At 39.5% G+C, this 143,378-nt stretch overlaps 10 protein-coding genes across 16 annotated transcripts; 6 read left to right on the top strand and 4 right to left on the bottom strand.

The window, feature by feature from the left end:
- The first annotated feature begins 709 nt into the window (after positions 1 to 709).
- LOC122669525 lies at positions 710 to 3,330 on the top strand. 3 transcript variants are annotated; one of them, XR_006334038.1, is made up of 3 exons: positions 710 to 2,866; positions 3,042 to 3,096; positions 3,187 to 3,330. XR_006334038.1 is itself a non-coding variant. In XM_043866307.1 (2 exons), the coding sequence occupies exon 1, from the start codon at positions 1,339 to 1,341 to the stop codon at positions 2,842 to 2,844; it is 1,506 nt and encodes a 501-aa protein (XP_043722242.1). In that variant the 5' UTR covers positions 710 to 1,338; the 3' UTR covers positions 2,845 to 2,866; positions 3,042 to 3,187. The 3 variants fall into 3 exon arrangements, 1 of the variants encoding a protein (XP_043722242.1); XR_006334035.1 differs by having other exon boundaries at positions 3,177 to 3,330; XM_043866307.1 differs by having other exon boundaries at positions 3,042 to 3,187.
- An 8,749-nt stretch (positions 3,331 to 12,079) lies between these two features.
- Positions 12,080 to 14,852, bottom strand: LOC122648603 (heat shock cognate 70 kDa protein 2-like). The gene is made up of 2 exons (XM_043841817.1): positions 14,588 to 14,852; positions 12,080 to 13,826 (listed from the first exon to the last, which is right to left on the bottom strand). Exons 1-2 carry the CDS (start codon positions 14,799 to 14,801, stop codon positions 12,091 to 12,093), a joined length of 1,950 nt encoding a protein of 649 aa, XP_043697752.1. The 5' UTR covers positions 14,802 to 14,852; the 3' UTR covers positions 12,080 to 12,090.
- Positions 14,853 to 18,369: 3,517 nt separating this feature from the next.
- LOC122638256 (inner membrane protein PPF-1, chloroplastic-like) lies at positions 18,370 to 42,668 on the top strand. Of its 4 annotated transcripts, XM_043831139.1 has the most exons (12): positions 18,370 to 18,806; positions 19,265 to 19,375; positions 19,908 to 19,982; positions 29,438 to 29,498; positions 30,788 to 30,861; positions 30,968 to 31,072; positions 39,291 to 39,398; positions 39,496 to 39,599; positions 40,354 to 40,503; positions 40,577 to 40,703; positions 42,420 to 42,538; positions 42,593 to 42,668. In XM_043831139.1, exons 1-11 carry the CDS (start codon positions 18,477 to 18,479, stop codon positions 42,525 to 42,527), a joined length of 1,353 nt encoding a protein of 450 aa, XP_043687074.1. In that variant the 5' UTR covers positions 18,370 to 18,476; the 3' UTR covers positions 42,528 to 42,538; positions 42,593 to 42,668. The 4 variants fall into 4 exon arrangements, with proteins under 4 accessions (XP_043687074.1, XP_043687083.1, XP_043687066.1 ...); XM_043831148.1 differs by having other exon boundaries at positions 40,583 to 40,703; positions 42,420 to 42,668; XM_043831131.1 differs by having other exon boundaries at positions 42,420 to 42,668.
- A 708-nt stretch (positions 42,669 to 43,376) lies between these two features.
- Positions 43,377 to 44,183, bottom strand: LOC122643786 (CLAVATA3/ESR (CLE)-related protein 46). Of its 2 annotated transcripts, none has more exons than XM_043837373.1 (3): positions 43,990 to 44,183; positions 43,734 to 43,813; positions 43,377 to 43,625 (listed from the first exon to the last, which is right to left on the bottom strand). In XM_043837373.1, the coding sequence occupies exons 1-3, from the start codon at positions 44,120 to 44,122 to the stop codon at positions 43,530 to 43,532; spliced, it is 309 nt and encodes a 102-aa protein (XP_043693308.1). In that variant the 5' UTR covers positions 44,123 to 44,183; the 3' UTR covers positions 43,377 to 43,529. The 2 variants fall into 2 exon arrangements, with proteins under 2 accessions (XP_043693308.1, XP_043693314.1); XM_043837379.1 differs by having other exon boundaries at positions 43,734 to 43,801; positions 43,990 to 44,122.
- Positions 44,184 to 52,769: 8,586 nt separating this feature from the next.
- On the top strand, positions 52,770 to 63,079 carry LOC122649123 (ubiquitin-conjugating enzyme E2 7). The gene is made up of 6 exons (XM_043842488.1): positions 52,770 to 53,051; positions 53,183 to 53,285; positions 54,057 to 54,154; positions 54,310 to 54,410; positions 57,620 to 57,697; positions 62,774 to 63,079. Exons 1-6 carry the CDS (start codon positions 53,003 to 53,005, stop codon positions 62,849 to 62,851), a joined length of 507 nt encoding a protein of 168 aa, XP_043698423.1. The 5' UTR covers positions 52,770 to 53,002; the 3' UTR covers positions 62,852 to 63,079.
- A 3,110-nt stretch (positions 63,080 to 66,189) lies between these two features.
- On the bottom strand, positions 66,190 to 66,862 carry LOC122648320. The gene is made up of 2 exons (XM_043841554.1): positions 66,710 to 66,862; positions 66,190 to 66,487 (listed from the first exon to the last, which is right to left on the bottom strand). Exons 1-2 carry the CDS (start codon positions 66,841 to 66,843, stop codon positions 66,193 to 66,195), a joined length of 429 nt encoding a protein of 142 aa, XP_043697489.1. The 5' UTR covers positions 66,844 to 66,862; the 3' UTR covers positions 66,190 to 66,192.
- A 3,243-nt stretch (positions 66,863 to 70,105) lies between these two features.
- On the top strand, positions 70,106 to 71,425 carry LOC122643064 (CASP-like protein 4C1). Its single transcript, XM_043836702.1, has 3 exons — positions 70,106 to 70,362; positions 70,559 to 70,694; positions 71,120 to 71,425. The coding sequence occupies exons 1-3, from the start codon at positions 70,127 to 70,129 to the stop codon at positions 71,339 to 71,341; spliced, it is 594 nt and encodes a 197-aa protein (XP_043692637.1). The 5' UTR covers positions 70,106 to 70,126; the 3' UTR covers positions 71,342 to 71,425.
- A 2,350-nt stretch (positions 71,426 to 73,775) lies between these two features.
- On the top strand, positions 73,776 to 96,568 carry LOC122648393. The gene is made up of 7 exons (XM_043841612.1): positions 73,776 to 73,941; positions 75,372 to 75,961; positions 76,546 to 76,688; positions 88,749 to 88,844; positions 93,151 to 93,407; positions 95,192 to 95,412; positions 96,032 to 96,568. Exons 2-7 carry the CDS (start codon positions 75,608 to 75,610, stop codon positions 96,395 to 96,397), a joined length of 1,437 nt encoding a protein of 478 aa, XP_043697547.1. The 5' UTR covers positions 73,776 to 73,941; positions 75,372 to 75,607; the 3' UTR covers positions 96,398 to 96,568.
- Positions 96,569 to 106,510: 9,942 nt separating this feature from the next.
- On the top strand, positions 106,511 to 110,666 carry LOC122639430. The gene is made up of 3 exons (XM_043832325.1): positions 106,511 to 107,044; positions 108,358 to 108,525; positions 108,899 to 110,666. Exons 1-3 carry the CDS (start codon positions 106,511 to 106,513, stop codon positions 110,627 to 110,629), a joined length of 2,433 nt encoding a protein of 810 aa, XP_043688260.1. The 3' UTR covers positions 110,630 to 110,666.
- Positions 110,667 to 115,527: 4,861 nt separating this feature from the next.
- LOC122659464 (dolichyl-diphosphooligosaccharide--protein glycosyltransferase subunit 4A) lies at positions 115,528 to 115,853 on the bottom strand. Its single transcript, XM_043854575.1, has one exon. The coding sequence runs from the start codon at positions 115,851 to 115,853 to the stop codon at positions 115,740 to 115,742; it is 114 nt and encodes a 37-aa protein (XP_043710510.1). The 3' UTR covers positions 115,528 to 115,739.
- Positions 115,854 to 143,378: the final 27,525 nt, after the last annotated feature.

Genomic DNA, 143,378 nt, shown 5'->3' with positions numbered 1-143,378 from the left:
TTTGTCACTTGATTTTTTATATATAATAATAATTTGTCACTTAGTTATTTACTGTTGTTTCCACAAAAAATAACAAGTGATATTACAGAAAGAAAGAACAACTTATCCGAAAAAGATCTAGAAATTAAGTGATTACGCAAGAAATCAATAAAAAAAGATACTTGGAGGTATTCTAGTATTGGCCCCAATATTCCTGTTGCCCATATCTTTATAGAAAATTAATAAGATAGAAATAGATACCAATCGGTTTCATTTCTTTTTTGACAAAATATAAATGCATCATCAATTAACATAAATTAATACAGAATACCCCTAGTAGCTATGAACTAAAACCATGTTCCCTACTGAGCTAGTGAGCTCCCCCATTGGTTGCAAATCCTTTTTTAAGAGGAAAAGAGAGGTGTGATTAGGGTTTTGAGTGTTGGTAAGGTCCACCACCATTGGACGAAGGAAGTATGGCTCTCACCAATCCGAGAGCGACAACACAGGCTACGAAGTCGACCTTTTTTGGTTGACGCCTCTTTTGACTTTTCTCATGAGTGCTCTGAGTTACCGTTATTTAACGGTGACGGCGTTTTCCAAACGGCGGTGCTAACCGAAACCGGTGTAGGTGACTCTTCTTCTGAAGGGGAATGAGACGGTTTCCCTAAACAGAATCCGTTATCGTTTGTCGCCTTCATAGTGTACCGCACTTACTCTTTCAGCTTCTTTTAACGGAACGAGATTTGTGACGAAGATGAGGATTGCATACGAAAGCCCACGCCCTTGTTTCCATGGATTCAAAGCCTATCGCAAAAGGTAATCTTCCAAGATCCCCTCGATTATTATCTGGGTTCTCTTTTAGGGTTAGGGTTATTGGATTTCTGGTGATGTCCTCCCCTTCAACTTCTCAGATTTCTTCATGGATTTGATTGCTTTGATACCCTATTTTCCTCCTGTTTTCGGAGGATTTCGGGAGATTCTAGAGTTAAGGGTTACGAATCAATTTTCATTTGGAAGTCTTTAATGTCTTTTCCTCTTAAAGGGTTTCCGATGGGGCTCTTTCTCTACGGGATGGACATCGAAAGGATTCTATTGTGAAGGCTGAGTTGCCTCATTTGATGGTTCTAGGGTTTTTGTTTTCTGAGCCAGCGGTTCTGAATCTTCAGCCGTTGTTTCATATTTCAATGCTTATGTTTGGGGATTTTGTCAGTTGATTGATGAATCTAGGGTTTTCTTTGGTGGGTTTTTGTGGGATTGATTTACGAAGATCTTTATGAGGTGCTTCTATTGACGTTGGTGGTATTGCAAAAATTCCACCCCCACCAGCAAGAAAAACCCTAAAGGGGATAAGGGAAAATGGGGGAAGCTCTTCTCACTACGCTATCCATGGAGAACCATCACCCATCAACCCTCTTATCCATGGATTCAAGCGCCAACTCGCATGATGAATTGGAAAGAGAGATTAATAGGCAGCTAATCCTTTCCCGACCGCCCGATATTAATCTGCCACTGTCCGCAGAACGTAGCCCGCCGCCCCAGCCATGGAACCCTGACCCTTGTGATATCCTAGATGTTGGGCTTGGGTCTCAGATCTATGAGACAGAGACTCTCCTCAGCCTCCCCAAGATGGGTAGGAAATGTGCCAAGCGGGTAGACAGCATCTGGGGTGCCTGGTTTTTCTTTAGCTTCTACTTCAAGCCAGTTTTGAATGAGAAGTCCAAGGTTAAGATCACACGGGACAGTAATGGTGTTTCTGGGTTTGATAAATCCGATCTCCATCTCGATGTATTCCTGGTTCAGCATGATATGGAGAACATGTACATGTGGGTTTTTAGGGAAAGGCCTGAGAATGCATTGGGTAAGATGCAGCTTAGGAGTTACATGAATGGGCACTCTCGCCAAGGAGAGCGCCCTTTCCCGTTCAGTGTGGATAAGGGCTTTGTTCGATCTCACAGAATGCAGAGGAAGCATTACAGGGGCCTTTCTAATCCACAGTGTGTGCATGGTATTGAGGTTGTTTGGTCACCTAATCTCGTGGGTCTTGATGAGGAAGAGCGGAAAAGGTGGATAGAACTCACAGGCCGGGACGTGAACTTTACCATCCCTCCTGAAGCCAGTGACTTTGTTGCATGGAGGAACCTTCCAAACACAGAGTTTGAGCTTGAGAGGCCCCCTCCTATAAAAAGTAACCCACAACCCAATTCAAAGAGATTGCTCAATGGGTCTGGCCTGAATTTGTCCACCCAACCTTCAAACCATGTCAATGGTGATGGGATGGACCTTTCACCTGTTTCCAGCAAACGGAGAAAGGACTTCTTCCCACATGGGAATGACGATGATTGTTGTTTGCCTATGAATTCGCATTCTGATCGAGTTACGGATATGGAGGTTCACCCGATCGAGCCACTGTGGTTGAATGAATTCAGTGGTGTAATGAGGAACATATATGGACCCGTCACTGCTGCAAAAACCATTTATGAGGATGCTGAAGGGTACTTGATCATTGTTAGTGTGCCTTTTGCAGATCTTCAGAGGGTGAAAGTTTCTTGGAGGAATAGTCTAACTCATGGGATTGTAAAGATATCCTGTGTGAGTACAGCCCGCATGCCATTCATCAAGAGGCATGATAGGACATTCAAGCTCACAGATCCATCACCTGAGCACTGCCCTCCGGGGGAATTCATAAGAGAAATCCCACTTGCAACTCGAATTCCAGAAGATGCCAAGCTAGAAGCATACTATGATGAGACTGGGACAGTGCTGGAGATTATGGTTCCAAAACACCGGGTGGGTCCAGAAGAACATGAGGTCCGTGTGTGCCTTCGTCCTCACCTTGGAACCAACGAGCTGCTGTTGACTTGAAAGAGGCATTGATATGAAAAATGTAAGGGTGGCTTGCTATGCTCAGTGTTTCATTGTTCACTAACTCTGTATCATAAAAATGAATTATATAAAATGAAAGGGGAAAAAAAAAAAAGATGCATCCTTACTGTGCATATTGCACTCATAGTTTTTGGCTGCCACTAATTGTTCTGGTTTGTTCTTATGCATCTGGTTAGCTTTCTGACTGGGGTTACTCCTGAGCTGCAAACTTTATTTCCCCAAAGTTAAATGGTAAGGATTCTGCAACCTTGAACCTTTGTCTTTAACTCTGGAATCAAATGGGACCTATACTATTGTCTTTCTTTATCTAGTTTTTTGCAGACATTGGGTGTGTGGCTGACTGAAAGATATTCCCACTCTTGAATCTCTACTTAGCCTGATGGAGAACATTGTATATGTATTAATTGGTATTTTTCCTGTAGTTGTCTTATTGTGGTTCTTGGATCCAATTGTGTTGTCCTTAAATGCAGTAGACTTTGATTCTTAGTATGAGTAAGATTTGTTCTTGGTAGGTTTGTTATCCTTATGGTGTCAAGTTTTACAATGTGGATGTATATGTCGAGTATTTTATTTATTTGCTGTTGGGTATATTTCTCAACTGGTTTAGCAGCAGATTCTATTCAATTAACTGGTTATCCTTTTAGGGATGTAAGTGGATTGACTTCCAACTCTTTTCAAAAAGAAAATTTAAGATTAAAATTTAAGATTAAAATACACTCTTCATAGTGAAGAGATATTTGCTGGATCAGCAAGACCTGACTGCAGTCACAATCTCTTTCCGATCAATTTGTTGTTACTTGTAGATATTATATAACCCTATACACATGGAATTAATGCTAAGACTCGGTGGTTATGGCAATAGAACAGACCTAAGACCACATTCTGCATTGAAGAGTTGAAATTTGTTCTTGTACAATGGGCATAACAAGCATCTTCAATGGCAGATTTCAGTCAATGTTATATATTTGGAGCTATTGTAAAAACTACTAGGGAGTTTCTCATCAACAAATTCAGCATCTCTACGAGAATGGAGACCGAACCAGTGTTCATCCTTGCGGAAATTGATTTAGAAACTCAAGCCCAAATATGTTTTTATTCCTGCAGATCCAGATTGAATCTATAGTCCTTAACACCCACATGCCAATTCTAGGATATTCCACGCTGATTATGATCTGGATCATAGAGGAATTGGGGATCGTTATCACCTCCAGTTCCTGCCAGGCCCAGTTCCCCAGTTCCTCTAACAGGGGGGCCTGGAATGACCACTCTACCCCTGCCCAAACACTCTTCCTGTTTGGGGTCCACCACCCCCTATTAGAGGAACTGGGCCGGGCAGGGAACTGGAGGAGATAATCGTTTTTCCTAATTCTGCATTTGTTGGTGAGGCTTTTGCTCTTAGACTTGGAATTTAATCAGCACTATCTATTTCACTATTTGGATTGATAGGTTCTAATCCATGGTCTGTGAAGATTTTGAACCCAGGCCCCGCCTTCAGAGATCTCTACTATTTTATATTTTACTTCTTTATATATATATATATATATATATATATATATATATATATTTTTTTTTTTTTTTTTTACTGGTGTTCTTAGGACCGAAAATTTGGTGAACCACTCTCTCAAAATGGGCATTTGTTATTCCCATCGGAGATGTCGGGAGTCCGGTTTCCCTGAAGACCAATTCCTTATTCTTACATCTCAATTCTTGCCCTGGGTGGCTTAATAAATCCCCCCACCCCCCCTCTCTTTGGATGTGTTTGCACCAAAAATAAATAAAAATTTGGTAGCTTCCCAGAATAGTTGGGTCCTCCACCTCATCAACCAAACCTAAGATTGCTCAAACTAGGCCACTGACATTGGGAAGAAAGGGTGATTAAGTTCTGGACAAAGACAGCAGTATAATAATGGTAAATTGAATCCCATAAGATATTCAGTTTCAACTGTATGGATCATGGTTCGAAGAATTGGAATCGGAACCTCGATTCTGTTCATATTGGATCTGTCTTGGTTGATCTTGATTCTAATTATTTCGAATTGGTTAATTCATACTTGATTTCTAAGGTTCAGGTCATTGGAATCTATGGAAGTCTATTCCGTTTAAATGGGTGGAAAAGATTTACCTTCAACTAGCCACATGTATACTTTTGAGGGTTCAATTCATCTTACCTAATCATAAGACTTTTCTCATGTATTCTCAAATGTGTTTTTTAATCTTTGATATTCTCTTTAACCGAAAAAAAAAATTCTTTGATATTTTCTTGGGAGAGGATTTCTTGAATTTATATTCCCAGAGACACCTGAAGGTTGGCTGATGTAGAATTGGGAGGAAGGTTGGGGAGGGGGGAGGGGGGAGGGAGGAAGAGGAAGTTTTGTGAGACTGAGACACATGACTCCCTTCACCATCTCTATATAGCAAAGGACAAAGGCTTCTCCCCCGAATCATGCAACTTCACAGAAGCAAATGCTATAATCACAGCCTTGCCAGTGGGAGATTCATAACCTTATGTCCACTGTAGACAGAACCGTTGAAATCTTTATCTGAGTCATTCTAACATTGCCCTTGGTTTTTACTTCACAAGTGAGCAACCATGACATCAAAGCTTGACTACTTGGCCAGGGTCTTTGTCTTTTAAGGTGTCGACCACTTAGGAACTGGAAGTAAAGAGCTTGTGAGAGTATCTTTAGACAGCCATCCTCCTCCTCCTCCTGTTGGGCTTCACGATGAAGGGATAAGGACTAGTTTTTTGCCCTTCGGTCGTCAAATGGCATGCATTTTATTTTATTTGGCATGAATTTAGAAATAGTTATAAAATTACTCATTTACCCTCCATCACTTTTAGAATCTAGTCCAATATTCTTACTTCGAAATATAAAATGAGAAACTGAAAATGGATTATGAGTTATGACACTTCCTGAGCTGTGGTGAAGATTTTCCTTTTGTTGGACCTTGTTTTGTTTCTCTATACAATTTTCCTTGCAAATGATATGTTAAATGAAAATTTTCTATTATTTGAATTTTTTTTTTTTGAAAAAATAAAAATTGTAATCTTACTTTTTTCTGCTAGACAGAAAGGAGTTCGGTTCCTCTACACTTACCAACAGGTGAACATACATGTGAGAGCTCCAGATCAGATCGGTGGATTGTCATGGGGGACTTTAATTCTTATTTGGCCTGGCACGAGAAGTCCGGTGGATCTAACAAGCTATCTAAAGATAATGAGGAATTCAAGATGATGATAAACTCCTGCAATTTATTGGACTTAGGGGCAAATGGTCCCCGCTATACCTGGTGTAATAACCGTAAGGGCTCTGCGTGCATTAAGATTCGGCTGGACAGAGCTATGGCTAACTCGGCCTGGAGAACTTCTTATGCAGATGCTACCGTGTTCATCAAGCCTAGAGTCGGCTCAAACCATTGTCCTTTGCTTGTCGATACTGAAGGAGGCGTCTCTGCTGGCGCCAGGCCTTTCCGCTTTGAGGCTATGTGGCTTCGCCACTCTAGTTGCAAAGAAGCTGTGAAGAAAGCTTGGTCCATTAAAGGGCATTGTAGTGCTAGCCAGGTCCTTATGCAAAAGGTTCACAATTGCAAGCCTGTCCTTCAACAGTGGAATAAAGAGAGCGTCGGCAATGTCAATAAGAAGATAAGTGATCTCTATTCCGAGTTGGGCAAGCTTCAGGATGACCCCCCCTTCTGAGAATGGTCGTTGTAAAGAGGAAGAGGAGCTAATTCGAACTGAAATACTGTGGTGTCAAAAGTCCAGAATATCATGGCTCCAAAGCGGAGACCGAAACACTGGTTATTTCCATGCTTCGACATTACAACGTAGGCAGGCTAACAAAATTTTAAAGCTCTGGTTACCCACAGGAAGGTGGGTCATCTTTGATAAGGAGATCTTCTCAGAAGTTGTAAGCCATTACCAAGGGATCTATGAGGCTGATGGGATCAACCAAGCTGCTCTTGCAGAAGTTCTGGACACAGTAAATCCAGTCATAGAGGCCAACTCCAATGAGTTTCTATGTGCTATTCCCCAGGAAGAAGAGATTAAAAGTGTCATCTTTGCTATGGGTCCTACTAAATCACCAGGTCTTGACGGCCTTCCTCCAATGTTCTACCAAAACTTTTGGGATCAGGTTCATCCTGAAGTGATTAAGTTCGTCCAGGAATTCTTCGGCTTCGGCATCCTTCCATCAGGGATTAACAATACTCTGATATGCTTGATTCCTAAATGCCCATCCCCTGAGAGTATCGACCAATTTTGCCCAATTAGTCTATGTTCAGTGGTAATGAAGATAATAACAAAAATCATGGCAACCAGGCTCCAAGGCATCTTAGATAAGGTTATCGCCCCAAACCAATCAGCCTTTGTCCCTACTAGAATGATTTCTGATAATATATACACTGCATATGAAGTGTTCCACTACATCAAGCAGAGGAAGAAGGGGAAGACGACGTTGGCTGCAATTAAGTTGGATCTTCGCAAAGCCTACGATAGGCTGGAGTGGAATTTTATTGCTAAGATGCTCACTGCTCTCGGTTTCTCAAATCAATGGGTGACTTTAACCATGAATTGTATTACCTCCGATAACTATCAATTGCTGATCAATGGAGCTGTTAGGGGGAAAGTTCTTCCTACTCGTGGGATTAGACAGGGGGATCCCCTCTCACCTGCCATTTTTATCCTTTGTGCCCAAGCCTTAAGCTGCTACCTTACTAAGGCTGAATCCCAAGAGAAGATCAAGGGTGTAAAGGTGAGAAATCGGTCAAATCCTATCACTCATTTACTCTTTGCTGACGATTGTGTTCTCTTTTCTAAAGTGAGTTTGAAGGAATTTTGTGAGCTAAAGAACTGTATTGACACCTATTGCCTTGCTAGTGGTCAATCAATCAACCACTCTAAGTCCCTTATTTCTTGTAGCCCAAATACCCCATATAAATTCAGAAGGTGGCTATCTAAAATTCTTAAGATGAAGCATGGTCAAAGGGTGCAAAAGTACTTGGAGCTTTCGACAGAAATTAGAGCGGCTAAATCCTTGTTGTTTCAGGATATTGTTGATAAAACGAGCAAAAGGATGCAGGGATGGAAGTCTGCATTGCTTTCTCAGGCTGGGAAGGAAACTCTCATTAGATCTGTTGCCCTGTCTATGAATTCATTTACGTCATCCCACTTTAAACTCCTAGCTTCCCACCACCAAAGCATTCAGAAAATATCGTCGGATTTCTTTTGGGGAGCTGATGAGCAAAAGGGCAAAATCAAATGGATCTCTTGGCAAAGGCTCTGCTCCTCTAAGGAGAATGGTGGTTTAGGTTTTCGGGACTCTGACCTTTACAACCAAGCCCTTTTGGCCAAAGTGGCCTGGAGACTTTGGAGTGATCCTACTCCATTGGGAAACTTTTATGAAGCAGATTTATTTTCCCTCTTGTACTTTTATTCAGGTTCAGCTTGGCTCCAAACCGTCGTGGGCTTAGAAAAGTATACTTATTGGTAGGAAGGCTCTAGTTGTTGGATTGTGTTGGGTTGTTGGTGATGGTCGCTCAATTCGTATCTGGGAAGATAATTGGCTCCCAAGTGCTGCAGGTTTTAAAGTCAAGACTATTAAACCCCCCCAATTGTGAGTTTTCCCTTGTTACTGATCTTATTAACCATGATGATATGGTGTGGAACATGGCTCTACTAAGGCAGCTCTTCGACCTTATGGATGTTTAGGCTATCCGTCAGATCCAACTTCCATTATTTCCAGCTGAGGACTATCAGATTTGGGGAGGATCCCGTAACGGTTGCTTTTCAGTAAAGTCTGCTTACCATCTCCTATACAACATGAAGACGGTGCAACAACAAGCTCTCCCTTCCTCATCTACCACCAAGCCTGTAGTCCCTAAGACTGTTCGGAAGATCATTTGGAATAGCTCCACTCTTCCGAAAGTTAAAAATTCCTATGGAAATCAGCGCAGGGAGTTTAGCCACAGGAGATGGTCTAGTCAAGCGCATGATCTCTATTGATCCACAATGTCACCGATGTGGGAAGACTCCAAAAATAGTTGAGCATATTCTGTTGGAATGCCCTTTTGCCATAGCCACTTGGCTTGCCAGCCCCCTCACTGTCAACTTCTCTACATCTCAGAACCTCTCCATTCATCAATGGATCTTACAGTGGATGCGAATCCGAGAAAGGGATAAAAAGCATGGTACTTGGGTCATTACCCTTTACGGATTCATTTGCCGGTATTTATGGAAGGCTAGGAATGACTTCATTTTTGGGAGATCAGCATATACTCCGGTGGAAACTACTAATCTTGCCCTCAAGCAGCGTTGGAATACTCGGCAGCATGCTCTTTGAAGCCTTCCATTCTGAGAACTCCTATCCTCGCAACCATCGGAATTCTGAAATGGGTGCCTCCTGCTGTTGGAATGTACAAAATTAACTGTGATGCCTCGTTTTCCTTTGACACTGGCAAAGCTAGAATAGGTCTTATTATTCACAGAGCTTCGGGTCACCCTATTGTTGCTGTCTCCTCCCCTTCAAGCTTTATCTCAGTTTTACAGGAAGAAGCTATGGCTGTGAGATCTGGCCTCCTCTATGGCATCAGCGAGGACTTCACAAAGTTCCTTATTGAGTCAGACTGTAAGGAGATGATTGATTTTCTTCGCTCTGATGATCGTACAATACCGGTGGAGCTCCAATCTATCTTTAAGGACATTCGCTTCCTGGTTTCCCACTTGGAAGCTTGCTCCTTCTCCTATATTCCAAGGTCCATCAACCATGTTGCTGATGCCTTGGCCCGGAAGGCGTTGTCCATTGAGTGTATGACGAACTGGCCACAGTCCACCCCATGGCTTATCCAACTCTGTAATAAGGATGTCATGAACTATTCTCACAACAATGAATAAATTTCTTCTTACCAAAAAAAAAAACATACATGTGAGAGCCATCCACCTGTCCTATTTTTGCCATTTACAAGGGAAATAAGGGTTTTTATGGAAACAAAAAGAGACCCACTTGAAGAACAAACCTATCCGAGAAAACAAAATAAAAAAACTCTGCAATAGAGTCGCTAAACAAAGGAAATAATTTTTTAGCATCTGAAACACGAATCTACATAGTAACACCAGAACTAATGTAAATGCAGGTTCCGTAGCTTTAACGATATTTAACCCTCGAAATGAAAGGAGATTGAGGTTTAAAGTGAGAAAAAATATCAATAAACTTACCAAAGATTGTATTGACCGGGTTCATCGCTGCATCTCCGATCAAACGCTCGGTATTAGTGACGGCAACATATGAAGGAGTGGTCTTGTTCACTTGATCATTAGCTATGATCTTAACACGGTCGTCTTGCCATACCCCAACACAAGAGTACGCCATCCCTAGATCTATTCCAATCGCTGGACCTTCACCTTTGCCAACCATTGTTTCAACTAGATTCAAACAAAAATCCTGGTAAATGTAAAGAAATGAACAAAATAACAACCCCTCAGTTCGATTCCAGAAAAGTTCCTAGGGACATACTTGCTTGTTGACCGATCGGAAGAGATGGACAATGTAAGGAAGGGGCAATTACTATCACTCCCCTGCACTTATAAGGAACTTTCCCTATCTTTTGTATACGAGGGCTCAGATACGAGGGCTCAGATTCATTCTTCTAAAATACTTGAATCAATGTCAGGAATCCTTCCCTTTTAAATCCCTCCCCCCCCCCCCCCCCAAATTCCCAATTTTGGGCTCCTCTCCAGCGAGCACCCCGTAGGCTGGGCGTGCCCCTCTCCCATCGTTTTAAGAATCCCAGATGCTGAGTGATTCATATCAATGTCAGGTGGATCAGGTTCATATCAAAAGATAGAGAGAGATGGGGGGTGTTTCTCACCTTAAGCATTGTCACTGGCTGCATCAGATGATTTTTCTATCACTTCTTTTGTGCAATCATGGCTAGTGCCTTAGAGACTGATCTTAAGGAGAGAGGGGTAGGAGGCACGAGACTAGAGATGGGGTAACAAGTAAGGGAGAGGAGCAAAGGGTGGCAGGGTTTAGGGAATCAATATCCAACGATCCAAACTGTTGTCGACCGGAAAAAATAAAAGATGTGACATCATATCAATAAGGACCAATACCTGATCCAAAACCATGCACTAAATCCATGAGGTGAGAAGGATTTAATAGGTTACCCAAAAAAAAAAGGATTTAACAGAAGAGAGGGCAAGAGAATAAAAGAATTGCCAGAAGAGAGGGCAGGAGAAGAATGGCAGGTATATGAACAGGCTGACGGATGGGGCTCGTCTGTGGCGTGATATAGTGTATAGCACACATCTGCCGGCCTGCAGCAGGCACGCAGCCGAACACTCCACCTGTGTCACTGTGTGTTGGATTGTATGTACAAGCATGGAGGGCTGTTGGATGATGCGCTACACACTACAGGGTAGGGAAGGGGGGAGGGACGGTCTGTAGAAATAACATCTTTCGGCACCCAGAAAGGGAGGGGAGTAATGCAATTAGGAAAGTATTTGCAGCAGAACAGTGTCCTCGTTTCATAATTTTCAAAGAAAATTATCTGCGGGGAACCAAAAAAATGGGCTCCAAACTTCCATTTTTTGAAAGCAAGAAAAAAAAAAAAAAAAGTTGTTTAATCTCAATTAATTTTTAGGATTTTTTTGAAAAAAGACATGGTGTGTGACTCCATTCCGAATTGGTATTCCCATAAATTTATTAGGGGTTAAATGGGAAAAAGCCGGGACGTTTCCTCTCTGCGAGGCCAGCGACCAAGGAGTGTACGGAAAACGTATCCAACGAAGCAGGAATGCTGGGGACCGGGATCCAATCAGGATTCATCAGGCACATAGCCAAGGACCGTTGGGTGCCTCGACGGAAACTCCCTCGAAGTTGGGCACAATCTCCGCATATGGGCTTCTTATATGAAAATGACAAATCATAGAGATTTAAAAAAATGGGAGAATGAAAATAGATTTTGAGTGGGCACGGACCAACAAATTCAAAAGGAAATTATAGCAAAGATATAGAAGAAATATCAACAAAATCGCATAAAAAATAGTCGCGAGAAATAAAAGTATGATTTAAAATAATAGAAACCCTACATATATCAATCTAAAGTAATATTAAAAAAAAAAAGAGGGAATCAAAATGAGTACAGGGCATGACAAACTTGCCCTTCCCAAACAAACGATCTAGATAGAACCAACGTACCCTCGATAAAAATTATTAAAAAAGGAAAAACTTAGTCGACTTCCTCGATCTTGGGACCAGCACCGCTTCCACCTGCAGGAGGAGGCGCATCATCGTCAACACCACCGTCCATATCAGCACCTGCTCCTTGGTACATCTTGGCTATGATGGGGTTGCAGATGCTCTCCAGCTCCTTCATTTTGTCATCGAACTCGTCAGCCTCCGCAAGCTGGTTGCTGTCGAGCCACTGGATGGCCTGTTCTATGGCATCTTCAATCTTCTTCTTGTCTGCTGCTGGAAGCTTAGATCCGATCTTCTCGTCCCTAATGGTGTTCCTCATGTTGTAAGCATAATTCTCCAAGGTGTTCTTAGACTCTACTTTCTTCTTGTGCTCTTCATCCTCCGATTTGTACTTCTCAGAATCCTGCACCATTTTCTCTATCTCCTCCTTCGACAATCTACCCTTGTCGTTGGTAATGGTGATCTTATTCTTCTGCCCAGTCGTCTTGTCCTCGGCGGACACATTCAAGATACCATTGGCATCAATGTCGAAGCATACTGTAATCTGAGGAACACCCCTGGGAGCAGGAGGGATGCCAGAGAGCTCAAACTTGCCAAGCAAGTTATTGTCCCTGGTTCTAGTCCTCTCACCCTCGTACACCTGGATCAGCACACCGGGTTGGTTGTCGGAGTAAGTAGAGAAAACCTGCTCTTTCTTGGTTGGAATGGTGGTGTTCCTGGGGATCAACACAGTCATGACACCTCCGGCTGTTTCTAGACCAAGGGAAAGAGGGGTAACATCAAGAAGCAATAGATCCTGCACCTTCTCGTTGCCCTCACCACTGAGAATGGCAGCCTGAACTGCAGCACCATATGCAACAGCCTCGTCAGGGTTAATGTTTTTGCAGAGCTCCTTCCCGTTGAAGAAATCCTGTAAGAGCTGCTGAACCTTGGGAATTCTAGTAGATCCACCAACCAAGACAACTTCATGGACGGTGCTCTTGTCCATCTTGGCATCCCTCAAACACTTCTCAACAGGCTCCATGCACTTTCTAAAGAGATCCATGTTGAGCTCCTCGAATCTGGCACGGGTAATAGTAGAGTAGAAGTCAACACCCTCGTACAAAGAATCAATCTCAATTGTTGTCTGCGCAGTGGAAGAGAGAGTTCTCTTCGCCCTCTCACAAGATGTTCTCAGCCTCCTGAGGGCCCTGGGGTTTCCTGTAATGTCTTTCTTGTGCTTCCTCTTGAACTCTTGGACGAAGTGGTTCACCATTCGGTTATCAAAGTCCTCTCCTCCAAGGTGAGTGTCTCCAGCTGTAGACTTGACCTCGAAGATACCCTCTTCGATGGTAAGGAGGGAAACATCAAAAGTGCCACCACCAAGATCAAATATGAGGACATTCTTTTCACCGACACTGGTTGCCTTCTTGTCAAGACCATAAGCAATGGCAGCTGCCGTGGGCTCATTGATAATACGCATGACATTGAGACCAGCAATGACTCCTGCATCCTTTGTAGCCTGACGCTGAGAGTCATTGAAATAGGCAGGAACTGTGACAACAGCGTTCTTCACCGTAGATCCAAGGTAGGCCTCAGCAATTTCACGCATCTTAATGAGAACCATGGAAGAAATTTCCTCTGCAGCAAACTGCTTCTCCTCACCCTTGTATGATACTATGATCATCGGCTTATCACCAGGTCCAGGAATAACCTTGAATGGCCATAGTTTGATGTCGCTCTGAACCGAGGAGTCGCTAAATCTCCTTCCAATCAAACGCTTGGCATCTAGATTGACAAAGCAAGATCAGAAAGAAAGCCGTATGAGAAACCCTTAATATAAACAACTAGATCGTATAGGAGAACGCGGGTAATTAACGCCTTTCAAGAATCAACAAATAAATTGACGGCGTATAAATCAAAGGAGTAGTTAGCATAGATCAACATCAAAAAGACAGAATGTAAAGTAGTACAAAAAAAGCAGGTCGGAGTGTAGTCTCCATCTTATTAAATCATATAAAAAAAGAAAAATATATATTTCAGGGGAGATTTAGATTTCGTGGATCTCTATTGGGGGGTTTAAGGGGACGTTAGCTTTAGGGTATAAAGAATTAAAACAAAATCTTGATTTAAGTTCTCAAATCTTAACAGTTAAGATTAGTTAAATAAAGAAATCGGTACAAAATCGGTGAAAAGAAAGAAACTGTTCCTAAGTACGTCCTCTTTAGAGATTTTCGTTTCAATAACGCCCAACACAGAAGAAAAGCAATGAAACATTGAAATAAATATAACGTGTCCAAGTTAGACAAAAATCAAGACAAATAGAAAACTACTAGAAGAACAAAACTATACGCGTAAACGATCAAACACTGCGACAGAATCAGTAAACAAAAGATATAATTTTGAGAACCCTAGACATGAATCTACAGAGTATAGCCAGATCTGATGCAAAAACAGGTTCAGTAACTTGAAGGATATTTAAGCCTAGCCATAGAAAGGGAGAAAAAGTAGATCTTGGTTAAAGTAGTAAAGATATAGCAAAATCTTACCAAAAACGGTGTTGATCGGGTTCATCGCAACCTGGTTCTTCGCCGCATCTCCGATCAAACGCTCGGTATCAGTGAAAGCAACATAAGACGGAGTGGTCCTATTCCCTTGATCATTAGCGATGATCTCAACACGATCGTGTTGCCATACCCCAACACAAGAGTATGTTGTCCCTAGATCGATTCCGATCGCTGGACCTTCACCTTTGGCAGCCATTGTTTTGGGCTGAATCGATTGAAACAGCAATCCACAAAAATACGACGAGAGCCGGAAAAGATAAACAAAAAAGAATAAAAGACCTCCGAAAGAAGAGGGATAATAGGCTAGGGTTTACTAAAGAATAGAGATCTGCAGAGGTGTCGAGGGATCGTTATATAGCCATCAGAATTCGTTTCCAGAAAGTTCCACTGGATACTTACCAATCGTCCGATTGAAAAAGATGGACGGTATAAAGAAGTATCCACGTATTCATATTAGGGTTCAATATTCGCTCTTCTAGTGTTTTCCAGAAATTTCTTATCCATGTGGGGCTGGGCCGGTGCGGTCTTTTTTCGTGGACCTAAAAATATAAATTATATCTCATGGAAAAATTCCCTACCGTTGATCTATAACCTCTAACGGTCTTAAGCAGATAAGAGGACCTAACCAAGTTGATAACTACTTACTTCATAATTTACACGTCCGTGTATGAAAACTTTTCTCATTTTAATTTTAATTTTAATGTTGATAGAAATGGTGAAGAGGATACATATCCCTAGGAAGCCCAACAGTAATCCAATGGTGTTGGGCCACTGGGTGCGTTATGATGCATATAGGATACATATACCTGCGCGTCCGACATCCCAATTCCACCGAAGGATTGGGTTTGAGCCCAATGAGGCATCCAATGGCTGGACTATGTCGCACACATTTTGACACATGCCCACTCAACTGTTGGGATGTGTACAACACAACCCAACCATTAGATGCCTCATTGGACTCTCCACCCTACAGAGAGGAGCCGAATCCGCTATGAAATGCCTCCCTGTGTCCCTAAGCACTCCCTAGCTGCTGGGCTCCCTGGAGAATAACCCAATGTCACACAATGTTGAATATCTAAAATACCTTTTGCTGTGTCAGACACTCATTTAAAAACAATCATTGCCTTCAATTAGGGGTGTCAATAAAGCCCGGCTGGCCTGAACCCGCCCTGAGCCCGACCCGGGCCCGACCCTGATTTTTCAATCCTGAGAGCGGGTTTGGGTTTAGTTATAGTCTTACCCTGCCAGGGTCGGGTCAGGTCAGGGTTTAGATTCTGGGCCTAGCCTGGCCCGGCCCGACCCGACTCTGTATTAATTATAAGTATATAATATTACATATATATATATATATATATATTATATACTTAATATAAGTATTTTCTTAACCAAAAAAAAAAAAAACAGAAAAAAAAAACATAAGAGAATTGTAGAGAGATAACTACTAGCTTTGTCATCATCATGAAGTGGGAACCCATAAAAATAGTAGATCATCTACTATTTTGATCAGAGCCATAAAAAGAGTCACTGACATGATTGTTATTCAGTTGTAGCCTCTATAAGCTTCCAGGCCTATTGAGGGGACACCGTTACAATTGTAGAGAGAGTCTATACATACGCCATTTTTTTCAACATATTTATTAGCTGTCCCACAGGTTGAGATCCTATGTTACAAAAATATGGTCTAATGAGACACGTGGATTGTGCCATAAATCAGGACCAACCCGACCCGGCCCGGCCCAACCTGACCCATTGACACCCCTACCTTCAATGTGGCTTTAAGGAAAAGTCTAACCTTTCATGTGTATGGAATTATGAATCATTAGGTCAAAATATTCAGAATAATAACTAAAAATATAACCATAGGTTAGTCTAGATAATACTTTCATCTCCTATGGTGTATAACAAAAATGGAGCCATAGGTTTGAAAAAGGAAAACATTAAAAAAAAATACATCCAAATCTTTTGTGGTTTAAAATTTTAATGAACCATAGATTCACGAGACCTGTGTGAATATCGGATCGAACTGAGAAGGGGTGAATCAATTCCCTTAATTTATAATGTTTTCTATAAATCACATAATCGCTTACAGTTTCACCTTGCACCACTAGAAAGTGGCCAATTCTACCAAGATTGTAAACCCACTCTGCAAAATAGGGATTAGACTCCAACAAATAACAGTGGACAAAGAGACAATATATACGTGGTTCACCTCACAATATATGAAAGCTACATCCACAGAGCAATACCCCTTGGGGTTTCGTATATGCCCAATACTCATCTCCAATACAATTAGCCGCCCTTATGGCCAAGATATCCCTTACCCTGCTTCAACCTCTCACCTCAGTGAGGGCAAGGACCTCAATCCCAATACAAAAATGGCATTAGCTTTACAATCAATCAACCCAATTAACAGATTCAATCACAAACCCAACCCATAATAGATTACACTCTAGGGTTTACTCAATACATTCAAGAATAAAGAAATAAACCTAGAACAGAGAAGCAATGGTTTGTGAACACGTTTACCTTTTCAAAGGCAAACTCCAGACGAATGCTATGAGATCTTCAATAGAACATATCAAGCACTCGAGTCCATCGCCAACAACCAAACCGATGTTTTTTGTTGATTCCTTTGCACCTACTCTCGAATCACACGCCAGAATGATAGAAGACGACTTTTCCTTGATTTTCGTCTTCTATAGGGCTCTAGAGACGCGTTTTCGACCTTCTCATAAGAATATATATATTATTCCAAAAGATACCCTTCAGAGCAATAAGAAAAAAAAGCAAGAAAACGCAAGCACAAAAATTTGCCTCGAGGGCTACCGCCCCCGAACCCCCGCAAGACACATCCTACTAACCAACTGAATACTGTCTCCACAACCATATGATGATGACCGCCACTACCAAATCCTTGTTGCCAACAATGACAACACTGCATTGCTGCCACTACAAGCACGAAGAGCACTAACAACCTACTATCTTCCATGGATCTACGAACAAGAATCTCCCCTCCCCTAAAAAAATATCTCTTTTTCTTTTTTTGGTAGATCCTAGAAAAATTGTCACACTATGAACAAGCAAATCCTTCATTAGGGGTGCAAGTTTGGCCCTGTCGCCCTAACCCGCCTTGAGCCCGAATAGGGCCTGGGCAGAGATAGCTTGGCCCTGAGGGCGGGTCAGGGTTGGGCCTCAGGCTGAGCCTGGCCCGGTCCAACCCGACCTTATTTTAAATTATATTATAATATATATATATATTGATATAGTATATATATGATAAACTTTAAATGTCACTCACATTTTGTTATATACATATTATCTATGAAGATAATAAGCAACATAAATATTTTATTATAGTGTTATTTTAAGTAAAATTGATAATTTTCTCCCCGGCCCGGTCCAACCCATGCATCTCCCTTTCCCCTCTCCATGATCATGGCCAATCAGGATCAGCTCGGCCCGACCCTAAGAGCGGATCAAGGTTGGATTTTTCAAACCCTGAGTAAGTGTCGGGTCGGGCCTGAGCCTGAGTAAGGGTCAGGGATGGGGATAGGCCCAAGGTGGTTTGAACTCATGACCTCTTATTTGAGGAGTTGGTCTTTTGCCAATGAACTTACCCTTGGGGTTGAAGTCTAAATTTTTCCTTCACTTGAAGGAAATATCGCCATGGGTGACGGGACACGGGAAACGGTCTGTGGTGAACTGGTGGTGAACTTCGCTACCAATAGAATTCGGATAAAGCAAGAAATATCCCGCCAAATCTCTCTCTCTCTCTCCTGCTCGTCGCTTCACTGCCAGTGGCCCGTCCTCTCCGTCACTATCCTAATTAGAAGCTGAAATGAACCTATCCTTAGCTTTGAAAATTTAAACCATGGCGAAAGCTCTAATTTCATCTTCTCCGTTTCTTGGTACTTCTCTCCCTTCTCTTTTAGGCCATGGCTTTCGCAGGCTCCCCCACCGGAGATTAAACGGTACCAGGGTGAAATTCAGCTTCCATGAGGTTCCTTCTCTTCACCAATTAGACTCTTCGATCGATTTTCATGGAATTTTAAGCCGAACTGAAAGTTTGTTGTACATGCTTGCTGATGCCGCTGTTGCGGCGGATTCGTCTAGTGCTGCCGTTGTATCGAGTGATGCCGCGGTTCAGAAGAACGGTGGTTGGTTTGGATTCATCTCAGACGTGATGGAATTTGTTTTGAAGGTATTTTTTTCTATGCTGAATGAGAAATATGTTTGGCGTTTATCGCTTTTCAAATTTCAGCTAGGACCAAGTGACTAGAAGTGTAGAAGTGTCTGATAATCACCATCTTTATATCTGATACTGTTGGGGCTTATACTTACTGATACTCTTCTTGGGGCTACATCTATTCCATCCTTCTTTGGGGCTTATACATGCTGATACTGTTGATGTCTTTCCTTAATCTACTGAGATAATGTAAATGGATTAGTTAATGAAAACTTACAAGACACTTGGAAGTTGAGTAGTTATTCATCAAATTTATATCAACATGTCTCGGTCTTGTTCTGATATTCATTTCAAAAGCTGTTTGTTGGGTTGCTTCTTGCAAGAATACGTTGTTTGGACTTTGGATAGTGAAAACCATTCAAGAGAGATAGAGCATGATATGTGGATAATTTTACATGTTTATTTGGTTGCAGGTGCTGAAAGATGGACTTGCAGCTGTACATGTTCCCTACACTTATGGGTTTGCAATTATCTTGCTCACTGTTCTTGTTAAAGTGGCTACACTTCCTTTGACAAAGAAACAGGTGAAAGTCAATGCTGCCATTGTAACTTGAGAAAATGAGAAAGTGTGTACTTACTTCTACCAAGTAAAATGTATTGTGTAGTGTTTGTATAGAATGTGTGAATATAATTGTAGAATACACACAGTGAGTTAAACAAGAAGAAGTTGATTGAATGGTTTGGACATGTGCAATGAAGACTAATAACAGAATTGTGCAAGAAGTGTTTAATATCAAATGCTCTAGAAGATTAGGGAGATTGAAGGGAAATTGGATCGGGGAAGTAAATATTGATTCAATAGGTAAAATTGGAAGCACCTGATTTGATGGAATATATGGCTCTGAATGACTGGAAGGTGCAAGAAACTTCCTGCCTTAATTAATTACTTGAAGGCATTGATAATGATGACTAAGATAATGAAAATTCTTTTAAAAATAAAATTTATTTCTTTCTTTTTATACTCATTAAAACTTTTTTGTTGCAGTTTAAAATTTATGAGCTAATAATATTGGATGTGTCCATGTAATGTCTATTGTTGTTTTCGTTTGTTTGTAGGTTGAATCAACTCTGGCAATGCAAAATCTTCAGCCAAAGATCAAAGCAATTCAAAAAAGATATGCAGGGAATCAGGTAAAAAAAACTACTACCTGTTTTTTCTTTTCCTTCCTTGAAGGAGTTCAACCGTCTACCCCAAAGCATAGGGTTTATGGATTCAAGGACTATGTTTTGTAATGGCATTTGATTAAGGAACTAAGAGTATTAAATTGTCATAGGGTTTATGGATTCAAGGACTATGTTTTGTAATGGCATTTGATTAAGGAACTAAGAGTATTAAATTGTCATAGAAAACATATTGTTTTCTATGCTGGCTGAGGGGGGAGGAAGGTTATATGGTGCTGGTTTATCGAAAGGAAGAGGGGTTTGAGGTGGACAGATTATGGTTTTAAGGGGTTTTACATAGAAGGTTCTAGCCAACCAGTGAGGAGGTAATATTAATTGGCAAATCAGATTTTAATGGATGATGGGGCAGTTGATGGAAATGTGGGATTTCAGTATGAGGTCAGCTAGGTCTTGGGAGATGGGATTAAGCAGGGGATGCTAGGGGCTTGTGAAAATTAAATTGGAAATGATTTCTTGACATAGAAATCAGTTTTCTCTGTCAAGAAACTAAAATAAAGAGAATAGTGGTGGAAAAAGAAACAAGAACTCAAATTTATTAGCTACAACAGATCTAACACCTTAAATATGAGAATAGTCCAAGTAAGCACTGCACTCCTTTCTTTGCTTGGAATCTTGAAATTATAAAGTCTCTGTAATATAAAAATTTAGAAACAAGTACACAACTAAAACCCAATGAATAAAAAAGAAGAAGAATGATTAGTGATTCAGTGATTAATCCGAAAATCATGTGTCAGTGATTGGAATTTTCAAGAACCACCCCCCCGAAAAAAAAAAGCTGACTTTTCAATAAGAAGTTGACATGGACAAACAATATCCATTTGAAATGAAACAAAAGCATGTTTACTAGAGTTGAAGACAAATTTGGCAAGCTGAGAATCATGCAATTTGGATTGAAATAAACCCCCTGTTTAGTCTTGTCAACCAAGCTTGCCTATCTGCAGGCCTGCTAAGCTTAATTCCAGCTCCAACCATTCTGGCCAATCAAACTCAATAGCATTCCAAATTGCTTTTACCTCTGAATTAAATCATACAACCAGGACTAATCTTTAGAAGTGAATGATCACAGTCACTAATCTCAAAATAATGAGTAACTCTTTATTTTAATAGATCAGGCGGATTTGCTGATTGACAAATTGCTGACCATAATGATGATCCATAAATAACTTGAATTCTTCTTCACCAGTCAATAAGCTTTCTATATGGATAAAGATGAATTTTCAATAATTAAACAAATAAAAACATATTAAATGAACAAGTAAGCTTGAATAGACAAATGGATCATTTAAACAAAATGTAGAAGTGTTGAATAATGTAACCAGAATACCGTGGGGGTATTCTGGACTTTTTGGGCATTCTATTTTGTGTTTTTATTTCTGTTTTTCCCCCTTATACGATTCCTATTGGGGATTCCTAGTTCTAGTGGGAATTCCTAGTAGGAATAGGATTGGGGGGATTTATGTCTCTCATGTAACTAGATTTTATTATAAATAAAGGGCTGGGGTGATCGATCAGATCATTCAAGCTATTCTCAATTCTGGAATTCTAGTTTGAACATGGTATCAGAGCTAGGGTTTTGAGCCTTTCTCGATTTTCAAAAAAAACCCCTTCCCCCTTCCATCGATTCCCTCTTCTTCTCCCTTCTTTGATCTTTTCTCTCTCTCTTCTTTCTCTTTCTTTGGTCCCCTAAACCCTTCTAGGGCAGCACCCATGAGGTGATCCAAGAATGGTTCGAGTGCTGCCCTCTATCCCACCTCAATTTTAAAACCCTAAATCAGATCGATAGCTGCTGCCATTGTTCATCTCTGCGATTTGGGACTGCTTCAACTCTTGTGGAAATTGATCTCATAACAGTGGGAGATCGATTGTTTTCTGTTGGAGCATCATTGCAGGCCTATCGACAGCAACTATCATATCTGCATTCAAATTGGTTGAAGACCTCAAAGCTGCAGCCTATTTCCTCTCTTATCGATCTCAACTGTCAAGGTTTTTCAAAACCCTGACACCTTATCGATTTGGCTATTATAGGCTGCTGTTTGGGAAGTTTTTTTTAGGGATTATTCCCTGATTCAATTACTGCAATCGACACTGTTTCAACACCAAAGTACTGCTGTTTTTTTTAAGATCAGAATTCTGCCCAATTCAAGATCGATTTCTGCAGTTTTTTGGAAAATCAGTTTTTTTTGCAATCTGCATTGCTGACTTATGGGTGACTCAGAGGTTACCTCGGCTGCTTCTGGAGGAGATCAGACCAGGAATGATTTCCTGCCCTATGCTGCTGCCATCAAACTTGATGGTACCAATTATCTGATTTGGGCCAGATCATTATCCCTGACTGTTGCTTGCAGGGGACTCACTGGCCACCTTACTGGTACCACCAAGCAACCCACTGAAGAAGGGGCTGCCCGCACTAAATGGACTGCCAATGATGCAATGGTGATGTCTTTTGTTCTGAATTCCATGACTACTGACCTCTCTAGTTAGTACCTTCTCCTTGACACTGCCACTTAGATATGGACTGCTGTCAAGGGTACTTATGGTCGTTCAGGGAATGGTGCTCAGGTTTATGAGATTAGGAAGACTCTTCAAAACACTACTCAGAAGGAGATTACAGTCACTAAGTACTATGCTGCCCTCAAGTGCCTATGGCAGCAACTGGATCACTATACTCGATTCCAGCCTACCAGTGCTACAGATATTATTGCCTACCATACCTTTGTGGATCAGTTTCGGGTATATGATTTTCTGGCTGGACTTAATGATGATTATGACCCTATTCGGGTATAGGTTCTTGGTCGAGTTCCTTTCCCCACTTTAGAGGAAACCTTTTCATATGTACACAGTGAAGAGACAAGGAGGGCTGCTATGATGATTACTCCTAAGGTTGCCAGATCAGCTTTACAGACTACTACTGACATTTCTGCTGATAATGTTGTTGCTACTGCTACTACTAAAGAGCCTGTGAAGTGTGATCATTGCCACAAACCATATCACACTAAGGCTCAGTGTTGGAAACTTCATGGGAAGCCTGCTGATTTTGAGAGCAAACGTGGTCGTGCTAAATCTAAAAACAAGGCCAATCACACTGAAAGTGTAACTTCAGCTCCCACTATTGACATCGGTTTCTCCCAGGACGAACTTCAAGCTCTCCGCCGTCTGTTGAACACATCTGCTGCCCCCACTACATCTGCTGCCAATTCAGGTTCCTGCTTTGCCCGTACAGGTATTTCCTTTGCTGGTCATTGTGCATCAGTAGTTTCCACTCCTTGGATTATAGATTCTGGAGCTAATGATCACATGACAGGTTCCTCCAACCTTTTTAACACATTTTCCTGCTTCTGATAAGGACAAAGTGAAAATTACTGATGGGTCCCTTTCCTCCATATCTGGGAAAGGATTCATTGGCTGTTCCCCTTCTCTGACTTTATTTTCAGTGCTACATATACCCAAGTTCACCACTAATCTTCTCTCCATTAGCAGTATCACCAAATCCTTAAACTGTAAAGTGACTTTCTTTCCTACTCATTGTGTTTTTCAGGAACTGGACTCAGGGAAGACGATTGGATCGGGTAAAGTGTATGGCGGATTGTACCTGCTTGATGGAGACCCTGCATCAACACAGGCTTTACCTTCTCGGCTTTGTTCCCCAACATCTTTCTCTTTTGAATTACACATATGGCACTCTAGACTAAGACATCCACCTTTAGGTACTTTATCTACTTTATTTCCAGCATTAGGTAATTCTTATCATAAAGAAGATTTCTTTTGTGAGCCTTGTGTCTTGGCCAAACAGACACGTTCAACTTATCCCATTTCCAATCAAAGATCAGCTTCTTTATTTCATATTGTTCATGCTGATGTGTGGGGTCCTAGTAGCAAAATTTCACTTTCGGGGCATCGGTGGTATGTTACTTTTATTGACTGCTATTCTAAGTTTACTTGGGCCTATCTTATGCACAATAAGAGTGAGGTTTCCTCATGTTTTCAACACTTTCACCAGATGGTTAAATCTCAATTTCAGACCACTATTCAAATTTTACGGAGTGATAATGGGCGCGAGTATATGGAAGGTCAGTTCCAAAAATACCTGGCTGCCCATGGGATCCTCCATCAAACCAGCTGTGTTGATACTCTAGCCCAAAATGGTGTGGCTGAGAGGAAGAACCACCACCTCTTGGAGGTCGCTCATGCACTCTTGTTTACCTGGAACGTCCCTTCTGTTTATTGGGGGGATGCTATCCTCACTGTAGCCTATTTGATTAATAGGCTGCCCAGTAGGGTCCTTAACTCTAGACCCCCTGTTGAGCTATTACTTGTCTCTTCCTCATTTGTTGTTCCACCTAAAGTGTTTGGCTGCGTCTGCTATGCCAGGGATACCAGGTCCCCAGGCAAACTTGATCCACGTAGTCTTAGGTGCATTTTCTTGGGATACTCAGCTACACAGAAGGGGTATAAGTGCTATCACCCTCCATCCCGCCGGACTTTTGTCAGCATGGATGTCGTGTTTCATGAGAGTGTCTCCTACTATGTGTCCCCACATCTTCAGGGGGAGAGTGTAAGTGAAGATGTGTTGACTGTAGACTCTCCACCTCCACTCCAGCCTGTTTATCTTGAGTCTGTTCAACCCACTTCTAGTCCTCCCCTTGAGTCAGGGGGAGAGATTGTTCAGCCTACTTCTAGTCCTCCCCCCGAGTCAGGGGGAGAGGTTCCTGTACAGGGGGAGCAGCCCACTCCAGCCTAAACTCCTGTCCAGAGGACTATTAGTGAATTTCAGAAGAGGATTGATGCTAGCAATATGAAGACCTATGGAAGGAAACATAAGCAGGTTCAATCAACCGTTGCTCCAGTACCCATCCAATTGCCAAAACTGGATCCAGGACCTGCCTCTCCACCCGGTAATATTTCTTCTCCTGAGTTACCTATTGCCCTTCGCAAAGGTGTCAGGACTTGCACTCAGCATCCTATATCTCATGTTGTTTCTTATGACTCCCTTTTCCCATCATTTCGTGCTTTTATTTCTTCCCTTTCTTCTGTTCGTGTTCCTAATACTTGGCAGGAAGCTCTATCAGATGGAAAGTGGAAGGCAGCCATGATGGAAGAAATGGAGGCTTTGAAGAAAAATAACACATGGGAGCTTGTGGTTCTTCCACCTGGGATGAAACCCGTTGGATGTAAATGGGTGTTTGTGGTGAAACAGAAGGTGGATGGCACCGTGGATAGATATAAGGCACGACTCGTGGCTAAGGGTTTTACTCAGACATACGGCATTGACTACCAGGAGACCTTTGCATCTGTTGCAAAGCTGAATACAGTTCGGGTATTGTTGTCATGTGCAGTCAACCTTGGTTGGGATTTGCAACAGCTAGATGTTAAAAATGCCTTCCTAAATGGGGCACTGGAAGAGGAGGTATACATGGACATTGCACCAGGGTTTTCTTGTGACAGAAATAAAGGAAAAGTGTGTAGGCTGAAGCGTGCATTGTATGGGCCGAAACAGTCACGTTGGGCTTGGTTTGGTCGATTCCACAAGACCATGATTTCTGTGGGCTACAAGTAGAGTAATGCTGATCACACACTCTTTATCAAGAGGGTTGGTGAAAAACTCACTGTTCTTATAGTCTACGTTGATGATATAGTGGTTACTGGCAATGATAGTGATGAGATCAGACAGTTGAAGACCTTCCTTGGCCAGGAATTTGAGATTAAAGATCTATAGGTAAATTACGATACTTTCTGAGGATTGAAGTGGCCAGATCTTCAAAAGGCATATTTCTCTCCCAAAGAAAGTATGTCCTAGACTTGTTGGCCAAAACAGGCTTGCTTGGCTACCACCCTGCGGATACTCCTATGGATCCTACTGTTGGGCTCAAGGAAAATGATGGTGAGCCTGTTGATAAAGGCCGGTACCAAAGACTTGTAGGGAAGTTGATTTACCTTTCACACACTCGTCCAGACATTGCTGTTGCTGTGAGTGCTGTGAGTCAATTTATGCATGATCCCTACACTTCTCATATGAAGGCTGTTCTTCGTATTCTACACTATTTGAAGTCGGCTCCTGGAAAAGACATTCTTTTGTCTTCACATGGTCACCTACGGATAGAAGGATACACCGATGCTGATTGGGCTGGTTCTGCAGATCGGAAGTCTATTTCTGGATATTGTTCCTTTGTAGGTGGAAATCTTGTCGCCTGGCATAGCAAGAAACAAAATGTAGTTGCTCGTTCTAGTGCCGAAGCTAAATTTCGAGCTATGACACAGGGAATTTGTGAGTTACTTTGGCTTAAAGGACTGCTACAAGATCTGGGTATTCCTATTCGCCTTCCCATGATGTTGTACTGTGATAACAAGGCTGCAATCAGTATAGTGCACAACCCGGTACAGCATGACCGTACCAAGCATGTTGAGGTGGATAGGCATTTTATCAAGGAGAAATTAGAAGGTGGGCAGATTTGTATTCCCTTTGTGACTTCTTCGGATCAACTTGCTGATGTCTTCACCAAGGGACTGCCTGGAAAGTTGTTTCATCCTAATCTAGTCAAGTTGGGCATGATCGACATCTTTGCTCCAACTTGAGGGGGAGTGTTGAATAATGTAATCAGAATACTGTGGGGGTATTCTGGACTTTTTGGGCATTCTATTTTGTGTTTTTATTTCTGTTTTTTCCCCCTTATACGATTCCTATTGGGGATTCCTAGTTCTAGTGGGAATTCCTAGTAGGAATAGGATTGGGGGGATTTATGTCTCTTATGTAACTAGATTTTATTATAAATAAAGGGCTGGGGTGATCGATCAGATCATTCAAGCTATTCTCAATTCTGGAATTCTAGTTTTGAACAAGAAGCTTATATCATCAATCAAACAGTGCAGCATGTAGTCACCAAAGAAATGGCAAGCAGCAGCAGCAGCAGCAAAAGGCTTCTGATCCTTATTCAACCAGTTTCTGTATCTAGAAATAGGAAAATTATTGATTAAAAAAAGAAGGAAAGACAAAACAAAAATTTGCCCTGCCTGCTTTTATGAACTTTCTTCTAATCCTATCTATACTAGGAAACCCATGGCATCTAGAAAACTCTTTGATGGCTTCCACAGACTACTTGACCCTTATTAGCATTTGGGGGGGGGGTGTGTGTGGTTTCTTAACATTACATATAACTAACCCCTGGATCAGCGCCGACACTGAAAGAGAGTTGAAAGAAAACGGGTGGTGGGGGGGGGTAGGTAGGAATATAGGATGAACCCTAGGTTCAGAATTATACTCCCCCATAACAGGATCCCAAGAAAACCCTAAACCAGAAATTAGATCAACTAATAAAGTCAAAGTCAACCTTTGTGGATGGGGTTCAAATTTTGGTCAAAAGTGGGATGATGTTAGGTTAATAAAACCAAAAGTACTGCGATGTTTTAACGGCTGGATTGAAGTCAACAATCAAATAATCAAATCTGGAATTGAAATAGGACACATGTAGGAGATTTGAGATATCTCCAGATCAGAGGCTCCGATCAGTCTAAACCCTTGTTCTTGGAAGATCCTTTGAAACCCCAAAAGAAGAGAGGAATCTGTCCTCTCTTTAAGGAATCTCGTTTCTGACAAAATGGGGTGAAAAACAAGATAGCCACCAGGTCAAACTGAGATGGTTTTTGCTGTGATTTGATTCTCAGCATGAACAGTATGTAATCAGAAAATAAAAGGGGTGACAATCCTACCCAGACTCAGATTAAATCAAATCTCAGCGAGCACATAAAGGACAGATGATAACAGTACTTACTTGAGAAGGAGAAAATAGATTATAGAGAGGAGAATATGACCTATGACTTCCCACCAACAAACTTGGACCAGAGTTGATCCCAAGGATTTCCCGCCTCTTAAGTGAGTCTCACAGTAGCAGCTCCATTGAAGCAAAGCAAAATTTCATTAATCAAAAACATGTACAAGGCTGGACCCCCTTACAAACTTATATAGAAGACTCAAATAACAGACTCAAAACACTAAAAAGAAAAGACCTAAACTAATCCTTAACTAAGGTCACATAAACTGATTAAAAAAAGAGCGTCCTAGTGCACGAGGCTCCCGCTACTGTAGGGTCTGGGAGGGGAAAATGTGCAGCCTTAATATAAACAGACTAGGAAACTAAAATAATGAAGGAAACTGACTCAAAACAGGATTAGACTTATAGAACCTAATCCAGCCTAACTAAAACACTTAATAACAATTAAAATAAGAATAAAGACACTTACTTAATTAATACCGTATGCTTAGCCTCTACCCATATTATAGGCCCATTACTATGAAAATACATTAGATCAAAGGCCCAACACATACATAACCCAATCCAAAGCTTATTTCTAATAAAATAAGTCCATTTAGGTGATTTAACTGCATCAACGGGTTTATGCATATTGCCCATGCTTGTAATTTGTTTCGTCTTTTGCATTGCCTGTTCTTTCTTTTTTCATTTTGGCCCATGTGCGGATTTCTTTTGCCTTCATTATCAAAATAAGAGAAAGGCTCTTAGAAGCTGAAGAGCTTCAACTCTACTCATGAGAATTGATATATATTCTCAATGCTCTTGCATCATTAAACTTGAACTGGACCCAAAAAATAGTAATTGAATTTCCAAAAATATCCCAAGTGACTCAAAAATAGATATTATATCATTTGATGCTGACAAGCTGGGTGAAGGGTGATCCAGCTATTTGAACCACCCCTTCCAATTAAAAAGGTTATTAGAGAAACATCCTTTTTAACATGGCACTGTCATTGGACTGAGCTATGGTGCCACGTGGCCCCACTTGAGTACCTTCATTGTTGCCATGGGTTGGATTTGACAAAACGGCCTTTTTAAGCTATATTGGCTACATTTCAATGGCTGATCTCTACCAGTAACCTTTTAATTTGGTGTATCAAATAGGTTGAAAAGTGCATAGTTCGAAATTTCGCTAATTTCAACATGTCCGAGACGAAACATGAGGCAAAACGAAATCAGCACTGGTTCGCCGAAATTTCGGTCATTTCATTTTGGTATTTAGCTCATTTCGGTCATTCAGCCATTTGCCCTCCGAAATGGCCAAGCAAAACTCATGGGAAAAAATACACTGTTTTGGCGAAATTTCGCCGAAATGTCGGTATTCTGCTCATCTCACATGAGGAATTTGGAAAGCATGAATAAATAACCTTTCTGTTCGTAATCATGGCCATCATAATATTTCATTTTTAGGGTACAGATGCTAAAATTTGACCTTGCCCTTTGCACATTGTGACTTTTAATTTTCTATTTTGCATTGCATTCTTATTCTGTCTGCGGCATATAAAATGAATATTGAAGATTAAAGTGTGTTGAAAATATTTTCGTTCCTGGGCATGCAATTTGGAGCTTATTATTTCGTTGTCACTGTTATGTTACTGTCAGGAAAGAATACAACTTGAGACTTCACGCCTCTATACGAAAGCTGGGGTTAACCCATTGGCAGGTGTGTCTTGCCTTATCTTCATTTCTTTTCTATAGGAGAGAGATTGTTATTGGTAATTAATGCTGTCCTATATGGATCAGTAGTTCATGTGTTTGTAGTTTGGACTTTAGCATCAAAAGTACCCAAAAACAAATGCTTGAACATTTGCCGGAATGGGTCTGTGATTAATTTTGGACAGAATTTTAAGCAGTGTGGGAGGAGGCAAAGAAACTTGGACAACCAAATTTTGAATATAAAGTTATACACTTGGGGTTACTACTTGCTCCTAGCATAACACAAGTACTTGAATTTTTCCATCCATAGATAGAGGAGCTTATGCCTTCAAAATCGGAGCCACTGGTGAAGATCTTTCAACATCCATGTGTTGTAGTGACTTTAATGGTAAATTAGCAAGGCCTTCAAAGTCCCCTTCATATCCTTGTAGAGTGAATGTAATCCCCAAAAGAAATCCATTAAGGCAAGCAAAAAGTAGAAGTTGAGGTGTAAATAAATTTATTCATGTCATTGACACCCTCAACGGATTGTTTGTGGATGAGATATATTGCAACTAACAATTTTCTTCAACAAGTCCCAGTCACCAGTCACCAGAAAGCCTGACAGGAAGAAATATTTATGTTCAACTTGTTTGAGATGTTATGATTCAGCTTCCATTCCCGCAACATGTCCAAAATTTGGGTTCAGACCATTATGTCATGTTGGAACTAAAAGTTGGGGTTTTGGATTTCAATTCGTACTTCTAAATGTTCTTTGTCCAATTTAAAGATATTGAAATTTAATAATGATAGATTAAGTTAGTTTAGTTGGTATGAGCTTTGAGTTACAACTCTTAGGTATATATTTCAAATCTTAAAAAAAAGAAAGAAAAAAAAGAAACATGTTTTTGGCATAAATTAAACTCAACAGCACTGATTTGGTGACATTAATTGTCAGAGGAGGTCAATTGCAGGTCATAATCAACCCAAACTAGCTTGCACACAGATACGTCATTGCCCAAAATTGGGATTTGCTCTGGGTTGAACATGGATTAGTCCATATTTGCCACTGCTGTCATAAACTTCGGCTTTATATTACTTATTTCTTGCAGATTTTGATGGTGATCAGTAATTTCTCATCAATATTGTTCCTCACTCTCTCTAGGATTTTTGCCCTGGTTTATCTTACTTTCATTTCCATCTCAAGGACATGTGGCTATTGTCTGTCTTCTTACTCCATTTACTGTACGTACTCTTGGTTCTATTGTACTACTGATAGTTGTTGATATCTCTTTACTATCTGTTATGGCTGAACAGGGTGTTTGCCAACTTTAGCTACAATACCAGTTTGGATTGGTTTATACCAAGCTCTTTCAAATGTAGCAAATGAGGTAAACAAATGGTTAATTTTGCAGTATTTGGAAGGTGTTTTATAATCAGATATGATATATGTACTGGTAAAACAGAGGCAACTGATTTAGAAATTCTTTGTTTAAGGGATTGCTGACGGAAGGTTTCTTTTGGATTCCATCTTTGGGAGGCCCCACCACAATTGCTGCTCGACAAAATGGTTCTGGCATTTCCTGGCTTATTCCATTTGTGGTAATAAAACCTTCTGTTCTTTAGATACAAAAACCTAACTTTGTTTTCTGCTCCAATCTATAGATGCCTAACATTTAATTATTTCTGTCACCATCTTTCATTACCTTCATCATGACTGTCTTATGCCAGTTTAGGATCAGGCAGACTATATTAACTTAAACTATTAATTGTGTAGCACATCTCTATAATGCTAAGAGATGGGAAACCTGGCCGAAACCCTGCATGTTTCGGTTGATGGATTTGATAGGGCATTTCGGTGGTCAAATGGCCATATTTTGGCCCAAAACTTCAGGGAAACCCCTAATTAAGCATCTCTAAACATAATGGAACCTTTAGATTGTTAAAACACACACCCAAAATGCGTACATTATGACCCTCCCCAGACCCCGCAGTAGCGGGAGCCTCGTGCACTGGGTACGCCCTTTGTTGTTAGTGTGCGACGTACCTTGCTGTATGCTTTCTCAAATATAGCCTATGCTACACATAATTTAGTAATAGAACAACTACAATATGCATTACAAATGAAGAAAAACCATTTAATATTACAAAATGTCAAAGTGTTATTAATACAAGTGTGCAAGTGTTACAACTGTAAGTGTACAACCAAAGATGAAACTCAAAAGACCCTATGAAGCCATCTCTATGTCAGTACCGCATATAGTTCCGGGAAGGCTCAAAAGATGAGGAAGATTGCTGCCGCCGACGAAACCGTTCCTCTCTCTATCACAAAAGAATGGTATGTCATGCTATGTTTGAAGAAACGCCCAAAGTCCATCACGTCAGCCTAATAGGTCTGATCATCAACATACTCTAGGTACCCCAACCTAGGATATGGATCACCGGGCGAGAAGATGATGCAAATGTGGATCCATTGTAGTTGCTTGGTGGACTGGGCTGATTTGGTTGGTAGGGGCTTGGGTATGAGAAGATGCTATCCACAAAAGATGACACACCCTGTGACCAACCATCATGAGTAGTGGGGAATGAAGATGATGAAGAAGTATACTAATCATAGCTACCATACCCAACACTGGATGTCTTGTGTGTCCATACCCACCATATCCACTACACCCTTCCAAACTGAGGCCTTCTAGTATGCCAATCAAGTAGGAAACATCTATCTCCATGTCAATGCTGTCATTCTCTTCATCTGCTCTAAACCTGTGGCACAGGCCTCTAAAATAACCTGTACTTGTGGGGGTACATGCACCATGATCAGCATCATATGTAGCGTGATCAAACTGAGTCTCTCTTGTGAATTGGATAGGCTCTGGCTCCACCTTCGCTTGGTTGTACTCCTCTTGAAGGGATGCATATCTATCACCACCACCAGCACAACCGTCATCGCCATCGTCATCATCTCCACCATTGGTCGACGACGGTGTGCGACAGTGGGAACCTGTACCTTCCGTTTCTGTTTTTGCTTACTATGGTCCCAACTGGACTCTGCAGCTGCATGACGGAAAGTCCCAAGTGCATCCCAAAGGTCTTCATCTATGTCCATTTCAAACATTGGTAATTTAAAATCAATACCAATTCGAGTAATTTCATTGATTAGAAATACGTAAGAAACTACAAGTTTGCCTCACTATTGGAGGCCGATTGTATATTTGGGTTAGAATTCAGCTTGGCCACCATATCTTGCACTACATCAATCAAGTCTTAATCCATCCCAAGTCTGTGCTTTTATTGGTACTTGGGATTAAGATAGTAGGCTGGAAATGACATGAAGAACTTGTCAATGCTTATGATGTTGTAAATAGATAGTAATTTGACTAAGGTAGTATAAAAGAAAAACTCACCAGCCTTATGCAGTGGATGCATAAGTTGTTTCTCCTACCGATCTTTCCCTATCTGAATGTAGCTCGTGCCACCACGTGGTATTGTTGTTATCATGTGGTCCTTCATCATCTCCACTGTAGCATACAATTGTGATAGAGTAGGCTTCTTCTCAGAGTCAACCATCCTCAAGACCTTCATTGGATCAAGTAATATAACGACCTTCAGGTCGTGCCAAAACTGGTCACCAGATATGGTCTCATGCGCTGCCCTACCCTGTAGTGAACCCGACTCCCTCCAACTAAACCACTTATATGAATCGAAAATAGATTTGAAACCTGCCTTCTTTGCCTTAAAGTTCTTTAGGGTAATGTAGTTTGTGGCGATCGAGTATTGCCCGGCCTAACCAAATCCCCATCACACTTAGTCCTCAACATTTGTAGGGCATTTCCATCATTGTACACAAATATGGTCACTTGTCTTGCCCTCTTGAGTCTCGACCACACTTCGTACCAATGACTTCTTTCCCATGTCCTTCAGCATGAGGTCAATACAGTGGGCCACACTTGAGGTTCAAAATAGGTGGTACTTGATGTTGTTCAGTAGTCTCTCTACCCTCCTTGAAGTTACTACTGTTGTCCGCTGTTTGCACAAAATAATAACCACAAGCGTACGGATCAATTGTAGCTACGGGTCGAACTCAAGGAGATATACGCCACCCTATTTTACTCACTTTAAAGTAATGCAAAGTGAACCAAATTAAAGTGTTAAATTAAACTAATTAAACTAACAAATTAACGCGTCCTAACTCACAAGCATCTAACGAATTAAATTGACATGAATTAAATTGGCATCCTAATACATATCCATCTAACCTATCAAACTAACGCAGATTGGAAGGGATAGATTGCAGCCACACACCACAACCACATAAAAAAAAAAAACGAAGAAGAAGGAGAATGATATAGAAGAAGAGAGAATGAGATAGAAGAGAGGGAGAATGAGTTTAAGAGTTTAGAGAGTAAAAACCTGGATGTGCTTGAACCGGACTGAAATTGCTTGTATGAATGTAATTAAAGAGCTTGAATACTTGAACAAACCTTGCATGGCTTCCTCTTCTAAATCTCCAAGTCTTGTCATCAACTTAGGAACTTAGACTAGAAAGCTTGAAACTAAACTAGAATTATTACAACCATATTGAAGACATAAAATTAAAGCATGAATCAAAAGCATTGCAACCATGGAATTGAAAGCATGAAATCAAACTAGAACTTAGAAAGCCAAAAACTAGAAGAAGAAAAGAGGAAATTTCATTAATAAATTGAACTAAAAACTGAATTAAAACTAACTTAAAAACTGAACTAGAACTAACTAAAAATTAACTAGTTACAACCCAAAGGGCAAGGGGTATTTATAGGGGGAAGAGGGGAAGAGGAGAAGGGGGAAGAGGGAAGAGAGAAGAGGTAGGAGAAATATTCCCTAAGAGAAGAGAATATTTCTCCTTCCTTCTTTACATTACTTGAATCCTAAGAAAAAAGAGAAAAATAGAAACTAAGAGAGATAAAAATCCTAGCTACATAAACCTTCTATTTTTCAAAAAGTAACTTTCTAATTCTAAACTTGTGCTTTCTTTTCTTTGTAGGTGTCTTCTCCAAGCAATGAGATCAAGGCATCTTTGACTTTTCAACCTTCCATGGATGAGAGAATATTTTTCAAAAGAAATGTATCCATAGTAAAATTCCAAAAGTGCCCTTGGAAAGTTGGAGGAGAGAGAAAGTGATTACTAGGCTTCCACTCAACAAATAAAATACCCATTCTGTCCTTCAAAAAATGTGGAGCATGGGGTGCTTATATAGGCCTCACTATTGCATTCCTTGCAAAAAATCACCCAAAATAGACCCAAATTTCGTCCAATTTGGAGTTCGGGAGCCCAAGATATCTCAAGTTGAAGTTGGACTGCTCCAGAGCCTTCCAAATGAAATCTTTCGGCTAACAAGAAAGATAACTTCTGATAATTGCACTAAAGCCCCTCGAATCCGAACTTCCATTTTACTTTGTCCCCGGTCAATTTTTAATAATTACAAACAAACCCCTGTCATAAAAATTGAAAACAGTGGCATGCCATTTTCGCGCATCGTTACGGAAATGGCCGTAACTTCTTCGTTTTAACTCGAAATCAAATGCCGTTTGAACCGTTGCGAAGCTGACTTGATGGGCTACGCATCCATACTATTAACACCTCAAAATTATGCTAAGGGGCCCACTGTAATCACACTCAAATTTGACTAATTGGCGTGATTCTTTCAGTGCTCAATCCAAACTTGATTTTCTCGACTCCTGGGCGCTTCTGGCTATTGCCAAACACCACTAAATAGCTTAAAAATGGATCCTTAGCATCATTTGCTCCATTTTCACAAGAATTCACCTAAAACCTGAAAACACAAACAAAAACCTTGAGTAGTTCCGTTCCAAGTATAAAAATGCATGCTTTATGGCCGTAAGATTTCACACATAAATGTGCTCATCATCCGCCACCACTTGGATTTGGATCAACTCCTTTGACAACTTGTATATATATTTTGCATCCTTCATTTCCTTGGATGCACCCACTGACTTGAGGAACACAAGCCTACCATCATAGTATACCATGAAGTTGATGAACAACTGTCTAATGAGTCCAATCCAACCATCACACGTAACAGTGACACTATACTCTAACCATTTTTCCTTAAGGGTCTCTATATACTCTTCTAACTCCTTTCTTTGCTAGAGAAAATACACATTCATAAGCTTGTAAGCTGTGGGCCCCTTCAGTCGTTCCCCCTACCTTCTCCTATAGTGTCAAACATATTCTGATAGTAGGGTCCGTCGATAGCATGTCTTGAAATATTGTGGTAAAAGAACTACACGATGTCGCCCACTTTACCCTTCCAATCAGAACACACATGCTTTAGCTTTCTCTGTCTGATTCTCTGAGTCCTGAAAAGTGCAAGATCATGCTCAAGTCTGTTAATGATATCTTCATCTACTGGGGGTGGGGCTCCCTTCATACTTTGTGCTCTCCGTTAGGCAATCAGTCAGCTTTTGTTTCAGCCTACCCATTTAGAAGAATCACTACCATCAGCGTCTGGTTTAACTACTCTAGGGTAACCAACTCCTTTCCATATCTCTCTTAACCTACCCTGCTCTTGCATGTAACTTGGCTTGCTACCCTAGCAAGTCGTATCTGTCTTACCTCTGCCTCTGTCTCCACACCAATAAGAATGTAATCATCACAGTTAGAATCAGAGTCATCCCCTACTCCTGGCTGTCTCTCTAGCTTTGCCTGATTAAACTCTTCCCTTATCTTCTGCTTATCTAACCTCCTCTGTATTCCTCCCTTCATAAGGGCAGCCATGGCCTTCTGCACCTCACTAGGAACCCTAAGACATTTGGCCACATCCTTGTATCCACTTGCCAAATGCCACTTCAGTCTAGTGGTCCCCACCTCCCATAATTCTTTCCATAGTAGTTGCATTATTGACTTCTTTTTATCTTTTTCAATGAGTATGCCATGCCTCCACGTTATGTCTCCTCCCTGAGTAGTTATGATTTAATCTTCTTACAATATTGCAACAAAAAATGCCACATCATTAAAATTTTTACATCAATTAAAATTCCTATGATAACAATAAAACTCTTCCCAACTTTTACTTAATTGTTATATATATTTTTTTGTAATTAAAACTAATTTTGATACTTTTTTAAATAATAATACCCTAATTGACCAAAATTTAAGTATGGAACATATTAAACATTATTTTCACGGTCTCGAGAACCCTTAGCCTTTGCCTCCCAACCCAAGCCTTCCTTCTCTACCATAACATCCTTGTCTCCCCCTCTTACATCTTCTGTTGGAATGGATCTGAGGACATTGCCCATCTTTTCTTTGCCTGCCCCTTTACCTCTACCATCTGGAAAAAAGCCCTTCTGTCCATTTGGCCTCGTAGCAGGAGACCTTTGCCCTTTGATAGAGAATGGCTCTGGATGGACATGACCTTCCAAGGTTGCTCTCTATGTGACACTGTTGGGAAGCTTGTGTTTGGCTCCGCTGTATACCACATTTGGATGGAGAGGACTCTTAGGAGATGGACCTCCAACTCTTGGTCCTTCGACTTGATTTGGAAAGCCATCTCCTTTGACATTTCCTACAAGCTCAGCTCTATCCCCCATAGGTCCTTTTTTGATACACCAAGGAATAGGCATAGTGTTGTCTCCTGAGGCTTAGATAGCTCTCTTTTGCAGCCCCCTCCGTCTTCTTAGGATGGCTTGAGGCTTGTGCTTTTGTATCTCTCCCCCCCCCTTTTCTCTCCCCTACCCCCTCCTGGAATTTGGTAATATATTTATTCACAAAAAAAAAAAAAAAAAACATTATTTTCAATTCAAAATACATACAAATATAATACTTTCAGATTTTTTTTTCATGATTTTTCAAACAAAAATAGGTCATCTTTCCCTTTTTTTTTGAAATTTTTTCGAATTTTTGAATTAATTTTCTAGTTATTTATTTAAAAAAAAAAAAACAGATACCATGTAGCCATAGATTGGGCAATGACGTCTGAACATATATAAAATTGAGCCCCAATGTACATTAACCTTATTTTTTTTGTTTAAAGAAAATTAATACTTTAAACCAAAAAAATAAAAAATAATTTTAAACCAGAAAATTAAAGCCGACTCCATGAAGGTGTAGATCCGCCTACAATTCTAACATATAAAAAATTGAATCCCAACCATTAAATATTTACCCTATTTTTTGCACAAATTAACTTTAGGGAAAAATGGTATACCTCAAAGTTTGAATCTTCAACAAATCTCACTTAAATGCAGCAAATCGTTGTTGTAAATATGTTGTAGTAGTCGAAATTTCAGTTGAAACTACATATATATGCAGGGTCGACACAAGTTTTGTTTCAACCTGTGTTGAAACCGAAAATTTTTGCTAAACAACTGAGATTTTGATCTATGGCTGGGAAACCTTCTTATCACTATGCAGTGGCATAATGCTAGGTCAACCTTGTTATTAGTCCTTGCACTGGATGATCATATCCCATCCTCGATGCAGATAAATCACAAAAGTGGGCTTCTTTTAGTGGTTATAAGCCTTGGGGTGGGTATTATGTGTTGCATCTTTGGTCCAATGGGTTGTCATTGTAATTGGCCACTTTAATGGGCCATATAATATGGGTAGGACCATAGGAGTTAGAAATATGGGATTTACTTTGCTAGTTAGTTTAAGTTGAAGCTCTGGTTAGAGTAGTGAGTCATTTTAAGTCTTTTATTGGTCAATTAAGTAGCTAGCTTTATTATTAGTTGGTCTAGGCTATCTTTAGTCATGTTAGGTGTTAGATTTTGTGAGCTTATATATATCTATGTTGCCAGCCATTCAGGCACATGATTTGAATTCATCAGTTCAGATTTCCTGAATTTTGCTGCTGTTGATTCAGTAGTACTTTGTAGGTTTCAAGTGAGGCTTAAGTGATCTATCTGTCAAGATCATAGGTCAAATTCTATTATCCATTTCTGAACTTTCTGATTGATTCTAAGTGTTCTAGATCTGCTACCTGAAATCCTAATAGTACTAGAACTCTTCTGAAATTTCTGATTCTGTTATCAGATTTAGGCATTTTACTCACACTTTGCAGGCTGATTCTGCTGATAGAATAGGGTAATGGATTGGAGTTTGGATCCATTCTGAGATTACTGCATTTTGTTATAAAGTTTCTCCTAATTTTAGTTGTTTCCCCTGTTCTGCAATCCTGTTAAGAACTAGTCTCTTGCTTGATTTTTCTGGTTCGGGATTAGTCTACATTAGTAATCTATCAAAAATCTCGAACAATAACATTGAAAACAAGGAAAGAAGGTGAACAGTTGAATGTGAGCTTTCTTTTACTATTTTAACCTTTTGTGTGTGGGTTATGTTGGGGGTATGATGTCTTGTATTCCATCGCTTGCATTTCTGGGCTGATTCCAAAGGGCCGTAGGGTTATATGGGTATTTCGGTAGAACTGTACCTATATAATGTTGCTATAGTTTTGTAGCAAGTTCATTCTCTGTAATCTGAGAGAGGCGTGAGGACGAGCGGCTGTAACCCTATTCTTCATTGATAGTGAAGTAGATCTCATCTCACCGTGGAGGCAATCTTGCCGAACCACATAAATCGTTGTGTTGTGTTGTATGATTGTTTATTTGTGATTTCCATTCGTTTCCTGCATCGTTATAGGTATTCGTTTCTACAAGTTAGTCTAGCAAGGTCCTCCATTTTAAAGTACACGCTAGCCCATATAAACATCTGTTGTTTTAGGACAGAGGACAGAGGCAGTTAGTGGCCAAGTTTTGTTTCAGAAATTTATGCATCCAATACAGATTATTAACATACAAAATATAATCCTCCATGCAGGATGGACATCCACCGTTGGGCTGGCATGATACTGTAGCGTACCTTGTTCTACCTGTCCTTCTTGTTGTTTCTCAATATGTTTCGATGGAACTAATGAAGCCACCCCAGGTGGAGAGTCAACTTTATTTGTTAGGCTCTTTCTTTCCTCTTTTGATTTTTCATTGTTGAGCATTTTGGTAGCCTAATAAAGTCTTCTTTTTGGCAGACTGATGATCCATCTCAAAAGAACACGCTTCTCATTTTGAAGTTCCTTCCTCTCATGATTGGTTACTTTTCCTTGTCTGTCCCATCGGGATTGTCAATCTACTGGTTGGTGTCTGATTAGCTATTATTTTGTTTGGTGTTTGTGAAGCTCATATACCGAAACGTTGCCATAACATCTATTAACTTCATACATATGTTTGCATCCACATCACACACTTCAGGCATATCATTTCTTATGATATAACTTCATCGTCTCATTTACGCTTTTCTAGTGAGCTGAAATCTGATGAGCGATGTAGAAATAATTTCTATGGTCATCTCTCCTTGAATGAACCTTGGCAGAAACCACCGACATGTCAGTATTATGTTGCTGATGCAGCCACACCATCTACTGTACATTCATGTTCTCATTTATCTGAGAGTTGACAGTAGAAAGTATTGGTCTCTATAGAATTCATACCAGGGATATTTTGTAAAACCTCCTTAATGATGCTTCACTATTTTCCTGAAGTCACTAATTTAGTCAATAAATCTGCAATGGTGTTTAGTAATCATCCAAAAGAAACCTGATATTATAACTTGATTCTTGAGAGAAAGAACGCTACCTGATCGTGTGCAGCGCACGACCCCTGCGCCCATACACAGGGCCTCGCGAAATGACTGCCGGGCACCATGGAAAGGCGAATCCCTGTGTCTGGGCGCCGGGTCCACGCACCGCGTGCTCTTTCCCTTTATTATTTTTATTTGTGATGAATAAGACCCAATGGAGAAACAGAACACACTCCATCATCTAGCTTTTGTTCTGCATACCTGTATCTTCTGTTGTTTCAAACTGTGTTATTCCCTTTGGTTTTGTTAGGTTTACAAACAATGTCCTCAGTACAGCACAACAAGTTTGGTTACGGAACTTAGGTGGTGCAAAACCAGTTGTGAGTGATAATGCAAGTGACATCATTACTGCAGGTCGTGCAAAACGTGTGACTTCTCTGCTAGCAGGGACTGGTTATAGGTGGGTCTTACATTTCTCATTATTTTTAGTCTCTCATCTGATTTATTCCTTCAAACACTAATACAACAAACAGATTCAGGCAACTCAAAGAAGAAGAGAGGAAGAAAAAACTAAACAAAGCTCTTCCGGCAGAAGAAGTTCAGACTCTCGCTTCTACATCGGATTCTGGGGACGAGTCTGATGAAGAGATTAAGGATAAGGTACGTTTGAACTCTTAATGTGAAGTCATTATTTGATGCCTATGTCTTGTCCAAGTAGTTTGGTGTTTCTGTAAACTGTGTATGGAGAACACTTTGGATTAGAACTGGACAAGATCAAGCTGTCAATCACCGCCTTTGCATTGAAATGATATATAGGGGACCTAGTGACCTACCATATTATGTTCCTCCAGAAGAAAACTCCTAAGACTAGGCCTTAAAACTCCATCATATGAACCCCAAGGGGCAGCGCAGTTGGCAAGGGACGAGGCCTAAGGAAGCTGAAGGTCCTGAGTTCGACTCCGCCTCCCTCCTTGGGGCCACCTGCCTGAGAGGAAACTCCCTGGTGAACATGGGGGGCCCAGTATCTCCCGGTTCGTGTATGTTGCACGATCGTGCATGAGCCCTGGGGGAATTAGTCAGCCAAAGGCCGGACACCTCCAGATCCCCAAGAAAAAGAAAAAAAAACTCCATATGGTTGTAAGCTTTAAGATTTGTACAGTTGCCAACCCCCTAACAAAGCAACCCGCTCCATTTTTCTGACCAAAAAATATTGGAGCACCAAAATTATCATTTTTTTGACCAGCTGATCAGGTGACTTGTAGCATTGCAGGTATCCCAAGGAAGGTTCCAATCTTCTGTCCATGTTTAAAGTGCTAGGGCCCAACTATTTCCATTTCTGTTTTCATGTACCTTTTGATTTTTGGCATTATCGTCATGGCCCAATTCTAATCACTGCCATCCCTCTCTAAGATTATCTTCAAGTCCTTTCTTAAATTCTTGGTCCCCAGTCCACAACACATACTTTTTTGGGGCGTTCAACTTGTCCCAAAGCACTTCTTAGGTGTACCATCATTTATCCTGTCTGCACTTGACAAACCTTCTAAGTCCATTTCTCCTTTGTTTTCTCACCTATTGGGGGGGGCGTACCTAGCTTTCTCAGATGCTCTTTGCTTCCTTTTGTTACACAGCCATCTCAATAGTCCTTCTCAGCTGCACACATTCTATGAAATATGTTGATTCCTGAATTCCCTGCATTCTGGTTTGCAAGTGCACAAATTTTATTGCCACGTCTTTATGTTCACCTTAGATTAGTATACTGTGGTGGCTTGGAACTCTTGAAGGAAAGCATCTTTTAGATAGCCCTCCAAAAGTAGTCTCTTCTGTTCCCTGCTTCTTGTCTGATTTTTCTACCTTTGATATCATGCATCTTCTGCAGTTCTGGATCCTGACATTGTGGCATAAAGAAACACCATCCATAAAATGGTCATGTGGTTACATGAACACGATCCAATCGCTTGGCTGTGAAGCAGTGAAGCAGTAGGTATTGGACAGTCGGCTCCACTACCTAGGCTAACTTTTTTTTTTTAATCCTTCTTTTTTCCTGAATTTATGGTCATCAAGATACAATTGGCTGCGACTGGCCTTGTGATATTGGTGTTCCATCCTTAGTTCTAAGCATTATACAGATCTGAACTAGAGGCATGATATGACACCCCCTCACAAATAATTAAAAAAAAAAAAAGATGAAAAGGAAGACCAAATCCCTTTTGTAGTGCTACATGCCAATCACTATTCATAGTTGGCAACTTATTCCAATATAATTTGATGGATTGCATGTGGGAAGTCCAGCATTCTAGACTCTCAACAGATTTATTAATTTGGAATAGACTTTTGCCGGATCTTGCGATTCAGAAACTAATTGATGATCCTTGGCAGGATGAGGAAGTCCTTGAAGGGGCATATGCTTCTAGTGGTAGCAAACAGATTCCAGATTATTCTGGGCCAAGGAGAGGCAAGCGATCAAAGCGGAAACGCACGGTGTAAACATATTATATATATTCATTCATTGCCTGTAGTTTGTGGTGAGAAATGTATCTTAGTTAATATAGATATAATGGCCATTTTTATGTTGGCTTATTCATTTTATTGCAAATGATGAAAATCAAGTATCGGTCTAAAGGAAAAGAAAAGAAAATCATAGTTCATTATGTCATGAGAAAATTTTGTTGTCTCAAATTGCCATGACATCCACTGCCAGTAAAATCATTCTGAAACCAAAACTGATGTATCCTATGAAATTAGCCTCCAAGTTGGTGAGTATAGCCGTGTAGGCATGCATAATGACAATTGACATTCTTGGAAGTGATTATTTGGAGAGAAATTCTTAGGAGGTATTTTATCCATGGGAATTATGAAATTTTAGTAGAGAACATGATACTATTAGTACTTTTTCAGGAGAAGAAAGGGAAAATAATTCTTATTTATGCAAAGAACTTTACATTCTTAAAACTCTACAACATCTATTGTCCTCCTTGAGGATGCGGATCACTGGCATGCTATAGAGTAATCAACTCCACTTTTTAAGTATGGCTATTGGGTCTACACAAGTAGTCTAAAAAGCTGCTTTGATTTTTTGTGGGTGAAGTTAACAGTGAAAGAAGAAAAGCAATTTCCTTTACGGTTCTTTACCTCATTAAAATTTGATTTGCTGCTTCTTTTAATTTAAACTTGAAACCTACTCTAGATCCTCAAAAATATTGAGCGTAAAACATACCAAGTGTGCATTATACCAATATACCCTTCTGGTTGGATGACTAGTAGGTTAGATATTCAACATCAAATTGTTGGATGGATGAATATTACTGAACTACTTATCTTCTGAATGTTTATTGAATCTGAATTTGCATATAAATTTCACCCTGCTACAATAGAGTACTTCAGACATCAAGAGTCATCCAAATTTAAAAACACTTCACCTTCTTCAGCTACAGGAACATCAATACAATCTCTTCTACTTGCAAGACAGAAGAAGTGTACTTCATCCATTCATGGCCTAGTTGGTGGATGCCGGTTTCCAACTGGGCTGGGTCCGGATGGAACTTTATGGGTCTTCCTACCCTGGGTCATTTTTCTGGTGTTCTCCTTTTCATACAAACAGGATGAGTTCAGGTACATGATATATGCATTTTTCTAAAATGGAAAGATAGAGGAGAGTAATTGTGATAATCAGAATAAACTTTTGCGACTCACCCAAATAGCCAAAGTGGATCCAGAGGAGGGGTGAGATCCGGGCTCTGCAGATCCATGCCTGAATGCAGCTGTGATCACCATTGGATAAGGTAAGATTCATTAGAAGCTGCGGGTCAGAAGTCAAAAGAAATCTGAGAGATTGGCTCCGTTTTGTTACATGGTTACATGGTATATGTTTCACACACACTTGGAAATCATAGTTTTTGGCAAAGTGAACTAAACTAACGTAGGTAATGGGAGAAGCAAAGTGGCTTGCCTGTTTCTACCGCTTGAACCGTGATAGGATTGGAGAAATGGGAGTTTGAAGCTGCAACTGCAAGGAGGATGAATGCCAGAAGAAGATGTACTAAGCTTTGTCTACCCCTCATCTTAGCCGGGAGCTTCTGCATGGTTGAAAAAACTCAGGGTGGCGTGGGTGCTTTTCAAGCAAGAGGAAACATATTTAACTGATTCATGTGTTTGTGAAATCATAACCTGGCTTGAAAAATTATGGAATGTTTATAAGCAAAAAACTGTCTGGGAATCCTATGCCAGAAGAATTAATATTGGTAAGATTAGGAATGTTAATTGGGTTTCTCTCTCTCTCTCTCTTCTCATTGTGAGTTGACTTCTTTGCAGATATCATTGTAGCCATGGTGAAGTCTGTGCTTGCATGCATATTTGCCTGAGTGCCTAAAACCACGCTTTCACTACAGCCAGGTAGGTGTGGCATATTGGGACCCTCCAATCATGTATTCAAGTATATCATGCTGCCTCAGGTATGTAGTATGTACCCACCATCTGTCTGGTTCTTTTGTTTGGATATCTCAGTGGACCACGGGAGAGGGAGAACCTTGATTGAAGTGGACGGACACATAGAATGGATTGGATGGGATGGGATGATTATATTAGCCTATAGTCCCATTTCCCACTAACCTGATTTCATGGCATTGAATCTCTCTGTCAAGCATTCCACTGGAATTTGGATCCTCTATTGCCGAATTGCCCGGCAGGACCCTACTACCAAGACACAACAAGGCGGTAAATGACTGCCTTACCCCCACTCGGGCAAGGCACTCAGGCAGGGGTAAGGCAGTCATTCCTTGCCTTGCTGTGTCTTGGCAGTAGGGTCCTGCCAGGCAGCTCGGCAATAGAGAATTTGAATCCCATTCCACTGTGAGATAGAATTTCCTATTCCAGTCTGGAACAATACCACCATACTAGGTCTCCCCCTCAATGCTTGAAAGGTGAATTTTTTTTTGGTGGTATTTTGGAAATGAGTAGATGTTATGATTATAGATAGATGGGTAATTTGTGTTGGGTTAGTTTGTTAGGGGTAGATGGGTAATTAGCATGTTAGGGGTAGATGGGTGTTTTTGTTAGATAGGGCTTTATATAATGTAGGGGGATCAATTGTAAAGGAATCAAGCAATATATGAAAACTTTCTTCTTCGTCTATCTTTCTAGGAGGCCACTGCCCTATAAGCCAGTATTGATGGGGTTTTAAGCCAATTTGGATACTCTACTGCCGAGCTGGCCGGCAGGACCGTGCTACTAAGACACGGTGAGGGGTGCAATGACTGCCTTAACCCCACTTAGGCAAGGCGCTCGGGCAGGGGTAAAGCAGTCATTGTGCATCTCGTCGTGTCTTTGCAGCACGGTCCTGCCGGGCAGCTCGACAGTAGAGGATCTGGATCCGTTTTAAGCCCTCGAGCCTTGAATCAGTTTTATAAACTTTTATTTATAACGGAGTAGAGAGTTTTCATATATTGCTTGATTCCTTTACAACTGATCCCCCTACATTGTATAAAATCCTATCTAACGAAAATACGCATCTACCTCTAACATACTAATAACCCATCTATCTCTAACAGACTAACCCAACACAAATTAACCATCTATCTATGATCATAACAGCAGAGGTTATCCATAAATGCTATTAGGGTGAAAAACTGCACCAATGAGAGGGTGAGAAGCGGTAAGTGGCTCACATTTTGTCTGAGAAGAGAGAGTGTCAATGTAAACCTTACGGCGTGAGGAGAACCTCCACTCCAACCCAAAAAAATCGGAATGGATCAATCGAATTCGTTGATTTAAATTGGAATTGCCAAATCTGATTCCAATTTCTACTGACCAAGAAGGGTTTCTAGGGTTCAGGACAATTTCGATCAATTCCAACTGAATCAAACTAAAATCGGGCCTTAAAAAAAAGACATTCTGTTGCAATGCACTACTATTGAGATTTGAATAAAGAAAAGGTAAGGTGGGAACCACTTAATGCATGGGGGAAGAGCAGGCAGAGCCCCTCGTCTTCATGGTAATGATGTTGCATGCCACCTTTAAAGCTGTATTATATAAGATATTAGGCATTGATTGCATTGTGATATTATGTGTGATATTATATAGAATAGTAGGCATTGATTGCCTTTTGATTTAGGGTTTTGAGCTGGTCGGGTGCTTCTGAGGCTCTTGTGCTTTGGTGGTTGAGGTTTCTCTATCCACACCTTATTTTATACTTATTAGCTAGAGTAGTGAGTAAAAAGACCATTCTCTTATTAAGTTCCATTTGTTTAATTTGATGGGTCAGTTGTCCAGCATGAAATAGATCATGAGTGGATCGGTTCCATCTTGGTTCAGGTTTTGGGATCATATCATGCCTATGTGTGTGTGTGTGCGTGTGACCCCTGCCCAGTGTCGGTAGGTCAAGGATGGTATCTCACTAATGGCTTGGGCCCCCCCGGAAGGAGGTTTTCTTTGCCCTCCACCTAAGCTGTACAGGAAAGGCCCAAAGCCAATCCCAAGGAACAGTAAAACTTCATAGGGTCTTTCTGTCCAGGTGCAGGTAGTTTGCATCTTAATAGATATGTCTATTTCACCGAGCCTCTCTTCGAGACAGTGCCCAGATCGTTATGCTAGGATATTAGAATCTCTATACATTGATCATAGGTTAAAGAAAAACTCATCGTAGAGCTCAACTAGTAGTTCGACTCCAATTTAAAAATTATACATTAAACAAGCAGATTAGTCTACGTACAATCGAATTGATGAAGGTTTTCTTGAGAGTCTCCTAGTAGCACAAACATATCTAAACTCATTTCAAACCTTAGCCCATCAATTAATTTTTTTGAATGAAATTGATATCCATATAGTTCTAATAAGATTCAACAGGTACATGCATAAAGGGATAATAGACCACAAAATCTTTTGTTTACCACCTATAGTTGAGCATTTTGCCATGCAAGGAAGATGTCTTATGTGACGTAATTCAGTGTATGGGAGCTTTGTGCACTGGGTTCGTCTTTTTTATGTCCATTTTTACTCATTTAAACTATCATATTGGTTTACCCAAAAAAAAAACTATCATATTGAATATTGTGATTATTTTTTTATTTATATCATGTTTGGATTTCTCATCCTTAGCATGTCCAGAAGAAGGATCGAATGGGGCCAAGAATTTTTCGAGCCAAGCTTGCACCCAAGTGCCCCATTAAGATTCCACATGGAAGTAGCCCATGTGAATGGTCATCGGTAAAATTAGTAGCTGAATTGACGGAATTTATTTTATTTTTCTAAAAATATAAATTATTTAGTAACAGCAAGGGCATTTGGTCTAGTGGTATGATTCTCGCTTAGGGTGCGAGAGGTCCCGAGTTCAATTCGGTGTGGATCACTATTTATTATGTGAGAAATGTACGTATAAAGGAATATGTACAAGGGTGGCGCTTGCTTCCTTCTTTTATCTTTTTTGAAAATCTAATGGGAGAAGGTTTCCCATTATGCTAGTGTGGGAAAATCTGCACGTTGTATCAATGCCTATCTTGAAAAGCTTACATATTCAGAACAAGAGAGAGAGAGAGAAATTTTTTAAAAAAAAAAACACGAGAGAAGAAAATTATATTTTGACGCCATGGGGAAGTTCCCCCTTTTATAATTTGATTCCATTAAATTTTTGTACTCTTTTTGATAAATCAAAGATACATATGTTATTGGTTTGAACCAAGAAAAAAAAAAGAGTCCATCATAAAACAAAAGGCTTATCTCCATGTCATCATGCATGAGAAAAATGGCACAGTGTCTCTCTCTAGATGTTATTAACTTATTATTGTGTTTTATTGAATGATGTACATGTTTTTTTATATATTGTATATATGCTCATAAATTTGTTCTTGAATTTTTAAACAAAAAGCGTATTAAATATGTATCGTATTATTATTAATGTGTCCATTATTTATACCAAATTTTACAATGTACTATTGAAGTCCAAGGTCTATTTAATACCCCATAAATTTTAATCCTCATCCATACTACTTTGTGTCACTTGACGGGAAAGCTATTTAATATCTGCATCGGGAGCCAATGGGAATATGTGTGCAAAAGTATCAATAGGGGTGGGATTTTTGCCTTCCATGGGGTGGGGAGGTCATTTTGCACCCCTCTTGACCCTACATTTCTTGGAGTAGCCGAACAGGGACCATGCTGCCTTTTAGGTTCCTTTTTCCTAACTAAATATATATTATATGGGAGAATGTTTTCTGTGTCGGTGACGCAAGCTGTGGCCAAACACATGGAGGTGGGCAAAATGATCACCCTGCCCCCCTGAATGGCAGGCCCATGTGTCTAGGCGTAGACTGCGCTGCGGCACAGAGAACATCAGCCCATATTATATATGGAATGATTTGAATTTAATGACATAATCATATGGGATAATATATTATAAAAGTTTTTTTTTTTTTTTTTTTTTTTTTTTTTTTTTTTTTTATTTGAAAATGAAATTTTCCTTATCCTTTAATTTCTCTTGCAACCGAACAAAGCGGAAATAAAATCTCAGAGATTTCAGGAGCTGGATTTGGATTTCTGGACTGGCCTTTAATCCATAATTAAATATCCCAGTGGCCATCGATGTACCATGGTTGCAGGTGCATGAACCTTGGTGACTTTTATACATGAATCTTGGAACTCATTCGCCTCCTTTCTGGGCTGGACTGTCCAGAACATATCCATTGCATTGTATAGACCATCTAAGAAGAAGAGTGTTTAATCACCATGACTTCTTCAGGGAGTTCATGTATCATGCATAGGTTTGTGACAAACCAGCACATCTTTTAGACTAACAACCTAAGTCTTCACTCTTCAGCATGGTTTTAGTAATCGGTATCAGATAGGTCTGATCGAGCAATTCGTATCCATATTGGCAGGGTCGATATCAATTCCTGGCTGATCCCGTTGTAAAATGGTTGAAAAAACACAATCTTTAAATGAAATTAACCAGGGGCAAAGTCCGTTGTAAAATGGTTTTAGTTCACATATCTTTCAACTTAATTGGAGTTAGTCAAGTAGCAAAATAAAATTCTCAAAAATCTAAGATTACTAAGAAGGTGTGTGACAATATTTAGGCTGCCAAGAAGACGGATGGCAATAAATGAAAGGGTATACAATTAAATTTAAGTACAAAATTTGACAAGTAAACAATTTAAACCATTTCGTTAAGGGATTTTCTTATTGACACCCCTCAAGGTGTCGAATAATTTATAACCTTGTTTTTTTTTCTCTTTTGGTATAATACGAAATTTTTTTCAATGAGGATGATAATGTGTTAGTTAAAAATCTCCAAATATTAGTAATATCCACTCTGAATAAATAACCTACTGATGTAGTAGGACTTGACTGGTTTATGATCTGCATAAAACTAGTTTATTATTTTGAAGATGATAATGTCATTTTTGTACACGCATTTGAAAAATGAGCATGACAATGAAACCAAGAGATAATGATGTAATGATATATCACTTTCAATTTATTTTTGAAAGCTTTTTTATATTTTTATATTAAAAATATTTTGAGACTAAGACAAGAGACAATTAAAAGAAGGGGTTAAGTTCCAAATACACTTATAGGGATTTGGATCCTCTCCAATGAGGAGATCACCGAATGAGTGCCCAATGAGGCATCCAACAGTTGGGTTGGCTGACACGCATCCTGGTGTGTGCCTAGTCATCATGCCCAAGCAACCCAACCGTTAGATGCTCACTAGGTGATCTCCTCATTAGAGGAATTTAGCTCGTCTCCAGGGAGCCCAGCACGCCCAAGGTGCTGCCAGGCATTGGCTGTGCTGCACACATCCTTAGCATGCACCGAGATGTGTGTGGCACAACTCAACCACCGTATGCCCCCTGACAACACCCTGGGTGCTGGGCTCCCTGAAGATGATCCTGATCTTCATCAGAGAGGATCTTAGGTGTCTGTAGACACTCCATTCTTTTAATATCTAATTATGAAAATTGCTATTACCTAAAAAAAAATTATGAAAATTGCAACATCACCAATCCATGGCATAACTATGTGGGTCATCTAGATACTCTAGGGATATGACTGTCCATAAAACCTTTTGCCAAATGAGGATATGCTTACTTAATCAATGGCTATGACCATGCCATGAGGTCAACTGGGATATGGTATTCCTAAAGTAGTGGGATCTATTTGCGTGTGGTGGGCATTGGATATTGCAAATATGCTCGACTTTCAAGTTACTTAAAAACTACAATTAAGAATTGGAAGAATTTACGAGCGGTACATGACCTTTCCAAATATAGTAATGATTAAAGAGATTCCTCCACTGGAACATGGAAAAACTTGTAAGGCATATATGCAGCCTTTATTAACAATGATATAGGGAGATGGTGCCACTCCGAAAGGGTTGTCACCCAATAGCTAGAGTTTAGATTAAGATATACATAAAAGAATAAAGATATTCTTATTGAGATTTGGATCTTTATTTTTTTTCCATCCTCTTTTATTTTTAAAAGTTATTTAATTTAATAGAGAGAAATAATGCTAACCGGTGCTGTGTGTGGACGTGTATCTGTGTTCAGACAAAGTCCAATGCAAAAAGACCGCCACATTCCTTAAAAAGGGGGAAAAGTCTAGGGGTGCGGTGGTCTTTTCATATTGAGTTGTGTCTAGGCATAGGTACACACCCACACACAACACCAATTAACATTCCTTTTTCCTATTTAATAAATGGTAAAAAAAGAACTTTAAAAGTTTATCGAAAACATTGAATATAGTTTTTATGTAAAAAGATTGGTTTACTTTCATTAAAAGCAAAAAAAAATATTAAATGCTTTTAAGACTATGTTGTAATTTAAGTGGTTTTACCAAAAATACAAAAAACTAAAGTGGTGAACTATGAAGTTGTAACTATCTTTTTATTACCCTTATAGTTTTCATATGAAATGATGAAAAAGATTAGAGTGTTATACAAAAGAACAAAAATTAAAATTTCAATCTTGTTTTTAGCAAGGCGGAAAGCGGAAAGATGAAAGTAATTAAATTGGACCCTTGGATAGATAAGGTGTTCCTTCCAACTCAATAATGTACAAATCACTTACACTGGGTTTCTTTTTTTTATTTGTATTTATGGAGTGGCTATTTGTTGATATTTTTTTTTTGGGTAATAGCTATTTGTAGACATTTCAAGTAGGCAAAAGTTTTCCTTCACCGCAAGTAATCATGTGATGAGACTCTTCACAAACTTCCAATCCCTTTATTTGGAGTTGAAACTGCACCTCCTCTTCAATGTCCATGTTGAGGGAATTGTTTTTATTTTTACCATGGGTGAAGGGAAACTAGGTCTCAAGTAGTACTTTTTAGGAGGCAGTTTCCCTAACTCAAATGCCTTCATTGATGGATCCGGGTACTTTAGGAGTGACATCGGGAACAATGGAAAGGGCATTATAGACTTTGTACAATAAAGAGGCAAAGTACTTATGACCCTAGATGAGTGGGGGAGGATTCTATCCATATAAACGTGACCCAATCAAACTCCTTATCAATGTTTGCCACATAACTTTGAATTGGAACCAACCTCTTACAAGATGATACTGCAAACCACTAAAACAAGGGGCTATTGGCCTTGTGCATTGGATTTTTATGCAACAAGTTGCCATATGATAATTATAAACGATCAAGTCTATACAAGGTTTCAAAGGATTGTAATTAGACGGAATCAGTCCCAAGAACTCTAGAACAACGATTCTAAAGTTATTGGGCATGAAATGGCCGTATCATAGGTTGGGCATTGGGGGTGTCAATGGGCGGGGCTGCTCCGGTCTTTCCCTAAACCCTAGCCCAACCTTAGGGTCCTTAACCTAAACCCAAGCCCAAGCCCAGTCCGGCCTTGCCAAGGCCTAGCATACCCTCAACCCAACCTGACCCTGCCAAAGTATTTCCAAGCCCGATCGTAATTGACCCTCAATATTATGTATATTTTACAATGCTTATACATTACAATATCTATAATATATTACAAATTATATATAACATATATAATATATACAGGGCCGGGTTCAGCCCAAGGCCTCAACCTAGGCCTGGTCTGGCCCTGCTAGGGCCAGGAAAAGCCTCAACCCAGCTTAACATTGTGTTAATCTCAGGCCCGACCCGGCCCTGTTAGGCACAATAGCTATTGTATTTGTAGCATCACCTTCCATAGGTTGAAGTAGTTTTTTTTTTTGGGTGAAGCATAGGTTGAAGTAGTTGATATGTCTAAATGTAGCTTATTCTTATTTTCATGGTCCCTTTATTAGTTTGAACCACATGAAAGGTTAAGAATAGTACTTGATCTAGCCATCGGATAGATACAATACACCCACTGATTGTCAACCTATTGAAATCTTTGTACCCATCTCAACCCTTTTGGCCAACTTGCAAAAAGTATCCTATAATTATGAAACTAAGATACAAGATCATGCGAAATGACCATTGTATGTCTATGGAAAGGTGAAAATCCCTAAAGGAGCGATAGTCATTTTGCACGATTCAATGTCTAGATGTAGGAACCACGCATTGCACGTGATCAAGTAGCGTTCTCTTTTCCTTGAAGTATATTATATTAGGGGCAATTTGGGAAATTTCATAATCGGCTGTAGTACAGTTGCAGTTACACGACTAAAACAGGCGGCATATCGCAAAGTAGAAAGTTATAAGCTAAAGTTGTAATGGACAGAACAGAAGTCCAAATTCCTATCTCTGCTTCTCTCTCTCTCCCTCCATCTCCAACTCTCTCTCTCTCTCTGCATCTCTTATATAAAAATAGAATTTGAGAGAAGGTGTCGGCTTGTAAGGCAGATAAAGCAATACGGCGGTCTAACATTTCTCTAATTCTGCAAATCTTTCGACCCGTATAGGCCTTATAGGGTATTGCACTTATAAGACAGAATAGTCTCTTTCTCTATCTCTCTTGGTCTCCCTCGCTCGCTCTCTCTCTCGTTATCTCTCCCAGTATATCTCTGATGGCACAAGCAACTCAAGCTAGTCTCCTCCTTCAAAAACAGCTTAAGGGTTTGGATCGAAATCTTTGGCTTGTTTTTGTCTTGTTCTTTTTTAATCTTGACGGTCCTCAATTAATCCTTTCTAGGGTTTTTGATTCGGATCGAGTCTGGTGATTGATCCATAGCTGTTTGCCTGGGCAGATCTTTGCAAAAATCCTGTTGATGGGTTCTCTGCCGGCTTGGTTGATGATAATAACATATTCGAATGGAGCGTCACTATTATCGGACCCCCTGATACTCTATAGTGAGTTTTTTTCTTTTTTTTTTGTTCGTCACTTCATATGCTTAAAGGTTCGATTTTTCTTAAAGGTTCGATTTTTCTTAATCTTCCATTCGCATGCTTGATGCTATTGGACGGTTTATTTAATTCCCTTGCGTGGTGGTGGAGTTGGACTTAAAATGTTTGATTTCATTGGTTTTAGACATTGCGATGTTGTGATCGGTCGTACTTTTTGGTTTTCGTCCTGGTGCCGGATAATCTTGAGTTCTCATGCATGGAAGAATATTTTTTCTTCTCTTTCTTTTCCAAAATTTAGGTCAGTATGTAGAATTATCAGAAAAATTCCCTTTGTGTTAATCTCTCTTACCTTTTATAGCGGGTCTCCGAGTCGGATTCCATAGGTGGAAGATGTAGGTTAAGGATTTACTCTTTTTGAGTTTTAAAGGTGCCTGATTTGTTTTGCCATTTGGACTCTTTGATAACATTGATTTTGCGACTCTGATAAGTTGTTGTTTCATGTATAACTTATATTCTATTATGAGAAACTTTAGTTTTCTGATCTCTAGTTTCCTTGTTCCACTTCATTGCTTCTTAGATTTGTCATTTATTATTATATTTTGGACTTCTGACGATTGGTTTGAAATGTGGGTTTGATCAGATGGATCTTTTATGTTTTGGAATTTAGAAGGGGGAAGGGGTTGGGCTATTTCTGTGCTGTCTGAGATACTATCATATTGTTGTTCACCAGAGTATTTAGTGATTTGTTTTTTAACTGACTTTTTGTCTTGCTTGCAGTGATGGAGGCTATTTTAATGCCATCATGAGTTTTCCTCACAATTATCCTAATAGTCCACCCACGGTGAGGTTTATTTCGGAGATGTGGCATCCCAATGGTGCGTGTCTTTATTTGAGCTCCCGCTAGTTTATGCTTTACATTGCTTGTAGCTAATTTGATTGTATCTTCTACGCACTGTCTATCCATTCAAGCACCCGCTTGTTTATGCTTTGTATTGCTTGGAGCTAATTTGACTGTGTTTTCAAACCCCAGTTTATCCTGATGGGCGAGTTTGCATATCAATTCTTCATGCTCCTGGTGAGGATCCCAATGGCTATGAGCTTGCAAGTGAACGCTGGACACCAGTACATACGGTATGTTTTTGAAATGTTAAATGGATGTGATTGATTTGTGCCCAGTTTTCAGAGAAGGATGTAAACTTGGAGATACTGCTTTTGTTTTTTCTTCTTTATACTCTTGGCTACTAACCCAATACTGATCACAATATCTCCTTTTCCTTAGTAGTTATGGATGGAATAATATATAATATGATGGTTTAGTAAGTTTCTGCTTCACCCCCCATGATATCGGAATGGAGTACATGTAACTGTCATCATTGATTATTGTTACTCCTGATGTAGCTGTGAAAATTTGCATGATGTACATGATACTAAAAATTACTGGAGGAGGATCTATAAGAATTGCATGGTGATAATTTGAGTTCGCTATATCTTCAGCTGCAGTTGTGATATGGTGGTTTAATGGTGACGCTACCTTGAATATCTGTATGCTGATTGCTAATTGCTAATTGCAAGTTCTTAGATGATATTGGATGAATTTGAATGATTTAGCCCAAATTCATTTGGACAACTATATTGGCTTTGATTTTGACACCAGTTTGATTTTGTTCTACTCAGAAGGAAGATTAAGCCTGTGGGTTAAAGGATTAATTCTTCTCAACGATATACTGGAAAGTATCTTTCCAACATGTTGAATTTATTATTTTGTTGGATAGATTTGAGAGCTTGACCTTTTTTTAAGTGAACTATTGGATTTGATCTTTACATTTGCTTGTCTCAACTCTTTTTGCACCAGTAAGTAGGGAGTGATATGATACCAATTATAGGGGTCATAAGACCAAGCGATAGACTGAAAATCACTTGTGAGTGGTAAGAAAATATATGAATGGCTTGGGTTTATCAAGGGGGAAAAAATGGCTTTAAACATAGTTGAATAGTGAACTAGGATTTGTGTAGCTGACCCATTTAATTGGGAAAGAGTTTAGTTGTAATGAAAAACCTAGTTGAAGGAAGAAAAGAGAAGATGGAGGACATAGGAAACAATGCGTAGTTGTGCCCTTTTGAGAGGGGAACAGAAAATATTGAAGTGAATGCTGAATATGCTGAAGAGATTGTGGAACCTGTAAAGTTGTTTAAGCTTTGAATACCTTAGATAAGCAAAAAATGTCTGGCTATAATGTGAATGAAGTTGCCTCATAACAATTTAGTGGAGGGAGGGAGGGAGGGAGGGAGGGGAGTGTAGAAACTCTAACCTACTAAAAGTCAAATACTAAGCCACTCTATTATTCACTATATACTATCTAATTTGTGACACTGACGAACCTGATAATCCTTGACTAGACTACAAGAAATTAGAATCTAACTGAAAAATCACCCAAACAATAGCTAAACTTATTTTGTGAAAAAAAACCCTCTCTGAACATGAATGTGACATTAATACCCTTGGCTTTGAAATTAAGGACAAGTGAGCAGTATTTCTTGGCAGGCATTCTCCACTGGGGCCTTGGTTCTGCCATGTGGCAGGTTAGACAGGACTAATTTTGTGGATAGGTTGACCTTTGATGCCCTTCTCACATGTCAAGTTCCATCCCAATCGGGGTTGGCCAAGTGGCAAAATCAGGTATTGAAAATTAAGGACAATTGAGTGGGTGCATGCTAATAAATGTACGGCTGACAACTACAGAGATGTGTGGGCATACATGGAGAAATACAGGGTATTTCGTTCAATTTGAGTATGGAAGTTGACACATGGCCAATCCAGGCCCTTATTATCCAATGTTTGGAATTTCCAGATAATGCCTTTACATGGCAGAAATAGGCGGTCCGCTTAAAAAAATATCTCCAAGCAGGCTGGCCTAGAAAAACTTTTGCCTGAAGAAATTACAATTGGGGCTTAAAACCTCACTTTTGCTCTTACTCCTTTCCAAAATGCTGTGTGATCCATTATGATCATTAGATAAAACAATTTCTTACATGGAAGAACATACATGTAATCTCCGAAAGGAGAGAAAATGTAGTCTTCACCCTATGGTACGCTTCTGTATAGCTGCATCAGAAAGGCTGCAGGCTTGATGATAAGGATAATCCTTGTAGCATTTGGATTGATGCAACTTAGAGATTTGAATCTGTTTGTGGGATGATGGGGGTTTGATAGGTAATGAGAAAATGTATAAGAAAAGTGAAAAGGATGTGAGTTTTGATGGGTATCAGCCCTCCTGTGTGAACAGAAACTTGGGGACATAAAATAATGGTTGGTTTTATTGGGGTTGGGTAGTAGTTTTGATGTAGACTGAGAAGGAAATTAACAAAAATAGGTTTTATGGGGTGGTCTTTGTGTGGACTGGCTGTCGGGGGTGTGGGTGTATGTTGTTGTAACCAGAAAACAGGACAAGATAGAAGAACACTTGAAAATCCACCTAATGTATGAGGGTTTCAAATAACTTTGATGTCATTTATTGTTAAATGTATGTGACTACAGCCCTATATATGACTTTATCATACTCCCAGGAAGCAGGGGTAACCTCGTGTAAAAAGTACACTGTAAGGGTTGTGCTAGTCCAGTCTTAAAATGTTCAAATAAAAATATCTGCTACAAATATGATCCAGAGTGTCTTCCCAATCTGGCCCCCTTGGACTTTCCATCAGTTTGATAGGACTATGTAACTGTACATTGGGATGGACCTCTCTCTCCGGCCAATGGATTGCTTTCTTTAACAAAAACAACAAAAATAGTAATAAATAGACTAATTTTGCTCTCTGTTATGTATGCATACTCCTATTTTGCTCAGTCTGTCTTATGAATAAAGTGGGTTGAATAGGCAGAAATCTATCTTTGCAATTAAATTATTTCTTGCTCTACCTTAAATCCTATTTTCATGCTTACTACAAAAGAGAGGATTGGGGGACGGGGGGGGGGGGAATTTGTTTAAAGAAATCCAAGTCCTCCATTCAATCTATCTCTAAACATGGAACTCCAGATTTGTGTTGTTCTCTTAACTGTCTTAACTCATTTTGTGTGTGCATGTTCTTTGTTTTATATTAGCTGCCTCTGTTACTTTCTTGCATTTACCTAACTCAAGAGTTGCTTGAATATCTTTTTTTCCCCAAATTTTCATGTTTTGGGGGGGGGGGGGGTTTACTGTTGGCTTCGATTGTAACAGCATTTATATACATATTTATTTATTTATTTATTTACTTGTTAATATCCATGAAATCATTCATACTTCTCCTTTTGTTGAATTCCATTCTAATATCTGTCAACTAATTATAATTTGATTGTACAGGTTGAAAGCATAGTACTGAGCATCATTTCGATGCTGTCAAGTCCTAACGATGAATCTCCAGCAAATATTGAAGCAGCGGTAAGTGAGAGAAATTTATTTTTTCCCGCATCTCTTGCTTCAAAGTTTTGTTATGGATCATTGAGAAGCCTTGGGCTTAGTTAGGTCCGGTAATGGCCTTATCCTTACCCTCCTATTACCCAGTGGATAAATGGGTAAGGTGGGTAAACCTGTGTTTAATGAAAATTTCACCTATTCTCCTAGCGAACTGTATAAAGTATTTACCATGTACAAAGTACTACATTTTTCACTTATAAAACCATTAAACAACCAAAATTAATGAAGTATGCCACTGATCTTATGAACTATGTATGTAACGTATATTATTTATTCAATCATTTAGATAGATTTTGTATATATAGTATATATTGTATAGTATTATTTATTACTATCTAGATAATGGGGTTGAAGCATTTGCCCTTACCCTACCCATTTTGCTAAATGGGATAAATTTGTTCAAAACAGAAATTTTAACCTTTACCCACCAGATGAGGGTTGTGTAAGGCGGGAGTAAATAGGTAGGATGGTAAATTTTGCAGCCCACTGGAAGTTAGGAGCCACAGTGTTGCAGAAATTTCATATGAAATCAAAATTTGCAAGGCCTGACATAACTTGAAAAAATAGTTCAGGTTATTTGGAAATGGTTTGAGAGGAGTCGAGGACTAGAATGTGAATTTGGAAGTGTAGATTAGGATGAATTAGCCTTGAGAGGGGAATAATTAACAGACAATTTATCTTAATATAACCTGGACGAGAAAAATCCATCACCAAATTGAAGAAAACCAATCTCTGCTTTCAGCTGGACGTGCTGGAAATGTAGTGTAGGACAATGGAATTTAGAAAACCTGAACCTATAATCAATTTTTGACATGCTGTTTGATGAAGGAACTCAACTAGGTCGATTGACTAAATTTGTTGGTAGAAGAGAAAAGAAAAGGTGAGTTGTTGGTTAGAATCCACTTTAGTTGTGTATTTGAAATCCACCCAATGGAGAAAGGAAATCACCTCTACTTGGGTAAATCCGTCCTTAAATCCTGAATCCACATTTCAACAAGCACATAGCTCTCACAAATAAAATTCGTCCACCTGGACACATTTTGATGGGTTTTTGGAAGCCTTGGGGATTTGGTTTAGAATCTTGGTTGAAAAACCAGAAGAAGAAACAAAGTACCAGATTCAAGAAAATTTAATAACTTGAAATCAGAAACTCAGATGGATGCAAATCTGTAGTCGAAGGTCAGAATTGGATGGGGGAACAACTGTATAAAATCTGGCCCAGATCTGATGGCCTGATCTGCAAATATGGAAGAATGCTATTGTGATTAGGATCTTGATTAAGGTTTCCAATCTCCAAAACAGGGAATTGATCTCTGATTTTGATGGAATCAACAGTCACCACACTTGATCAGATTAGCAACAGATCGTCAGCACTAACAGAATATGAACTTGAACTAGAAACCAGAATTAGATGCAGTTAACAAGTTTGAGAAATCAGATTTATGATAGGACTCTTCCAAAACAGTGACTAGATTTGATTGGAAAACCGAGATCAATTAAGTACTAAGGTCAATTATCACTTCTGAAATCAGATCCCAAATCTCAAGTTTCTTTGATGTCAGGAATCCTACTGGCTGCAGGATTCTTCATAAACTGCATAATCAATTGGAGATTTGATAAACAGTTACAAAACTGTAAACAAAAACTGGGTATAAAAGATTTAATGTATCTTCAGATTTCAAGCAATCAAAATCAAGGTTAATAAAGGATGGGCATGAGGGACAGAAACTGCTGTACTAACCTTGATTCAATGGATGGATAGTTTGAAGATGATGCAGTTTGGAGGCCTAAACCAAGAACCGGTCTTAAACCAGTTTTCTGGTCTGGCAAGGGTTGGTAGATTACATAGGAGATTTAGTTCCATTTAATTAATTCTCTTTGTTTTAGAAGGTTGGGTAGACTACGTAAGATTTCCTTGGTAGTTTCTTTATTGAGACATTGCTTACTTTGGTTAGTCTCCTCTTTTAGTTGGTTCCTATTATTTTGATGCAGTGGAGTTTTCTTTATATTCATGTAATACGTAGAGTGAACTCAGATTTGAAGATTAGAAAGAATGGATTGAGTATTTTGGTTTGAGGAGCCTATGTGGCTGTGTGTTTGCGATCCCCCCCCCCCTTCTTTCTTATGTGAACCCTTCTCTCCCCCCGGCAACTCTGATTTTCCCTGACTGCCCCTCTCTTCCTAACCGGCCCTCCACCAACTTGGTATCAGAGTCGAAGTTCCCATTCTTCTTCCCCTCCCCGTTCGATTTTCGCTCCCTCTCTCTCTTCTTCTTCTTCTCCCCTCCCCGTTCGATAGCAAAACTCGACTTACCTTCCTTTCACTTCTTCCATGCTGTAATAGCGAACCAAAAAAAACCTGCGTATCACAGAAACCACAACCCACAACAACCCCACTATCGATTTCCAGCGACAGCCCTCACCGCCCCTTTTTTTCCTCTGAAACTTCAATCGACCCCTTCTAGGGTTCGATCCAGTGAAAAAAAAAAGAGAGAGAGGTCAGACCTGGTTTTGGAAGGTCATCATCATAACTCGAAGAGAGAGAGAGAGAGAGAGAGAGAGAGAGAGAGAGAGAGAGAGAGAGCAGAAGTCATACCTGGTTTTGGAAGGTCATCATCACAACTCGAATCTTCCATCGTTCCGGCGTGATTGGGATCTCCCGAATCCCGATTCAAAGAACGAACGTCAAACAGCAGGCCAGTCTTCTGTTTTTGTCACCGTTGGACAGAGGTAGACGAACAGTTGTCCTTTGTTCTTGTTAACGTTGGCTCCCTCCTTCGCATCAAAGCCTTCGTCCCCCTCCTTGTCGGAGTCCTTCTGCCATTTTTTCTCCGCAGAAGTTGAGTGAAGAAAGAACCCTTCTGCACAGCCAAACCCCTCTGGTTCTGTCTGTCCAAGTCGAAACGGTAACCACTCACGAGTTCCCTTTTGTGTGTCTCTCTCTCTCTCTCTCTCTTTATTTTTTTTATTTCCTAAACTACCCCTTAGTTTTATATTAGTTCTGTTTTATCCTTTTTTCCACCCACTTCCCAGTTTACCCTTTACCTTATACGTGATACTCCATCCCCTTGTGTGTTAGTTGCACTTCCCATAATTACAGTTATGCCATTAGTGTCATAAACTTCTCATTATTTACTGTTTTGCCATTCACCCTTTGTCTTTGAGTGTTCTCTTGCCTATTGTAATTATGGAAGCCAATAGTGAGGTTCTTGAACAGCCCAACTGCTATAAGGCTGAAACCGATGCCAAATTGGAGACACTCACTATTGCTGTCAATTCTATTCAGACAATGATGGAATCTATGCAAGCTTCAATTGACCGACTGGTGGCTTTTGAGAAAGGAAAGAGTCCCATGCTATCTGGGGATTCTTCCAACACCCCACCACCACAGACCAATTTTCTGGTCTGGCAAGGGTTGGTAGATTACATAGGAGATTTATTTCCATTTAATCAATTCTCTTTGTTTTAGAAGGTTGGGTAGACTACGTAGGATTTTCTTGGTAGTTTCATTGCTTACTTTTGTTAGTTTCCTCTTTTAGTTGGTTTCCATTTTTGCTAGGTGTCTATTTTGATGTAATGAGATTTTCTTTATATTCATGTAATACGTAGAGTGAACTCAGATTTGAAGATTAGAAAGAATGAATTGAGTATTTTGGTTTGAGAATACCTATGTGGCTGTGTGTGTGCGATTCTTCCCATCGCCCCCCCCCTCCTCCTCTTTCTTATGTGAACCCTTCTCTCCCCCTGTAACTTTGATTTTCCCAGACTTCCCCTCGCTTCCTAACCCAGCCCTCCACCAGAAGAAAGATGGTCAGAAAAGTAATGGATATGAACCAAGCATCTCACCTGGAACTAGACTGAAATCCCACCAGCCCTGACCTTATCATCTTGCCAAGGGTTGCACTGCATCCCACAACACTATTCTGAATCTCAAACCGAACATATGGAGGCAAATACCAATTTTATTAATCTAGCAAAACTGTGGGGTCTTATGAAGACTTATAAGGTTTATATAGAAACTGAAATTGGAAAGTAGGAAACTTTATTCAAAGTAGGAGTAGGTATCCTGCATGACTAAAACTATATCTCAACTAAAGGAAGAGTTCTATTCAGACACATTTTAAGGTGGGTCGTCCAAAAGCACAACAACAACTACTCAGCCTTATCCCAACTAAATGGGGTCGGCTACATGGATCCTTGCCCTCCAATCAGCTCTATTTGAGGTCATACTTGATACAACATGGTTTCCAATACTATACTCCATGCCTAGATTACCAACTAGATTTACCAAATTGATTAAATAGGGGTAGTATGGTAAAGTGAAAAGATTCCATGCCTATTGCCTAGATTACTAAAATGAATGAACATTGAGGGACATTGTAAAAACACTAAAGGAGGCAATTTTAGGGACTCAGTGAGGGTTCATTCATTACCATTATTGTTATAATTTTCAAATAAACTTCTGGAGCCTGTTCGTGCCGGAGAATTACTGGGTTGACGTGGATGTTGGTACCCAAGGAACCAAAAGTCTGTTGTTACTCCTGCCATAACATTGGGAAACAAGCTTACTATTTTTTTTTTTTGGTCTCTACTGTCTCTATCCAGAGAGACACGAACTAGATTTTTCCATTGCAGCAAATCAGAAGATGATCTGTTTGGAGATTGTTGTAATTCATTTCTATTGTAGTTTTGGTTCCAGATTTCACCTCTCTTTCCCATGGAGGTTGGCCAATATGTTTGGCTATGAGCTCAATAAGAGTGCAATGACTAAATCTGAGGTGTGTTATGGGCTTCTATGAAACTCAGTTTACTTGTACCTATCATTCAGGGGGGTAGAAAGGACAGGAAGCTGATAGGTCAGTTTCTTTAGGTTCTTGTTTGTTTGTTTGTTTATTTTATATTTTTTTTGATGAAAACTTCTTGTTTGTTTTCTTTGCTTAGCGCACTGTCGGAGTAAAACTAAGTTTGCTTTGCATCTATCATTAAAGGGGGTAAAAAGGGCAGGATGCTAACACATCAGTTTCTTTGCTTTTGCATGCAGAAAGAATGGAGGGATAGGAGAGATGAATTCAAGAAGAAAGTAAGCCGTACTGTGAGACGGTCACAAGAGATGTTTTGATGACGCTGCCGAAGGTGGAATGGCGGTTATCTGTCTGGAAATCCATTTATTACATTGGAGAACTGGTTGATCGTCTGGTAGTCTGGTAGTATGTCAGTATGTCGATCATGTGGAATTTCCATTTGAAGTTCTTTAAGCCTCCTCTCCATTACAGTTCTCTTCTACACCTGTTAAACAAACTTGGCAGTTCTCATGTAACTGAACTTTGTATTTAAACGGTTTTGGTCAGCTGTCCTGGAAACATACTGTGATTAGTGAGAGTCGTTCTGTTTGCTCATGGTTCTTTTCTATCAGCGGAGATCATGGTTTTAGGAAGCTGAATCAGCACTGGTGTCCGCCCATTCAGATCAGGATGGGCAGAAATGGGCCAATTCAGATCTTCTACGGCGCTCTGCCTGTAGTGGCCTGATTGGCGCACAAACAGGGTGTGCTGCAATGACTGCCTTACCCTTGCCCGAGCAAGGGGTAAGGCGGTCATTGCACCATGCCCTTTTTGTATGCTGCTCAGGCTGCTACGGGCAGGGCGCCGTAGAAGATCTGGATCCGGAATGGGCCAACTGATTTGGGCAAAACGACCCACTTTCGCGGATGGAATTAAGAATTGGCCATTTACTTGATAAAAAAATAAATTTTTTCTTTTTTTTTTTCTCTTCGTCTTTCCCTCTTACTATCCTTCTCCGGCTGTGAAACCCTTTTCCCCCATTTTTGCCTCTCTCTCTAATTGCTCCTAAAAATCAGAGTCTATTTGAGGTGGTGGAACGTGATAGCCTAGTAAATTTAGATTCTAACACATGGATATTCATGGAGGAAGGTTACAGTCCCCGTCTGCACGCACGCATCAAAGAACTTGCCAATGTAAATTTAAAATATTGTCAACACAGTATAAACAAACCTTTGGAATTATGATTCTTTCCAACGAAGACATTATTTTTTGTTGTAATAATCTTTTCTGTTTTAAATGATAACTAGAAACCACCCTTATTGAGAAAGTGCATTGGAGTTGAGCTTCTGTCGCATGTTTGTCACATGTAGCACATCTTTAAGATGAAGTACTTATGCAGTTTTGCAGAAGTTAGCTTCAGTTGAATTAGTCTTTTTCCATGGATTTGTGAAGTTTGGAATTCACCATGAAAACTTGTTCTTCCGAACCAACTGTTGAATATTTGGTGAAAGAATTTCAATCACCACGAACGTGCTTGGTTGAATTCGTATCGATGATCAACTCATTTGGTGTCTCAATCAAATTTACCTTGGTCATCATGGCTATGAAAAAAAAAAACTTCAATCAAATTTATGTTTGCTTTGCTAATTTTTTTTCTAGTTACTGCAATTTCTTTTGAAGTGTCGGGGTTGCACTTTGGGGGGAATGCGCGTGCAGGGAGACCATTAGGGGGCGGGGTGGTCATTTTTCTCCCTACTAGTTCTGGGCGTGGGCAGTACAATCCACCATAGAGAACTTTTCTTATTTTGTTTTTAATTAAAGGAAGTACCCTTTTTGGTTTTCTGAATTTTCTTCAACTATTCGTGCTTGACTCAAAAAAGTTAGTCTTGGACTTAAATTGTTTAGCATTCTCAATTTTCCATTTTCTTGGATCTTTTCATGAAGTTTAATCCGAATGATGATTTGGTCCAATGAGTATCCTTCCTTTTGTGCTTCATGGTTAATTTGAAGTCACTCTAAGACATCGATAGCTTTTCATTAAGTGCATTGGTAACGAATTCATATGAAAGAACCATTCCTTCTTTGGCAAGCTTCCTAACAATAACTTGAAATTGGTCAATTTAAGCAGAAATACTTCTCAATTTTGTCCAAATCAGTCCAAATGAAATGAACAAATTCAAAAGGTACATAAACAATGTAGAGTTCTTTACTATATCTTTCATAATTTTTTCACTCATCCATCCTTACATCCTCATCTTTGTTACAATTTGTACCTAGCTTGGTCATTTCACAAGGGGCTAAAACATAGGTTGCTAGAATAGGCTTTAATTGTTTGACATTTTGAACTCTAGAGAGGAAAAAATGAAGAGAGCTACAATAAAGACAATATTCTGAAAACAGTTTTATGTTGCAACATTATATGGACATTTGGATCGATTATTGGGATTTTCTGCTCAGACAAAGAACTCTAAATACTAATGAAATAATTCTTCGAGTGATTGCTGGTGTTAGACAACAAGTTGAGAACTTCCATTTCGAAAAGAGTATAGAACTTAGATTTATCAAATGGATCCCTCATGAATGGCCCTTTTTCAAGTTCAATATTGACGGCACTAGTCAAGGGAACCCAGGCAGATCTGGTACTGGTAGCGTCTGTAGAAGCTCTAACTCTTTCATTTGTTGATTCTCAGAAGGAATTGGTTGAAATTTTGCATTGGTAGCCAAAGCAACTGCCATAAAAAAAGCGCTCATGGTCGCCCTTTCCCTCAATCTCAAGAAGATCATCATCGAGAGTGACAATCTTCTAATTATAAAAATTCTCAATAATCATTCCCAAGCAATTCCATGACGTATTGCCCCGCTAGTTTTTGACTATTTTCTCCTTCGTCGTATGTTTGAAGTCATCCACTTCGTATGTTTTTGACTGTTTTCTCTCTTTTTGTAATCAGACTTCGTGGGTTCCCCGTTAATAAAATTTCTTTATTAAAAAAAAAAAAAACAGTTCTATCTTCTCCTTGTGGAATAAACTTTCCACTATAACCTGATGTATTCGGATTCGGCATGTATTCGGATTCGGCTCCTTTCCTTGGACATCGTCCAATGAACGGTTGGACTGTATCGCACACATCTCAATTGCCGGAATGTATACGGTCCAACCCAGCCGTCAGATGCCTCATTAGGCACTCATTGATGGATCAAAATCCTCTACTGCCGAGTTGCCCGGCAGGACCGTGCTGCCTAGACACAGTGAGACGCGCAATGACCGCCTTACCCCCACTCGGACAAAACGTTCGGACAAGAATAAGACGATAATTGCACACCTCACCGTGTCTAGACAACATGGTCTTGCCGGACAGCTCGGGAGTAGAAGATCCAAATTGCTCATTGGTGATGTCTTCCAAGGAGAGGAGTCAATCCGATTTATTCTCCATAGGAGGGTAAAGCAAAAAAAAAATTCCATAACCATTAGATAAAATTGATGGATCGAGACAACCATTTAATTTATGTTCTTCAGCTGTTCTATTTCATTTATTTTATTATAAGGTAATACTAATTAATTACCAGTTCTAAAATACCATAACAAGGATCCATGCATTCATTCCCAACACTATATAGAGTTAATTAATATATCCTTCGTCACTGAGAATAAGCAAAAGAAGTAGTATTGCAGGGTTTAGGTTTAAGAAGAGGGTTTCATATAGCTCCCCAATCGGACGACGAGGCCATCGATGTCCCTAACGTAGCCAACCTTCTGTCCCCACTCCTTCTCTTCAGGTGGACTCACCGGCACCGCACCATTGTCTACCGCCCTCTTAAAGGCCTCGTCGACGTTTGAGTAAGCGAAGCACACTTCCACGGGGTTCCTCTCATGCCCGCTTCCAGCTGTCTGTACTTCACCCGTTCTCCCATCCGTCTCATGTTGATGTGCTGGCGTGAAGGCTATCGTCGTCTGCCCACTCTCCAGTTCTCCCCACCTGTTCATAATTATATAATATAATATATTTTCATACGATCCAAGAAAAAAAATAATAGACGATTATATCAAGTTTGAAATTTGAAATAATACAAGTTGTTGTCTCTGACTAGTATTTATGGGGTCCATCAAAGTCTCTTTCCTTAGTCAAATAGATATATATCAAAACATTAAAAAAATATATATATAATATATACCCACACATGTTTGAATATAAATATACCTGTGAGATCCGTCGAGGCGGCGAACTGTGTAACCAAAGGCGTTTGCGTAGAACTCCACGGATTTGGCTACGTCCTTCACATAAACCACCGTGTACGCAAAGGCTGGAGAGCTAATAAGATTCTTGGACGCCATGATCGAATTAGTGATCACTAATTAATTGGAACTTATCGTCCCTTGTCGATTGATGGATTAATGATTTAACTGTGCTACCTGCTTCTCAATCCCGTCTACACTTCTGCTCTGATCGATCTGCATATGACACTGGGGAGAAACACCAATCAACAAAGTTTGCTTCCGTTCTGATCTTTCGATCCCTCTTTTTATTGTCACTGGGATCGGAAAAAGTATCGAGAAACGAAAGAGATGACAATTGGTATGCATGCAAAGCTGGGGTTATGCCACTTGGCTATAAATGCGTCTTTTTTTAATCCACGTGGTGGTAGCAAGCTCTGACACGTTCTCTTTTATTCAAGGTGATATTCATGGGATCTAGATCCTGATGGTTGCCGTGTGGGTGTATGTACATCATTGGATTGGAATATTGTAATCCTGAGGTCTAATTTGTGTCTTGTGACTTGTAAGCATGCTGGTTCAAGATCTCGGTTTTCCTAGTTTTCGAGACAAAACTCCTATTGAATTGATTAAAATCTTTCTGAAATGCATCGATCTTGGGGTACATTGTAGTTTGGGTTTAAGAATTCGATACGTGGAAAATGCGACATCCAATAGTTTCGAGCTCGAATAGAAAAACAAGTATACAATGCTGAAAACGTTAGGGGTTAGGCCTTGATGGATCCAACCTTATGTGGAGTTTGATGGGTATCCAGCCCATGTGAAGGTAAGTGTCATATGAATTGGTAAACACTTTCCTTAATTAATGGGTTGTTGAAATGAAGTGATGGTTTTTTCTAAGGTGAGAAAAAATGACAAGGTTAGAGAGGAGGAATTGTTTTATTTTGGTGGAGAAGCTAAATAGAAGGGTTTGTTTAAAATATTGGGGAAGGAGTGTTGATTTTCGGCAAGAGATTCATTCTCACGGATTGAGTCATTCTTGAGACTGTTTATGCTATATCTCAAGCTTTACATTAGCCGGGTAACTGAAGTTGCAGTTTGTGCTTGTCGGTTGGGTTTTCCAAACTTTAGGAGAAATTATCGATTGCTTTCAGAGGTAATTTAATAGCATCTTGTTGGTGTATGAGTTAATTTTGTAAAGTTTTCAAGTGCATGTTATTCTTTCTCAATCTTATTGTAATCTCAAATTTCGAGCATAAACTTGAGAGGCGAAACTTTGTAATCCTCATTTATTATCAATGGATTACATTCGGAGTTGCCCCCATGATTTTTCCAAAATTAAGGTTTTCAATTTTACGTCAAATCTTGTGTTCTATTAAATTATTTTTGATTGTTTTTTAACTAGAACTTTCATAGATTGTTTTAGAACGTCTCTTGGTTTTTTATGGTCTATCATTTGCATTGTGAGTGCTCTTGGTTACTAGTGGTGGGTGTACCAGTCGATTGTTGTGTGCTCACCACTCAACCGTTGTTGCACCTTTGATTCACATAAGTGGAAAGGATTTTTTTTCTGCGTCTTTTTTAACAGAAAATCATATTCATACTTCAATGCATTTGTAAATCTCTCTCCCTCTCTCTCCCTCTCTCCCTCTCTCTCCTCTCTCTCTCTCCCTCTCCCCTCTCTCCCTCTCGTTTGAATTGTTCATGTATTGCTTAAGCAAATGCAGATTTTAAGAGGAGGGAGTGGAGTGTGCTTTGTGGTTTGCTGATTTGATCGACATTGGACTGTTTTTCCAACTAGCTGGTAGGTAATTGATGGTTTAAGATTGCCTCTGTTTTGAGTTTCAAGTTTCGACTTTCCAGTCACTTGCAATGGCTGTGGAAGTGGAAGGGGAAAGGAAAATGTATTGAATGGTCCATACCTTTACATGAAGTTATCTCCATAAAATATGACCGAGGGCACAAAAAAATACAAAAAGGTGATTACAATAATCAATTGTAATAATCTTAGTTATTTTGGGACGGGGGGGGGGGGTTGGGGAGAGACCGGATCATGTTCCTTGTACAAGTACCATCCAAGGCCCTCCAGGGCCACTCATATGGATTCCTCTTTTGGGTCCCACGGTGGATTCCATGTGACTGACCTTGGAGGGTCTTGGACGGTACTTGTACAAGGACATGATCCACGCTAAAAAAAAAACGTTATAGTAACTTGAACAAGAGTTAAATAAGAGTAACAAAAGTTTGTATGGGTCGTTTTTTAATTTTGGTCTTATTGGTACCTATTCTAATGGTTTTTTTAATCGAGTTTTATCAATGGTAATCATGGTTTCAAAAATCGACAATCCAAATGATGAAGAATTTAGCTCGTCTCCACGGAACCCAGCACGCCCAGGGTGCTTCTAACCGTTGAGCTGTGCCGCACACATCCCTAGGCGTGTGTCGAGATGTGTGCGGCACAATTCAGCCACTGGATGCCCCCTAGCAACACCTTGGGCGCACACCTCCCTGGAGACGATCCTGATCCAATGGTAAATCGGTTGACATTGATCCTAATCATTGCAGCTTGAATTGGAATTGGATCAGCTGATCCAATCCGGATCGGTCAATTCCTAATCATTTTCTTTGTATTTTTAGTTGGATTCAGACCAATTCTTGAGCCGATTCTTAATTTTAAGGCCAATTCTTGATTTTTACCCCTAATATTGCTTAAAATCGGTTGGATTGGACCGATTCAAGTCGATTTTGATCTGATATGGATCGGAATCGAAACTGACTCGATCTGTCTCCAATTCTGGCTTTTAAAACCCCTGATGGTGATCGAAGAATCCTTTCACTTTTAACTCTATGATTGAAGATTATAATCGGATAATTATGACTGAAACTTGGGTGTGGCAATTAACAATGAATCCAAAATCAAATTCTAGGGATGAAGGAAAACTTAATCCTTTCTCTTTCCGTGTAAAACAACCTCACCTCACCTCACCACCTTGATGTCAGCTTTCTCCCTCGTCCTGAGATGCAATGCAAATATGCAATACACACTAAAGCCTTTTTTTTCCCTTGGAAATCTTCTTGCTTGAAACAAGAGTGTATAGTGTAGAAGAGTGTAGACAGCTATAAGTCCGCTTAAGTCTTGACAGAATGATTATCCCTAGCAGTAAGTAACACTGACTTTGCAAAAGCCAATTGCCCATAACCCATTGATGGGTTCCACAAGTAAGAAAGAGAGTGAGAAAGTGATAGATTTTAGGTAGATTTTAGAAAGGGGCAAATCTAACATCGTAACTCCTTGAGAGTTGGGAACTTGGGATTGATACAAGACAACAGTAACAACCAGATTTTCCCTTCTCTCTGCCACAACTGCTACATCATCAACAACAACAAGAAGGACCCAGCGAAGATGAGATCTCCTCCGCCACCGTCGTCTCTTAGGAACGGAGAAACCTCGCCTCGAATGGCGCCGGCAGTCCCTCATTTCCAGTCCACCGTGTCCGTACATAAGCTTCGACGCTTCAACACGCTGATACTGGTTCTCCGCTTCTCCTCTTTCTGTTTCTCTCTTGCTGCTGCCATCTTCATGTTCACTAACTCCCATGGCTCCAGTTCTCCCAGCTGGTTCGACTTTGAAGCTTTTAGGTACTCCCTGCTCTCCACCCCCCTTTCTCTCAAAATACTCAAGTTCTATGTTTCCTTCTTTTCTTTTTTCCTTTTACGTGTTTGATAAACCAAAACAAAGCGATTGAATCAGAATCATTCATAGAAATTAAAATGATGATGATGGGAATGGAAATCGAATCAAAATCTAAAAACCCAATCCCCTATTCCATTACAGGTTTGTGCTGGCTGCAAATGCAATTGTTGCCTTGTATTCGTTTGCGGAGATGGGAGCTTCGATTTGGGAGATTCTCAAAGGCACCACTTTGTTCCCGGAGACTGTACAGGTCTGGTTTGATTTCGGTCATGACCAGGTTGGTATCCATTACCCAACTGTTCATCTTATTATCCTCCTCACTCCTCTGCAATCCTATTCTATACTCTTATCCTCCAATAATCCAATTTCAAATTGAATCTCACTTCTCTTCTTCTTTAGTTTTCAAATTTATCTTATTCTATTTAATATGATATTATTGATTGGGCTTCTTCTAAAAAAAGTATTGAAATTTTAAAAGTTATCATATTTCCTGTCTTCCATCGCCAGCTAATTGAAAGCTTCCCCTCTTTACTTGAAAGCTTGAAACTTACACTGAAAAGAAAGATTCTAGATTGAATCTTCACCTTCAAGTTCAAGTTCATTATTATTTCTCTTCAATCTTCAATTTCAAGTTTCACCCACAGAGTATGTTGATTATTCAGAATTAATTCTTGAGAAATGGAAGCAAAATGGAATTGGTAGGTTTTCGCGTACCTGCTGTTGTCTGCGAACGCTGCGGGAACGGCATTGATCCGGACTTTCAGAGGAGGAGAAACTTGTACGGTGGTGAACATGTTTTGCGTTCAATCCTACATCTCCATTGGCCTGGGCTTCGCAGGCTTCCTCTTCCTAGGATTCTCTTCGTTGCTCTCTGGTTTCCGGGTCGTTTCCTTAATCATCAATGGCTATCGTTTTCATGTCTAAACTTTTCTTTACCTTTTTCTCTTCCCATCTCTTTTCTCCATTAATGTCAACCTACCATCATTGTGTACTGTATGTAAACACGGTAATTGTTTGACGTCGTCGGATTTGTGGTTTGATTTCGAACTGTTGTCATCACCAGGTTTCTGCTATAGAATGTTAAGAGACTGTTAAAATTTCTGAACGATGGAGATTAATGAAAGCGAGGAAGTAATAAAGGCTTCTGATATGAGTTTTGAGATAAAGAAAGGGGAAAGAAAATGTTTAACATTAAAGGCAAAAAGGAAGAAGGAGATATGACAATATGAGAGAACTGTGGCTGCTTGATGCTTCCAAAGTTTTCTCTTTTAGTTGACAATAGTCGAAGCATTTTAATTAGGTAAAAATGTTGTGTGTGGGAAGGGCGCAGGTCACGCCAAAGACATGGGAGAGGGGGTTGAAATGACCAACCCGGCCCCATAAAAAGTGGAAATTTCACCCCTGAGATGCCACAGCGTACGTTCTCATTGATTGCGGTGCATACGAGGCCCCTGCGCTCTTCCACAGAGAACACTCCCACTATTCTTAACCATATCGTCATGAAAGATACATGACATATCAAGAATTTAGAAATCTGTTCCGGATACCGTATCGATACTAATCTGAATTGGATGGATTTTTATCCCTATCTTTCTGGTAAAATTGATTTTTTGTTAACCTTTGATCCATATCTTTTTTTTTTTTTGTTGAAACCTTTGATCCATAACTCACTGATATGGGAGAGAGGGAAGATGAGAACACAAAGGTATCTTTTCTCTATTAGGAGGTCTCAAGTTCAAGGGTTTTAGTTCTCATCTTCCCTCTCCCCGCCCTTAGAATAGAATCCCCATGGACTTGGATCTTATCCTGCTGTGGCGGGAGCTGCACCTATGCAGTACCACTAAATGACAAGAAAAATAGGGGTAAGGTAGTCATTTCACAGGTGGGTCCCACCTGGGCCCCACATGTGAAATGACCACCTCCCCCCTGTATTCAGGGTGGGTTTTGGTGCTGCACAGTGCAGCTCCCGCCACAGCTGCACAAGATCCAAGTCCAATCCCCATCCCTCCCCCCCCCTTCAAAAAAAAAAAAAAAAAAAAAAAAAGTAGCATGTGAGAAAGTATATAGACAATTAGACATTATGCAAGATATGGCATAGGTACACTACAAGGTAGTGCTAGAAAAACATGTAATATTATATTAAACATGATATTCTACAAAAATAGGCTGGTGCTTCTACGGGAGTTTTTTTTTCCGAATCACACAGGGTACCAATGACGGTTCAAAATTTCCCCTGTGAAAGCGCCACCTATGACAACAGTGAATTCATTGCAATTCTCTCTCTGTCTCTCTTGTGCTCATATTTCTCTTGATTTTGAGGTTTCTCCTGTTATCAAGTGAAGGAATAGCTATAATGCCAGTAATCAAACATTATTCATCCAACATGGGAGGGGGAAGGACAGGGGAGGAGTCGCAAAGAGAGAGAGAGGGGGAGGGGGGGGGGGGAGAGATGAGCAATACTAGTGCAAGCAAGAAAAAAAAGAGAAGAGAAGATGTACCGATGTAGTGACAATAGAAATAATGAGATTGCAATAGTTGATGGATTGAATGATTGAGATGTAGAAAAGGAAATCCAACGATTAATAAAGTGCTAATACGTAAGATTCCATTACACAACGTTAACATGTAGAAAATTTATAAAATATCATAGATTATCTTTTCAAATGAAATATTTATTCTAGTTCAAAACTCAATAATTTGATTGAAACTAAAATAAAATTTAGTTATTAAATTTAAAATGTTTTTAAGTTGGTTGAACAATCATTATCGACAAAAATTACAATTTTATTTTCCTCACAATATGGAGCCTGCTGTGCTACCAAAAAGAAGAAAAAAGAAGAATGGAGCCTGGCCCTGCTAGTTTTTGGTTTTTCATGAGGAAGAGAATCTGGGAACGTGGGGAATTCCTGATACTCTACGGAGCCCTAGCTTACGGAGACATGCGGACTCGAGTAACTGAAGTGGAAGTAATCAAAGTAATCACTTTTTTTTTGTTTTGGTAGAACAAAGTAATCACTTTGTGGTCCCAAACCACAAACTTCCAAGGCCTGCCGGGCGTCAATTCCAGCCTTTCCGGCATCTTTTCGTTATTCTCTGAGTTGGTCACGCGACTCCCTCGGTCCCACCCAGTAGAATCACATGAGGGGCCCTCCTCAGGGAAACACGTGTCAAACGACGGTAAGTTATGACTCGGCTAGTAAAAAAATTTCTCATCAATGATCATATGAAGTGTTAGTAATTAGTATTATAAGTTTAGAGTGACGGTCTTCCTATTTCTGCTTCATTTATTTGGATGCTCTTCAACTTTAGATCCGTCGATTATTAACTCTGAAATTTTTTGAGACAAAACCCAGATACCCTACTAACGATTACAGTAACAGTCGATCAAATCTGCCAAGCCCTAGTGTTTTTTTTCTCCTGTCCCAAGCTCCCACCATTAATCTCTGTTGGTTGTTGTTGTCTAGAAGAGATCGGAATATTCATTTGGTTTTGCGACACTTCGGCCGGTTTCTACTCTCGACGCGGTAAGAAATCTTACTTTCCTGTTTTCTCCCACCATGAGGATCTCCAGTTCTAAGAGAAAATCTGATATTCGCCCCTCCCCTCACAATTTCTAATAAATTTGTTAAACTCTCCTTTACATTGGCGTTTCTTTTCTTGATATTGATTCCTGCGACCGCCGCTAAAAAGTAGATTTTTGACGAATTTGAAAGTTGAATGTTGGATTTGATCAGTAGCTGTCATTACCAGAATTTCAGCATCTGGATAATCCAAACTGGTTATAGAATGGGTTTAGATTAGAACTAATTTTTGAAAGTGACTGCAATTGTATCTCTGCTCCCCACTTCGGCCCAGTTCATTTTTGGCCTCGCCGTTGTCCTTCGATCATTTCTACTTTCCTTCATGATGTTCATATTCACATGGTGCATTTAGTGGTTTTGTTGCATGATTGAATAGTCTCAACTGATCACCTTTTGGTACTACTCCTGTGTTTCCTAAAAGATATTCGGTTTTTTATTCCATTGCAGCATCCTCATTTTAGGTAGTATATTTTTTGCATGTATTTTCCCTATTACAAATATTTTCTTGTTTTATAGATGTTCTTACTCTTTATGAATGTTCATATTAAGTATCTTTTGGCCATCAAATGTCTATCTTGAGGTTTTTTGACTTTGAGGCATTTCTCTCATAGTTTTAACTTGTTTGTCTCTCTTCTTTCTCTAAAATTTTTCGTCAATCATCTGAATCAGTAAATGGCTTCAGCTGTCCATTTCTGGGCATAAATCCATACTGATTTTCCTGGAATTGTTTCCCACCTCATTAAATTCTCAATAATGTTGGTATTTCAGATTCTCTGCCCCTTCAGTTAACTAATTTATAATGGGAGGATTTTAGTGTCCATTTAAACACATGGATTTATATTTTCCCGTTGATTGTTAGCTGTTCTACAATTGCATGGATTATGTTGCTTCTTACCACCAAAAAGAGGAAAATCCATCTAATAAATATAAATGTTTTTTCTGTTCAATATTACATAGTGATCTTACAAGTTGAATCCTACTTGTGGTTCGACCTTGCATAGGAGATGTCCTACTACCCTTGCACTTACCGTATTATGTTTTACTATTGCAATTTGAAAGTGGTGCATATGCTTGGCTAACTGGACTGCCAATTAATGGATCCTATGTTGGGGATCTCCTAACATAAAAAGCCAAACAATGACCTCATCAACCATTAAAAAAATGTACTGTTATCAAAATTGCTACCACCCTTACTAAATTTGTGTGATCTTCCATCGAACTGATTCTTGGTCTCTGGGGGTTGACTTATTGGTTAGCAACTAATAAAATACGTGGCACATATTTATAGGAGTGATACATGGATTTTTTTTTTTTAATTGTGACTACTTATCATTTCTCTGGAAATATCTTGACATCATGTATGTCCTTTGCAGGTTGTTGTTCATCTGGGATTTATTGAAGTTCATGTTTACATTGTTCTACAACTCCCATCCATACATTTGTTCCTGGTCCTGACATTTCTGCAATTTGGATTTTACGTACCATAACATAAATAACCAAATATTCACAATGGCCTACTGATACTAACTGTTATGGTTAATGGTTTTGTCTGGCTTTTAAAGGCCTATGTGATCTATCCGTTTATTTTTATGTTCATCAATTTGTCTTAATGGGAGACTCATTGCATTTTTCTCCTCAAAGTCAGAATTTTGAAGTTCCAAGTGTTTCTGTCAGTAAAAAGGCATTGGAAAGATGTTTAGTTTCTTCTGCTCCAGAGGTTTTCTTTCAGAAGAGATTCAAACATATAACTACTGTGGACCGTGTTAGAATGGGAAGTGATACTGCTGGTCATATAGCATTCTTTTTGGTAAAAGTTATGGCCCTAGAGGTTGTGCGAAGGTTCTCCAAGGCAAAGTGTCCATTTGCATGGCATGGTCTTCAGGGACTCCAGCTTCTTTGCTACCCACCACTTAAGTGGATCCGGAGATGGTCCCTTTTCAGGGGTCTTGTAAAAGGCATGCAGGTTGGTTCTTACATTTCCACATGTATTGTTGAGTTGAACATACCATAACGCATATCGTGAGACCCCCATGTGTTGGATTTATCTAATGGATGTTATTTTAACAACTATTTGTATATACATAAGGCGAACCACATACCTTAACTAGAAAGAGAGCTAGATTTGTTTATATTTGCAATCTCTAGCATCATACTTGACAAAATGAGATATTCTGCTAGGGAATTTTTAGATGTAACAAAACATTCTATATTTTAATTACAAGAGAACAGCCATGTCATTTGCTTCTCTCCACATGATATCTGTCCCAAAGTTGAATTTCATCTAACCTCTTGGGGGGAGGTTTATATGTGTGTGTGTGTGTACACTGTGTTGGCCTCTCTCATCACAGTGTCATAGATAAGGTCAGAATCTCTGATATATGTACATTTATTTCTTCCTAAAGTTGATCTGCATATAGATGATGCTTGATTGTTCAATTGTATGATTTAGTAAAGTTTCTCAACTGGGATAGGATTCATCTATTTTTCCTTTCTTTGCATGATGTGTTCTGTTGGATTTCAGTTCTAAAGAACATTTTATTTGTCCAGGCATTGTCAAGACCCTTTGTATTCCTCTCAATTGCAACAGCTTTGTCTGATCGATTGGAGAATGGTAGAGAAACATCAGATCGTGTTGATGGTTCTCAAGTATACACAGAACCACATTCAGAACAGTCTATTATGGATACAAGGTATGCTAAATATAGCTCTTAAGCTTTGTAACTTGGTTTTATTCAAACTTGAGAATGTTTTTTATAGAAGGAAGACTGCTTTTAGGGACAAATTTTGTGTGAGGAGGGAATCTGGTTGAGTAACCTTGACGTGATTTTTTTTTTGTTGATGACTGTTGAATTGAGTACTTATACCCGATAGGGGTATTTTTGTCTTTTTGTCCTTTCATGTAATACCAGAATACCGTGGGGGGGGTATTCTGGTCTTTTTCCTTTAATTATTTAATTGCTATTTTCCTACATGTAAACCAGAATTCGTGGGGAATTCTGGTATGGGTAGACTTTTGTAAGTCTTGTACTCTAAGTTGGAGTACGAGATATAGGTTTAGTAGGATTCCTACTTAGAGTAGGATTTCCTTCATCGATTCTTAGTTTGATTGTTCTTTTCTTTCAATAATAAATAGAGGTTTGTGGTGAGACTAATCTCATCCAAGCATTATGTTCTCAGTTTGATGTTTGAACATGGTATCAGAGATTCCTTCAAGAACATAGTGTACCAACAAAACCACCCCTTCGATGCATCTTCTTCTCTCTCTCTTCCTTCGATCCATCTTCCACCTCCTCTTTTTTGTTTTTTAACAAGGTGATCCCTTTGGATCTAGTTGCTGCCCCATGTTACCTCATCAATTGGTAACCTAAAAACTCGATGGGAATCTGGTTCCTCTCTTCTGCGATATTTGAAGCTTCTCTTGGAGTTGTGTTTTGACTTCAGCCGTGCCTTCCTATTTGAAGCTCAAGAACAGCAGGGAGTCTTCTTCACCAAACCTCCATCGAATTCTGCTTTGTTTGAATCGATTTCCTTGGATTTCTTCATATCGATTCAGGTTCTCTCTTTCAATTCTGCCAGCTTTGGAGGATTGATTTCTCAGCAAGCAAGGGTCATTCGATCCTATTTTTTGACTGAAGATTTTTTGGGGTTCTCCTACCATTCCCTAAATCGATTTGTTTAAGGATTCCTCCCAAAGACCACAAATTCTTCTCTCTCTGTCTATTTGGGAAAATTTGCAGAGATCATCTCTTCCATAATGACAGGGTCAGACGATTCTATTGCCACCTCCAATGGAGACAGGCAAGGAAAGCAGGAGTACCACACTATTATTGCCAACCCTATTAAATTGGATGGATCCAATTATTTGAGATGGTCACGTTTTTGTTATCTTACTGTTGCTGGTCGAAGGCTTACCAATCATCTCCTGGGTACCAGTACAAAACCTCCTACAGAAGGATCTTCTCAAGATCGATGGATCACCAATGATTCTGTGGTAATGTCCTATCTTATCAGTTCCATGCAACCAAATCTAGGGGATGGTTATTTGTTACTTGAAATTGCTGCCAAATATGGTCTGCTGCCAAAGAAATCTATGAACATATAGGGAATGATGCCCAAGTGTATGAAATTAGAAAGAAAATTCATTACAGCACTCAGAAAGAGATGTCTGTGTCTCAATATTATGCTACTCTTCGGAGCCTATGGCAACAATTGGACCACTATTCTGATATCCAACTTGAGCATCCCAATGATATTGCTACATACAAGATGCATGTGGACAAGGTTCGAGTATATGATTTCTTAGCTGGCCTGAATGATGAATACAATCAGATCCGTGTTCAAATATTATGCAGATCTCCCTTCCCTACTCTGGAATAATCGAATGCTTTAGTTCACTCAGAAGAAACCAGAAGGGCTGCTATGATGAACAAGATCCCTTTTGATCGATTTGCTCTTCAAGCTGCTACCAAAACTGCTCCCATCACTGAAGCTCTTTCTACTCAAGGTGATTCCTCCAAGGCAACAGTCAGGTGTGAGCATTGCAACAAACCTTACCATACCATAGCAACCTGTTGGAAAATTCATGGTAAGCCTACTGATTTTGAAGCAAAGATAGCTGCCCGTGGAAAATCTAAAAACAAAGCCAATCACACTGAAAGTCTTCCTACTGCACCAGCAATTGAAAACGTTTTTTCCCAGGAGGAATTTTTGACACTCAGGCGTATGATACAGTCTTCCGTTGCAACCACGGGTCCTGCCAGTTCTTCCACATCATCAGGTTCAAACTTTGCCCACTCAGGTATTGCTTTTTCCAATCACTGTGCATCAGTGGCTTCTACTCCATGGATCATAGACTCTGGCGCCATTGATCACATTACAGGTTCTTCTAGCCTTTACCATCGTTATTCTCCCACTTCTGGGAAAGACAAAGTCCGAATAGCAGATGGTTCCCTCTCATCTATATCTGGGAAGGGATCCATCAGTTGCTCTCCTTCTCTACCCTTATCTAATGTCTTACATATTCTAGATTTTACCACTAATCTTCTTTCCATTAGCTGTCTGACTAGTGATTTGAATTGTAAAGTCACTTTCTTTCCTTCCCATTGTGTTTTTCAAGAATTGGCAACGGGAAAGACAATTGGATGCAGTAGAGTGCATGGTGGATTGTATCAACTTGGCGATGGATGTCTTGCAGCTGCATTACCTTCCCTCAATCAAGCATCTACAAACTTTTCTGAACTTCAACAATGGCATGACCGATTGGGTCACCCACCTTTAGGAACTTTATCTACATTATTTCCTAGTTTAGTTAAAAAAGTTGATAAGGCTGAATTTTTTTGTGAGGCATGTGTTTTAGCCAAACAAACTCGTGTTTCTTATTTAATTTCTAATAAACGTAGTTTAATTCCTTGAATTAATTCATACTGATGTTTGGGGTCCTACTCGGCAACCGTCTATTTCTGGCCATCGCTGGTTTGTTTCCTTTATTGACTGCAACTCTAGGAATACTTGGTTATACCTTATGCATACCAAGAGTGAGGTTTTTTCTTGTTTTCAACACTTTCACCATATGGTTCAGACCCAGTTTAGTGCCACTCTCAAAATATTGAGGAGTGACAATGGGAAGGAGTATGTGGAAGGAAACTTCCAAAGCTACCTTGCCTCCCATGGGTTCCGTTACCAGACTAGTTTTGTTGACACCCAGCCCAAAATGGAGTTGCAGAAAGGAAGAATCGCCACTTGCTAGAGGTGGCCAGAGCAATTATGTTTGCTTGTCATGTTCCTTCCCAATATTGGGGGGATGCTGTTCTTACTGCTACATACCTAATTAATAGGATGCCCACTAAAACCCTTGACAACCGCTGCTCGGCTGAGATTTTACTTGGCCATAACTCTTTTGTGGTCCCACCTAGAGTGTTTGGTTCTACATGCTATGTGAGGGATACTCACAACTAATGTAGCTCTAAATAGGAGAAGGATCCTATTAGAGGCCAAGCAACAGGATCTCAAAGGGGGCTGCTGGTTCGAATAGGCAGAATTAGGGTTTTAGGTCAATTTCTAGGGTTAGGTTTGAGGGAATGGGGTAATTCTTATATGGTTTTAATAGGCAGGTTTTAGGGAGTCTAATAAGCTAGGTTTGATTAGGTTTAGATAAGGATTTGAAATTTCCGAAATTAGGGTTAGGGTTTCGGGTTTTAGAAGTTAGGCTGAAACTAGGGTTTTTAGTGGGATTTTAGGGCTAGGGTTTTGGTCGAGTATCACTGGCAGGGAGAGGGAGATTCAACTGTAATTTGGGCTGAATTGGATGGCTAGTTAGGTCTGGACAGGTTTTAGGGATTTTTTGGGTTTTACAGAGACAAGGTAAATTAGGGTTGGAGGGGAGAATGAGGCTGCAAGTTGGATCGAGTAGAGGGGCTGTAGTATGGAGGCTGTGGTTTGAATTTGAAATAATTCTGATGGTCAAATATGGCTGGACATTAAGATCTAGGGTTTAATGGAATTCAAACAAAAATAAAGGGGATCGATTGGGGGGGGGGGAATTAGAGGATTAGAAGAAGAAATTTGTGACCAAGTTGCAGCAAAAATCCACTGGTAGCAGCTTGGACAGAAGTGAAGGATAGAACTACCTTCGAATTGAGATCCTCCCGGCCGTCACGGTGCAAGGAGTCACAGAAGATCCACCTGCCCTTCTTCCTTGATAGAACCACAAGGCAAAACACTCTAAAGAGCAGTAGCAGCAATAATCGGCAACCAACAATTCTGTTTTTTTAAATATTCAACTGTGGGGGAGCAGTTAGATTTAGGTTAGGGAGATAAGTAGGAGAGGAGGAAGAAGTTGGAGGAAGAAGAAGGAGACAAGAGAAGAGAGAAAAGAGAAGAGAGAAAAGAGAAGAGAATACGTTAGGTTGTGAATCGGTTGTGTTGGAGAGACATCTCCATACACCTATATTACTTCAAACATAATAAGGAGAGAATTATATATACCTCCCTAGGGAGGTACAAGGGAAATAAAAAAGAAAGAACAGAATTACATAATAAGGCAACTAGTAATGAGACTAGTTCCTAAACTACCCCTGTTACATGACTTCTAACACTCCCCCTCAAGCTGGAGAATATATATCATGCACTCCCAGCTTGCTGAGGAGAGTACTAAACTGAGAAGAGGCAAGAGCCTTGGTGAAGATATCTGCCAATTGATCACCAGTCTTTACAAAAAGAGTATAAATACAGCCAGAGTATATCTTTTCCTTGATGAAGTGCCTATCAACCTCAATGTGCTTAGTTCGGTCATGTTGAACAGGGTTGTGAGCAATACTGATGGCAGCCTTGTTGTTACAGTACAGCCTCATGGGTCTTCAGTGTCAAATCCCAATTCCTGAACAAGTCTTTTTAACAAGATGAGTTCACACACTCCATGTGCCATAGCTCTAAATTCTGCCTCTACACTAGATCTGGCTACAACATGCTGTTTCTTACTCCTCCATGTAACTACCTCCCACAAAGGTACAATAGCCGGAGGTAGATCTCCTGTCTGTAATGGAACCAACCCAATCGGCATCTGTGAAACCTTCCACTCTCAAGTGATTGTGCCTTGCATACAACTGTCCTTTCCCTGTAGAAGACTTCAAATACCTTAGAATGCGATACACAGCATCCAAGTGGCCACTCTTGGGAGCATACATGAATTGGCTGTCTAGTCCCACTGCATAGGAGATATCTGGCCGAGTCATAGAGAGATAGATAAGCTTACCCACTAACCTTTGATACTTCCCCGCATCAACAAGAGAATGACCACAATCCTCTCCTAGTTTGTGATTCTGCTCAATAGGAGAGCTTGCTGGTTTGCAGCCTAACATCCCTGTCTCTGTCAACAAATCAAGAATAAACTTCCTCTGACATATGTTGATTCCTTTCTTGGTCCTTGATACTTCAATTCCTAAGAAGTACTTCAAGGGACCCAGATCTTTGATCTTAAATTGCTGTGCCAAGTAGCTCTTTAATTTACCTATCTCAGTTATATCATCTCCTGTAACCACGATATCATCAACATAGATAATGAGGGCTGTGATGGGTACCATTACTCCGCTTGGTAAAGAGAGTGTGATCAGCTTAGCTCTGGGAATATCCATTCTTCAGAATAGCCTGTCGGAAGCGCTCAAACCATGCCTTTGGTGACTGTTTGAGACCATATAGAGCCTTCTTAAGGAGGCATACTTTCCCTTCAGCTAAAGGCATCTTGAAGCCTGGTGGGGTTTGCATGTATACTTCCTCTTCCAAGTCGCCATGAAGGAAGGCATTCTTCACATCCAACTGATATAAAGGCCAATCTTTATTGGCAGCCAAAGATAAAAGAACTTTTATTGAGTTATGCTTGACCACAGGAGCAAATGTCTCCTGGTAGTCAATTCCATAGACCTGACTGTACCCCTTGGCCACCAAACTTGCTTTGTATCTCTCAACACTGCCATCAGATTTATACTTGATTGTGTAGATCCATCTGCATCCAACTGGGACATGTCCCTTGAGGAGGTCCACAAGTTGCCAAGTACCATTCTTCTCAAGTGCCACCATCTCCTCAGACATAGCTTGTCTCCACTTTGGGTCAGACATAGCATCAATGACATTCTTGGGAATGGAAGCAGTAGAAAGAGCAGTAATAAAGGCAAGACCTGTAGGAGAAAGTGCATCATAGGAAACAAACTGGGATATAGGATTAGTACAAGCTCTTTTCACTTTCCTAACAGCAATAGGAAGGTCCAAATCAAATGGAGGAGAAGGAATGCCACCTGATTGAGAAGAATGAATCTCAGGATGTGGATCTGGATCTGAGGAGGACTCTTGGTGGGTCTTCTTTCCTATATTATGCAAGCCTTCACCTCTTTTGTATGTAATGTGGTAATCCTTCTCCTTACCAGAACCACTTTCAACAACCAATTCTGTATTCCCCCCTTGTTGATCATCAGCCTCAACCACATCTACAGTCCTGTGTTTTCCAATGTCAAGCATAAAAGGAGATGTAGGTAGAGGAGAAAGGAAGAAATCATCAGTAGCCTGCTCACTCCCACAATTCTCCCCCTGAAGAGGATGCTGAGAAGGGACAAAGAAAGGAACAAATACAAGAAAGGTAACATCCTTGGAAATGATACATCTGTGGGAAGAGGGGTGATAACACTTGTACCCTTTGGTAGTAGAAGAATACCCAAGGAAGAGACACTTGAGAGCTTTGGGGTCAAATTTAGTGTGAGCAGATTTGTTTACATGCACATAACAAACACAGCCAAAGACTCTAGGGGGAAGAGAAAAAGCAGAGGCCTTGGGAGATAAGATGTCCAAGGGAGATTTGAAATCAAGAAGCTTGGTAGGCATACGATTGATGAGAAAGGAGGCAGTGAGAATAGTCGCAGACCAGAAGGTCTTGGGGACATGCATGCCAAACAAGAGACTACGGGTGACCTCCAATAGATGGCGATTTTTCCTCTCAGCAACCCCATTTTGTTAGGGTGTGTCAACACACGCTAGCTGATGGATAATGCCATGAGTAGTAAAGAAGGTTTGAAGGCCACCAAACATGTACTCTCCCCCTTTATCAGATTGAACAATTTTGATCCGAGTCTCAAATTGAGTAAGAATGATTTGATAAAAATTCTGAAAGGCATCACAAACATCACTTTTATGCTTCAGAAGAACAATCCATGTAGCACGTGAAAAATCATCAACAAATGACACAAATTAACGATAGCCAAATAAAGAAGTAGTAGGGGAAGGACCCCTAACATCAGTATGCACAATATGGAAAGGAGCAACAGTTCTATTACCATGATAAGGATATGAAGACCGACAATGTTTGGCAAATATACATGGTTCACATTGAAAAACATGAGAATAGGCAATAGAAGAAAATAAGTGAGGCAATTGTTTCCTCATTACAACAAAAGATGGATGGTCAAGACGACGATGCCATAACATAACAGAATCCACAGAACTACTATCATTACGGCCACACACATAGGATTGAGCTGTGGGCAAAAAAGGGTAAAAAAGATAGAGGCCTTGCTCCTCACGTCCACTACCAATAATCCTCTTCATCACCAAATCCTGAAAAAGACAGTGAGAAGGAAAAAATGTGACACAACAGTTGAGAGATTTAGTCAGATGACTCACAGATAAAAGGTTCAGTGTAAGGTTAGGAACATGAAGAACAGAAGTGAGGGAAATAGATGATGTCACAGGGATATTACCCTTACCAGATATGGAGGAAAGGGAGCCATCAGCTACCCTAACCTTATCCTTGCCAGAGCAAATGATATAGGAATCATAATAATGAGACGTACCAGTCATGTGGTCTGTGGCACTAGAGTCAATGACCCAAGACTGAGCGGCAGTAGAAGCTGAGGTGGAGACCTGTAAAGCTAAGGATGATGAGGAGCCAGCCATACTAGGTGTAAAAGATGTGCTCAACTGTGACACGACCCTGCGAACCACTGCATCCATAAAGGTGGAGTCTTCCTGTGGAGCATCAGCCTCAGTCGTCGAGGAATGAGCTTGAGCTCCCCCTCTACGGCCACCACGACCACGGGTACCAGGAGGACGACCATGAAGAGACCAACACCTATCCTTGGTGTGTCCAGTTCATCCACAATGATCATATTTAAATCTGTCTCGCCCAACTCCACTGGCACCAACTGTCTCCACGGCACTGGCTTCCTCACAGTTAGGCCCTTGGCCTCTACTACCTTCACGAGTGTCCCTAAAAGAACTGGAATTGAGGGCTGACCTCTCATGAGATGATGCTGGTGGTGGTTCCACAGTAAGTCGCCAAGTCACCTCACTCTGTAAGTGACTACAGACCTCACTAAGAGAGGGAAGGGGAGACCGGCCTAACAGCTGCAGTCCAACTAGCTCATAGTCAGGGTTTAGACCACCAAGTAAAGAAAAAACACGCTCCTTTTCAAGAGTCCGATACACCTTTGCTTCATCCTTTGGGTTGGTCAAATGAAGGTCCCTGTAGTGGTCATACTCCTCCACAAGACTAAGAAAAGCACTGTAGTACTTAGAAATAGTTCTGTCACCCTGCTTCATTGAGTGAATTTTTTTATGGAGCTGATAGACCTTGGCAGAGTCACCTACTCTGTCAAAGGCCTCAGAGATACTATCCCAGATTGCTTTGGCAGTTTCTTTCCTTATAAACCTTCTCCCAATCTCGGGCTTTATGGAGAAGATCAACCATGTCATAACTGTAGAATTTTCAGTCTCCCATTTATCAAAAGTAGGTGAACCAGCTTCTGGAGCCTTGATGGTACCTGTGATATATCCAAGTTTTCCTCTACTTCTAAGGGAAAGTCTCACAGAATGTGACCAATCCAAGTAATTAGTACCATCAAGCTTCACAAAGGAAATATGTTGGTGAGTACTCTCATAAACCAACTGAGGAGCTGTTGAAGGGGGCTGTGAATCAGCCGAACCAAGCTCAGAAGACTCTGTACCAACCATCATGTAAGGGAAATGGTACTTGACCATATACTAGGGTACCAATCCAAGAGGGGAGTACACACTCAACCCAAAGAGAACCAAATACAAGGAAAAAACAGAGGCAGCCTTGAAAAAACTGCACCCTAATACATTCCAATAGATAGCATCAATCTCAAACAAGTTCAAACTGCTTCACAAAAGCTGTGCACAAGCATCACTCACCAAAGGAGATAGGGTATTACAGTCCAAATATGAGAAAACCAGAAGTTGAACATTCTCGGCTTTACCTGGGCAGAAAACAGAGCTCCACGAAAAAAGGATTGTACTCTTATGGAGTCTCCAAGTAGCAAGAAGGAGCACAAGGGTCTTCACCAGCACCCTTGGGCGATTCTAGTGACATAGTCCAAGCTCCAAAACCATGCCGAGATAGAGAGAGACAGAAACTCCAAGGTGGAGCAGGCGGTAACTCTAGCAGTGGCTAGAGAAGCTTCAAAACATCCAAGGAGCTTCCTCCAAGCTCAAATAGCAGTTGCAAACCTGAGAATTGGTTGTATTAAACCTATTTCATTCTCCTTTCAACAGGGTTCTTACATATGGAGCTTCTCCTTGAAACCCTTTGTTCCCTAGGGTTTCAAAGAGAAGAAAAGAATGGGAACAAGGAGATAGATTCGACTCTCAAACCCTTAGGCTCTGATACCAAGTTAGATTTAGGTTAGGGAGATAAGTAGGAGAGGAGGAAGAAGTTGGAGGAAGAAGAAGGAGAGAAGAGAAGAGAGAAAAGAGAAGAGAATATGTTGGGTTGTGAATCGGTTGTGTTGGAGAGACATCTCCATACACCTATATTACTTCAAACATAATAAGGAGAGAATTACATCCACCTCCCTAAGGAGGTACAAGGGAAATAAAGAAGAAAGAACAGAATTACATAATAAGGCAACTAGTAATGAGACTAGTTCCTAAACTACCCCTATTACATGACTTCTAACAGGAGCCTCCCACGATCTAACTTTATTTATAATAATAGGCCAAAGGTCAAAACCTATTACAATTTAAACACATCCTTCATAAATCGTGGAAGGGTGTTGCTAAACATAAAATAACTTAAAACTTAAAGTAAAAATACCTAATTGTCCCTACTAACTTAAATTAAAAGACACTTAACTAAATCACTTAAATTGAACCAATTGGATGCAACCAATTTGAACCGGTTCAATTTAAAAACAGAAAAATAAACTAAGTATAGGAAATACTATAGTGCAAACCTACTCTATGGCTCCCAACCTAAGCCTACTTTCATGGCTTCTTCTTCTTCTTCTTCTTCTTCCTTCGGATGTGGGCACTTGGTGCTGCATCAACAACCCTGGTAAACTTCAACCCCGCAGTTTGAAGTGCATTTTTTTGGGTTAGCTTGCAACCTAGAAAGGGTACAAGTGTTACCACCCTCCTACTAGACGCACTATGGTCAGTATGGATGTTACCTTCAATGAGAACAGTCCATATTATTCTTCCCCACCTCGTCAGGGGGAGAATACTAGTGAAGAGGTGTTCACTATTGATAATCCTTTACACCTTAGCCAACCAGAGACCGAAAATTCCCCTTAGGGGGAGAACATGGAAACTAAAGAAAATTCCCCTCAGGGGGAGAATATGGAAAATAATGAAGATACTGTTCCTATTCAAGGGGAACTTACTCTGGTCCAAAAGACCATTTGATGAATTTCAGAAAAAAACTGATGATTCCAATCAGAGAAGGCACAACATTGCAGGTATGCGAATACCTACTCCTTCAAGCATGACAACAAAACCATGAAGGTTCTTCCTACTAAGGATCTCCCTGAAATTAAACTCAAGAAAGTAGTAGGATCGTTCCTCCTCCAACGTGTTCCTTCAGACGGCCTCCTTGGTCCTTTTCAAGCTCAATAGAGTCGAGTTCTTTTCAAAAGAGAAAAATTGATACAATATCACTTGGTTGGTTGGACCGACATGATAAGATTTGGAGACCAAACCCAAACAGAATCGGTCCAATGGTTTTTGGTCCAACGGGGGTTGGAATTAGTTTAGTTATTTAGTAATTTAATTACTGCAGTCTTTTATTTTGAGTTGAGTACGTAGGAGTTACGAGTTTATTTCTATTTCATAGTTTAAGTAGGAGTCATGTTATTTTCTTCTTTAAATACTTGCATGTAACCCAACAATGGGCATAGTGAATTAAATAGAAGTTTGAGTTTTACTCTTTGAGAGTGTGATTGTATGATCTCTTTCTCCTTCCCCTGCAACTGTTCTCTTACCCTAATCGCCCCTCCACCAGGAGACCCCTTGGACCCATTACAATTTATAGGCTCAAGTATGGAACCAAAATAGAAAGTAATAAAATTAGAAAGTCTCTAGAACAATTGAAACTTTGGTAACTAGCTTTACATGTCCTAGACTAAGAACTAAAAAGGAAACAAAGGTGCTGAAAATAAGGAAACAAAACAACTTCTAGAAGCCAAATTGAGACTTGCTGGCAAGGAAGAATATCAGCTTCCTGTCTAGGCTAGAAGACTCCCACGATCTGTTTTTGGGAGAACCAGAAAAACTCCCAGCCAATAAAGGCTGCTCAGCTTCGCTGGTTGGTCCAATATTTTGGGTGTTGGACCAGCCCTTAAACTGATTCCTGCGGCTGTAACGGAGTCCATGGAATCGATCTACATCACCTGCAGAAACCAGAAACCAGAAACCTTATAGAGAATTGGTTGTGCGTTGGAGCTTGAGTCTGAAGGCGGCAAAGTGTTGGACAACATGGCGGAATGCATTCTTGAGAGGAGGTAAGTTGCACAACCTCCATTAAGTTGGTTTTGCTTTCAGGCTCATGATAAGATGTACGATCTTTAAAATAGATAAAAGATTCTAAATCAAAATTTTATATGTAAGCACCAAATGCTGAAAAGTTCCTTTTAATTTTTGCTGTATTATAGGCCCTTCTGTACTTCGTGCAAGACATGTATTGCTTATATGCTCTGTTTTTTCATAGTAATGAAAATATTTTTGTTGCTAATGAAAAAAAAATGAAAACCAAAGTCAATTGATTCCTTGAGTAGGCTTGAGTGATTTCTAAGTTGTATTAATTCCCAACACTTCTAAGTGGATAGTGGACTCAAACAAATGTGATTAATGATGAGTTTAGGGCATGCCATTTGTTTTGTTCTTTTACTTTGGGCACTATCCTGAATCTATGCTCAGTGCACGTCCAAGCTTTCTTCTGGACCTGCATTGTTGACTAATGTTCATGTACTTTTTAGGATTTGCAATCTAGCACCCGAAAGTCCGCAATCTGAAAATTGGTTGCTTCAACTCCGCAAAGAGCTAGAACAGCAGGGAATTTCTTTACCAGCAAGGTGATTTAGTCATAAAGTTCCTATTTGTCCAGGATTAGCATTATTTATTTATGTATAGGTTTTATATATCATGAGTCATGGGTATTATTCTCTCTAGGAAAAAAGAATTGGGAATCTTATGATACTTAGAATGAAAAGCCCCCTCCCCCCCCCCTAAAAAAAGAAAAAAGGTCTTGATTCCCCTCCGTTGTACTTCTGATTGCTTTCTTGCTGACAATAATTTTAGTTATCCACCACAGGCAAACGAGGGAAATGGGAGTGAAATATAATTATTTAATCAAAATAAAATGAAAAACTTTTTGTGCTTCTGGTTGTTTTGAATTAAAATGGAAAGCTCATTGCCTATTACTTGGTCTGTAAAAGTTTTTTAGGGTTTGACAAGTGAAGGAACAGAAGAATAGGAAAGAGAAGAGAGGAAAAATTCAAAAGAAAGGAGGAGCTGTGTAGTTCTCTGCTCCCTATTGAATGTGTGTGCAACGAGAATGTACCCTCAGTGGGTAAAAGTAAAGACTAATAACTATGATGTTCCTAATAAGACCAAAATAATCTCATCTATAATGTAACCACACTCACCCTCAACCTAAAGCATGAATACTACACATGCTTTCAACAACACTATAAAAGTGAGCACTACTAGTACAGTAGTACTAACCTCTTTTATAAGGATGTCTGCAAGTTAATCTCCAATCTTTACATATGGAAACATGTGAGTTCTCATCTCAAATTTTATTCTAATGGGCTTTGTCAATTTCTGCCTACTTGGTTCAGTAATATCGCACAGTAGCACAGAGTTACAAAAGACATTGATAGTAGCTGTATTGTCATAATATAGACGACTAGGCTTCTAAGTAGTAGGAATCTCAATTCCCTTGGGAGAATCCTCAACCACAATATCTCAAATACACTGACTATCATGGATATGAACTTTGCTTCTGCACTGGAGTGACCTTGCAACTATAGAGTTACTTCTTTGCCTGAGTCTCAAGTCAGATATTGACCAGAATAATTTGCATTAGAATATAATTCTCCCTCCAATGTGCATTTTCCCTGAACTGCCTCCATTGAATAGATTTCCGAGGACTTGGAAATGTTTCAATGCTTGTCTAGAGGAATACAACAACAACAACTAAGCCTTATCCCAACTAAATGGGGTCGGCTACATGGATCTGAGCGAAGACAAGATTAGAGGATAAAGGAAAAGAAAAGGAACGCAACAACAACAACAACAAATCAGTCTTCTACACAGTAACCAGGGTCAGTAATGTGGATCCTTTCCCTCCAAACAGCTCTATTCGACGTCATACTTGGAGCAAGACCTAAACTAAGCATGTCTTTCCTCACCACTTCTCCTAGGGTCATTTTAGGCTTGGCCCTATCTCTTTTAGAACCTTCAATCAGAATTGAGTCACTCTTCCGAATTGGGGCATCCGAAGGCTTCCGTTGAACATGGCCATGCCACCTCAGCCGACTTTCTTGTAGCTTATCTTGAATTAGGGCTACTCCCAGGCGAGCTCTAATAATATCATTCCTTATTTTATCCTTCTTGGTTTTGCCACTCATCCATCTCAACATCCTCATCTCCGCTACACTTAGCTTTTCGATGACGCTTCTTGACAGCCCATCACTCCGCGCCATACATCATAGTCGGTCTTATGACTATCTGTAAAATTTTCCTTTAAGCTTTAAAGGGATCTGTCGATTACATAGCACTTAGGATGCACCTCTCCACTTCATCCAACCTACTCTAATCCTCTGAGAGACATAATCTTCTATATCACCTTCCTTACTGATGATTGATCCTAGATACTTGAAATGATCACTTTGTGGATCTCTATCTCACCAACTTTTACCCCCTCATTATCCGTCCTGAAGTTGCTGAGTTACAAACCATATACTCTGTCTTCGTTATACTTATCTTAAAACCTTTTGATTCCAAAGTTGATTTCCATAGCTCCAGTTTGGTATTAATTTCTGCCTTTGTCTCATCCACCAAAACAATGTCATCAACAAAAAGCATGCACCAAGGAACCTCATCTTAGATGCCTCTGATTAACTCATCCATGATAAGCGCAAACAGAGAAGGACTCAAGGCTGATCCTTGGTGTAACCCAAATATTATTGGGAAATCACTACCTTGACCCCTTACAGTTCTAACACTAGTCACCACACCATCATACATATCTTTAATTAAGTTAAAATACTTGAAACATTTCTCATCTTTAGCGTATGCTAGATTAAATCCCTAGGAACTCTGTCATAAGCTTTCTCTAGGTCAATAAAGGCCATGTGAAGATCCTTTTTGTTCTCTTTAAATCTTTCCATGAGTCTCCTAAGTAGATAGATAACTTCTGTTGTGGATCTTGCTGGCATAAAACCAAATTGGTTCTCCAAAATAGAGGTCTCTTTTCTCAGGTGTATTTCAACAACCCTCTCCCATAATTTCATAGTATGGCTCATTAGTTTTATGCCTCTATAGTTGTTGCAACTTTGGATATTGCCTTTATTTTTGTAAATCGGGACCACAAAGCTTCTCCTCCATTCATCCGACATTTTCTCAGTGCACATAATCTCATTAAATAACTTAGTTAACCAAGATTAGGCTAGTTTCCTAAGCTCTTCCACACTTCTATTGGGACACCATCTGGACTCGGAGGCCGGAGCCTTGGCTATTTTCATACTTTTTAGTTCTTCTTTTACTTCAGAAACCCTAATTTTACGTATATACCTCCGACAAGTGACTTCTTGTTTAGTGCCTTCTCCCGGTACGCTATAACTCCAATTAGATTCATTAAGTAGGCTGTAGAAATAATGTTTCCATCTCTCCTTTATGTCCTCATCCCTTACTAGGACTCTACCATCACCACTTTTAATGCATCTAACATAGGCGAAGTCTCTACTCATCTTTTCTCTCATTATAGCTATCTTATAGATCGCTTTTTCCCCTTCCTTGGTGTTCTGGTTGTTATAGAGATCATCATATTTCTTCGCTCTTGCATTCTCCTTAGCCTTCTTAGCTTCATTTCTAGCAGATTTATATCTTTTTACATCTTCTACATCTGTAGTACTTTGCCATTTCTTGAAACTAGCTTTTTTAATCTTGATGGTGGCTTGGACCTTAAGTCATCATCCCACCACCAAGTCTCCCTAGAAGAATGATGTTTTCCTTTCGATTCCCCTAAGACCTCTTTAGCCACCTTCTTTAAACGCGCAGACATCTCGTTCCACATCAAGTTCATATCTCCCTCCAAGTCCCACTTTCCTTGTTTGACCACCTTGTCAAAAAATGACTTCAAGGATTCTCCTTTCAAGTTCCACCACCAAACCTTAGGGAAAATAGGCTCGCCTATCTTACTGTCCTACGTGAGGAGACACATATCCATGACTTCAAGGATTCTCCCTAAGAGAATGACTTGGAAATGTTTCGATGCTTGTCAAAAGGAATATGGGGTTCAAATCCCTTCTTAACAGACTTATAGTTTAATACCTTTTCGACCCAAAAAAAAAAAAAAAGGACTTATAGTTGATATTTCTCTCCATGGTGAGATATCTATGAACTTTCTATCACTCAAGGGTCAGAGATAAATTAGGCCTTGATGACCTTGCGTCAATCCCCTTGGATGTGAAATAATTTGTCCTTGAACCAACGTTTTCTGAATTAGAGTAGAGTTGATGATTATGGAAAACTTGGCTATTGCCTTTATGCATTCTTTTCCTGATAAAGTCAGTATTTATCAAAATGGGAAAAAAAAGGGTAGAAGTGAGATTTAGCTTTCTCTTCCCACTCTTTATCATCATCATCGTCATCTTCTATTCTTTTCTTCTTTTTTTCCCTTGTACAAATGCCCACTGGCCTCTCCACTTTCCAGATTTAGAAATGGATTGTACTTGGGTTGGATGCTTGGTAACTTGAACTAAACCATTTCCTCTCTGAGATATTTATGTTGGTAAGAGGTTTAATTACAGGATTGGGAAGGAAAGGTAGTGATGAAAGGTCAACATTTTTAAGGCATTTAAAGTTGGATACTTTTAATTCCAAAATGATTTCCAATATAAATCTGTCTTTGTTGGAAATGACTCCTCTGAGGCATCCTGAACGACATAACTTTGTTTACTTACATTGGTCCTCACATCTTTTGTTCAGGTTCACTTTCACTCTAATGGAGAAGCATTCTTTTTCTCTTGTTTAAATATAGTATTGATTATGAGCGCCACCTGCCAGACTGTTTTCTTTTTCCTATTTGACATAGTGCAACTTACTAGCTACTTGGAACTGGTATTTGTAACAGTTAATCTTTTCCCAATGCAGGATTAATGAAGATGAGCTCCGGAGATTCTATGCTGCTGCAAATGGTGACTTTTCATGCTTACTTGCATTAGTCAAGAAGACTATTCATTGGAGGGAAACTTACCATATTCTTTCAGAACAGGAGCTTGAGATGTGGTCACATTTGGTTTTTTGGCATGGATATGATGTGAAGCTTCGACCTTGCCTTATTATCCGCCTTGGTCTTGCCTTTTCAACCTTAACTTCACATGATAGACCTCGCTTTGCTCAAGCTGTTGGTGTGCACTTGTTCCCTTGTCAAAATTTTCTCTGATTATATAGTAATAGACTAACTTACCCAAGTTCTTGATTTTATAAGCATACATGATCCATAAACTACCCTTCCAAAACTTATCCTGTTCAACATTGATGGTGCAAATACTTGTTACTAGATAGAAATTTTTATAAAACTGAGCATGTTTTAGAATCAACAGGTTCAACTTCAGTATGGGAATTTGCTGAGCTTACTGATTCAGTTCATTGTTCAATACCAGCTTATTTGTATGACACAAAAAATATTGGGCTCATCTCAGATTAGCCTCCTTGTCTGAAACTTGTGTGAGACCAGAACTTTTTTCTAATTATAGTTGATAGATTCTATTAAAAGAATATTTAGAACTTACAGATTTGACTTAGAATCCCTGACCTTTTGACTTATCTTGGCTGCGTATGATATGATTTAGAAGTATATTGAGAATCATTCCATAAAGTGTTTACTGAAGAAGTTCAAAAAGGCGAGGTCAATTTGGCTCCTCTTAAAGTATAATCTATGACCTGTTATCAGTCCTCTGCATAGTGGTGTTTTAAGTATTTTGTTCCATGTTAATGTCCCTCGTTCTACACGCAAATATTTTTTTTTCTTGATTGCTGGAAGCAATTGTTTCAGACTGTAAGGCTTAGTAGATCTATCATTGTTGGTGTTATATTATGGGGTTTATATAGGTGATCTGATTATGTGGGGCATGTCATGGATCAATTCTCCTTATATATTTTTTGGCAGACCGTGAAATGATATATTGCATGTGGAAATGGAAGCTACTTACCGGGAGTCGGATGACAATGGGTCATCTTTTCTTCCCTATTGTTGTTCTTACTTCTTAGCTGTAGCTAGTTCTGAGTTTGATTAGCATTTGTTGTTTGCATGACTACCATTTAGAGGTGATCTTAATAGACAATAATCATATTTTCTCAGCAAAATGCACTTGCAGCAGCCTATGTTGGAGTTTCGGGCCTTCGGCTTCTTGACTTTTATTTTATGTGGTTGCAATGTTGGGCTTGTCCTACTTCATTGCACAAGGAAATGAGTAACTAATGGTGTTAAGGTTTCTGAAGTGAATTAATTAGACGAATAAGATTTCTCTTTCACTTCAGAATTTCTAGTAGAAGAAAAAAAAAGAGTTGGATACTCCAGTATTGACTAAAAAACCTAGAATTGGTATCCAAAGACTTGAAGTTTTATTTTTTTTTCACTCCACCAACCCCATCCGATTAAGTGAATCTGTTCTGGTTTCTATTTTTGGATCATGTTGCCGCTTTCCTGTGAAGGAGGTTGATCTTTTCTTTCAATCACATTCTTAGTGCTTCCATTTTAAATGGCAACTTCAAATGGGTAGGATCCCTGGTTCTCTTTCATAAAATTCTCTAAAGCATTTGGTCATGAAGAGTCATAATAAGTGGCATTCAGCATCAGAAGTAGCCAAAAACAGCCCTTTGACCTCTTGTTCACAAAAAATGTAGTTGTCAACACTTTGATTGTCACATCTTGGTCTGATTATTGTGACCTTTTGAAATTGGAAAGCAGCAGAATGAGCTGTGTCATACCTCTGAAACTGAAAATGATCAAGTAATTCCCACAATTCATGTACCCAGTCAATTCATAACTAACTGTTTTTTTTTTGGTTTCTTAAATAAATTCCTTCACAACATTTTTTTTTGTTAAGATTTTTTCTCTTCTGTTTTCTTTTCTACTGAAGCATTTATTAACAATTTAACATATAGAGGAACATTTTTGTTGCTCTTGCAGTATCTCAGATAGAGCATGGGGTCTTGCATTTAGTCAATATGGAAGATCCTCAAATTATGGTTCTGATTGATTGTGGAGGTTTATCTCCTTTCAAAGTTCCCATGCAAACGATCAGATCTTGTTCTGTTCTTTTGCGAGATAATTACCCGAACCGTCTGGGCTGCTTGCTTGTTATACGGCTTCGTCCAGTTGTCAAAGTGATTGCACAAACTCTTATTCAAGTAAGAATTTTTTGTTTTGAATGAATAATTACAGATGGTTATACCTGCTGCATATTCTAGTTTGATCTTCTGGAGATGATTGTGTATTGTGGAAATCCATCTTGGCCCACACCATGTAGACTAGAAGATGTAGAATGTTTTGGTATATAGGGAGCATACCCGCCATTTGACAGGATCTTTTAGGAGACCACCTAAAGTGATCCTAATCCTTGTTGGAATTTTTTATAGAGGGTTAAGAGAAAAATGATGAGTGGATATGGACAGTCATATACGAGCGTAGCTCCTAGGTTGGTTTTTGAAGAATTTTAAAATCTTGGTGTCATGCAGTAAGGCAATAGAGGAAGACTTTCACAAACGTATTGGATTTTGATTCTAATACCTTTTGATTAAATGACATGGGTCGCACAGGCCAGGTCCACAGCCAAGGCTATAGATTGTACTTAAAACCATTACTTTTTGGAATATGTGCAGTGGGTATTGATACAATATGCTTTTGTCTTTGAAGGATCTAATTAGTTTCTAACGTTTTCTATAAGTCCACTTGCTTTCCTTGTGAAATCTTCAATTTAGAATCTTGGTTTGCACTCTTAACAAGTTGTGGATCTGTGGCTTTTACTAGATTCTGAAACCTGCGACTCGGAAAAAGTTGAAGGTTGAAGGGGATATGTACCAAAAGGTTCTCTCTGAATACCTTAAGACTTTCCCATCGTTTCTTGGTGGTAAATGCAAATGTGCCAAATGTTCAACAGTTGGGATCAGTGATTCTCCTGTGGATGAGGTGACTGACAACAGCGAATCAAGTGGGAATTCCACACGTGGTGAGGACCCATTCTTTGTGGGCGATCCTTATGAGACTGACCTTCAATATCGCGGTAACTGCCAGGAGGTTGTAAGGACTGCTATAATTAGCATGCTCATGTTATTCATTTTTATTGCTTTAATTGGAGGGATGTATGTTCCAGAAAGTATGTCTTTGTCTTCTTGAGATCATTGTAAACCAGCACACTTGCTTCATTTGTTTATTCACGTACCAGTCTCTATTCAAAATTATTTGAATTTTCCATCTCAGAATAATCTGTATTTTACTAGTGTAATTTTCATGTATACTGGGTCGTCTTATACCAGAAGATGTCCCTGTTCTTATTGTTCGATTGAATTAACTTGTTCATCAGATTGATCCATAGGTTACACTCAATGCACATGGATGGATGTCATGGCTGCAGGTGCATAATTTAAGTGAAGGTTTCAGCTAGGTTGGATGTGTGGCAAACTATCAGAGCTGAGTTGGGTGTAGCTCGGATTCATGATAAGTTACGAGAAAGTCGTTTGAGTTGGCATGACCATGTTCAATGGAGGCTTTCGGATGCTCCAGTTTGGAGGAGTAATTCAATTCAGATTGAAATATTTAAAAGAACCAGGGGCAAGCCTAAAATAACCCTAGGAGAGGTAGTGAGGAAAGACATACATAGCCTAGGTCTTCTACCATGTATGATTTAGAATAGAACTGATTGGAGAACAAGGATCCATGTAGTTGACCCCATTTTGTTTCAGCTAGGTTAACTGGTAAGGGCTTTTGTTGGTTGTTGCTCTGGGATTGCATCCCACCTTCACCTGGGGGGTTGGATTAGAATGATGATAAAAATCATATGGGAGAATTCTCTGTGCCGCAGTGCAGGCTGTGCCCAAGCACATGGGCTTGCCATTCAGGGGGCAGGGTGGTCATTGTGCCACCCCCATGGCCTTGTTGACATGGGATACAATAGGCCAAGCTTAACCCAGCCCAACCAGTTATGAAGCTGATATTAAATAGAGTTGGATCATGGATGTCTTTCCCAATATCCAACCGTTAAAACTTTTGTTGAATTTGTTTTCTCTTCGTCTCTATTGTTAGGGCAGAGTATTTTATGGGATTTTTTAAAATCCAATACAAAATTATTCAAGATTTAAGAATATTTTACTAAAATGCAATACAAATTTGTTGGAAAGTGACATTTTTTTCTCAAAAAAATCATGGTATTTTGACCATTAATACACTTGGCAACCAAAGAGGATTCCAACCCATTATCTAGTTGGATTCTTTCTCTCACCCAACAACGCCTAAAGACAAAAATAAATTTAAACTAAATTTATGAGTGATAATAAATTACTAGGAAAATAATTTACACGCCTTTCAGTGATTGGTATTGATTCCACCAAAAGTGATCGATCTATAATTTGATTTAACCACTTACCAAACTTAGGCTCCATATAAAAACAAACAATACAAAATTGCTTAAGGTTTAGAAATGGAAATATATTCTACTGAAATGTAATATAAAAATGGACGAACAACCCTGTTTTTAAATTTTAGGATATTTTTTTCAAAAAGGTTGTATTTTTAGTAGTAATGGAGGGACAAGAGTATAAAGGGTGGGAAACTGAGACTTCTTAATTGGTGGGATAGACTCAACCGCAATAGCCCCTGCCAGCTACGCTAGCACCTGATCTCAAAAGGTTGATATACTTGACATTCTCAGTGGACTCCAATCCATCATGTGGTTGGGATTTTTCTTACTCAACAATGCCCAAAATGCTTACTAAGTAATGTCAAAACTAAAAAAAAGGGATAAAAATAAAAACTAATATTAGTAAGTGAGAATAATTTACTAGGAAATTATTTTATGGTGATACAAACATAACTAAAAAAAGGCATAAAAATAAAAACTAAAATTTGTAAGTGTTAATAGTTTACTAAGAAAAGAACAATTCCTTTTGTTAGAGCTTGTCATACCTTTTAGTGATTAGTGTTGATTCCACCAAAAGCGTAGCGTGAGTGATCTATGATTGATTTAGTCATTTACCAAACTTAGCTCTACAAGGTTTAAGAATAATGAAATGCAATATAAAAAGTTGGAAAATAACCTTATTTTTAAATTTCAGGATATTTTCTCTCTAAAAAAGGTGATGGTATTTTGACCACTTATCATCCATAGAGGACTCCAATCCATTATGTGGTTGGATTCTTTCTCTGAAAAAAATATTTTGTGGTGACACAAACATAACCTTATTTTAAGGATTATGAAAGAACAATTCCTTTTGTTAAAGTTAAGCTTTTCAGTGATTGGTGTTGATTCCTCCAAAAGAATAGCATTGATGATTTATGATTGGTTTAGCCACATACCAAACTTAGGCCCCAAATAAGAATCATTACTTATCTTTGATGTCGGTCCCTCTCTCTCTCTCTCTCAATTTGATACAATATGGGAAAAAAAAAAAAAACTCTATACTGGAGTGTGGCCTACACCAGCACTCCCATGAGTCTCTCTCTCCTTCCCATATGAAAAGACATCTATGCCCTTTTATTTTGAGGAGGAGAAAGATAGACTCATGGAATACTAGCGTAGGCCACACTCCCAGACAGAAAACTACTTCCCATACAATATATATTAGCTATTACAAAACCGTTAAAGACGGAAAGTATTTAAAACAAAAGAAAAATTGTGTTTTAACCTAGTTTGGTGAAAAAGAATTTGTAACTTAACTTATTTTCTCCTTTTAGTACAACACATTTTGTTTTCACAGGGATATCATTTCAAATATCTACATTAAAAAATATGCAATACAATGGCAATTCTTGATAGTGATATAATGGTAAAATTCTATTTTGAATCTCGACTTAAAAATTTTTTAGGAATAAAACAAAGGATAATCAAAAGAAGGTTACAATTTCTAAGTTTGATCACTACTTTGGTGACAACGAGAAGCACCCTAAAACAAATATTTATATAACATTTCAAATAATTTGTGCAGTTTCTATTCATCCACGGTGAAAAAGGAATTCCTTCACCTATGGGTTTGGATGCCTTGGATGGGCATCAGGAATCGTAGGGTAATAATGACCCTAGATGGATGTAATTTTTCTTCATTCACGGTGGAAGAAAACTTTCTCGTTAAACAAATATAACAGTCTCCTTCTCAACATAGACACTTTAGCTATTTGGAATAGTATAGAGTCTTCCAAGTAATGGAGTTTTCATTAAGCCAGAGGCTTCAATTCCAAGAGAGTGCATGATGAAGAAGAGTCTTCTAAAGTGTGAAAGAAGAGAAGTCTATAGAAAGGAGAGATATATCCACCAAGAAAAAAAGGAAAAAGTGTGCGGCCAAGAATGATGAGACACCAAGATAATGAGAGAAAGTGAGTGACAAAAGGAGAAGAGAGAGGGGAGCACAAGCATACTAGCAAATTAAGACAAAATAGGATTTCCATATTTACCAAAACTTCGTTAAATGGTGGGTTTGTTCTTTCTTCTTGTAAAGATTTAAATAGTGCAAAGAGCCTGGATTTGCTTACCAAAAGATCATTTTAGGGTTTGTTTGTGCATCGTCTTGCTGTAAAGATTAAAAGGGTGTAAAGAGCCAGGAAGATCAAGCCTTCTCTGTTTCTTCTTTTTGTTTATCAAAAGTTCATTTTAGGATTATTTGTGCTTCTTGTTGTAAAGATTAAAAGAATGCAAAGACTCATGAAGAGCCTTCTCTTCCAGCAAAAGAGCACAGTACGATATAAAGCCAATAAAGACAAGCTTAAGGATCAAAACAAGAAATTAAAAATGATAAATCAAAAGCCAGGGAGGGGCACAAACAACAATAAAATGATGATACATCATAAATAAGGGAGAGAAAAACGATCATAAAATAATAATACATTAAGAAGCCAGGGTGGAGGGAGAGATAAGTGGGAAGTCATAACATATATGTGGCTAAAAATGTCTTTTTGCTAAAGTGTTCGGACTTGTTGAACGAATTGGGAAAAGCTTATTTCTGATCTCAAAACTCACGGCTTTTCAAATCGATTCTACAGTGCGCGACGAAGAGGTTCATCATCTTCTTTTATTTCTGATCTCAAAAACTTTTTTTTTTTTTTTTTTTTGAACTGGAGGTGTCCGGCCTTTGGCCGACTAATTCCCCCAAGGCTCGTGCACGATCCTACAATACAAACGAGTTGGAAGATACTAGAACCCCTATGTTCACCAAGGATTTTCCTCTCAGGCGAGTGACCCTTAGGGGGGAGGCAGAGTCAACCTATTCATATTTTATTTTATTTTTCTTCTTTCAATTCCTCTTCTTGAGTTTATGGCATTTGGTATCTAATGACAATAGTGGGAACATAGACTATAAAACTAAAATCAAGTTTAGTTGAACAAGAAATGCATTATCCATGCAATATTTCAATATATCAAACCAAATCCTAGACCGTTTCAAAGTAACAAGGGTGTTGGAAATATAATGTATATAATGGGCACTATTTAGTGTGACAACTTGTAGATCACCAAAATATCAGTATAGACGTTGAAGTGGGATTGTAAACATCAATAAACGTCCTTTTGTATCATCGGAATAGAAGGTAGTAGAGTTGAGTCGTATCAAATGATACTCCTTAAGGTTTTTAAACACCTCAATTTGTGCAATCTGAGTTGACCATGTGTTTACAAACTAAAACAATTTTCTAATTACATAAGTTGCACTACTAAATGTGATTACATAGGGAAATATGAAGGTTATAGTCAATAAGTCACTAATCCTGACAGACTATGGTAGAGAGGCAAACTGAATTTAGAATTACTTCCGAAAAATATTAGAAAAAAGGGCAAGAAGAAAACAAAACAAAGTAGAAAGAAGAAATGAAAGATGGAAAATGAAAAATGAAAGTAAGAAGAAAGAGGATTGGGTCGGCTACATGGATCATTTCAAAACAAAACAAACTAGAAAGAGGAAATGAAAGTAAGAAGAAAGAGGATAGCCCAGTAAATTAGGAGAAGCTTAGCTACCTGGTGTCGACAACGTGGATCCTAGCACTCCAATAGGCTCTATCTAAGGTCATACTTGATACAAGGCCCAGACTATGCATGTCATTCTTCACAACCTCACCTATGGTCATTTTAGGCCTGCCCCTAGCTCCTTCGATCGGAATCAGATCGCTCCTCCTTACTGGGGCATCCTCAGGCCTCCGTTGCACATGGCCAAACCACCTTAGATGACATTCTCGGAGCTCGTCGCTGATTGGAGTAACTCCCACATCAGCTCTAATAAGTTCGTTCCTCACTTTATCCTTCCTAGTTTTGCCGCATATCCATCTTAACATCCTCATCTCTGTCATACATAGTTTCGTTATATGACTTTTCTTAACTGCCCAACATTCTACCCCATGCATCATAGTTGGTCGGACAACAGTCTTTTGGAACTTTCTTTTAAGCTTTAAAGGAATGTGTCGGTCACACAGTATTCCTGTCGCATCTCTCCATTTCATCCATCCCACTTTAATTCTTTGTGAAACATCATCATCAATATCACCTGATTTGAGTATGATAGACCCCAAATGTCTGAAAGAGTCACTTGACGCTATCTCTCTCTCCTCAATTTTCACCATGTCATCATCCATCATAGTGTGACTAAGATTACACATCATATTTTGAATCGCCTAAAAGAAATAAAATTTTATTTTGAATATTAAATTTTAAAAACCATTTAAATTCCTACAATGGATCACTCTAGCCGAGTTGTTTGAATCAGTAGGTTCAACCACTGAATGTCCTAAACTGAATTGAAATGCTTGTACACAAAGAGTGGAATTCTTGAGCCATCTGCTGCTAGGGTACGAGGATGGAGTAAGAGAAATAAGAATGTACTAGAGGAACAGTTACACACTCTTCTTTCAAAGATACAGCTCCGTTTGGCTACATTCAAGTTGTTTTTCTTTGTTCTACCCAAAATTTTTTTTTTTTGAAGATTACACTAGGGTGGGTTTAATTTGTTTGTAGAAAAATAAAGAAGAGAGAGACACAAACTTATGTCCTTATTGATTGTTGCTATTGTTTTATTTTTATTTTTTCTTCTCTTTTCATGTCAAACAAACATAACTTGACAGCTCTATGAAAATACACAGTAAGGAAATTGTAGAACGCAAGCTTTTTGTCTGGGCGCAGGCTTTCACGGGACCAGGCAGCTTTCTTTTTTTTTACCTTTTAGGAGTAGAATCTAACTTTTATAAGCCTAAAATGGAACCCAAGAAATTTAACCAAATTTGGCCATAGACAGGGTTGCACAGCGCACGTCGCCTCTGTGCCCTGACACAGGGGTGTGAAATGACCGCCACACCCTCCTGGAACCTTAGAAATGACTAGGGATGCGGTGGTCATTTTGTGCACCCATGTGTGAGGGCACATGGGCAACGTGTCTGACGTGACCGGGTGGATTTTTTTCTCCCATAAGATAGATATGTATATATGCAGAGGGGACTTGTGGCATCTGAACATGCCATAATTACTGCTAAATGGGTTGTGGGCTTTGAAAATTAATGAAGAGCTAGCATGCCTGGCTGGTCCAAAATAGGAATGGGTACCCAAAGGACAAGCCCTGTAAAACCTAACATGATGCAGCGAAGAGATCGCAAACACAATCACACAATGTGCACAAAGATTTACGTGGTTCGGCAAGGTTGCCTACGTCCGCGGTGATGAGATCTGTTTCACTATAAATGGAGAATAGGGTTATAGTCGCTCGTTCCTCACACCTCTCTCAGATTTTCAATATAGAGAAAGAACTCCCGGCCCGCTACAGATTGTGAAACCCTATACAGGAAATTTACCGAAATACCCATATAGTCCTTAAAAAATTTTCAGAAGTCAAGACACCAAAACCTCAGCAAGCCCAACCGATGAGTTGTGCACTGTAACTACAAACCCAACACGTCAACCTAGCCCATTAATGCTATCCACCATTAGATCATAACGTACGTGTTATGTGTGTAGAAAAAACAAGAACCTAAAATGATGCAGAAAAGAATGGAAGGAAAACGTAGACAAATAATCACATAATCAATACAAGGATTTATGCAGTTTGGCAAGATTGTCTATAACCATTGTAAGATGAGATCTACTTCACTATCAATGGTGAATAGGGTTATAGTCGCTCGTCTTCACACCTTTCTTAAATTGATTGTAGAAAAAGAACCATCACTACAAATATCTAGTGAAATCCTATATATGTAATTTACTGAAATACAACCACTTAATGGTCTTACGGAATCAGCTCACTTAAGCAAGCGACAGTGTGGATCAAATTAAATCCTCCAAAATCTTTGGCCAAATGTGCTGTATATGACAGTGATTGATGGATGAATGGCCACATAATTGATTGCATTATATATGAATTCATTCATACAATGTAACATCAAAGATTCAGAATCTTTTTTTGTAACAAAAAAAAAAAGAGAGATCAGGGAATCCATATATGGATCTTGGATGTCCTGTCCAAAATCCATATAGTGCATGTCGTTGTAGTGAACAATCTTTTTCAAGTTAACTGACTCCACACTCCATTCGATCCAGTGTCTCCTTCATACTTGCTTTTATTGATGGTGAGAGAAAGGGAGAGAAATTAATACAACTTCATCCACCCTCAGGTGATAGATACAGAGTCTCATGGAGAAGCTAGCACTTCTATTCAGCTTTTAAAGGAGGTCGGGTTGGATGTATTAGAAAAACAATACAGCAGAATGGCGTTTTCGCATCAGAAATTAAAGAGAAAAAGAAAGCACACACACAAGACAGAGATTTTTACGTGGTTCACCCTCAAGAAGGTAGGTTAAATCCACGGCATAGCGATTGTCCTAGATCTAATATTTCTATGAAGAAAATACAAAACCTCTCTCACACCTTTACATCTTTTAAAGAGATAACAATTATATATAGTTACATTAGAGAAAATTCTAATCCACGAAAATACAAAACTGCCTCTAGAGACCCACCCAATCTGGTGCGAGATACGAACCAATATAAGACGAAATATATATCAAATCGAAGATCTCGACGAACTCTTCAAAGTTCAACATCTATGGAGCTGATGTATGCACTTTTTAGCCCTTCTAACGCATTTCAAATGTAAAATAACCAAATGAAATGTCAACAGTACTTTTCTTTTGGGATTAGAACTGAGATCAGACTTCACCAATAACTAAATGTCTAACTCAGTGGTCACTTGGCTTCTGTGACAGCTCCAGCTCTCTCTATTGGCAGTAATGTCTTTTGTTTTGTTTTTTTTTAAATCATATATTATTACTTATCAGATGAGCAGAAGGACCTGAAATCATTAATCAATGACATTTGCAGTACTTTACCGGATCGAGCAATTAAGAAAATCAGAAATGTACGAGGGGACATATATGCGGATTACATTAGAGAAGTAATGTGAGTTGATGATAGTTGGAGACGTACAGGCGTGTAACGAACTACCAATCAACAAACCCCACAACCACACACACACACACACACACAAAAGAGACACACAAACGGTGCAAAGTTACTTAAGTTGCTATTTAGCTAGGTTTAATAATAGGGTTAGAGGAGAGAGACCCAGAAGAACATGCGAAGCTTTCATTACAGAGGAGGATCGCACCTTAATTAATTACGTGGTGTCAAAGGGAGCTGGTAATAAAAATTTAAAAATATGAAGGGTAGCTTTGGTTACGTCCCCCTCTCTTTGATGTCATCAACAACATATACATTCAAACGACACATGTATCCATCTCTCGAGGCATTTAACCTAATGAAACAGTGCAGACGGGACAAACCAATATTCTCTCTCTCTCTCACACACACAAGCTGGACATGTTACCAGGTGCCAACATGTGTCATTATCTCTCCTCACCTTTCGAAAAAGATCTATTTGCCCTCATGTGTCTAGCTTTGTGATTGTTATATATATGTCGTCAACTTATTAAAAGTTGACGGCATGTACAGTCCAACACTTTGCCCTCCTTATCAAGATCACACATGACCTCTACTGTACCGCTGGATGTACATCGCCACCCCACCGATACTACAAAAGGTTTTAATACGATAATCTTTAACTGAATTGTCCCATAACTTTGATTTATCACAATAATTTGATAAGAGCGTCATCAATGATCCCACATTCACACTTGTCCCTTGCTTTTCTCAACTATCACAATCCAAAGTTATCTCAAAAAAATTATAAAAAAATTTGGACAACAATGATGACTACTCAACCCGAAAAGCTATTCTTGAGTGGAGATCCAAGATGAACACCACTTTAGTAGTTCATTTAATAATCTATCACTGCATATCAGAATGTCTTTATCACCTAGCAACTTGTATTTATTATGATCATGCCAAACTCCAAAACGAATTAACAACTCGATTTCAGCATGGACTAGTCGGTAGAAATTTTACCAAGTTGTAGAAAAATAGAAATCACAAACAAACAGTCATACAAAGTAAATACGAAGAATTACATGGTTTGGTAAAGTTGCCTACATCTATAGTGAGATGAAACTTGCTTCACTATCAATGGAGAATAGGATTACAATCGTTCATCCTCACTCCTCTCTCAAATTACAAAAGAAAACCATCTTGCTATAAATAATAAGTGAAACCCCACATTAACACAAATTACTGAAATACCCATGTAGCCAAAAATTATTCTCAAGCCCTTTAAATCCTAAAAACTCTTAACAGTCCTTTGTAAATAACCCACAAATACAAGCGACAGAATACAAAACATCAAAACTCAACAAAACAAAAAGAAAGTTAGTCACACACTAACAAGCAAACCAATTAATAGCTTAATTTAGTAGAGTAATATTTACGAGTTCTCTTACTCCACCATCAGCTTTCTCCAACCCTCTAACATCCGAAGGGAGCTTTGGTTCTACTACTTATGTTAATATTCTTTGCTATTATAAACATTAAACCTATAATAAATGGCTAAATATACAAATTAGTCAAATGGGTGTCAGGTGTCTCTTTTTGGCCTTATTCTTTTAAAACATTTTGACGTGGGTCTCACTTTGCCCAAAAAAAAGAAGAGTGGGTCCCACTATAAAAGATTTCCACTTGTCTGCTCAAGCAGGGATCCCTTCCCCCTGATCTCTTATAAAACACTACCCCCTACAGCCTCAAACGAGACCCGAGGAGCAAGCCAACAACTATACAACAGTAGAATATCTTTACTCTAACATCCCTCACTACTCCAACCATCTCTACTGAGCTAAGCTACTGATCGATCATCGATCATGCCCAAGCAGGCAACAACAACAACAACAATGACAAGTGATGAAACGCGAGCACAGTACTGGCGGTCTCGCCTTGCCATGGCACTGCCAACGGTGCTGGCTTGCACAATAGTAGGAAGCATCACCTTGTATGGGCCGACCAGAATACGGCAGCAGCTATCATTTTCATCTTTCTCCTACGCGATGGCTATCCTCATCGTGACGGATGCCACGTTGGGGGATGCCATGCGTGGGTGCTGGTATGCCATCTGCGCGACTGTTCAGGGAGCCCTACTGGCACTACTCGGTTTGTGGGTCATTGGACCGGCCCGTCTCACTGCCAGCACCACCGCTGTTGCGGTGGGGGTCAGTGCATTCGTGGTAGCATTGCCGAAGTCGACACACTTGGTGTGCAAGCGGATAGCGCTGTGTCAGATTGTGATCGTGTACGTCGCGGCGTTCAATGAGGGCGCGGACACCGATATTGTCATGCAACCCCTCCATGTCGCAGCGAGCACGGCTGTTGGGGCCATGGCATCGGTCCTGGCCTTGTTGTTCCCATATCCTCGGCTAGCATGTTACAAGGTATCAAATTAACACACTCTCTCTCTCATTGCAAGACATTAAGTGGAGAGAATTTCTCATATTAAACATCAAGGGCTTAAACAAATCAATGTAAGACTATAATTCTATAACTTCCAACATCTCAATACTCCCCCGCAAATAGGTCGTCATACCCAACTCTATATGGAGTCGCCATATCCAATTCTACATGGAGTCTAACTCAGCTCATTTCATGCATCGTACAGTCTTTTGAAGCCGTGTGTAATTCCACTTATCGACTACCTTCTACTCTCTCTCTCTCTCTCTCTCTCTCTCTCTCTCTCTCATTATCATTCCCTCCTACTTTCTCTCTCTTTTCTGATAATCCAATGTTAACCCAAGACAATATCGATCCGACATTAATTGGTGTATCGGTATCAATAATTTCAATATCAGAATCGATATCGTGGCCAATATCAATTTATATCGGCGTATTGAAAAAATCAGTATAGATCGGTATCGCCCCAACCAAATTGTCATATCAGCATGATGCCATATTGCAAATCCCCACATCACCGTCGCCGCCATGATGCTATGATGATCGTCAATAGCACTATGGTGGCATAACGATATTGGCACGTATTAGTGTCTCATATTGGTTCGATATTGGTATCGGTATCAATGTCGGCCGATACTTCGTAAAGTGTTCGTATCCCATATCGTATCGGTATTGAAATCAATGTCGACCGAGAATGAAATTATATCCGATACCGTATCCATATTAGATTGGTATTCGGAGGGAGAGAGAGAGAGAGAGAGAAGATTACCATATTGAATAGCATGGTCTTAAATCTCTGAAGAATATCAATGGATATAGGATACTTGAAGAGTCCAACCAAAAACCTTAAAGCGTTAAGTGAAAGAAAGCTCTTCAAGTATACAAAGGCACCAAAGACCTAAACAAGTGATGTAAGATTATAACTCCCAATATGGTATGGATTATTAATAAGCGGTTTGGCAGCCTCTCTCTAAATTTTATTTTTTTTGTGGATGAAATCTCTCTCTAATCTTATCACACAGCTGATCGGTACGAGGTACGCGACTCCTGGTTGACCATTACACTGCCTATTGAAAGTCATATATAGTGTAATAACTCGTAAGCAATCAATCTAATAAAAAATAAATAAAAAAAAACTCGTACAATTAAGTCTTTTCGCACAGCCACTTTTATGTTTTAACCCAGGTCTTTCTCTTAAAGAGGTAACGACAGTGTCCACTATACTCAAAATTAATTTATATTAAGGTACTTTTAATCAGTTAAAAAGAAGCATCAATTATTCTTCTAATCTTAGCAGGTAAAGAAGAAGTGTTCTCTGTTTGCTGAGAATGCCTCAAAGAGGCTAAGCCTTCTTGTGCTTGCTCTATGCTCCCAAGACGAGACTTCTGCACTTGCATCTCTCTCCCAAGCCCAATCATTGTCTAAGACAGGAGCTAAACTCCTCCAGAGCATCAAACTCAACCAAGTAATTAAGCCACTTGAATCTGGACTCCATTAATTTATTATGTAACTCTCTAACATGAGTTAGGTGGAAGGGTGGAGTCCTACAAAAGAGAGTTTTTGGAACCCACCTCATCCCCTTCCTTCTAATCTACCATTGGTTCTTTGAACTATTGGGAGAATAGTCCCACGTTGTTTACCCTGAGACCTTTTGTCCCCTCATATACCAGTAAGTCCCTCCACCCAAAAGCTCAAACTATTGAGTGGAGGGACTCACAGTATATGAATGAACAGAATATCTCAGGGGTAACCGCTGTTGGACTATTCTCCCAACATGAACAAGTCAGTTTACCTGTTTCTCCGCTGCTAACCGGAAACCAATCTTATTTTGAACACAGAAAAGCGTGCAGTGGGAGGCATCCCGAAACAGATTCTTACAACATCATAATCACAACTCTGGAGAAAGACTACAATCCTTAGAGATACCATTGAGAGGAATGGAAATTGCAATAACTTCTTGCGGTTCATTCCCTGTTAGCCTAGTTGATTCAGAGCTCAAAAGCCTCCTCCAGGGACTAGAAGAGCACACAAACATGGCACTAAGGCATGCTAAGTGCTCTCTGCCTAGTGAAGATTCATCAACCGTGCCTGAGACAAACAGAGAAGAAGTTGGTAAGTCCCTTCATACCCTTAAAACATTCTTCCCAACCTATGAGGACCTACCATCTTTCTTCTTCCTCTTTTGCATGAGAGTCCTTTACGATGAATCAGTAACAACCCAATTCAAAAATCCAGTGACCAACACCAAAGAACAGGCTAACTCACATAAACAAGATTGTTTCTCCAGATTATTAAGGTTATTGAGAGGCTTGCCTGTGAAAATAAGTAGCGAAAGACTCATGTTTGCACTCAAGTGTTCACTTTCTCTGGGCCTGGCGGTGCTCTTCGGGTTGACCTTTAATAAGGAGAACAGTTCTTGGTCAGGGCTCACAGTTGGACTTGGAATTGCATCAGCAGGAGAGGCAACCTTCAAGGTTGCAAACCTTAGGGTTCAAGGGACAGTTTTAGGGTCCATCTATGGAGTCTTGGGTTGCTTTCTCTTACAAAGGTTCATGGCTATCAGATTTTTATCTCTTCTTCCCTGGATCATTTTCACCAGCTTTCTAATGCACAGCCAGATGTATGGCCAGGTTGGTGGTTTATCAGCTGTCATTGCCGCATTACTAATCCTGGGTCGGAAGAATTATGGTACCCCTAGTGAATTTGCCTTTGCAAGGATCATGGAGACCTTCATTGGGTTATTTTGTTATGTCCTGGTAGAAGTACTCTTGCAACCCACAAGAGCAGCAACCTTGGCTAAATTTCAACTCTCCCAGAGTATAGGAACCCTATACGAGTGCATTGAATCAATAAGCTTCCCTGCCAGCCATGAAAGCAACTCAATCTTTGAATTGAAAGAGAAGCAAGAAAAGCTAAGGATTCAATTCAGTGAACTTGAAAAGTTTATTGCAGAAGCTGAAGCAGAGCCCAACTTCTGGTTCTTGCCATTCCATGGTACTTGTTATAGTAAGTTGTTGGGGTCCTTGTCAAAGATGATGGAGTTGTTGATTTTGGGGGCTCGTGCAATTGACCTCCTTCTAAGTGAATCCAATAGATTTGAGGTTTCATGGAACGGTCTCTTAGAACAATTGGATGGAGACAGAGAACTTTTCAAGAAAATGGTTTGCTCTTCAATTGACTGTTGCAAAGAGATAATATCAATGAAGTCCTTGGCAACACTAGAGAAAGAGCTAAGAACGAAAAACATCTCGTGCGACATTGAGTTGGGAAAATCACCAGACGTGCTATTGAGCACAAATGATGATGCAATGGAGATCCTCAGGTCTTTCCTTCAAAATTCTAAAGACGTCACGGATAAAATCCATGCTGTAAAAGGTGATCAGAAGGAGCTTAAGGCCCTAGTGGTACTTTGTTTGAGTGCTCTAGGCTTCTGCATGGGAGGGTTGATGAAAGAGACAAGGGAGATTGTTATGGGGGTCAAAGAACTTGTTCAATGGGAGAATCCATCAAGCCATATAAATTTGTATGAAATTTACTGTAAGATACAGAGTACACGTAAAGTCTTGTAAAACAGCAATTAGGTGATGATAGAAAGCTTTTAGTGAAGGAAATGACATGTTCTAACTAACAAGAATTTGCTGCAAGATGACCTTTCTATATTCAATTTGTTTATGTATCTTAACGATTATGCGATAGGATCTCTACAGAAGTATTATCACTAATGGAGCTTTTGAGAAGCCTCACGCCAATTTGTAAGCAACACTCTCACATCATTTATGTTAAGGAAGATTTTTAGGATATGACATGTTGGTTATAATTTAGAACCAACTGGTCCAATAGGTTCCATGTTTCTTGTGTAGTCCCAACAGAGAGAGAGAGAGAGGTTAGGGTCTACTTTTAAAAAGAATAAATTAGTAAAAAGAGAATAGAGGATTCTGAAGAAAGGACCGAGTTTTCCTTCAGCCACGGTGAATGGATTTCCGAAATCCATTCACCGCGGGGCTTCAGATGTGCGGGATGGTATTTTGGGGTACATACTAAAACCCTATAGGGTTTGTGAACCCTAAGATGATGTGGTGATCCTTCACCATGCAGTGAAGGAAAACTTTTTCCTAGAAGTAAAAGGGAAATGCCCAATTATGAGTTTAGCGATATTCCCAGTTTAGCGCAAATGGGTAGGTGAGAGAGAACTTGGGGTGGACTTGATGTTTTTTTCAAGTTTAGGACGAGAATTCCTCAAGCCACTGTGAAGGATGGTCATTGGATGGGCATTCTGGAAGAATGAAGGGTATTTTCAATCTCCAACAAGTCAGGGGAGAGTGATAATAATCCTAGATGAGTGGATGTTTCTTTCACTGTGGGTGAAAGGAAAACTTTCCCTCGATTTCAAAGAATGAAAAACTGTTTTCTAGACAGTATCTTCTGGAGGCCACACATAAATGAATTGCAACATCCACAACGTGTTGCGAGCTTACCTCAATTCTTACATAATAAACTTTACATATATTACTTTTTGAGTTCATATAATGGCTGTGGAAATTTTTAGAGCTCACAAAAGGAACCTCCATATGATCTTTATCGACCTAGAAAAGGCCCATGACAGAGTCCCTAGAGAGCTCATTTGGCATGTCCTAAGCAAGAGAAGGAGCTCAAGTAATTATGTTGATATAATTAAGGACATGTATGAGGGCGTGGTGACGAGTGTCCAAACTGCAGAGGGCCAAAGTAGTGAATTCCCAATTACAATTGGGTTACACCAAGGATCAGCTCTAAGCCCTTATTTGTTTGTACTCATCATGGATGATTTAACCAGACACATCCAAGATGAGGTTCCTTGGTGTATGCTATTTGCTGATGATATTGTTTCGATCGATGAGACAGTGGAAGGGATTAATGCGAAACTGGAGATTTGGAGATCAAGCTTGGAATCAGTCAAAACAGGAGAGGTGATGAAGTGGTGAAACTTGAGGAGCAAGAGCTACCACAAAGTGAATGCTTTCGATACCTGGGGTCAATCATTAACAAAGAGGGGGATATAGAGGATGATGTGTCCCACAGAATTAAAGTAGGGTGGATGAAGTGGAGAGGTGCATCGGGAGTGTTAGGTGACAAACGCATGCCCGTTAAGCTTAAGGGGAAATTCTACAAGACAGTAATAAGACTAGCTATGACTTATGGGGCGAAATGTTGGGCAGCAAAGAAGAGTAATATAGACAAGACGAGTGTAACGGAGATGAGGATGTTGAGGTGGATGTGCGGCAAGACCAAGAGAGATAGAGTAAGGAATGATTGTATTAGAACCGATTTGGAAGTTGAACCAATCCAGGACAAGCTCCGTGAGAGCCGATTGTAGTGGTATGGTCATGTCCAACGGAGACCCATGGATGCACCAATAAGGAAGAGTGACCAGATTCAGCTTGACGGAGCTAACAGAGGTAGGGGCAGACCTAAAATGACTATTGGAGAAGTGGTAAGAAAGGATATGCATGCGGTAGGGCTCGATCCTAGTATGACTGCAGATGGAGTTATTTGGAAGACAAAGACCCGTGTAGCCGACCCCTTGTAGGGGAATGTTCCCAGGATGCTGCTTTGACTACTGCTTCAACTTATACCTTTACTTATTTTCTTCTAACTTCCTTTTACTCCTTTTATTTCTCTTACTTCAATTACTGTCATAGCATCTATCGGATCAATGTAGCCGACCCCATTTAGTTGGGATAAGGTTATGGTTGTTGTTTGTTGTTGTTATAATGGTTGTACTCCATCTCCCAAAACTAAGTCATTTTCATGGCTTAAGCCATTGGACTGAAAGTACTACAACATTAGTTTACAAAGGTAAAATTTACTAGACTAATTACCAAGTAACTCGATGTTAAAGAAAAGGGAAAAAAATCTCTGTCCGAGAGTGTGGCCTACGCCAGCACTCGCATGAGTCTCTCTCTCTCTCTCCTTCCTATATGAAAAGATACCACTCACTAGGAGTCACTTAATGTAGTCCTAGATAGATGATAGAATCTACGAGGAGCCAGGTAAATTCAGACCCTTACAACCTACTAGTCGATTGGCAAATTTTGGGGCTGTTTAGGTCAAAACTAGGGTTAGGTTTGGGTGAATGAGGTAGGGTTTTATTTAGTAAAGTTAGGTAGGCCTAGGGGAAGCTAACAATGTAGGTTGACTGATGTTTAATTGAAAAAATTGAATTTCGAAAAATTAGGGTTAGGGTTTCGGGTTTTGGGAAATAGAAAAGATGAAATTAGGGTTTAGGATGGGATTTGGGGCAGGGCTTCTGGTCAAATGTTCAGGGCAGTGAGAAAGTAGTTCGGTTGTAGTTTGGTTGGGTTTGGATGACAAGATAGGTCTAGGCAGTATTTAGGGGTTTTTTGGGTTTTAAAAGTGATGGAGGGGATTAGGGTTTATGAAGGGAGGATGGGGGAGAGGTTGCTGTCGAGTGTTAGGGCGATGGTAGGGCTGCTGTGGGTGAAGTTTGATGGTGTTTGATGGAGGGAATTGAACTGGACAGGGTTTAGATGGAGTTAGGATTATGGGGATCGAATGTGGGAATGTAGGCTTAGGTTGGAAGATTAGGAGAAGAAAGGTAGTTGCAGGAAAATTAAATAACTTACTGGTTTTGCAGGAACTCAATAGCAGCAACTTGAATCAGCTTGTAGAAGAGTCTCCCGATCTGAACAGATGCAAGGAGTGAAGATGAAGACCTTCCGATCTTAACTGATGCAAGGAGTCAATTGGTAATCCCCCAATCCCTTCACCTTGAGATCCACATGCAAACACTCACTAGGAGCAAAGCAGCAGCAACAATGGTAGCAGTAGCTTAAAGCAGAATTTGAAAACTTGAACTGTGGGGGAGCCTCCCATGATTTTCTTTTATTTATAATATGGCCATAGGCCAAATCCTAGTACAATCTAAATCCCTCCTTCATAAATCGTGGAAGGGTATGACTGAAATTAAAAGTTAATTAAAACAAGTTAAAAGATTCCTAAGAAACCAATAGGATATAAGACTCTATCAGCCAATAGGAACATTTCACTAAAATTGGACCAGTGGTTCAACCGGTTCAATTTAAAACACCAAACATGAAAAATAAACTATGGGAAAAAATAAAGCTGAAAATAGACTAAGTACTAAACTAAGGCTCCAAATACTAGGCCCTAATCTTAGGGCTTCTTCTTCTTCCTCTTCTTCTTGCGGATGCTTGGATCTGCATCAGAGTCCTTTCGTGTTAAGGTCGGTTATCATTTTCTTAGTGCTAATGTGTCTTATCTCCACAAGATGATCCCGAACATCCTCCTTTACAACAAAGTATTTAATCTCTCTGTGTCTACACCAACTCATGGAGCACATATTGTTAAAGGATCCTAATGTTGTTGTGTTGTCATAGAAGATTCGTATTGATATTTCTATAGACACAACAATCTGGAGATATGTGACAAAATACTGTTACAGTGTTACCAGGACGCATGAGAAAGACTGCCTCATAGCATGCACTACCTCTACTTCCATAGTAAAAGATCCAGCCTTTAGTCACTTAACACTTTACCAGGATATTGCTCCTCCAACGCGCATACAAATGTATCCTAGAGTGTATCTTCATATATCTACACATTCAGCATAGTCTAAGTCTAATTAGTCAATCAATTCCAAAACACCAACATGTCGATGTGTCAACATGTGATCCTTGGTGCACTGAAGATATCTCAATACTGTCTTTACTACCTTCCAATGTGGCATTCAAGATTCAAATGAAATCTACCACTGCGAAGACGATGTCTGATCTTATGCATACATCAAACAGCCTATTGAAGACATATTTGGGATACTATGCATTTCTTATCTCCTCTAAGACTGTCATTAGAAACTATCCCAAACTAAATCTACCAAACTTAACTATAGGTGCTACACTTAATTAACAGTTCTACATCCTAAAACGTTCCAGTATCATTTTGATATAGCCCTTTGGGATAATCTTAAGGTCTTAACAAACCAGTCCCAGTTAATTTTATGTTTAAAACATAGTAGGCTTCATCCACATCCTTCATATCGAAATTACTTGTTAGAAACTGTTTCACCCTATATAACAACCCCAAAACATTGCTAATCGAGTATGCCATCCACATGTAGTACCAAAATAATGAAATGGCTTCATTGGTTGTAATGTAGATATACTAATCAACATGATTCTCCATAAAACTAAAAGAAGTAATTGTGGTGTTCAACTTAAAGTATCAATACTTATTAGAAATCAATTTCAATCTATAAATGGATCTCTTGAGCACATGTGCCCGTCAATCTCACATAATCAAGTCTTCCTACATTTCTATTCGATTCAATTTTACACAAATATTAAGCATCTTGTTGCAAGTAATTGATCATGTTTGTATAACAAATTTGCATTGCCATAATGGGATTGTCAATCATAGAAACAAATCACGCAATGCACAAAGAAAATTTGAAGAAAATCACTCAAAGATCCATCGTATTAACAACCATAAGCAATATAAGAGTTCAATCAGTAGGGAAACTGCATAAGATAGAGTAAAGAATCTTAGCTAAATTATTCTAATTACTATTGTAATATATTTCAGTTACAACACTTGACACCATTTGTGTGCCATATAAGGTCCCCTTGAATCACGAAAAATATGTAAACAAGAAACAAGTTCTCAGTTCCCCTCATATTTTGGGTCAGCCGTCACATAATGGTAAGCTATTATTAGAACAAATATAAAGATGCCAAGAAAATTGGCAATAAATCCAAGGTCTTGGTCATCAATCATCTGAAATGAAGATACAACAACACCACATGTCAGTCAAAGCTCCAACTCGGAACCAAATAGGTTCATAATGATTAGGTAAAATACGAGTTTGCACGTGAGAAGTGATTCTTCATAAAGAGAGCTTTAAAACAACAATGAGGAAGCAACAAAAGGCATGGTTTGAGATAGGAAAATTTTTTCCAGTACTTAACAATCCATATGAACAAACAGCCAGATATAGAAAGCCCATGGAAAGATAGGAGAGGAGGAGAAGCATTGAAGCGTCGCCCCAAGCCCTATTTTCCAGAAATGACCGGTCAAGGTCAATCAAAGCGGGGATTGACAGATGATTCTCAGCTCCATCCAAAGGTGTTTGAGGTTCGAAGAAATTCGAGTTTCAAATTATGACACGGGCTTCTGCTTGTCCGTAACTTGACTCGCCTACCAGACGAGACCTTCCGTTTTTAACCAAAGGCCTACCATCCCGAAAACTGCTTGATTTATACGAGCGACTTGAGAGTACCGAAAACAGGTTATATGTCTGTCTTTCTCTCTGAACCACCAGCTGACAGTAAAGAACGGAAGTAAAACGTCCCCTAAAAGAAATTTTATTTAGGTACTTTTGAGTCCGACACCTGAGCGCTTTTTTTTTTATATATAAAAATTGATTCTTTCTCTGATTTGTTTCAAATTGGGATCATTCATCTTAAAATAACAGATATTAGGTAATTTAGGTTGCAACTCTATAGACAGGATCACAAACTACTACTTAAAACTAGAATCAGAGAAAATTAATAACTTAAAAATCAAAAAGATCTGACTACCCTCAAATCCCTGGTCGAACGAAGGCCTGATGGAGTAGGAAAAATTCCCAAATTTTGATACAAATCTAATGGATGGATGCTGTGCAGGGTATGTTTCAGAAATAGAACGTGCTGTTCCAGAAATTTAGGAACTTCAAGAACTGTCAATCTAAGGGTCAGATCAGAATCAAATTTGGACCGTATGTTCCCTTAATAAGTGAGGAACAAACCATCCAAACCTCAGTCCAATCTCAGGGCTAGAATGCTAGACGGCCGTACGAGCGGTCTCCTATTTGCAGCAAGAATACACCCAAAACAGGGGTACCGCCAGATGTATGAACAGCAATCAATCTGAAACAAATTTAACCCAGATTCTTCCCAATGATCAGGATTATGAAACCCTTAAGAATCCTACAGAAAAACAAAAGCAGAAATCAGATTAACAGGAGCTGTACTTATTTGTAACCATAGTACTAAATCTAGTCTCGGAAGGCCATTTCGGCTAGACCAAAATTTCCGAGATACCAAAACTTCGCCGAAACATTGTATTTTTTTCTCTGAGTTTTGCTTGGCCATTTTGGGGTGTAAAATGCCGATATGAGATGAGTGAAATAACTGAAATTTCGATGAAACAGTGCATTTTTTAGACCGAAAATTTTGAAATATTGCATTTTTTCATTTCGACCTACCATCTCGTCTCAGACCCACCAAACTTTCCAAAATTTCGCCGAAATTTCGCCCAGATTTTGAACTATGCTTGTAACCATCGGGAAGAAGAAGGGAAAATGATCAGATTTCCCACCTGATCTTGACCAGAATCCTTCCAGTCGACCTCCAATTCTCACTGAGGGGCTGCTGTCTCTCACAGTCCATTGAAGCTGTAATAATATCAAAGCTTAAAGACCAGCAGTGAAGAGAAGAGAGAGAAACCGAGAATTGTGTATGCTAGAGCATGATGGAGAGTAAGAACTCTGTCATGGTCTAGCTATTTCCTTTATATAAACTAACAACCAACTCTTAGTAGGAAATCTAATAAGAGCACAAATATCAAGCAACAATTAAGCACTCGAAGGTGCTGTAGACACTATCAAGTTGCTGTTCATGTTGGAATACCAGTCCGTCAAGTCCAGTTGAGGAGGAGACCTGCAGATCATACTTTTTCTTCCTAGCGGCTCCCTGGCTCTAGAGATTTTCTGTAGAAAGCTCGAGCACTTGTAACTCCAGATCAAGTCATCCAATCCAGTCCATCTTTGTGAGTGTAACACCCTACCAGGGCATTCCCTTCGATATTAATTTCAGCCCCATCCATCAGCTGGATTGGCTGACACATGTAAGTTTCTAATTTTCTGGGTTAACCTTCTAATTCTGTGACTTGCTGTTTTTTTTTTTTTTGGTGAATAATAAAAAAAAAAAGTTTAGTTACAATTTTTGAGTCCTATTGAATTTCTGGTGATTTACCCTGTTATCTGTCCTGCGGTAGACCTGGAACTGAAGTTGCTTGATTCTATGGTGGCTAGCATCATCTTAGGACATAGCTAGACATTGCGGAGCATTGTGATAACCACATTAGCTTTGTTGTTTACCTACTATCTAGGTTTTTCTGTAGTTTCAATTACTGGGAACTAGTGGTACAATGTACTGTTATCAGTGTTGGACAATCCTATTGTGGACAAGGTTGATAGTTACCTAACAGAGACCTAGCTCTATATTATATGTGTGGAGACCTTGCTGGGGTGGATTCCTTGTGGTAGAAGGCTTTTACAAAACCTTGTGGGACCCATGACAGTTTGCATGGAGTTATAGATAAGGACTTGCATGGAGTACAAGATATGGATAGCATGATCCTAACTAGTTTCAATTTTGTTAGCAATATTTAATTTCTAATTTCAGTTTTTAGTTTTAGAAAGTAAGTTTTATGCCATTGTACTAGAATCTTAAGAATTACCTTTTCTGTCCAACACTCTCCCACGCATGGAGAAGTGCTTTGTAATTGATCAGTTTTATAAATACAAGGGGAACAAACCCCAAGCTTTTGGAGTTTAGTATGGTGAGAGGCTGTGGGTGAGAGACCCTTCCCTATTTCCCTTCTATCCCATTCTATCTTCTTTCTTCTTTTCCCCACTTGATACCCTGTGCGTGTAATACTGTTCTGAGGTTTGCTGGCCACCTGAGATTCACTCGAAGACACTGTTTCTGTTGAAGTTGTTCTGCAATTATCAAGTATTTGTGAAACAATCTAAGCACTGTTATTACTCTTGTGGGTATTGTTGGTATTTTGAAGACAGTGCTGTAAGGATCCAACTGAAGCAGATCCATTTTCTGTTATTTTAGTCACTACGATCCTGGAATTTTGTAGGTTGGTTAGTGTTGATCCTGCTCGGTCTAGCCTTTCTACATTATTTGGTATCAGAGCCAATCATGGCCAACAATGAATGGCGTCTCTCTGATCTAGACAACAACCCAGGGGCTCGTGATTATGTTTATAGAGAGGAGCGTTTTATTAGACCACACGACCGCTGTTGAGCAAAAGTTTGAAGCCAACTTTGGTCACCTATGCACTCAACTTCCGAGGAATGCTACCATGGCAGCCGTTGCAGTTTTGAAGGTGGAAGAGCAACAAGTAGAATTTTCTACCGAAGAGGTCTACGTTGAAGAAATCAAGGTAGACAAAACTGAACCCGTGACTGATGAGAGAATTGATACTACCATTGAAGTAGTGGTTGAAGAAACAACTAAGGTGACAGAGAACAACAAGGAAGAAGAACCCTAAGGAGCTCGAGTTTGAGGTGGAGGAGATCAAAGACACAATTGTAGAAGGCTCTATGAACACAACAGCAGAGTACACATCTGCTGTTGAAGTTGATCACGTCGAGTTCATCATGCTACCTGAATTTTTAGATGAGAAAGAGCCACGTCTTGAAGTCTTCTTCCTCTTATTCGTGAGTGGCCAGAGTACTAGTTGAGAAGGAGAGATCTGAGAAGCGAGAGTTAGGAGAATAGATTGGCTTGTCTAGAACGACCCAGGCCATTGTTTATTTATGCATATGCAACCAATTACAAATATGGTGTGATAGGTAAGATGGATTCATCACTTTTATCCTAACATACAATGAACCAAGACGGTCTAATGATTTAGTTTACCCTTAACACTCCCCCTCAAGTTGGTACAAAGGTATCCCTCATGCCCAACTTGAATAAAATAGGATGGAATGACTTTAAAGTCAACCTCTTGGTGAATACATCAGCTAGCTTGTTCTCTAAAGTGATAAAAGGAATGCAAATTGAACCGTATTCAAGCTTCTCCTTGATGAAGTATTTGTCAATCTCAATATGTTTCGTCCTGTCAATGCTGAATTGGATTATGGGCTACGCTGATTGCGGCCTTATTATCACAGTAGAGTCTCATTGGTTCCTCAAATGTTACCCCAGATCTCCAAGTAAAATTTTAAGCCAGATAAGCTCACATACACTTTGAGCCATAGCTCGATACTATGCCTCTGCACTGGATCTGGATACTACTGATTTCTTCTTGCTACGCCAAGTAACTAGATTACCACTGAGAACTATACAATATCCTACAGTGACCCAGTTAATGAGTCATAGAATCAAGTACATAATTTGGATGTCAACCCACTCATGTTTACTAATAGTAATTACTGCGACATGCAGGATCGATCCCACTCATGGTCCGATGGAGCCGACATGCATTTTCCTCTGACTGTAGGACAAATGAATGCCACGTCATAGTCTGGGAGAAGAAACGGGTAAATTGCCTCATTGACATATTGAAGGTAACTTATCCTAGGATATGGGTCACCAAACTGTGAAGAACTAGCCATTGTGATAGACGATGTCGGCAGTATGTACGGTTGGTGGGTTCGATAGGAGAAGATGGCATCCACAAAGACGATCCAATATGTCCCTTTGACTGGGAGTTATACTCAAAACTGGGAATGGATGAAGAAGATATGTGCTTCCCCACCCCAATGAACCACCCATCTGGATGTGATGCACTGAACTCCGATGGTGATAGATTGTTCTCTCCGCCAAAAGATGGGGCACACCAATGTCTACTCGATCTGCTATCACCCATAATCCACTAACAGAGCTAGATAAGTTAACAAAGTCCATACAATTAGCCTGCCCAGATGGAACTGGCCACGAGGCCCTCTCGTGCAACCCTTATGTGTGAGGCACGTGCATCACTGCATTGTGGTCTGTACCCTGCGTGGCATGATCAAACTAGGTTTCAACACTCAAACATGTATTGACCATATGTTTTACAAAAAAAATTATGGAGAAAGGGGTTTTACCTGAAACAGTGGAATGTGGAAAAATCCTCACCAAGAAGAAGCAAATGATGTGCTAGCAAGCTTCAATGATGTTTGCCAAGTAATTCAAGCGTTGATGTGGCAAAAAACCAAATAAGAAAGCAAAAAGAAGCTCCCAGTAACGAAATTTTGACTAAGTCACGAGATGTTGCCTTTTTAAACCTGAGGTTTGTACCATTAACGCAAAATGGTACAAACCACCGAAATTTCCTCATTTCACCAAACTTTCCCGCGTCACATACGAGTAAGTTTCTGTGCCTACCGTTTAGAAGCCTCGAGGAGGAATCTTCTCCGCCTCTTTCTGCACTTCATGTGCCTAAATAAATATGGTCCGATTGGAATCTCTTTGAGTTGATTCTCACCCAATGTCGGATACAATTCTAGAAGTAGCATTCAACATTCAAATTTGCAATCTCAGGCTTTCCACTTCCCAGAAGCAATGATATTGGACCTTAAAAAAATTTCAATGTAGGACTTGCTTTCAAGTGTTCGATAAAAAGTCTTTAGCCAAAAAATGCCTCGGGCTAGAGCATGCTAGGCTGCTAGCCCGGCATGGCAGCCCATACACAGGGGCCTTTGCGAGCATGCCGCCCAATGTGCGGGGCCCATACCTCTTGCCAGCCCATGCCAATTGTCCCTTGTGTCATGCTGCTTGGCCGCTTGGTCCTGGCCATGTGTGGCCTGGTAGCATGGCCTTGTGCCTTGAGTCACTACTAGGATTTTGTGGCCCCTTGCTTACCTTGTTGGCCTTTGCAAGGCTTGTGCTACTCGGCCAAATGGCCCTTGTAACTCACCCTGCTGCCACATCTATCGGCGAAATAACTTCATTCTGCCCCGTGACACTGTGTGGGGCCCAACTACCTCAATGCCTTATACATGCTGCATCTTACATGTGTGCACACCATCCATCAACTATCATGAATCATCATTCATTCATCCATCAACATTGCATCATAGAACTAAAACTCACGAGATCTCGGTTTTCCAAGTGGTTGAGGCGAGACTTAATACGAGTTCTAAAAGTGCAATATCTCGGTCGAGATCTCGTGTTATTCGAGATCTCGGGTCGACCCAGATCTCGACCCATCTTATCCTTTAAAAGTATCGTAACTCGACAGAACTCGAGATATCTCAATCGAGTTCTGTCCAGAACCTCTTTTCTTCTCCTGTGAAGGCGGTGAGCTCATTTTACCTCCGGACTTCAACGTACAACCTGCCGAAGAGTTGATTCAGCTACACAATTGAAGGATTCAGCTACAAAATTGAAGGATTCATCTCAAATTTGAAGCATTTTTCAAAAGTAAACAATTTTCCCCCAAATCTATTTTTTCAAAAAAAATTGTTCAAACCTTGGTAGATTCATGTCAATTTAAGATATGTTACATAACTTTGGACGATCCATCACTTGATGGAGTCCGAATTTTTTTCTGTTATTATTCTTTTATTATATTTTTTGCAAAAAAAATGATTATTTTGAAAAAAGAAATTGAAACAAATAGGATGAATAGTGAATGTTTGGAAGTTATTTTCATGTATGTTGGACAACTTTGGATGCTCTACACCCTCATGGAGTCATTTTGTTTTTTCACCCATTAAAAAAATTATTTTATTTTTCAGAATTAATAAAAATATTAATAAAATTTAATATATATAATTTTAAGGAAAAATACCTGTTTTAGTTGGAAAATTATGTACAACATATGTACATAATGTCCAAATTCAAATGGTGTCAAATACATCATTACATTATAATGTTTTAGTACGTTGTCGCCTACCAACCTAGGGTCCGAAGTGAAACTTATATTTGGACTTTGTTTTTGCAAAATTTGATAGCGCCATTGTGTTTAAATGGCCTAAAATAGGCTGAGTACCAAGTTTCAAACCCAAACTAGGTCTAAAACCCACCAAAACCAGGTTTTGAGTTGGAAATGCACCAACTCGACCGAGATCTCGCGATATCTCAAGTCAACTTGTTTTTCCAAGGGGTCGAGTTGGGGTCGAGTTCTGAGTTTTAGTTCTATGCATTGTATCATGCATGCCATGCATCCATAATCTCAACATCCATACACCCGTGCTTGCCATGCCATATACATGCAACCACATGCAAAAACATGCTGCCACCATCATGTTGTAACACATCAAATCACATACCAAACACCTCACACATACTGTATCATGTCGAACACATATAAGACCATTTCAAGAGCCTGTGTATAATTATCAGAATGCCCCTAAACTTCTAAAACACTATTAAATGAGCCCAAACACCTGAGAAACAAACTAAATACCTCAACCACTGCATTGTTGCCAACAATAACACAAAACTAACCCAAATGCCCAACAGAATGAAATGTGCCATCTTCGAGAATCGATCAACCACCATCCTTATCTGAGGCATACTCATTTCGGATATGGGCGATACTCATAGCATGTCTGAGAAAGCGCATAATGTCAACACTTTAAGGAATCAGTAACTGTGTTTTCTTTCCCAGGCTTATACTAGTGTGTGAACAAGAACTCTCGTAGATATACAACCCATTTAGCATGTCGGTTGCTCACTGACTTTTGTGAATGGAGGTGCTTCAAAGTTTCGTGATCGGTAAATAGGATGAACTCTTTACCGATGAGATAGTGTCTCCAATGCTTCAAAATTTGAACGGCATGGAGTTCAAAGTCATAGGTAAAATAACGCCACTTGGAATCGTTAAGCTTCTAACAATAGAAGGTAATAGGATGACCTCCTTGCATAAGAACTCCATCATTACCAACATGTGATGCGTCTGTTGCTAACTCAACCACCCGATCAAAATCTAGTAGCCATAAAACGGGAGCTCGGTCATCTTCTGTTTAAAAAGGGTCATCCATTGACCCAGTACTTTGCTGATTTTAAGAGGATGTATGAAGAATGAAATGCTTTGCTTTCTATTACTTTTGATGCAAACCAGATGCAGACTCAGCGAGAGTAGCTCGCAGTTATGGGATTTTTGGGATGCCTTGGTAAGGAGTATGAATCTATTTGGTCCAACATTCTTGGTGGTGATAAGGTAGCCTCTCTTGCAGATACTTGCTCACAGGTTCTCCGAGTATCCCGTGAAAATTCTCATGATCCTACATAATGTAGTCCTAGATAGGTAGAAGACCTACTAGGAGCCAGGTAGGTTAGACCCTCACAAAGGTGCTGGCCGATTGGGGCAGATTGGGGTATTTTAGGTCAAATCTAGGGTTAGATTTATGAATTTGGAGATGGGTCTTATATGGTATTAATAGGTCGGTTTAGAGGAAGCTAAATATGTAGGTTTAAATGATATTTAACTAAAATTTTAAAATTCAGAAAATTAGGATGAGGGTTTCGGGTTTTAGAACATAAGAAAACAGCCAAAACTAGGGTTTAATATGGGATTTTGGGGCAGGGCTTTGGATCGAGTGTTAGGAAGGATGAGAGGGAGATTCGGTTGAAGTTTGAAGGGTTTTGGATGGCTAGATTGGTCTAGACTGGTTTTAGGGTTTTGGGGTTTTAATGGAGAAGTGGAGGATTAGGGTTTAGGTGTTAGGTTAGGGCTAGAATGGAGATCGAGTGGAGGGAATGTCCTGCTGTAACTGAGGTAGGAATATGGAATGAAACTGATGGTTGGAAGGAGCTGGACAGATTTTAGAAGAATTAGGGTTTATGGGAAAATCGATGGGTTTTTAATGGGGGAAGGTAATGTGGATCGATTAGGGTAGATTAGGGAGGCTTGGGTTGGAAGATTAAGAAGAAGAAGGTTAATTACTAAAACTGTAAATCACTTACTGATTTGCAGATCTGCAGCAACAACAGCTTAAGAAGAACTAAAAGAGGACCTCCTGATCTACAAGATGCAAGGAGTCACTAGACCAGCCCTTCACCTGATGTTACTCTCACAAGGCAACCTTGATGTTACTCACAAGGCAAACTCATATAGAGCTCAACAGCAGCAACAATGGCAGCAGCAAAACAAATATTTTTTTTAAAAACTAAACTGTGTGGGAGCCTCCCACAATTTCAATATTAATAATAGAAGTCCATAGGCCAAATCCTAATCTAAACAAAACACTCCCTCACTAAATCGTGGAGGGGTGGACCTAATTAAAACAACTTAAAATTTTAAAAGGGTTAAAAGACCTATCTACCCCTAATAACTTAAAATAAAAGACACTTAATTAAATCACTTAAATTAGACCAACTTAAATTGAACCAATTGGATGCAACCAATTTGAACCCATTCAATTAACAAATTAAAAATAAAACTAAGTATAGAACTAATCTAAGGCTCCTACTATGACACTATGCCTAGGGTGGCTTTTTCAACTCGAGGAGGCTTGGATCTACATCACTACACCTATTAATGTTGATAGTTCAGCTCTGGCAGCTTCTAATCGTGGGAATAGTAGTTGATCTAGTGGTGGTGATGGATCTCATGGTCCTGCTAATGGAAGTGGTTTGGGAAAGGTTCCTAATTCTAGTTCACAAGGTAGTTCAGAAAATTCTGGTTCTGTAAAGACATGTCACCATTGTAGACGACCAGGTCACATCCAACACTTTTGTTGGAAATTTCAAGGCAAACCACCTCAACAACAATTTGCCAACTTTGCTGCAAGTACAAAGCCTTCTGCTCCATCATCTAAGGTAAGGTGGTGAAGACATTTGATGAGGATTATCCATGGTTTACCAGTTTCAGCTCTCTCAACCTTTGATACCCTCCACTGCTACTTTTGTCCAGACAAGTAATGCCACTACATGTCTATCTTCTTCTCGTTCTTGGATTATTGATTCAAGTGTGTCCGATCATATGTCTGGAAGTTCAAATAATTTCTCTTCTTTTTGTCCTTCCAATTCTAGTGTTACATTAGCCGATGGCTCCTTAGCCGAAGTTAATGGCACTGGAACTGTTCGTCAAAATTATTCATTATCCTTATCTTCCGTCCTTCATTTACTTGATTTTCCCTTTAATTTGCTATCTGTTAGTAAGCTCACTAAGCTTACAATTGCTCAGTAACCTTTTATCTTGACTCGTGTTTTTTAGGATCTTATGACGAAGAAGATTATTGGTAGGGGGCATGAAAAAGGGAGGTTATATCTACAGGAGGACTCTCCATCGGTTGCATGCTCCAATGTTTTGTCTCCGCATCAAGTTCAGCGTTTGGACTGAATCTCCTATTGATAGGAGATCGATTATTGGTTATTGCACTTATGTGGGAGGAAATCTTGTGCCGTTGAAAAGTAAGAAACAGACAGCTGTGGCTAGATCAAGTGCAGAATCAAAGTATCGAGCTATGGCACATGCTACATGTGAATTGATGTGGGTGAGGTAGTTGTTGACTGAGATTGGGTTTCTTCATTCGTCTCCAATACAATTTTTTTTTTGGTAGAAGTCTCCAAAACAGTTATGGTGTGATAATCAAGCTGTCATATTGCTTCGAATCTAGTGTTCCATGAGAGAACAAAGCACATTGAAGTTGATGGCCACTTTGTTCGAGAAAAGCTGCAACAAGGTCTTATTTCTCTACAGCATGTCCGCACAAGAGAACAACTTGCAAATGTGTTTACCGAGTTTTTAGGAAGTAGAAGGATTGATTATATATGTAACAAGTTGGGCATGATTAACATCTATGCTCCAACTTGACGGGAGTGTTATAAGACTTGTAGTCTCGGTATTGGTGTTGGCGCTAATTAGCACTAGCACCAATACCGAGAGGGGTATTTTGGAGCTTTGTTTATTCTTTTTGTTGCCCTTGTTATCTAATATATATGAATCGATGTGGGGAGTTCCATTCTAACGGCTGGACTCCCCAAGAGTTGCAGCTACATTCTTCTTCTTCTCTCTTCTCCTCTTTTCTTCCTTTATTTTTCTTTTATTCTTTACAAGCTGGAAAGCTTTAGAAGCCATGGGTGTCCACTCGAACTTCCCCTTGCTTTGCTTCATACATTCAATTATAAGCATGGTGTTGGCGCTGATATTTTTAAGGAACCAGCGAAAAATGAAGCAAGACCACTGAAGCTTCCAACTTTGGTGAGGGTCTACGGCATTGGCTATTCTAGGATAGTTTTAATCTTCTCCGGATCATCCTTGACACCTCTCGAAGATACAATAAATCCAAGGAATATAACCTTGGGTAGCATAAAGGAGCACTTCTTTAAATTTACATATTTTTTCTAAGCTCTAAGTACTCTCATTACATGCCTCAAATACTCAAGATGTTTGTCCTCCTCCTTGTTGTATATTAGTATATCATCAAAGTAAACAACAATGAATTTGTCAATAAAGGGATGCAATACTTAAGTCATAATGAGCATGAATGTGCTTGGTTCGTTGGTGAGACCAAAGGGCATGACTTTCCATTCATACAGTCCTTCTTTGGTCTTGAATGTAGTCTTCCATTCATTGCATGGAAGGACATGGATCTGGTGGTATCCACTTTTCCGGTCAATCTTTGGGAAGATCTTGGCACCAGACAACATATCAAGCATGTCATCTAATTGAGGGATCAGAAATTTGTATTTTACGATGATTTTATTAATTGCTCGACTGTCGATACACATACCCCATGACCCATCTTTCTTTGGTTTAAGGAAGGCTGGTACAGCACACGGGTTCATACTCCCCTAAATGGAACCATTTTTCAGCAACTCGTCCACTTGCTATTCAGCTCAACATGCCTGTAGGGCTGAGGCGATATGCAGCATGTAGGCAGATTAGGTAACACGGATCTGGGCACAAGGTTTATGGCGTGATGGATGTCTCGCATTGGGGGCAGCTCATCTAGAAGCTCCTCAGGTACTAAGACTGAAAAATCAGATAGTAAGTCCCTAATAGATTTAGGATTCATACTGTTGGGTGGAGGAGTGACTTACTTTGAAACCAAAGCCAAAATAAGGCCTCCTTGCTGGTTTCAAGGAACTCTCGCTGTGGTAGTGCTAGTGGCTTGGTTCCACTGGATCGACCTTTCTCCACCTTCTTTTTGTGCTTCGTAACCTGTTTACTGTTGGATTTTATGCTTTGTTGTGCCTTCTCTGCTGGAACATCTATTGGGTTGAACACAATTTGTTTGCCTTTGAATGTGAGGATGCACTAATTCTTCTTTCCACCAAGCAATACATCATTGTCATAAATCCATGGCCTCCCAAGCAGAACATTTGTCAGCTGCATAGGAATGACATCGCACCAGACTTCTTCATCATAGAAGCCCAATTTGAAAGGAACAGAACACCTTTGGTTGACTTCTAACGTGTTACCATTTAGAATAGAAACCATATAAGGTTGTGGATGTTTTCTTTTCGTAAGCTAGCCTTGTGAGCAAAGGCATTGGAAACTACATTCACACAGTTGTCGCTATCCACTATTACCTGTGCAACTCTAGGTCTGCTGGTCATTCAACTATAGAAAATGCAATGACGCCTCCAGTCTTCCCCTTTTGATTCAGCGACCAAAATGCAGTTGAATACATTTATTTCATAAGTATCCATATTTCCCTCATCATTCTCAACAGCTGATTGTTCGTCTTCCTCTCGTGGGAGTCCTTCATTAAATTCAGTTTCCTCGTCAACAACAATAGCATAAGTACTCCTTGATTTCTGAGGGCAAAATTTGGCGAAATGCTAGGATTTATTGCAGCAATAGCACTTCGTCTCGACACCTCTGATCATAAGAGCTTTTCCTTTACTAATCAGCCTGTGTGGTTGTTATGTCTCCCCGTATATGTGAGTAGTCAAGTCGGAGCTAATGGCCTCCTATACTCCCCGGCTTGGTTACTAAAAGGTCTAATAGGAATTTTCAACAAATCTTCTACTTCCAGGGCCTTTTGATAACAGTCTTGAATGTCATCGACAATGGTCGTAGCCATAGCTCTTATAACCTCTGGCCTAAACCCAAACCTTGTACAATGGGCACAACTAGGTGGACTGTCGTATATCATAGTGGACAACGCAGTCCAGGAAACTTCTCTTATTTTTTAGCAAATTATTTGTGAATTATTTGGTTTAAATTAAAATAAAAAAATATTTTTCCAACTTTTTCGATTCCATATGAAAAACTGAGCTTTTTTACAAAAATACATCAATTTGTAAGTTTACTAATAGAGATCTAGTCCAGTTTAGATATATCTGTATCAAACCCTTTCATATACATTGAATCAAGGTACAGAATAGGAGTATCCAGGCCTTAAACCAGACCAGCTGAGAGCGACTTCTTGGTCCAGCCAGGCCAACTCAATGAAAACTGTTCAACTAGGTTTTAATCCTAGTCATGGGCCCCATTAAGTCTAATAGAGAAATAGGTGGCTGTTTTTGAAATCTTTTAGATTAATCTGGTCTTTTATGCTTATGAAACATAAATGTGATTTCTAATATCCCTCTCCCAGCCCCTGTAGTGGCGGGAGCCTCGTGCACTGGGTACGCCCTTATAGTAGTAGATCTGGGTAATGTTTTTCGTTGATTTTACTGGTTTATTACACAAGATGACAAGTTATTTTAATCCTATTGATTATTAGCTTGAGTTTTAATGGTAGTCTTAGCTAAGTTAATGGAATAGGCTTTGTTTTCTTATTTCCTATAAAGAGAGATACCTGAGCCCATTAAAGGCCATTGAATCATTGAGCCCAGACGCCATCAAATTATTGAGTTGAATAAAGTTTTCTTGCTTTCAAGCTTAGCCGTGTGGATTCATGGGGATGGGCATGGATTTCCTCTAAGAATATAATCTCTTCAACTTAAAGTATAGATCCTCTTCAACTTCTCTCCTCCTGGGTTGTGCAATACTGTGTAAACGTTCTTGTTGAACATTTGCTAGTAGCATTTCTGAATATCATATTCAACATGAAACTTCAAGTGCAAGTTCTTCTTACAAATTGGAAGCCCAAACTAGTCAAATTGCATAGTCAATTTGAGAGAGAAATCACTTCTTTGCAACTGCATGGTCCTATAAGCCCTACCCAAAAACGGTTTCAAGATTCATATGATTCGGATTAAAATAAAGCAAGTTCTTGAATTCTCTCTCTCTTAAGACTGTTCGATTGTTTCTCTCCCTCAACTCAAATTGTTGTTATTTTCTCCAAAATTCTACTTGAAAGCAAAAGATAAGCTACTCATATCTTGGGAAGGTTTGAATTCCAAGTTTTAATTCAGATTTGAATCCTCACATTCATACATAAATTTCATAACACACTCCCCCTCCCCCACCCCCACCCCCCCCCCTACCCACAAAAAAAAAAAAAGAGGGAACCAGAAAGCTAAAGCAAAATCTTAATACACAACTAGTTTAGCCTTAAAATATTCTAAGATTCACATTGACCTAAAAGTGTACCACTATAAGAATCTGTTAAAAATGCATCAAATTAAACTAATCCCATATATGATTGGCTCCTTTGTTTTGGACCACACCCTTCTAATTGGATCAGGTTACTGAAGAAATCAAGTGCGCCAATGCACACTTTAACGATACGGAAATTGACTTCTCTTAAGGGTGATTTAAATGAAATTGGAAGTTGAGGATTGTCTCATTATTCAGGTATAGATTAAGGTCTTCTGCATAAAGGAAAGTTGCAGTAGCTAAAAATAGAACTGAAAGGGAAACGAGACATTCCCAGATTAACATAAAAATAGAACAAGGACAGACGTAAGATTCACCTTCTTAGTACGCTTCAAGGACCTTTGGCTCTTTTTCCAAATGGATGCACGAACCTAGATTGTCTTAGCTTCAAGCCTACAAAGCGATCGTTGAAAAATATTAACACAGAAGAAATCAAAAAGAGGGAGACGGGGAGTGACAGGAAGAGAGAGGGGTATGTCTCACTGCACAATATGATAGGCAACTGCAACAAAAGGAGAAAAGAGCGATTGGAGATCCACACTGGTCGCTGAGGGAAGAGAGACAAGCACAGCCTTTGGAGTCTGGAGTCCGAGTCTAGTGCCGATATCGAAGGGTGCCTGGGTGGGGTCCATCCCCTTATTACACGCACTGGAGAACCGGACTGGACAAGTAACTTGAGGTGATAATTTTCTACGGAGGGAGTCCAGGGAATGGGATGAGAGTTCTGTCCGAGTGTGGGCCCTGTGCCAATGCGGGAACAATAAGAGCGGAAGCACCGAAGCATCTTTTTGCTATTCATGGGGGGTAGTATGGTCATTCTGCCCCATCTCGGGCCTGAGCGCAAAAGCCACACTCCTAGATAGAGTCCTTTTACCCTTTTTAAAGCAATCTTAATGATTACTTCACAAATTGGTGACCCAATGGAATCACATGGCGAGAAAGGGCACATGAGTAAAGGGAGAGGGTTCTCCGAGCAAGCCATAGAGCCACGAGCAGTAATAAGGTGCAACTTTCCTTAAATCTCTTGGACATAATGGTATCCCAACAATTTGCTTCCATCAATGATGGGATAAGATTAAGGATGGTGTCATTAGACTTATTTGTAAGTTCTTTTCTTCAAACATTTTATTAACGTAACAAGGATCTGTTATTTATCCAAACATAACAAGACACCAACTATTCTTCTAAAATTATACGTAAGGATAAGATTGAAAATAATGTTAAGGGATAGAACGGTTAATTCACATTAATAGTTGCAATTCAATAAAAAATAAAGCAAATTACTCAGACCTCCCCTGGTCTTATTGACAATTCAGTGAACCACCCCTGCCCTTCTGACAACTACTCAGACCTCCCCTGATTTCCACAATGGGCTTCACTTAGCCCCAGTCCATTAACAACGTTAAAAATATGCATTCACTGACCAAATTACCCTTAGTTATATAGCACCATTACACTTCATATTCTCATTATCCACACCATCTGAATCGAGCAAAGGAGAGACAATAGGGGTTGAAGAAGAAGAAGGGCGACTGGAAGTTCTTCTCCGACGACTGAAATTGATCTCATTCCATCACCGATCGACAGGTAATCAGTCCGGCGACCTTGTTCTTACCTCCGGCGATTGCAACTTCACCTACATTGCTGCTTCACTCCCTTCTACTACCCTGTTGCTATTCATTCCATCTGAACTTCAACCCATATAGCTAAGAATCACCCCAACTTCAAGCTTGAACATTCTATTTTACCAATACATGCAGTCCCTCACATTCCAGCAAGCTCCATTCCATTTTGTGAAGTCTGATTTAAAAAATCATGTTTGCACTTTCCTTATTAGTTATGAAACTAGGGTTTTTTTTATCCGAAATTGATTTTTGAGCATGTAAAATTCATTTCAAATTGCAACATAGTGATGTTGAACTAGTATATCATCTGAGTTGCATGATTTGTGCAGGTATGATGTCAAGCTCCAGTGTGAATGATAGCAAGTGTAGGCAAGGGAAATATATAAACATCAAATGCAAATGTCAAAAAAGGGCTGTTGTGAAGATCTCTGAGTCGGCTAAAAACCCAAACAAGCTTTACTATGTATGTCCTGATGACATTTGTTGGTTTTTTTCATGGTGTATGCCCGTGGATTCACCAGGGGAATATGGTTTGACTATGGATGCTCAAGAGGAAAATGGTGTTACTAGGAATGCACCAAGAAATGTGGGAGAAGTTAGTCTAAAAGATTTCAAAAGTTTGAAGAGCAGAGTGAAGAAGTTGGAGATGTTTAATAAAACACTACAGATTTTTGGGAAGATCATGATAGTTTTGTTTGTTGTTATGGTTGTGGTCATTATTGTAAAATTTGAAATAGGGAAGATGGGAACCTTGAACGAACTTTTGTTCATTGTCAGCTTTGTTATATTTTTGTGGTTTAAAGGATGTAAGAACCCCTAATTTCTTAATGCAATGGTTCCTTGTTTGTGGTTAAAGAGTTACTCTTAGCTTTGTTTCTGAAATATTTGACATGAATGGTGAGATCCAATGACATTAATCAATGGCTTATCTCATTAAAAAAAAAGTTATTATTGGCTGCCATCAGTAAACATGGGATTCCATTTATAGAGCTACAGACCTCCTCGGATTTTGATCTATACTTATTACTCCCTTGCTGTATTCCTAAATTTTAGATAGCAGCAACCCAATTTAGATATAATATCAAACCCTTACTGCCCATGCAGAATCCCAGGTTACTTCTCCTCACGGACTCTCAAATTTGATTTTCTATATTTAAATACCATGCACGAAGATTACCATTAAGGTTTGGAATCTTGCTGAAAAAATAAAAACTCCAGCAAAGTAACTTGCTAGACAGGCTGCACTAATGTTCAAAGCTGCATATACTTCAATAACATGCGGCATCCAAATTCTAAAGATCCATGTGGCAACAGCAACTCATGCACTACTTCTCCTTTTTATTTTAAAACAAACACCTGTTGTTCATGTGAATGTCCTACTCCAACTCAAATACATCCAAGCAGTGACAGTAACAATGGTATTGGACAATGAAGACCTGTGAAATACACATAAACTCCATACTGTTCCATTACTTCTCAAACACAAAGAAAACATCAAATTGTTTTGCACACATCATCTATACTGTTCCATAAACAACCATAGAAGCCCAGTAGTTTCACCAAATTAACTTAATAACAAAATAACAAAAAAACACAACGCAACAAGGTGGACTAGCAGCAGCAACAGGACCATCACCACCACAACAGCAATAGCACCACCACCATCATAACGAAACGGACCATCACCACCACAACGAAGACCACCACCATCATAACGAGAATAAGATACTATCACCATCATAACGAGAATAAGAGTAGCAATGAGCCCGGTAGCAACACCATCATCCTAACAGAACACATCGGCATCGGGAAGTCAGAATGGTCCAGGTTCATGAGGACCATGGGCAGCTTTCTCAGCCCTCCTTGCCTTCTTCTTGGCTAACTTGGTAGCCATTTTTGCTAATCTATGCTCTTGTGCAGTGACAACTGAGGTTGTAGAAGATGCCATTGACCTTGTCACCCTTTGAGATGAGTTGGTTTCACAATGTTTATTACTCTTCTGCTTTCCCTGTAAAAGTCCATTCTCAATCAGTTTCAACAACAAAATTCTAAGAGCTCAAATTCTAATCTACTGGAGCTCTTTGGCAACCCCTGTTATATTACATACATGAAAACATAACCTGTTAGAGTATGTTTAAAAACTTTTAGGAATAATACCTTGGACCTTGATCTCTTCCTAGAAGAAGAACCCTTCTCAGCTACTGGAGCTCTTTGACAACCCCTCCTATTGTGCCCTATTTCCTTACAGAAATCACATCTGATACTTTTTTTGGACTTCCTAATATCTTGAGAGGATTGTTCACCAGGTTCCTTTCTTCTACTCTTGTGTGGTCTACCAGGTAACCTCCTCAATGGTGGAGGTTGCAAGACAAGATTGCCATCATTATCATCATCCAATAGGAGGCTTACATCTGGTAATGGGTGTATCATGGTCTGATGTGCTTCTAGATATGTTTCTACTGTAAAATATTCATCACAGTAATCTTCTATCTTTTTTTTCTTTAAATTAATTGATGTTGCACCATGTTTGCAAGGTAGTCCTGTAGCACCCCACACTCCACAATCACAATAACTATTCTCCAAATTGACTACAAACTTGTACCTCCCATCTTGTACCTCAAACTGATTTGTGGATGCAGGATAAACTGTACAAAATCTGGACTCACTTTGTACTATGTCCAATCTCTTCTTCATTTGTGGTGTCACCCTACCCACAAATGAGACACCCATTTCATATCTCTTAGGTAACCTACCCATCAATCTCAACCTTATCTCATCAATCAAGGTAAGGATTGGTTTGCTTCTTGACTGTCCTATCCACTAGTTGAAAGACTCTGTCATATTGTTAGTGACATGATCACTCTTGATCCTATGGTCAAATGCATGTCTAGCCCATGCTGATACTGGATTTTTCATCAATCAGTCATGGGCTTCTTTATTGAGAGACTTCATGGCATTCATTGACCTCTGGAACTGAATGGGATTGTAGGCTCTGACAGCAACCCATAAATGGCTCTTTAATAGTGCACCAGGATAATTCACTTTAAAGTTGTTGTGCAGATGTCTGGCACAATGCCTATGGTTGGCATATGGAAATATCTGTGCTATTGCTTGGGAGAGTCCCTATAAAACAACAAAATGAAATTAATCAAAATTTATGTGATGTATAGTACAAGTCATAAACAAATTAGTTTCCAAAATTAATCTAAAACAAGAGCAAACCTTACTCATCATATCTTTTGTTTATCAGTCATGAATGTGATAGGCAACTCCATTTCTGTATAAATTGAATCTTGCAAGTGTTGTAAGAAGAAGATCCAGCTATCCTTGCATTCAGATTCAACAACACCAAAAGCAATAGGGAATAGTCCATTATTCCCATCAACTGAAATTGCTGCCAATTACACACCACCATATGGGCCTTTAAAGTGACAATCATCTAGGCCTATAAATGGCCTACACCCATTCAAGAATCCCTTCTTGCATGCTTCAAAGCAGATAAACAGGCGCTTGAATACTCTTACTTCTTTCAATAGCACTATTCTCAATTCAGATTCTATCGCATAATTGCTCCCTGCATTTTTTTCTAATAACTTATTTCCATATTTTGGCAAAAGTGCATATGACTCAGCATGTGATCCTTCAATCCACTCCCTTGCACGAACCCGAGCCCTATAATATTGCATTTTGTGAGGCTCAAGTTGCCATTTGTCTTTCAACAACTGCTTCATTGTCTCTTTTTTCAAATCTAGGTCACTCCTCAATTTGTCCTCAAGTTTTTTGGTCATCCATGTTGATGTTGCATTATTATTTGTGCCAACTCTGACACAAGTGTGCTCTGAGATATCTGTTTTAATCATATAAGTGCCCACCTCATCAATAGGTGAAGCATGGCACCTCCACATACATCCATCACCTTTACAAATTACAGTAACCCTTGACTTTTCATTTTTTTGTCTCAGAAATTCAAATCCCTCTTGAATAGAATAATCAGCAAGAGCAGCCCTGAATGCATAAACATCAGTAAAAATTTGTCCAACTTCCAAGCTAATTCTTTCACCCTCCTGATTTACCCCCTTTAATCCCTCCTCTTCATTTGACTGGTAATCAGACAACTCATCCTTACGCTCTACCTCCTCTGATTTACTATGTTCAGAATATCCATCACTCTCACCATCACTACTATCTGTAGATGTTTCAATTTCATCCTCAGAACCCTCTTTCTATTCTTCATCATCTGGATCAGACATTTCAAAGCCCTCATCATCAGTAGCATCCTTGGTACCTGAATCATCTTCTCCACCCCCTTGAGCACTACTCTCCTGTATAGTAGCAGTTTGGCTACTTGAATCAACATGTCCACCACCTTTACCATTAGTACCCCCTATAGTGGTTGTACTCTGACTTGACACCTTTACCACTCCAACACCTCCAGCACACTTGCTAGCAGTCTGAACATGCTCAAAACCAGCAGCAGTTATCACTAAGTTTAGCACAGCTTCTACTTGATGATCTGATAGTAGAAGGAGTATCAGTATTTGCACCAACTGTGCCAATACTCTTACTATTAAACCTCACAATATTATTACCCATGGTAGTGGCACCACCTCTCCTAACAATAGACTTTTTAGGTCTTATGGTGCTACGACCACCTCGCTTTTGAATATCAGTTCTGGCTGTCTCCATAGTTGATAGAAACTCATCCTCTCTAACTACTAAACTGCTTACCTCATCCCTACCTACCACATCATCAGGACATCCATTAATGGTCCAAGTATTTGTTATTTCCTCACTAGGTTGCACATTGTATACAATTACTTCAACTGCATCCAATTGTTCAGCCACACAAAACATTTTTAAAACATCCATATCACACATCACTTCCATCTCTTGAATCATATCAGGTAACAAGAATTTCATCTGGAAAGTCACTGTTTTTCCCTTAGGGATATGTCTCAAGACTGAACTGTAGACATCATATACCATATCAAGGTATCCATATTTATCTGGGTCTACATATCTCTCTGTAGTCCTCCCATAGTAATGATAAACTATTTTGCATACAGTACCCATATTGTTTCAAACTAGTACTCAAATAGTGGCCTGCAATGGTTAAGATTTACATATAACTCATCATAAATTACAGACATGATAGATTTTTGAGAATGCACAATTAATTCACAATGTTTTACTTACACTAAAAATACACATGGATTAATAGCATCACATAGCATAAAAATGGGGGGTGGGGGGGATTTAACTTACGGTTGAGCTATTGGATTAATGACATTACATTCAATATCATAACAGAGCATGACAGAGCATAAAAATGGGGGGGGGGGGGGGAAGGGGGACTTCGACGGTTAATTTTTGATTCCATAACAGAGTATGGCATAGCATACCAATGGTGTGGGGGATTACAATAAAGGGCTGAGCTATTATGGATGAGCTAAAAAATGATACGGGAAAGAGAAATTGATTTGTTTTTTTTTTTGGTAGAAGGGAAGAGAAAACAGAGCATAAAAATGGGGGGGGGTTTACCTTACAGTAAGGGGCTAAGCTTGGGTTCTTGGTTCAGGGATGAGTATCAACTCAAAACGGATGAGTGCTTCGATTGGGGTTTTCAGTCTGGCAAGAGAGGGATGAGTATCAGTTCATAGTAGCATAAATGAATGAATAAGATAGATTCATAAGGAGAACAAAATACCTTGGGGTTTTTGGCCAGAGAAGATGAAAATGGTTCAGTCCGAGAAGATGCTTATCATTTCATGCCACCGTAAATCACTGAAATCGATGGGGTTTTTGGCCAAAGAAGACGCCAATGTTTCAGTCCCAGAAGATGATGATGCTTCAGTCCCAGAAAATGATCCACCCCTAAACCTCATCGCACGATGGGAGGTGAGTGAATCGATCCATTGCAGGTTAGGGTTTCGGTTTCATTGAGAGCTTGTGAAAGTTAGAGATGACGATGGGTTTGCTCTTTAGGTTATCTATTCATTAAGGGGTAATAGGGTGAATTCATATCAGGTAAAAACTTATTTTTTTAGTTTTTGAGCAATTATCCGTCACCTATCGTTAAAAAACTAATGGACTGGGGCTAAGTGAAGCCCATTTTGAAAATCAGGAGAGGTCTGAGTAGTTGTCAGAAGGGCAGGGGTGGTTCACTGAATTGTCAGTAAGACCAGGGGAGGTTTGAGTAATTTGCTCTAAAAAATAAGTAAAGATTATCCACTTTTGACTTTAGGGGTATAAACGTAATATGATTCTGGTATTACCGGAGCCTTCGATGACTCCGAGCAAAACCCTTCTTCCCCAATTTTCTAACGTCAGCATTCGAGTCTCTATAACCAAGCCCTTCGATGGTTTCTTCCTATCGTCTGAAATTCGAAGACGCACACTCTCTCTCTCTCTCTCCCTAAATATCCTTACGACACTCTCACCATCATTGAATCCACCAGTCTAGATGAGGAAGCCATGGGGGGTGACAGCACCGGAAGAGCACCAAGTATCGGTTTGGACCATAAGGGGAAGTACAAAATTAGTAGTTACATCATACTCAACGGAGTGACCAGTGCAGTCATGTTGGAGGGCAAAGTCATTGATGTCATTCCGGCATATGCCGTCAAGCAAGGAGAGATTGGAAATGCCAAAGTCGGTGCGGTCGAAGATGACGACACGATCGTTGTTGAGAAGTTGCATGTACATAGCTGATAAGCCAATGCTTTGCTAGAGGAGGTTCCATTGACCTAGTGAAGCCGCTGAAGTAACAGAATTGAGAATGAGAAAGAAGAAGAAAAAACAAAGAATAGGAAAGATAGGGACGATTTTTTTTTTTTTTTTGGGTAAGAAAGATAGGGACGATTAACTCCCAAAAATCCCCTTCCCGTGCGATTCACTCCCAAGAAATCCCCCTTCTCCCTTCTCAAAAATCCCTCCTTATTAAACTTTTTCTTATGTTAGCTATATTGTCAAATTTGGGCTTCTTTTTAACTGCAGTGTCTTTGTGTGCTCTGTGTTTTTCAAGCTTGGTATTATCGATTTTGATCTTTCTATCAAACCCTACCTCTTACCCACACGACACGGTCGCAGCGGCAGTATATCATCTTCTCGCAAGATATTCAAGGACCGTAAAGGTTTGCGAAAGTGACATAGTGAAAAAATCATGGTTTATAAAGGGAAATAGCGAAAAAAAAACCATAAGCTTTCTAGGAGAGATCGGTTCCTCTCGCCGGCCAGAAACGTGAGAGAGAGGTAGACTTAAGGAAAGAAATAAAATGAAATGACAGAAATGTCATTTTAAATGTCAAATCATGAGATTTTTTATAAAAAATTAAATGTCAAGTTTACCCCACGTTATTGACCCTTCAAATCCTTCAATACGTCATTACTCATTGCATATTGGTCAATTTATCATTTTGTTATTTTTCCAAATATAACTTACATGAATAACTATCCTTTTAAAAAACATAAAACAATCAGAGGATTTTAGACCTATTAATTTATGTATTGTATCTTATAAACTTATTTTCAAACTTTATAGACACACAACATTTTTTTATATTAATGTATTTATTATCAAAAAAATATATTATATATTAATGTATTGATTTTAAATTGAATCCAATATTGTCATACGACACGACACGACACGACAATATTATTGATATAGATTCTCTACATGTGTATCCAATTATTCAAAAGGGAATTGAAGTCTTTATTTTATTTTTTTTATTTTTTTTTGAATTGAAAACTTTTATATATATCTTACTTTTTTAGGGGGAGGGAATAGGGAGGGGGGAGGGTACCAACCAAGAGACTCGAACTCGAGACCTCCCGATGAATTGAAGTCTTGTTTTTATTGAAATAGGAAGAAAGTTTCTTAGATTCACCACCCAACAAGGTATATCATGATGGGCATCTTGCGAGCCTTTCGATCAAATTTGTTGTAGTTCAATGACTCTCATCCCTCTTACTTTTTCAACGTAGGATATTGGATTAGAGGAACTGGTTGACTTAGAAGAACCAAACTCCAATTATCAATGGGGTGGATTTTAGTGAATTGTAATAAATGGAACCTTATTATTTGGTATTTCCCATGACTACATAGAGGAATAGGGTTTTTTTTTGGGTGGGGTTAAAAGGATAGGGTTGTTTCAAGTTTTAATTATATATTTAAGGGTGTATCTTGTTTTATTAAATGGTAAAGTTAGAAGTTGTAACCTTCTTTTGATTACCCCATGTTTTATTCATGTAATTAAAATGGTAAAATGAGAAGTTGTAACCTTCTCTTGATTGCCCCTTCGTTTTATTCCCACAAATTACTTAATGTATAGGTGTAAAAAGATTTTCAGAATAATTTGAAAGTAATTTGTCAATATGTCATTATTAAAAATTGCATAATTTTTCAAAAAGCATCGATTTATATGTTTAAGAAAAAGTATGGCGAAAGGTTTTGTACACGATCATGTAAACCGTGTACGAAACTTCCCCCCCCCCCCCCTTCCCCACCCTTTATTTTTTGCTTTTCCCCAAAATCCCCTTACTTTTCATTCACAATTTTCTCTCTTTCCTCTATTCTTCTCAATCCAAGGGTCATGACTATCCAGCCTTAACCCTACAGAAAAAAAACAAAAGGTTAACAGCTTGAAGAAATTGTGAGAATGTGCACCACCAGATCAGATTAGGTTTTTATTTTTTATTTTTATGAAACAAGATAAGATTAGGGTTTAGTTCTTCATCATTATCAATCAACAGACGTCATTATCAAATATTTCTAGGGGATTTTTCTTCTCCTCAAGCATTTTTTATCACCGTCACTTCTTTCCTGCACAGCCACTTGTCTTTGTTTGGCAATTTGCCTGACCAGAGTATACCAATAGCAAACCCTCTCATTTTTTATTGCTCTCTTCTGGGACACAAATTTAGTCAAACTAAATAGCTCGAAGTAAGAAAAAAAAGGGAAAATTTTTACGCTCTTCCTCAGAAAAATCTGAATCTTTTTGTGAGCTCTATTAGTTTGCTGATCTCACTTTCCTTCTCTCTCTTAAGCTCTAGTTGTGTGTGTCGACTCGATTGATTGTTCTTTCTATCCATTCACCGATACAGGCAACAAACGATTGATGGGTACCCGCTATTTGTCAAAGTTCAGTCACAATTTCGATTCAGGGAAGATATTTTGTGTATCTGTAACAGATGCGTTGCTGTTCTCCCTCCTTTCTTCAATCAATGTCTCTCTATGTTGCTCTTTCGTGTGAGAATCTCCTTACTTTCTAGTTCCCACATTTAACTAATTTTCTTCCATTATACTTTTTGATAAATAACTGATTATGATACCCAATTGCATATATTTCTATGTTCTCTAATTCCAGCTTTCCATGTTCTTCTGGGACACAAATTTAGTCAATCCAAATACGATCTCTGGCATTCTAGAGCCAGCCTCACCAAAATTACAATCATTCCTGCCAAACCTAGATGTAAAACCAGTCGATTTCCTTGCTATGGGCAACTGAACCGCGACAAAGTGAATGACCCTGCCATCCTCCATACTAAAAACAGGACTCAAATGAAATAACATCTAGAAGGGAGTCCCGTCTTTCCGATAGTTCAATAGACTCAACTAAATAGTCCTCTCTTCCCGAATGGCCTCTCGAATCTCCATTATCGATTTTCGATTGGTTTCAGGGCCCTGAAACATCCTCGCAGTCCTTCCAATCACCTCATCTTTAGAGTAATGAGACATTTTTAAGAACTCCCTGTTGGCAACGACGATCGGGTGGCCTGAAATACAAGGATCAGTAATGTTAAAACTATCGAACATCCTTGTGTTCTTTATTGTGAATAATCAGTTGTTGATTTAACAGGAGAATATACTTGATAATTGTTTACTTCTTACCCTAAAAATTTAAGAACAAAGAGAATCGAAGTTATGAATTTCCCGCACGCAGTTGCAGAGAGGAGGTGAATAGAGACGCGAGAGATGAATAGAGGAGAGAGAGAAAATTGTGAATGAAAAGTAGAAAAGCAAAATGTAAAAAAGGGAATTTTGGGGAAAAACAAAAAGTAAAGGGGGGAAAAGTTTCGTACACGGTTTACACTACCGTGTACGAAACCTTTCTCCAAAAAGTATTATACTCAAAAGGCAGAAAAGTATATTATGATTTTTTTTTTCACCAACCTCAGTTACAACAAGATTCTCTATATATTTAATGTTGGAGGCAGCGTCCCTTCACTATGATGAAGAGAAAATCCCTTGCCAATGGATTTGAGTGTCTTGGGATGGATAGTGGTAACAATTCAAAGGGCACTATTGACAGTTGACTTCATACAATAGGGGGTAGACTCCTACACACTGTTTCAAACTACAATCTACCTTCATAATACTTGCAATCTTGTAAGCACATTAGTATGAGCTCCAACCATCAACTATTTAGCCACAAAACTATCAAGAGAGGCTTAATGGAAATGGTTGTTGTTGCTGTCGAAAAGCTTCTTGATGACATGTGCGACCTGCAAGGAGGCAAGAGACAAGGAAGAGGCCCGGAGTGGACTTCGAGGGGGGACTCTCCGATACCAAAGTTATTCCAGCGCACATATAAATTATCAGAGGAGTACTGAGAGTAGCAAGTGATTAAAGTCAGAATCCATTTACCTGGGTTCCCCTTGAGCTTTTATACCTGACACGGTTATAGAGGCGGTTGAGTGTCTCCCTGCTTCTCCACTTCTGACACGTAGCAGTGATGGGGCAATTATTTGCTCTGATGAGGGGTAACGTCCCCTAGTGGGGAGTGGAATCTTCTCCGCTAGATGCTGATTCCAATCGTCTCTTGTATTGTGTTTGACATCAATTGCTTGCCCCCAAGGCAATCCTCGTAACATGTGTCACACTGTCCTTTTAGTGGATTCCTCGATGAGATCCCACCATGTGTCGGCCGTTTGTTGATTGACTTCTCACCATTGGCAATTTTTAGCAAGTGGAAAGTCTCTTTGAGCACATGAAAGCCATCTTCTAGTCCATGAACTAGAATTTTTCACTACTACTCAATTACTTTAATTTCTTGCCATTACAACAAGGGAGAGGAAGTAGAAAAGAAATAAATTTCAAGCTCAAAAGCAAGCCTACCTTCTTCTACTTTGGGAGAATGTTTCCTGTACCGGGGGCGCAGGCTGCACCCAGACACATGAGGGTGGGCACAATGACCATCCTATCTCCTGAGTGGCTGAGTGGCAGACCCATGTGTCTGGGTGCAGCCTGCGCTGCAGCACAGAGAACATGAGCCCTTAAAATTTAAAGAACATGCCAAACCAATCAAGTATCCTACACGGGAGCTTAATTATCTATTTGTTTATGGGGGAAACCCAGAAATAAAGAATTGCATAAGTGGACAAGCCCAGTAGTGACTGCCTCTTCTCGTTCCCATTTGTGATGTGTCTTTTCCAGAGGAGTAACGGATTAAACGTTTCAACC

This window comes from Telopea speciosissima, chromosome 1, assembly GCF_018873765.1.
Source record: "Telopea speciosissima isolate NSW1024214 ecotype Mountain lineage chromosome 1, Tspe_v1, whole genome shotgun sequence".
Taxonomy (NCBI): Eukaryota; Viridiplantae; Streptophyta; class Magnoliopsida; order Proteales; family Proteaceae; genus Telopea; species Telopea speciosissima.
The sequence above is the reverse complement of the archived record's forward strand: the minus strand, read 5'-3'. Positions and strand labels throughout refer to the sequence as shown.

Excerpts from the sequence above, each read along its gene's own strand:
- LOC122648393 (XM_043841612.1), top strand. The coding sequence starts at position 75,608 with ATGGGAGACTCATTGCATTTTTCTCCTCAAAGTCAGAATTTTGAAGTT. Across the intron at positions 88,845-93,150 it reads GGAATTTCTTTACCAGCAAG|GATTAATGAAGATGAGCTCC; the intron begins GTGATTTAGTCA and ends TTCCCAATGCAG. Across the intron at positions 95,413-96,031 it reads TTGCACAAACTCTTATTCAA|ATTCTGAAACCTGCGACTCG; the intron begins GTAAGAATTTTT and ends GGCTTTTACTAG.
- LOC122648320 (XM_043841554.1), bottom strand. The coding sequence starts at position 66,843 with ATGGCGTCCAAGAATCTTATTAGCTCTCCAGCCTTTGCGTACACGGTG. Across the intron at positions 66,488-66,709 it reads CGCCTCGACGGATCTCACAG|GTGGGGAGAACTGGAGAGTG; the intron begins GTATATTTATAT and ends AATTATGAACAG.
- LOC122648603 (XM_043841817.1), bottom strand. The coding sequence starts at position 14,801 with ATGGCTGCCAAAGGTGAAGGTCCAGCGATCGGAATCGATCTAGGGACA. Across the intron at positions 13,827-14,587 it reads CCCGATCAACACCGTTTTTG|ATGCCAAGCGTTTGATTGGA; the intron begins GTAAGATTTTGC and ends TTGTCAATCTAG.
- LOC122638256 (XM_043831139.1), top strand. The coding sequence starts at position 18,477 with ATGGCGAAAGCTCTAATTTCATCTTCTCCGTTTCTTGGTACTTCTCTC. Across the intron at positions 31,073-39,290 it reads CCTGGCTTATTCCATTTGTG|GATGGACATCCACCGTTGGG; the intron begins GTAATAAAACCT and ends TCCTCCATGCAG. Across the intron at positions 40,504-40,576 it reads CTAGCAGGGACTGGTTATAG|ATTCAGGCAACTCAAAGAAG; the intron begins GTGGGTCTTACA and ends TACAACAAACAG.
- LOC122639430 (XM_043832325.1), top strand. The coding sequence starts at position 106,511 with ATGACAAGTGATGAAACGCGAGCACAGTACTGGCGGTCTCGCCTTGCC. Across the intron at positions 107,045-108,357 it reads CTCGGCTAGCATGTTACAAG|GTAAAGAAGAAGTGTTCTCT; the intron begins GTATCAAATTAA and ends TAATCTTAGCAG. Across the intron at positions 108,526-108,898 it reads AGAGCATCAAACTCAACCAA|AAAAGCGTGCAGTGGGAGGC; the intron begins GTAATTAAGCCA and ends TTTTGAACACAG.
- LOC122643786 (XM_043837373.1), bottom strand. The coding sequence starts at position 44,122 with ATGCAGAAGCTCCCGGCTAAGATGAGGGGTAGACAAAGCTTAGTACAT. Across the intron at positions 43,814-43,989 it reads GGTTCAAGCGGTAGAAACAG|TGGTGATCACAGCTGCATTC; the intron begins GCAAGCCACTTT and ends TACCTTATCCAA. Across the intron at positions 43,626-43,733 it reads GATCCACTTTGGCTATTTGG|GAGAACACCAGAAAAATGAC; the intron begins GTGAGTCGCAAA and ends TTGTATGAAAAG.
- LOC122643064 (XM_043836702.1), top strand. The coding sequence starts at position 70,127 with ATGAGATCTCCTCCGCCACCGTCGTCTCTTAGGAACGGAGAAACCTCG. Across the intron at positions 70,363-70,558 it reads TTCGACTTTGAAGCTTTTAG|GTTTGTGCTGGCTGCAAATG; the intron begins GTACTCCCTGCT and ends ATTCCATTACAG. Across the intron at positions 70,695-71,119 it reads TTGATTTCGGTCATGACCAG|GTTTTCGCGTACCTGCTGTT; the intron begins GTTGGTATCCAT and ends TGGAATTGGTAG.
- LOC122669525 (XM_043866307.1), top strand. The coding sequence starts at position 1,339 with ATGGGGGAAGCTCTTCTCACTACGCTATCCATGGAGAACCATCACCCA.
- LOC122649123 (XM_043842488.1), top strand. The coding sequence starts at position 53,003 with ATGGCACAAGCAACTCAAGCTAGTCTCCTCCTTCAAAAACAGCTTAAG. Across the intron at positions 54,155-54,309 it reads GGAGATGTGGCATCCCAATG|TTTATCCTGATGGGCGAGTT; the intron begins GTGCGTGTCTTT and ends TTCAAACCCCAG. Across the intron at positions 57,698-62,773 it reads CAGCAAATATTGAAGCAGCG|AAAGAATGGAGGGATAGGAG; the intron begins GTAAGTGAGAGA and ends TTTTGCATGCAG.
- LOC122659464 (XM_043854575.1), bottom strand. The coding sequence starts at position 115,853 with ATGATTGATGACCAAGACCTTGGATTTATTGCCAATTTTCTTGGCATC.